The sequence below is a fragment of the Prunus persica genome, chromosome G8 (assembly GCF_000346465.2).
Source record: "Prunus persica cultivar Lovell chromosome G8, Prunus_persica_NCBIv2, whole genome shotgun sequence".
In the NCBI taxonomy this organism is placed as follows: domain Eukaryota; kingdom Viridiplantae; phylum Streptophyta; class Magnoliopsida; order Rosales; family Rosaceae; genus Prunus; species Prunus persica.
The window spans coordinates 15721266-15847919 of record NC_034016.1 but is presented as its reverse complement, the minus strand read 5'-3'; the positions used below and the strand labels follow the sequence as shown (position 1 = coordinate 15847919).

The 126654-nt window shown below is 37.2% G+C and overlaps 20 protein-coding genes, 1 long non-coding RNA gene and 2 pseudogenes across 23 annotated transcripts; 13 read left to right on the top strand and 10 right to left on the bottom strand.

Moving 5' to 3' along the window:
• On the top strand, positions 1841 to 3850 carry LOC18766261. The gene has a single exon (XM_020553554.1). The coding sequence runs from the start codon at positions 1841 to 1843 to the stop codon at positions 3848 to 3850; it is 2010 nt and encodes a 669-aa protein (XP_020409143.1).
• LOC18767102 lies at positions 5005 to 6225 on the top strand. The gene has a single exon (XM_020553553.1). It carries the CDS (start codon positions 5005 to 5007, stop codon positions 6223 to 6225), a length of 1221 nt encoding a protein of 406 aa, XP_020409142.1.
• LOC18768681 (probable protein phosphatase 2C 63) lies at positions 10550 to 13381 on the top strand. The gene is made up of 4 exons (XM_007199880.2): positions 10550 to 11025; positions 11213 to 11586; positions 12218 to 12454; positions 12758 to 13381. Exons 1-4 carry the CDS (start codon positions 10758 to 10760, stop codon positions 13022 to 13024), a joined length of 1146 nt encoding a protein of 381 aa, XP_007199942.1. The 5' UTR covers positions 10550 to 10757; the 3' UTR covers positions 13025 to 13381.
• On the top strand, positions 14019 to 17146 carry LOC18767427 (putative receptor-like protein kinase At3g47110). Its single transcript, XM_020553552.1, has 2 exons — positions 14019 to 16467; positions 16571 to 17146. Exons 1-2 carry the CDS (start codon positions 14019 to 14021, stop codon positions 16924 to 16926), a joined length of 2805 nt encoding a protein of 934 aa, XP_020409141.1. The 3' UTR covers positions 16927 to 17146.
• LOC18767563 (zinc finger SWIM domain-containing protein 7) lies at positions 17595 to 19514 on the top strand. Of its 2 annotated transcripts, XR_002272782.1 has the most exons (6): positions 17595 to 17829; positions 18007 to 18028; positions 18122 to 18227; positions 18594 to 18701; positions 18792 to 18994; positions 19256 to 19514. XR_002272782.1 is itself a non-coding variant. In XM_020569645.1 (5 exons), exons 1-5 carry the CDS (start codon positions 17769 to 17771, stop codon positions 18891 to 18893), a joined length of 399 nt encoding a protein of 132 aa, XP_020425234.1. In that variant the 5' UTR covers positions 17595 to 17768; the 3' UTR covers positions 18894 to 19487. The 2 variants fall into 2 exon arrangements, 1 of the variants encoding a protein (XP_020425234.1); XM_020569645.1 differs by having other exon boundaries at positions 18792 to 19487.
• On the bottom strand, positions 20484 to 22091 carry LOC18768093 (3-oxo-Delta(4,5)-steroid 5-beta-reductase). The gene is made up of 2 exons (XM_007201015.2): positions 21961 to 22091; positions 20484 to 21850 (listed from the first exon to the last, which is right to left on the bottom strand). Exons 1-2 carry the CDS (start codon positions 21997 to 21999, stop codon positions 20711 to 20713), a joined length of 1179 nt encoding a protein of 392 aa, XP_007201077.1. The 5' UTR covers positions 22000 to 22091; the 3' UTR covers positions 20484 to 20710.
• LOC18768764 lies at positions 22142 to 24798 on the bottom strand (annotated as a pseudogene).
• LOC18768585 (pentatricopeptide repeat-containing protein At5g02860) lies at positions 24887 to 28018 on the bottom strand. Its single transcript, XM_007199605.2, has one exon. It carries the CDS (start codon positions 27823 to 27825, stop codon positions 25345 to 25347), a length of 2481 nt encoding a protein of 826 aa, XP_007199667.1. The 5' UTR covers positions 27826 to 28018; the 3' UTR covers positions 24887 to 25344.
• On the bottom strand, positions 29561 to 32336 carry LOC18767457. Its single transcript, XM_007200515.2, has 2 exons — positions 31825 to 32336; positions 29561 to 30027 (listed from the first exon to the last, which is right to left on the bottom strand). The coding sequence occupies exons 1-2, from the start codon at positions 32137 to 32139 to the stop codon at positions 29911 to 29913; spliced, it is 432 nt and encodes a 143-aa protein (XP_007200577.1). The 5' UTR covers positions 32140 to 32336; the 3' UTR covers positions 29561 to 29910.
• Positions 36662 to 38313, top strand: LOC109946320 (classical arabinogalactan protein 9). Its single transcript, XM_020553879.1, has 2 exons — positions 36662 to 37283; positions 37887 to 38313. Exons 1-2 carry the CDS (start codon positions 36741 to 36743, stop codon positions 37968 to 37970), a joined length of 627 nt encoding a protein of 208 aa, XP_020409468.1. The 5' UTR covers positions 36662 to 36740; the 3' UTR covers positions 37971 to 38313.
• Positions 44210 to 47701, bottom strand: LOC18768454. The gene is made up of 3 exons (XM_020570560.1): positions 46793 to 47701; positions 45605 to 45952; positions 44210 to 45510 (listed from the first exon to the last, which is right to left on the bottom strand). The coding sequence occupies exons 1-3, from the start codon at positions 47255 to 47257 to the stop codon at positions 44884 to 44886; spliced, it is 1440 nt and encodes a 479-aa protein (XP_020426149.1). The 5' UTR covers positions 47258 to 47701; the 3' UTR covers positions 44210 to 44883.
• LOC18768365 lies at positions 56294 to 58785 on the bottom strand (annotated as a pseudogene).
• Positions 60067 to 68431, top strand: LOC18767922. The gene is made up of 10 exons (XM_020570783.1): positions 60067 to 60571; positions 60800 to 60866; positions 61910 to 62163; positions 62830 to 63436; positions 64147 to 64803; positions 65419 to 65859; positions 66429 to 66623; positions 67087 to 67146; positions 67665 to 67727; positions 67809 to 68431. Exons 1-10 carry the CDS (start codon positions 60540 to 60542, stop codon positions 67890 to 67892), a joined length of 2460 nt encoding a protein of 819 aa, XP_020426372.1. The 5' UTR covers positions 60067 to 60539; the 3' UTR covers positions 67893 to 68431.
• Positions 69497 to 70415, top strand: LOC18768522 (peamaclein-like). Its single transcript, XM_007200736.2, has 2 exons — positions 69497 to 69695; positions 69832 to 70415. Exons 1-2 carry the CDS (start codon positions 69605 to 69607, stop codon positions 70014 to 70016), a joined length of 276 nt encoding a protein of 91 aa, XP_007200798.1. The 5' UTR covers positions 69497 to 69604; the 3' UTR covers positions 70017 to 70415.
• LOC109950776 (peamaclein-like) lies at positions 72900 to 73915 on the top strand. Its single transcript, XM_020570893.1, has 2 exons — positions 72900 to 72994; positions 73481 to 73915. Exons 1-2 carry the CDS (start codon positions 72901 to 72903, stop codon positions 73654 to 73656), a joined length of 270 nt encoding a protein of 89 aa, XP_020426482.1. The 5' UTR covers position 72900; the 3' UTR covers positions 73657 to 73915.
• On the top strand, positions 74998 to 77132 carry LOC18768742 (thioredoxin domain-containing protein 9 homolog). The gene is made up of 4 exons (XM_007200449.2): positions 74998 to 75288; positions 75378 to 75653; positions 76432 to 76590; positions 76676 to 77132. The coding sequence occupies exons 1-4, from the start codon at positions 75052 to 75054 to the stop codon at positions 76844 to 76846; spliced, it is 843 nt and encodes a 280-aa protein (XP_007200511.2). The 5' UTR covers positions 74998 to 75051; the 3' UTR covers positions 76847 to 77132.
• Positions 78211 to 81731, bottom strand: LOC18768200 (pumilio homolog 12). The gene is made up of 5 exons (XM_020553551.1): positions 80515 to 81731; positions 80156 to 80318; positions 79789 to 79952; positions 78940 to 79198; positions 78211 to 78327 (listed from the first exon to the last, which is right to left on the bottom strand). Exons 1-5 carry the CDS (start codon positions 81729 to 81731, stop codon positions 78211 to 78213), a joined length of 1920 nt encoding a protein of 639 aa, XP_020409140.1.
• Positions 84661 to 87015, bottom strand: LOC18767527 (pentatricopeptide repeat-containing protein At1g08070, chloroplastic). The gene has a single exon (XM_020569636.1). The coding sequence runs from the start codon at positions 86676 to 86678 to the stop codon at positions 84792 to 84794; it is 1887 nt and encodes a 628-aa protein (XP_020425225.1). The 5' UTR covers positions 86679 to 87015; the 3' UTR covers positions 84661 to 84791.
• Positions 96209 to 97348, top strand: LOC109950735. Its single transcript, XR_002273034.1, has 2 exons — positions 96209 to 96963; positions 97062 to 97348. It is a non-coding gene; the product is annotated as an uncharacterized LOC109950735 (long non-coding RNA).
• LOC18768134 lies at positions 99848 to 104021 on the bottom strand. Its single transcript, XM_020570395.1, has 6 exons — positions 103708 to 104021; positions 103108 to 103313; positions 102477 to 102768; positions 101720 to 101827; positions 100480 to 100724; positions 99848 to 100264 (listed from the first exon to the last, which is right to left on the bottom strand). The coding sequence occupies exons 1-6, from the start codon at positions 103921 to 103923 to the stop codon at positions 100147 to 100149; spliced, it is 1185 nt and encodes a 394-aa protein (XP_020425984.1). The 5' UTR covers positions 103924 to 104021; the 3' UTR covers positions 99848 to 100146.
• On the bottom strand, positions 107089 to 109557 carry LOC18768891 (probable indole-3-acetic acid-amido synthetase GH3.1). Its single transcript, XM_007199701.2, has 3 exons — positions 109061 to 109557; positions 108862 to 108963; positions 107089 to 108738 (listed from the first exon to the last, which is right to left on the bottom strand). Exons 1-3 carry the CDS (start codon positions 109375 to 109377, stop codon positions 107355 to 107357), a joined length of 1803 nt encoding a protein of 600 aa, XP_007199763.1. The 5' UTR covers positions 109378 to 109557; the 3' UTR covers positions 107089 to 107354.
• Positions 114346 to 121978, top strand: LOC18768996 (homeobox protein HAT3.1). Its single transcript, XM_020570021.1, has 9 exons — positions 114346 to 114622; positions 115905 to 117568; positions 117792 to 117957; positions 118174 to 118297; positions 118374 to 118486; positions 118567 to 119142; positions 120203 to 120544; positions 121116 to 121205; positions 121306 to 121978. The coding sequence occupies exons 2-9, from the start codon at positions 116226 to 116228 to the stop codon at positions 121699 to 121701; spliced, it is 3150 nt and encodes a 1049-aa protein (XP_020425610.1). The 5' UTR covers positions 114346 to 114622; positions 115905 to 116225; the 3' UTR covers positions 121702 to 121978.
• LOC18768540 (cyclin-A3-4) lies at positions 122187 to 125696 on the top strand. 2 transcript variants are annotated; one of them, XM_020570022.1, is made up of 8 exons: positions 122187 to 122996; positions 123585 to 123778; positions 123914 to 123989; positions 124090 to 124166; positions 124306 to 124339; positions 124426 to 124575; positions 124852 to 124986; positions 125303 to 125696. In XM_020570022.1, exons 1-8 carry the CDS (start codon positions 122685 to 122687, stop codon positions 125390 to 125392), a joined length of 1068 nt encoding a protein of 355 aa, XP_020425611.1. In that variant the 5' UTR covers positions 122187 to 122684; the 3' UTR covers positions 125393 to 125696. The 2 variants fall into 2 exon arrangements, with proteins under 2 accessions (XP_020425611.1, XP_007200054.1); XM_007199992.2 differs by having other exon boundaries at positions 122188 to 122996; positions 123585 to 123817.

Below are 126654 nucleotides of genomic sequence, written 5' to 3'. Positions count from 1 at the left end.
TTCTAATATTGTGTAACCCTCCCCAATCATCTAGCACCCGATAATCCCCCTAGAAAGGTGAGATTACTCCGGGAAACTCACGGTCAACCAAGGGTCAAACTATTCTAACCCTGGTCAACCGGACCTGCGGAACCCACGACCTCCAATTTCCGATCCGAAAGTCCCTATGGGTTCTACCAGGTATAGGACACTTGTCCTGCAAGTTTGGTTCAGATCGGACGGTCGGGTCGCTCACGATCGCACGATCTGACGGTTAATATAATTTATAAACTTTAAATTATTTATTCAGAACGTCCGGGGCTCCGATTCACAATCCGTGAAATCCTACACGATCCTAAAAATACCTAGATCAACATATATTAAATTTGGGACCATCCAACGGTCCCAACCTATCGAACCCGGATAACGCGCAATATGCGAATATCCGTTCGATAGTCAAACGACGTCCGAATTGAGATCCGTGAAATCCTACGCACTCATGACAACCTAAGGATCTCATCGGAACACAGTGCTACTTTTCTACAGTGCCCACGCGCCGGCAGCGCATGGGTGCCCAAAGCGATAATGCTTCGCCGGAAAATCTCAAAACCACGGCTCCAAACTCCTACCCTAGGTATAACACCCTATTTGGAGCCACTTTTGTTCTGGACCTACCCCAAAAAGTGGCCGAAAATGACCGATCACGGCGGCCGAAGTTCGGCCAATTTTCAATTTGAAAATCGAGTTGTCTACGCTAAGAATCGATCTAATCCTACCCATCCATCAGCTAGAGCATGCAGAAGGGATGAATTTTCATACCTTGATCGCCAGAAATGGCGGCCGGAGGAGGGAGATCGGCGGCCGTGAAGATCCGGCGATATCCGGGCGAAAATCGCCATTTTCCGGCGGCTGGAGCGGCGGCCGATGTCGGGGATGGGCTGGGTCGTGACGCCGAGGTCGAGCCGGTTCTTTTGGCACCGGCCCCGTCTGCAGCCGCGGCCGGTGGCCGGATTTACGAGGAGAGAGAGAGGAGAGGCCGACGGGAGAGAGAGAGAGATCGCGGGAGAGAGAGAGAGAGAGAGAGAGAGAAACCAGATTTTTATAAAAAAAATCTCATTTCGAAATATTTACGATTGTGCCACTGGGCTTCTTTTGACTATATCTCTCTCGTTACAACTCCGATTCGAGCCCACTACGTGTCTATGAACTTGTTTCAGTACGACCTATCCAAAAATACAAGTCACGGCCCCAAACTCTCTCCGGTTAAAAATATGACTAAAATACCCTTAAATAATTAAATAATTAAATAATGGTTAAATTTGGGGAAATTTGGGGTCGGGGTGTTACACCCTACTTCTGGCACTTAAATAATTTGAATCTCCTTCAATATAGATTTGATTAATTTGAATCTCCTTGCACCTAAATAATTGCAGACAGTTGGTCAAGGTAGTGAGCCCTACTTCTCCCACTTAAATAATTTGAATCTCCTTCTATATAGATTCGTTTAATTCTGTTTATATAAAGGGATCTAAATTTATATGGTTTTTTGAATAAAAAATTTAAATTGTTTGTTTAAACCATCCAAATGAAGCCTTAATAAGCAATTTAGACTGTCGATTTTATTAATAATATAACAAACCCTTGTTTCACCACAGAACGTAATGGCTTTGAAGTGACTTGAGTAACAAATTAAGATAAATTGAAAATAATAACATGTCGTGATGGCCAAGCTGGGTTATGTTATCATAATCTACAACAATACTTGATAACCAAGCAATGATCCTATAAATAAGCCAGCCGACATAAGTCATCCAATCGATCCAATCCAACAGTACTCGCTATACCACCCTAAACCCTAATCATGGCTCCTTCAGTATGTCTTCGTGGCCCACCGGAGCTCCAACTTTACCACCCCACGACCACCATCCAAATCTGTCAAGGCCAGTCTTCTTCTTCAAACCCCTGCCTTGAATTCTTCAAGGCCACCACATACTCTGATAAACCCCAACAAAACCCGCCCGTGTATCAACAGCAGAAGGATCTGACAGAATATGAAGCAGAGGCATGGAAGCATGACCCTCTCACAACTCTCAAGCTCATATTTTGCCTGAGAATGGTGGGGAGGCCCAACAAAGAAGCCTTTTACAAATCCCTCTTGTGGATCCACAAAAACCACCCTCTAACCTTGGCTTTGAATCTCAAGGTTTTTGCGCAATTGGGTTGGTTCAAAGATGTATTGGAAATTCTCTATAGGGTTTTGCAGAAATCCATAGATGAAGCCAAGGAAAAGGAAGAGGAAGAGAGCCAGAAAGAGTATTGGAAGAAACGTACGAATTATTGTCAGAAACCTAGTAAAAGGAATTATTGGTCTGACTCCGAGGAAGGCGAAAGCGATGAGGAGGAAGACGACGAAAGCAATGAGGAGGAGGACAGCGATGAGGAGGAAGAGGAAGGAGAGAAGGAAGAGAGCAAAACAGTTACAGATGTCACAGATGTTCACATTGCCAGGGCTAAAAGTGCGGTTGATAGGTATCAAAACGATTTAGAATATCGATACTTGCATGATCGTGTATCCGAGGTGTTTGTGGAAATGCTGACATCGGATTTATTGTCTTTGAAGTGCTGTGAGATTGAAAAGATCAGCTCTATTTCCAGATTCTGTCCTTCTATTGATTCGTCTTACGACAGAAAAACTTTGATATGTGAAAACATAGCAAGGAGAATGTTTCCACGCCATAATTTTGGAGAGTACAAAGATGTTGAAGAAGCTCATTATGCTTATAGGGTTCGTGATCGATTGAGGAAACAAGTACTTAGCCCCCTGCGCAAGGCATTGGAGTGCTTACCGGCTGTGAAACAGAACAACCAGTCATCATCATTGTCCACGAAATGCAAGGCGCTGATTGCTTTGGAAATCTACAGCAAGATCATTGGTTGTGGTGATGGTGGAGGCCGCGATGAAAGCAAATTGAAATTCAAGTGTTACATGAAGCTCGTGAACATGCTATTACCAAAGAAATATATTTTCAACATGTGCTTTGGTGATGGACTAAAGCTTCCTCACCATGTGGTGGCCTCATTGGAGAAGGATCAGTACGGTGCTAATGAGATTGCCGTGGTTCAATGGCGGAGACTAGTGCAACAGTTGTGGAACAAAGGGAAGCTCAGGAATTGTATTGCAGTGTGTGATGTCCCGGAGAGCAGGAGAGGGTCATTGAAGGAGATGGTTTGCATTTCAATGGGGTTGTTGGCTTCGGACCTCAGTGAAAAACCATGGCAAGGTTCCGTTTTCCCATTCAGCGATTTCCCAAGGCTGCACAAAATCAAAGGAGACAATCTCAAGTCCAGATGTGAGTTCATGAGGAACATAGTGTGTGCGGAGAAGGTGGATTTTTCAAAGATTTACAATGGAGTTCTGCATATCGCCACAACGGAGAAGCTGAGCAATGCCAAGATGCCTAAAAGCATTTTTGTGTTCACATACAGGGAATTTGACAAGGCCTCTAAGAATGATTGGGTCCTGGATTATAGGGAGGCTGTGAAGAATTACAGTAAGAGAGGGTATGCATATGTGCCACAGTTGGTGTTTTGGAATTTGAGGGGCTCAATTGCTGAGCCTGAGGTCATTGGTAGCCATGTTGTAAAGAATCACAATGCAGGGATGATCATCACTGGGTTTTCCAACACTCTGCTCAGTCTTTTCTGCAACGGAGAATCGAATCCAGGAACACATGCAGCTCGGGTTGCTCAAGGACATGCTGTTTATGGGATTGATCTTGTGTCACTCCAGAGGTTTGCTCCAAAGGTTGAAGATGTAATGGAATGGGCACTTTCAAATGAAGAGTTGACGAGCCTCTTTATATTCGACTGATGTAAATATGATCAACATATTGTAATAAGTTTTGTTCAATAATAATATGAATCTTTTCTTTGGGTTTTGTTTTCAATTTTTACCAAGGATGACATGTACAGATAGAGACTTGGTTGATTTTCTGTACCATTAGCTAGCTAACATCTTTCAATACATTTTAATGGTCATTATATTCTGAAATGTGGATTTATATCAGGCATATAATTGTTAATGGAAAACAAATTTCACAATTATATCAACTTTTCATCTAAATCTAATTACTTAGGTTCTGTTTGATAACCATTTCAATTTTAGTTTTTATTTTTCATTATATCAACTATCGCTCGTTCTCACTCTCATTTTCCTTTATACTCTAGCACAAAAAATAAAAACTAAAAACTAAAAATAAAATAGTTATCAAACGGGCCCTTAAGTTTCGGGTTCGATTTAGTATGTATCTCTCTCTTCATGACTGATAAGTTGAATTTGGCTCTTCAAAACATTTAATTTTACTTTGGAAAAACAAAACTCACTTTGAAAATGTTGAAAAAATGCATTTTTCCTTTCCATATAATAAATACATAGACAATTTTCACATATTTTCATATTTTTCATGATATTGCATTAATTGAATTGAAAAGTCAGTTGGAGCAAAACTTATTCAAGTAGCAAATAAACCTTTTCAAATTGCCACATAGATCAACAAACTTTAATTTGCTACTACTATTAGAGACGCTCTTAGTTGGAATTTAATTAACATATATATACTCATGACCTGTCATGTCCAATGTTATGATTATCATTAAATGGCTGAATTAGAAATTATTTAATTGCTTATGTTATTTAAATGGCTTTATTGTTTCAAAATGGGCACTAGAATGGAAAACAAAAAAAAAAAATAAGAAAGAAATCTTTGACTTGCAACAATTTTAGCGTATTAATTGCAATAAAAAAGTTAACAAATTAATTTCAGTAAAATAAATTACAAATTAGCTTGGATAAATTGAAAAAAACAACAGATGATGATGGCCAAGCTTGGTTATGTTATCATAACATACAGTATACTTGATGACCAAGTAATTTCATCCAATAAATAAGCCACAAATCTTTCTAAAACCAGAACCCATCGATCCGATCCGACTGTGTAGTCGTTCTACCCACCCTAGACCCTAATCATGGTTCCTCCAGCTTGTCTTCTGGGCCCACCGGAGCTCCACCTTGACCACCCCATTTCCACCATCATCAAACCCCATGAAGAAAACCCCCCACTGGTTAAAGGCCGGTCTTTTTCTTCAAACGCACCCTTAAACCCCTGCCTTGAATTCTTCTTCCAGGCCACTATATACTCTGATAAATCCCGAGAAAACCCTGATGAAGCAATGGCATGGGACCATGATCCTCTCACAACTCTCAAGCTCATATTTTGCCTGAGAATGGCGGGGAGGCCCAACAAAGAAGCCTTTTACAAATCCCTCGTGTGGCTCCACAAAAACCACCCTCTAACCTTGGCCTTGAATCTCAAGGTTTTTGTGGAATTGGTTTGGTTAAAAGATCTATTGGAGATTCTTTATAGGGTTTTGCAGATACCCATAGATGAAGCAAAGAAAAAGGAGGAGGAAGAGAGACAAAAACTTAGGAAGAGCTATTGCTATTGGCCCCGCTATTGGTCCTGCGATTGGTGCATAGATGAAGCAAAGGAAAAGGAGGAGAAAGAGAAGGAAGAGATCACACCAGTCACAGATGTCAGAGAAGTTCGCATTGCAAGAGCGAAGAGCGCCGTTGATAGGTACCAAAACGACCCAGAATATCGGTTGTTGCACGATATTGTATCCGAGGTGTTTGTGGAAATACTGACATCAGATTTATTGTCTTTGGAGTCGGGTGAGATTGAAAAAATCAGCTCTGTTTCCAAATTATGTCCTTCGATTGATTCGTCTTACGACAGAGAAACTTTGATATGCGAAAACATAGCAAAGAAAATGTTTCCACGCCATAATTTTGAAGAGTACAAAGATGTTGAAGAAGCTCATTATTCTTATAGGGTTCGTGATCGATTGAGGAAACAAGTACTTAGCCCCCTGCGCAAGGCATTGGAGTGCTCAACGGCTGCAAAACAGAACAAGAAGTCATCATCATCATTCAAGAACCGCAAGGCGCTGATTGCTTTGGAAATCTACAGGAAGATCATTGGTTGTGGTGTTGGTGGAGGCTATGATGAAAGCAAATTGTCATTCAACATTTGCATGAAGCTTGTGGACATGCTTTTACGAAAGAAAACTATTTTCAACATGTGCTTTGGTGACCAGCTAAATCTTCCTCACCAGGTGGTGGCCTCATTGGAGAAGGAACATGGCGGCTGTGATGATGAGATTGCAGACTTCAATGGCAGAGATTAGTCCACGAGTTGCAGAACACAGGGAAGCTCAGGAATTGTATTGCAGTGTGTGATCTCCCGGAGAGCAAGAGAGGGACATTGAAGGAGATGGTTTGCATTTCAATGGGGTTGTTGGTTTCGGAGCTCAGCGAAAAACCATGGCAAGGTTCTGTTTTCTCGTTCAGCGATTTCCCAAGGCTGCACAAAATTGAAGGAGACAATCTTAAGTCCAAATGTGAGTTCATGAGACAGATAGAGTGTGCTGAGATGGTGGATTTTTCAAATATTTACATTCAATTTCTGCAGATTGCCATCGCTGAGGGTAATGCCAAGGTTCCTAAAAGGATTTTTGTGTTCACATACAGGGATTTTGAGAAGGCCTCTAGGAACAATTGGGTGCGGGATTTTAAGGAGGCCTTGGATAATTACAGAAAGAGAGGGTATTTTAATGTGCCACATTTGATGTTCTGGAATCTTAATAACCCAATTGCTAAGCCTGAGGAGATTGGTAGGCCTGTGAAGAATCACAATGTAGGGACTAAACTCACTGGGTTTTTCAACAATCTGCTCAGTCTTTTCTTCGAAGGCGAGATTGATTCGAGAACATATGCAGGTCAGGTACATGGTGCTTCTGGTGGGATTGATGTACTGTCAGGGCTGAGGCTTGTTCCAAAGGGTGAGGATGTGATGAAATGGGCAGTTTCAACTGAAGAGTTGACGAGCCTCTTTGTATTCGATTGATGTAAATATGATCCACATAATAAGTTTTGTTCAATCATAGTATGAATCTGTTCTTCTGAGATTTCGTTTTCAATTCTAACCAAGCATGACATGTACAGATATAGACTTCAGTTAATTTTCTGTATATGGTTTGCCATTAGTCCCACGAGAAATATCACAGAAAATATTCAAACACCAAGAAGAAATTAGTTGCGGGATTCATATGGGTTTTAATCTGGGAACCTGCAGAATATATACATATATATAATATGATATATGCCTTGAAGTTTTTCTTTTTTCATTTATGTATGGAATTTCAATTTTCTCTAAAAATGCTTTAGCGTCTCCTGCATTTGGTTGATTTTCTGTACATTTGCATTCAATTCCATTGCTGTAAGTTTTGGTTTATTTATTATTACTATAAGACTCGCTGTGAGTGTTGCATTGGATTAATGGTTGTATTTTTTTGGTTTGGTCGAAGATCAATAGTTGTATTTAGTGTGCAACAACTTGTGGATGATTGTCAACTATTGATTTGGGGTGATTGTCAACTTAAGTCCAAATGTGAGTTCATGAGGAAGATAGAGTGTGCTGAGCAGGTGTATTTTTCAAAGATTTACAATCGAGTTCTGCAGATTGCCATCTCGGAGAAGCTGAGCAATGCCAATATGCCTAAGAGTATTTATGTGTTCATTCACATACAGGGATTTTAAGAAGGCCTTTAAGAACAATTGGGTGCTGGATTATAAGGAGGCTTGGAAGAATTACAGAAAGAGAGGTTATGCAACTGTGCCACCGTTGGTGTTTTGGAATCTTAAGAACCCAATTGCTGAGCCTGAGGTCATTGGCAGCCCTGTGAAGAATCACAATGCAGGGATAATTATCACTGGGTTTTCGAACAATCTGATCAGTCTTTTCTTCAAAGGTGAGACAGATTCGAGAACATATGCAACTCGGAGAGCTCGGGTTCGTGCTGTTTTTGGGATTGATCTGCAGTCGGAGCTGAGGTTTTACTCCAAAGGCTGAGGATGTGTTGAAATGGACAGTTTCAACTGTAGAGTTGACCAGCCTGTGTGTACTGGATTGATTTAAATATGATCAACATAATGTTATCAATTTGCCGTTCAGTTTCTGTTTGAACAATAGCCTGAAAACAGAAGTGCAATGCTTGATTCCATTCGTTCTGTGTTAATTAGAACAAATCTTTAACAGAAGCGGGTATACCTGTGTGTCATTTGCTCCAACAAACAAAGAAGAAAAAAATCCGCCGTTTGGGCGAGTCCTTTTTCTGTTTAGTTTAATATTTGTAATTAATTAATATATTATCCTTAATTAAAGTAATTATTTAATAAATAATTAGTATTTCATTATTTTTATTATTTTAGCTCTTAGGTCATATCCAAGAACCTAAAACATTAATTTAAAAACAACAACAATAATTTAAAAACAACAACTTGCCCACTCAAGTAATAATAAAATAAGATATAACCCACTCAAGAAGTAGACCACATTTGGCCCTTTTGGCCCGCCGATTGGGTTTGGCACAGAGACATGTCACATTTAGTCTACTTGCTAGAGACGGGTTTTGGATGTGAAATGGTTAAATTTGAGGATTTAGTCTACTGTTGAAGATGACCTTAAGTTTTCGGGTCTGACTCGGTACTTACTTGACATAGTTAGTATGCGATTAACTACTATTATCTTAAGTTTCGTCTCAACTCAATCTCCATCGTATCTCTTTAAGCATTTGGAACTCGCTGATCATCAAGTTCATCAAATTTCGACCTCAAATTTTACAGCAAGAAGGTTATTGATTCTACTAATCCCATGAATAAAGACTTCATATATTCCAGCATAGACGACTCTGTGCATACAACTCATCACCCTACAGTTAAGGAGCTTAATTAGCTCTCAATTTAGTTCAGCCCAACACGCACATTCATCAGACTTAGTCAAGGAATTCGATTCAACTTGATTACAATTTTGGACAAAGCTTCTTCTCTTAGTTAATTTTCCAAGCAACCTTGTTAATTAATTTCACCATTGAGAATTAATCTTGAGAGGTACAAATCCACTGCCATTTTCTTTTTCCAAGATTTGGCAAGTGATTGTGCCTATAGAACAAATCCCACTGATATTTACACTGTCACTGTCACACTAACGCGTCGTGTTATCTACTCATTATACTTAGATGACGAAATATCAACACCATGTGAGATAATGTGAACAAGCGTCACCGTCACACTTCACATCGCACCCAAGAAATTTTTTTCTTCTTCTTATATTTCTTGTGCATCTAAACCTTTTTTTTCCAACAAGTTTGGCTTTTACAAAAGTTGAGGGCCAAGTGACTGTTGTGCATGCTATAGTACAAGGTGCCACTGATTGTGGTTAGCTTACCATTTGAATGTTAAGTCTGGTCTAATTCACCTTTTTTTTTTTTTTTTTCTAGTAACAATCTCAAAAGTTTGGTACCAAAACAATAAGATTATTGTTAGAAGAAAGATATATATGCCAGTTAAAAGATAATAAAGATTTAGTAAAAGTTACAGCTGGACGCTTCACCTGAATTTTGTTTTCAAATTAATTACAACTGGACGTTTGGTTTCAATTCAAGGATTTATGTTTATCTGTTTGCAGTTAAAAAGAATTTTATATTTTATCTGAATATAATATTACCAGAAAAATTACTTTTGTGTTGAGCTCTCAAATTATTTAACAGAATCTAAATTTTTATTTTTATTTTAAAAACTAACTTAGTCGCATCTATTTAATCGAAATAAGTCGTAGTTCGACTCAAATAGATACGATGTCGATATATATATATATTTGTGATGAGTTTAATATATTATTACGTAACTTTAATTGTAGACGTGTGTTGGAAAAAATATTCTATCATTTGTCCAAAAAAATTTAAGTCAATTCCATTCTTCTCCATTTTAAAGCATATTGAGTTGCTTCAACGTGTAGGTTGATATACTTTAAGTTCATTAAAATTATAATAAGCAGCCTCAAGAACAAGGAATCTAACACACAAAAAAGTATTTTTTAAATAAATTATATTGAGGCGGTAATCGTAATTTACCTCCTTCTTAATTATATATTCTGATTGAGGTAAAAATAAATTGTTAAAGGTAAAAAGTTAGGGAATAAAGGTAAGTGGCCCCAAAAAGTTACCCTTTTTATTTTTTTTTGGTCAAAAAGTTGCCCTTTTTATTTAAGTGACTTAAAATGTCACAATCCTAATTTTCTACTCATCACTGTAAATGAATCCCAAAAAATCTGTGCAAAAGAAACAAAATCAAATACCAAAAAAAAAAATTAAAGAACATACGCGAGTAATCGCGAGATTCATTCACTAGGAAAAGAACGAGTATGAAGCGAGCTGTAAAGTCAAAACGTGTTAATTTGTTATTGTACAGTATAAAAATATTTGAATTTAACTAATACGTGTGACTCGCGTGTAATTGTAAATGTTAGTTTTTTACCACGCAATGGGTAGTAAATGACAGAGTAAAATATGAGATTTTATTTTGACCGAAAAATAAGGAAAAAGAAAAAGCACTTTCATTTTTTTGACGCGGTAGAGTGGAGTGTATAAAAGGAAGGATTCGTTGAAGCATGCGCTGTTTCATATTCACTAGTCTCTGCTTTCCCTCTTCACGCGTCTTCGCCACGACTTTGCCTCTGCCTATGCGATCATCTTTCTCTCTCAATCTCAATCTCTCTCTCTCTGTATTTTCTGTCGCCGAACCACCAAATTCTACACGAAAAAACGACCACAGACAAAACCCAAAACGCAGAACCCACAATCGGAAACGGGAGTGAAACACAATGCTGCGCTCGTGCTGCAGGCCGCTTGAGCGCTGCTTCGGATTGCGATGTGGTGCTGGAGGAGGTGGCGATGGGCTTTGGCATATGGACTTGAAGCCCCACGCCTCCGGTGACTACTCGATCGCTGTGGTTCAGGCCAATTCGAATTTGGAAGATCAGGGTCAGGTCTTCACCTCTCCCTCTGCGACCTATGTTGGTATTTATGACGGCCATGGCGGCCCTGAAGCTTCTAGATTCGTCAACAACCACCTCTTTCCTTATTTACACAGTATGTCTCACTCTTCTTTCTTATTCGATTTAATTTTGTATTGGGGTTTAAGCAAAAATACTTGAATTTGAATATTTTGAATTGGGTTTAAGGGCATATAAGAAAATTGGGTTTAGGAGTAGTGAAAGGACTTGAATTTGATTGCTTTTGTGGTTAAAGATTCTGAGATTTTATGTGGGTTTTGTAGAATTTGCCACGGAGCAAGGTGGGTTATCGCCGGATGTGATTAAGAAGGCGTTCAGCGCCACTGAGGATGAGTTTTTGCGTCTGGTGAAGCGATCTTTGCCGGTGATGCCGCAAATTGCTTCGGTAGGGTCGTGTTGCCTTGTGGGTGCGATATCGGATGATGTTTTGTATGTGGCCAATCTCGGGGACTCCAGAGCAGTCCTTGGCCGGAGAGTTTCGGAGAGTAAGAGGAGTGCGGTGGTGGCAGAACGCTTGTCCACTGACCACAATGTAGGAGATGAGCAGGTCAGGAAGGAGGTCGAAGCACTCCATCCAGATGATGCGCATGTGGTGGTGTATACTCGTGGGGTTTGGAGAATAAAGGGCATAATTCAGGTACATCCGGATTCTTTTCATGAAACAATTCGTTCGTTGTTTGTTGCTGCCTAAAGTATGAGTTCTTATGAGGTGACTTGCATGTTGGCAACCCTAGGAGTAAGCATTATGGTTTTAGATTATCCGTTTTTTATGTATGTGCTGTATAATTTTGTCAGGCTTAGAATCAAAACTGTTGTTTTAAGTAATTGGTTGTTTCATTGATCAACATTTTTGTGCAAGATATATGAATTCGAGGCATTATCTGTTTCCCATGTCTTTATTCAGAAAAACTTATTGAACTTGGTAATTGTATTCTTAGTTGTCTAAAGAGAGTTGTATGTTCCAGGACTCTTATGCCCCGCCTCCTGATCCAGCATCTCATGCAGGTTAGTTAGAAGTGTTTGTTTTCCATGCATGAGATGTACACGAGACCCCCAGAAACATAGGAATGAAGCTTATGTAACTATCATTCACTTATTTTTTATTTATCTCCATGCAACTTTGTTGAGCATGTGAATATTTGGTTTCATATTTCAAGTGTAAAGTGTTGCAGTTAAGTGTCTCAGTTTTGCTGTTTGTACCTCTAGAGATAGTATTAGATGAATTATATGTAATGGAGTATGTGGTCTAAAAGGGTTTTTTTTTTCAGGTGTCAAGATCTATTGGGGATGTTTATCTAAAGAAGCCTGAGTTCAACAGAGACCCAATATACCAGCAATTTCTGAATCCCGTTCCTATGAAGCGGCCAGTGATGACAGCAGAGCCGTCAATCATTACTAGGAACCTTAAGCCACAGGATTCATTTTTGATATTTGCATCAGATGGCCTCTGGGAACAGTTGAGTGATGAAGCAGCAGTAGAAATTGTTTTCAAAAACCCTAGAGCTGTAAGTTCCCATCCCTCACCTATTTTTTACAGTAATATACCAAGAGGACCTTAGGTTCTCACCTTGTTATTGTCATTATCTTCGTCAATTTTTTCGGTACTTGAGCATATGCTTGTTTCCCTTCCATTTATTCACTCTTTATTCTTTCCCCTTCTAATAGATTCAAATGTTTTGAAGTAATAATAGCAGTAGGATTTCGTCCAAAAAATATATAGCAGTAGGATTAAATTATTCAAATTTGTATTTGAGTGTGTTCTGGACATCTCTGTGACAGAATTCCATTCGTTGGTTTAATATTTGCAGGGTATTGCAAAGAGATTAGTAAGGGCTGCTCTTCATGAGGCTGCAAAGAAGAGGGAGATGAGATATGATGACATAAAGAAAATTGAAAAGGGCGTAAGGCGTCACTTCCATGATGACATCACTGTCATTGTAGTCTATCTTGATCACCACAAAAGCTCCTCGAAGCATAAAATTAAGCACAGTACTCTTGGCTCCACCAGAGCACCTGTTGATATTTTCTCGGTTAGTGCAGATGATGCAGAACAGGGTCTGCATCACATCGTTTAGTGAACGAAAGAAAACCCTTGAATGGTTGATACCCTAGCATAGTGTAGTTCAGTAGTTGAAATAATCAAAAAACATGTGAATAAGGTTAGGTTTTTTTTCTGGATTGGTTGGGGTATATGAGATGAATTTTATAGCATAGGTATACAAGCACTTTTGGATGCAGACTGGGAGTAAATTTCTGCAACTGAAGGTCTTTTTTTTTTTCTTTTTCACTTCATGTACTTTGGCTGGCTCAGACTGCCTGCAAACTCCAGAGAAGTTGTAGCACCAATTTTGTAATCTTCTTCCCCTTCCTCCCCTTTCCACCACCCACCCCCCAAATATTCTAATGACAGGTTCTGTTCTGTTGATTTCTCATTGTGGTTTCTTCATGTTCATGGTTTCCATCATAAGCAACAAATTGGGTTTGATCAAACCGGCTGTTCTTTTCTTTTTCATTTTATTTTATTTTTTTTTTTTTTTGTGTTGAACATTTGGGAAAAGAAGTATTACTATACTAAGAGCTACCACAGTATATATTTGTAGTTGGATTTTAAGTTAGTTAATGTGAATGGACAAAATATAATTCAGGGGGTTAAGTTCGATTAGAGGGATAGTACTGCTTAAAATTCTTTAAGACAATGACCGATATAATTATTTAATTAAGAAAACGAACTAATTAAACCTCGGTCCACATTCTCATCTTCAGTCTAAGCATCATACCATGCAGAACACGTTGGGTTCTTGTTCAACCAAGTCATTTTCTTTTTCACATTTTCGTGGAAGTTATGAAACACGATATATTATGTTGACCAGTATAGTCAAAGCATGTAGCTTACTTCTTGGAGCAAGACTAGCAGACAGACCATTGACGTGGTCCTTGGAAAATAAGGCAATTTGAAACTTGTTGGAAAATGTTATGCAGGTTCTTACTTCCTGTCTGATATGAAATAAAACTGGCCAATTTTATTTCACATCTCAACCCATCTACCTCTCTCTAGTTACCCAATTCAAAATGGGGGTTTTGGTTTTGAGACTCATCTTAATATACTCATTCTTTAGCACATTAGTCTACTGTGGGAGCTCATTGCCAGGAAATGAGACGGATAGGTTGGCATTGCAAGCCATGAAAGCTCAAATACTGCAAGACCCCCATAGGGTCTTGAGCTCATGGAAAGACTCCATTCACTTTTGCCTATGGCAAGGTGTCAACTGCAGTCTACAGCATCATCAGAGGGTCATTCGGCTAGATCTCCATTCTCAAAATTTAGTGGGAACCATATCCCCACACATAGGCAATCTAAGCTTCTTAAGGGAACTACATCTCCAAAACAACAGCTTCAGTCATGAAATCCCTCCGGAAATCTGGCATTTACACAGATTGCAGGTACTTCGTCTAGACAATAACTCACTTAGTGGCTCTCTTCCTGTCAATGTTTCTAATTGCCTCAGCCTCATCAATCTCAACGTTGGCTACAACAACTTGGTGGGTAAAATATCGCCAGAAATCAGCACCTTGTCGAAGCTTCAAAGCCTTGTTCTGCAAGCTAATCACTTAACAGGAGAAATCCCTCCTTCCCTTGGTAATCTTTCATCTCTGATGATACTTGGTGCAAATGATAACAACTTGAAAGGAAGCATTCCTAGTTCTTTAGGTCAATTGAGAAATTTAACTAATATCTCATTGGCCTCAAATACATTGTCTGGTAGTGTCCCTCCTTCCATCTACAACCTCTCTGCTCTCATTGCTTTTTCCTTGTCACAAAACCAAATTCAAGGGAGCATTCTCTCAGACTTAGGAAACACTCTTCCTAATCTCCAATACTTTCACATTTATGGGAACCAATTTACTGGGTCCATTCCTATGTCAATATCCAATGCCACAAGTCTAGTGGAATTGGATATTTCAGAGAACAAACTAACTGGGCAAGTGCCAAATTTGCAGAACCTGGTTAACTTAGAATTATTGAGCATGGGGAATAACAACTTCAAAGGTCATATCCCCAACGACATTGCGAAACTTTCAAGCCTTAGGAGATTGAGTCTTCAAAACAATGTATTATCAGGGAGCATACCTTCCTCTCTAGGAAATTTAACAATGTTAACCAGACTCTTATTGCAAGGAAATAATCTTGAGGGTAGTATCCCTTCAAGCCTAGGGGAATGCCAGAGGCTGCTTCTTTTGAATCTCTCTCGAAATAACCTTGGTGGCCCAATACCTCAACATGTTATTGGCCTCCCCTCCTTATCAATTTCTTTGGACTTGTCTAGAAACCACTTTGTTGGTCCCTTTCCATTGAAGGTTGGACAGTTGATGAGTTTAGGGGCATTGGACATTTCTGATAACATGTTAGCAGGAGAACTTCCCACTAGCCTTGGTAGCTGTTTGAGCTTAGAAGTCCTACACTTGCAAGGCAACTTGTTCAAGGGGCCTATTCCTTCTTCTATGATTTCACTGAAACGGATTCGAGATTTGGATCTTTCTCGCAACAATCTGTGGGGTGAAATTCCACAATTTTTACAGGGGTTTTCGTCCTTGACAAATCTGAACCTATCTTACAATGAATTTCGGGGAGCTGTACCAGTTGAAGGTGTTTTTAACACTCTTAGTATGACTTCAATTGTTGGAAACAACTGGCTCTGCGGCGGCATTGCTGAGCTTCAGCTACCCAAATGCAAACATTCTAAGGAGTCCAAGGGTGGAGGATTGTCTCATAGATTCATTTTAGTAATCTCTATATCCGGGTTTCTAGGAATAGCTATGCTGCTGTCTCTTATATTTCGTCGTCGACTAAGAAAGAAGAAAAGCATGGAAACTGAAATGACAAGTTTGGAAAACTCTATATTGCAACTGTCATACTCTGCTCTCCTAAAAGCAACTGATGGGTTCTCTTCCATTAATTTGATTGGTGTTGGAAGTTTTGGGTCTGTGTACAAAGGCCTACTTCTTGATGATGATAGAGCTCAGCTTGTTGCAGTGAAAGTGCTCAACCTGTTACGCCGGGGAGCTTCTAAGAGTTTCATAGCTGAATGTGAGGCCTTGAGAAATATCAGGCATCGAAATCTTGTCAAGATTTTAACTATATGTTCGAGTGTTGATTTTCGTGGCAACGATTTCAAGGCCCTGGTTTACGAGTTCATGGACAATGGGAGCTTAGAGGAGTGGTTGCATCCAACTACTCCAACAGAGGAGGTAAGAGATGCACCTAAGAACTTAAATCTTGCTCAGAGGCTAGACATTGCCATTGATGTTGCTTGTGCTCTAGATTATCTTCATAACCATTGTGGAACACCAATAGTTCATTGCGATCTAAAGCCAAGCAATGTTCTTTTGGACGACGGATTGACCGGACATGTATCTGACTTCGGACTAGCAAGATTTCTCCCTAAAGAAACTAGTAACGTTTCTGCAAATCAAATAAGTTCCACTGGCATAAGAGGATCAGTTGGTTATGTAGCTCCAGGTAATGTTCACAGTTTCCTTTATCCTTTCTTATACAAATATAATGAGAAGAGAGTAATTTAATTCACATTTGTAGTGATAATTTGTGATGTTTTGAACTGTAGAGTATGGTATGGGAAGTAAGGTGACAACATATGGGGATGTCTACAGCTTTGGCATTCTCTTGCTAGAGATGTTTACAGGCAAGAGACCCACTGACCTCATGTTTAGTGAAGGCTTGAACCTTCATAATTTTGTCAAGGTGCCTTTTCCTGAGGGAGTTACAGAAATTGCAGATCCACTACTTCTTCAAGGAGATCACACCAGAAGGAGAACCAATGACACTCAAAAAAAGCTGAAGTGCTTGTGTTTGATCTTTCAAATTGGAATTGCTTGTTCTGTTGAATCCCCAAGAGACCGAAAGGATATTAGTCATGTTGCCTCTGAATTGCAATCCTTTAGGGACATTCTTCTTAGGTAGGCCTGTAAACTTTCTCTGCTCTCTTGTGAAGGCTTTAGAGGTTCTCTAAATCTTATACATCAAGAAAAGAATCTGTGGTGCCAAATAGGACTTTGACTTACAGAAGTGGTCTCATGTTCGAATCCATGTGCCACATCGCTTGTATTTAAAAAATAATAATCAGTGGCAAAATTTTGTGAGGAGTAAAAATTATTCACCACTGAGATACTTTGTGTGGAGTTCTGCCACATGTTGTATTATAGTTCTATTGAAAATCAATCACTATGGTATGTACTTTTATTCACTCAAAATGGAATTTGGGTAAGTCGTTTACAAAAATTTAAGAGCTCTCTTCTCTTGTTGTAATGTAATTCCTAAATTTTAGTTTTTTTAATATAATATTTTCAAAATATCACTTTGTCATTTTTAATATTTGCTATTTAGTGTAAATTCATATTAGTAATCTCAAGTTAGAATGTTTTTGACATTTTTAATTTAGACTATCGCTTGTTTTTTTTAAAAAAAAAGTGATTTAATAATTTTTCAAAACACAAATAGCATCGCAACGACTCATAATCAAATTAAGCAAACATATTAGCTTTTTGAAATGTTTTTCTTCTTTTATTACAAAAATTCTAAATTAAAATTTTTCTAAATAAAAATAAAAATTACAACTAAACGGTCTCAATTCTCAAAATTAGTGGAAAGGTTCATTCCCGTGAGAAAGATGCTTCATCTCCGCAGAAGCTATTGTCAAACGGCTTGGGAACCCAATCAAATTCTGGAATTGGAGCCCCGTTTATTGAATTTTCCCAAGCTCTATCGTCAAACCCATCTTTTATAGGGCGTGGCAAAGTGAGAACATGAGTGCAAGTAGCTTGGTTGCAGAGGCAGTTTGGAAGGCCATTGAATCAACTGGTTCAGGTCCTTTCTATTTCCCTTCTTTTCTCTTCCTAATTTGTTTGTTTTTTGTTTTATTGTTCTTCTTTTTTGTTTTTGAGTATTTCCCACTTAAAAGACATAACCTTTGCTTTCATTTTTGATAAATATAATGTCGGCATTGATGAGAAGGACCTAATTGAAATGGCTGAAATGGGACAGTGACCGATGATCAGCTCTCCATGTTAGTCGCATCTCATTTCAAATTCTTTGTTAAACCTTTTTGAGAAAAGCTGAAAATTTTGTTCCAATAATGTCTGTTGCGGTCAAAATTCAGCTTGCATTTCTTGTTCGGCAAGAACTTGGAGAGGGCAACAAGGATAGTGGATCAAAGAGGTGTCAAGAGGGTTTTGGGTGAGCCCAGTGGACGTTCCATCTTTCAGGTTTGACTTTTATTCATATCACTTTCTGGGTTTCAAATGAATTTAGTATTTCAGGTATGCACATCGAAGCAGTTTGGGCAGAATCTTGAATGTAAATTACTTGAAAATTGAGCAACAAGTTTATCTTTATGGCTGGAACTGCCAAGAAATCTCTTGGAATTTGTTTAGTTGTTTAATGTTCATCTTCAGCCAAAAAGATAAGAAATTTGGTAACTCTTTTAAAAAATAAGAAATTTGGTAACTTATGCAGATCAATTCAGGAGAAAGAATCATGTTTGTTTGGGCCAAATAATTATAAATTTATGTTAACTTCTTAAGTAGAAAGAAAACTTAAATCCCAGTTCTCATTTTATGTTGTCCGGTTAGGTCGTAGGAGAATCCCGGAGGAAGGAGGAGTACTTCTGTTTTGCTGAGCACTATTGTGCCTGTTATTCATTCTTCTATGACATTGTAAACAGAGGAGAGCAGCTTTGTGTGAGATTCCTCAATTGCTTATCATTATTTAGTTCCCTGAAACTAAAGAACAAGTTTGTTCGTATTTTTACTTTGTTTCTTCTTGTCCAGTGTAAGCATCAACTAGCTGCAAGGCTTGCTTCATCATTGGGAGCATGCGTTGAAGTTAAGGTGTCTGATGAACAGTTGGCTCTACTGCTTTCTAAACTCTGACATACGTGGATGGCCAAAATTTAGACTTAGGAGTTGAAGAGTACCGCAAGAGCAGGTCACATGATCTGAATTTTAACATAATCAGTGGAAGAAATATAGAGGTAGTGCCTCCAATATAGGTTATGGAAATGTTGATGGACTAGTTTCTAAACATTGCATGTATTCTGTGCTTGGAACTGCTACCAGCATGATCTGGAATCACCTCATTCTGCTTCTTATTGAAGCATTTACTTTATAAAACCTTCTTGGTTCGTTTGCATTTTGTGAATTCTCCAACTTTCCCTACTAGCCATCTAGAAAACAGTTGTCATGTTTCAGAAATGGCTCTTCCCTTTAATTATTTGTTTATGTCATGTCTCCAGGAACTGCTCATGAGATGCAGGTGGTGATGATATTGTAGACAAGTTTGTAATTCAGACCCTCCATGTGGTTCTTTGGGGAAATCATATAGCATTTGCTAATCATCTTTCACATCACATTTTCCATTTTGTTGTAGAAAATGGTTGATTGTATATGTGAATCAGTAAAATCCCTATTTGCTGCTTTTGTGAATTGATCTTCCAGGTTGATAATTGACAATACATTTGGCCATAACAAAATCTTTGGATGGTAGATTTGTAATTTACGGTAGTCGATTTATATGGTTGGGTTAAACAGTTTTCTAGTCCAATAATTTATATCATGATGCTTCAGTTGTGCTCAAGGTGACCAATTCAAATTTGTACTAATTTGGCCTTGATTTGTTGGATAACTGATGTAGGATATGGGTGAATTGAGTATTAGTTTAGCGGAAGCCAAAATAATGGAAAACAGAAAATAGAACGAATAAGGATAGGTTTGGAATCACTCTAGGGATTTGGCTTCACACCAAGGAATCTCTGGAAAATAAACTTTTCTTAATATCTCAACAACTTAACTCCCTAATGAATTACATGAGAGGGGTAGCAAACTAAAACCTGGAATATTTAGTCATATACCCATTCTTAGCACTAAAACTATAAATAAATCCTACACCATTTAATTTCTATAATCAAACCCAAAAAAAACCCAAAAAATGATAGATGGCCCTATTGAATTTAATTTTGATTATTAAATTACTTTGATGCCTTATTGAGTGTTTTGGGTTTTTTTTTAATGAGGTTTTGGGGTTGGGTTTGTTTTAAAAAATCAATGGTAATTTTGTAATTTAAAAGAAGTTAAAAGTCTTTTTGTTATATTGTAAATGGGCTTTGGATGTGTTTTTTAAGTCCATTTCATATAGGGTTTTTTTAAAAAAAATTTGGGCTCCTATATTGGGTATAATAGTGAATATCCCTAAAAAAAATCTCTTGCTAAAACAGAAATTCTAACCTAAATAAAATAGAAAACTTAGAAATCCTACTGAAACCTGAAAAACTTAGAGAACAAGTTAGAAACTAATCGCATGAATCAAAAATTGCCAGATTTAAAGACCAAATTAAATAACTTCCTCTTCCATCTCTTTCTTTTGTAAACCCTAATGGGTTTGACAAAGATGTACTCATCAATAACCCCACAAATACATTTGGGTTGTTTGTACTGATTTGGCCTTAAGTGATGCATCTAGCTGAATTACCCAAAAAAAGGGACTTGAAATCATTGCAATGTAAGACCAAAATTCATGGACTTAATTCATAATTCACACAAAATTACAAAGCCAATAAACCCTAACCACCAAGATTTTGTATTACAACCTTAACTAAACAATTCTAACAGCAGCATAAGAAAACCAAACCAACAAGACAAAGGAACAAAAACAAGAAAAACAAAAAAAGAACTTGGGCACCACCACCACCACATCAAGGAACAAGTCTGTAAGATTTCATCTTATCAATCCAAGTTACAAATGATGTCCTTGAGTTCCTGAACCCCACAAAGCCATGCTCTTTGCTCTTATTCATACTGTCCACACTTGACTCTACCCCAAACATGACATCCACAAACCACCAATTCCCAATCTCTTCCAATTTTGTAGGCACCAGATCATTCTCTCTCACAATCTCATCCCACACTGGCCCCTTATCTTTCATCATCTCCTCCATGCTCGGCCTCAATTCGCCCTCGTCATCATCATCAAAGTCCTCAAACTCCATGTCAAACTGTTCTGCCAAAACCCTCCACAAATGCTTCCACTTATACACATCCCCATTGCTGCAATTGAAAGCCTCATTCTTTGCATAAGGATCAACTGCTGCCCATATCTGATGCTCAGCAATCAGGTCAGCATCTGAGGCATCCCAGTACCCGTTCCACACTCCTCTGCTCCCCGAAAACCTCAGTTTCTTCCCTACGTGCTTACATATCGCAGCGTAAACACACAAACTCCCCACTATGTTCATCAAGCAATACGGCGAAAACCCGAAAATCACAGTAGGCCTGTGCACTGACCATGTCAACCCCTCCTTCTTCACCTCCTCAAACAAAATGTCCTCCAATGTGTAGTAAAAGTTGGGCACGTTGAGCCTCGGGAGGTCCTCATGAAATGGAGGCTCATGAGGCTCAACTTTTCCCAACATCTCAAATGAACCAACGTAATGCTTGCGACCTGTTTGCAAGCATATGTGCTGCAAATTTGGTGCATTTGGGATCACAGCATCCAACAAGTTTCGAAACATGTTGCCATTGGCCTCGCAGTTCTCTGCTTCCGTGGGCTTGCTGGCCCAAGTGACGTAAAAGATGTGTGTGACATCGGTCAGTTGGGAGAGTTCAGAATGTGTTTGATGAGGGTCTGAGAGATCACATTGGATGTACTCGATGGGATGATCAGCGTTCCAATCCGGGCGGGCCCTGCGGGCTACCCCGTAGACCTTCCAGGGCCCACCGGGGGTGTCGGGGAGCGGCAGGATATCAGCAAGGCTGTTGCCCACGATCCCCGTGACCCCAGCCACCAGTGCCACGCTCTGGTACTTGGGTGGTGCATCGTTGGGATCAAACTTTTTCTGGTTGTTGATGGTTTTTGCGGGAGAATTGTTAGCAGATGATCACGGACATTGGAACTCAAACAATTGAAGAAAAAAAAAATTGATGGGTTTGTGGAGAAAGTGCTTACCTTTGCAGCTCCTATGGCTCCTGCCCACCACCAGCTCATTGTTGTGCTGTTTTGGTTGCACCAAAATTGACCAAGTGTCTCAAAGTCTCAATGCTTCCGGTGTCTTCAACACTACTACTTTCTGAGTTTATTATGTTGTCGGTTCATGGTCGGATTGTGCGTTGGTCTCTCTTATATTTGGGAGATGGGAAAATCTTATCCTTAAATGTTGGCTGGTGATTATCCTTTTTCTTCTAAAGTTTGGCCGATGATTATCCTTTTTTCCCTGCAAGTGCATTTAATGTGATTAGTCGGCTAGATGTCTGAGTCACAGTTGTAATAATGTGATAAACGCGTTAAAGAAACATTTTGGTTTGAGTTTTTATATTTAAGCCCCACACTTTTTATGTTTATCTCAATATTTAAATCATCAAACTTTAAGTTTTATTATTATGTAAAAAGACAAAAAAGGTCCTCCAATTTAATACTTCATCCTAATACATTTATACACACACCCATACACCCCACCACTCTTCATATTAAGTTTTATAAAAACACGAACTCATCTAGATCCTATTGTCATATTACTCTTCTCTTTCATCTAAGAAACATATTATACTCTCATCTTCTCTTTACAAATACTAAATACGACAAATTGTAATTAATCAAACAAATCAGAAATAATAATAATAATAATCAAAATTAAAGAAACAAAACTAGAGGGTGTAAAAAAAAAGACCTTGACTGCAAAGGAAAAAAACAATGCCTGCCTAAGCTTTTGATTGATATGAAATCTGGAAATTGCCATATGGGTTTGCTTTGTTGAACAAGAAAATTTAAAAATAAAATAAAATTTAATTTAAAATAAAATAATGATGCTACACATTTGACAAAAGTGTTTTTATCTCTTTTAAGTAATGTGATGTTGAGGTGAACTTCGAGTGTGTGATAGGCAAGATCGCGGGGTGTGGAGTGTGAGGTTGATGAGTTTTTTATTTATTTTTTCTGTTGGGTGTGTATTTAAGGGTAGTTTGGGAAGATAGTAGGATTTTCTTAGAACTTGGGGTGATCACTTAGAATATGGGGTGAACAAAGAAAAGTGTGGGGTTTAAAAAACTCATCTTCTATGACATTGTAAACAGAGGAGAGCAGCTTTCTATGAGATTCCTCTCTTATTTTTACTTTCTTTGTTTTTTTTTCCAGCATAAACATCAACTAGCTGCAAGACTTGCTGCATCATTGGGAGCGTGCATTGAAGTTAAGGTGTCCCGATGAAGAGTTGGCTCTACTGCTTTCCGAACTTTGACAAACATGGACAGTCGAAACGTAGCATTAGGAGTTGAAGATGCCGCAACAGCAGGTGATAATTGAACTGGTTTTACATGAACTGCAAGCATGATCTGAATTTTAACATTCTCAGTGGAAGAAATATAGAGGTGGTGCCTCGAATATAGGTTATGGAAGTGTTGATGGACTAGTTTCTAAACGTTACATGTATTGTGTGCTTGGAACTGCTACCAGCATGATCTGAAATCGCCTCATTCTTCTTCTTATTGAAGCATTTACTTTATAAAACCTTCTCTGTTCGTTCGCATTTTGTGAATTCTCCAAGTTGCCTACTAGACTGGCTACTAGCCATCTAGAATACAGTTATGTTTCAGAAATTGTTCTTCCCTTTAATTGTTTATTTATGTCAGACAACAGCAACAAATGAAACCATGAAATAGCATTTCCACAAGTAGATTAGATCTTTCCTCGGGTTTAAAAATGGTTCTCGGGCATCTCTAATCGGAAATGTACTTTAACTACTTTGCCATAAGCATGGCAGCTAGTTCAAGTGCGGATTGACGAAGGAACAAGTCTGTAAGATTTCATCTTACCAATCCAAGTTACAAATGATGTCCTTGAGTTCCTGAACCCCACAAAGCCATGCTCCTTGCTCTTGTTCATACTGTCCACACTTGACTCTACCCCAAACATGACATCCACAAACCACCAATTCCCAATCTCTTCCAATTTTGTAGGCACCAGACCATTCTCTCTCACAATCTCATCCCACACTGGCCCTTATCTTTCATCATCTCCTCCACGCTCGGCCTCGATCAGCCGTCGTCATCCTCATCAAAGTCCTCAAACTCCATGTCAAACTGCTCTGCCAAAACCCTCCACAAATGCTTCCACTTATACACATCCCCATTGCTGCAATTGAAAGCCTCATTCTTGGCATAAGGATCAACTGCTGCCCATATCTCATGCTCAGCAATCAGATCAGCATCAGAGGCATCCCAGTACCCGTTCCAAAATCCTCTGCTCCCAGGAAACGTCAGCATCTTCTTCCCCTCGTGCTTACAAATCGCAGCATAAACGCAAAAAGTCCCCACTATGTTCATCAAGCTATACGGCGAATGTGCACTGACCATGTCAACCCCTCCTTCTTCTTCACTTCCAAAAACAAAATGTCCTCCAACGTGTAGTAAAAGCAGGGCACGTTGAGCCTTGGGAGGTCCTCATGAAACGGAGGCTCATGAGGCTCAAATTTTCCCCACATTTGAAATGGACCAATATAATGCTTGCGACCTGTTTGCAAGCATATGTGCTGCAAATTTGGTGCATTTGGGATCACAGCATCCAACAAGTTTCGAAACACGTTGCCATTGGCCTCGCAGCTTTCTACTTCCGTGGGCTTGCTGGCCCAAATGACGTAAAAGATGTGTGTGACATCGGTCAGTTGGGAGAGTTCAGAATGTGTTTGATGAGGATCTGCGAGATCACATTGGATGTATTCGATGGGATGATCAACGTTCCAATCCGGGCGGGGCCTGCGGGCCACCCCGTAAACCATCCAGGAATGGATTTATTATCAATTAATAGACAGATAAGAAGGCACAAGGAAGAATCAGAAATGGATTTATAATACCATTTATCTCTAACCTTCGATGAAACTCCAGAATCAGAAATGGAAATGTTCAACTATTTATCATACAATGGTCATGCCATGATATGTTACAAGCTTACAGCGACGAGATTTTCACAATTTTTACCATCATAATACAGACATTGGCAATCTGTGGTTGTTGAAGAGTTATGTACCTTGAAATTACTCAGCATGCCACTACTTTTCATCTCAGCTGATCTATACAATATCTGCCGCAGACCATATATATTGAGTTGAACAAACATATAATCCCCCAGATACAAAATATTCACAATATCCTGCAGCTAGCCTTCCATAGAAACAACAAAATCATGTACAACAACAACATTACATCCTTCTCGTATCAATGCCCGAACAAAATATATGTAACATGAGCATAGAAAGAGTAATGAAGGACTTGATGCATTAAAGTGTTCGAGGCTAATAATAAGCCAATCGAGCTGCAACCCCATTCATAGAGGAAAAACTAGCTATGACCATTTATTTTTAATACGGTCTAATAATCTGGATTCCTCCCCATCGGAAATATGCGGATCAAGATTGCGAAGGTTATTGACAAACTTAACTCCATCATCCCGTCGATTATGTTTACAGTACCAATCTACAATGGAGTTGTATGTGTTCTTGTTTGGCTTACAGCCATTCTTAATCATGTAGCGGACCACATCAATAGCTTCGACAAACAAAGAATCAGCTGCATAACTTGCCACAAAGGTGTTATAAGTGATTACATCTGGAGCAATCCCAGCATCCCTCATTTCTGAGAACATCCGTGAAGCGTCTCTCATACGACCATTTCTACAATAGCCAAAAATGACAGTGTTGTATGAAATTATATCAGGCTTTATTCCCTTCTCCATAATCTCCCTTAGAAACTTTTCTGATTTCTCAAAATCCTCTGAGCGACTGTACATATACATCAAACTATTGTAAGTTGTCAAGCTAGGAGTATACCCCATCTCATTCATAAATTTCAAAATCTCACTTGTCTTCATAAACATCTGCCTCCGGCCATATATTGATAGCATCGCATTCAGGGTAGTTATGTCAGGTGAAAACCCTTTTCTTCTCAGCTCCAAGAAGGCATGTTCTGTTTCCATCAAAAGGTCACTTTTACTAAAAACTAGAACAAGTGTCTTTAAGAGCACAACATGGGGTTCAATCACACCAGAGTATATTTCTTCAGCAAGAACATGCATGAGCTCCATTTCTTTGCCATTGGCATAAGCATGGAGCAGAGAACTATATGTAAGCTCATTGGGTTTGCACTGACTATTCTGCATTTCAGCAAGTATTTTCTCAGACTGTTGCCAAAGCCCACCTCGAGCCAGTGCTGCCAAAACAGCATTATAGGTAGAAAGGTCTGGAGTAACACCAGCTTCTAGCATTCTCTTATACACAGCCATGGCTTGATCAAATGAACCGCACCGGCTGTATGAACTGATTAGAGTGTTGAAAGTATCCCTCTCAGGTACAAATCCTGCCCTCTTCATCTCCCTGAACACTCCCGACACTTCTGAGTCCATCCCATTTTGGCCAAACACTGCCAAAAGTGTGTTCCACGTGACAATATCGGGGGTGCACTTACATATCTTGATCTCTTCAAAAACTTTCATCATTTCTGCAAAATTTCCCCTGTTGCCATGCATCTTAATCAGGGCATTGAAGGTACAGATGTTTGGTTTGCAACCAGAACTTTTCATCTCCTCAAAAACCCTCATTGCAGGCTCATCCTTCCCAGCCTTCTCAAATCCTGAAAAAAGGGTGGTGTAGGTAAAAACATCGGGTTTAATCCCTTTCTCCACCATCTGGGTTTTCAATGCTGTTGCCTCCTCCAATAAACCATCTCTTGCATAAGCTGATATCAGTGAATTGTAAGACACAATGCTTGGAGAAAACCCATTAAACTCCATGTCTTTCAATACCTCCATTGCTTCCTTAGTCCGCCTAGACTTTCCATACACATCCAACAACGCATTATACGTAACCTTATCAGGTACATACCCTGCTGATTTCATCTCCTGAAAAACCTCAGCTGCCTCCACATGCAAAGAGCCGCGGCGACAACAAGTTATAAGTGTATTATAAGTATAAGAATCCGGGGCAATCCCAGCACTCTTCATACACTCAACAAGCGCTCTAATCTTATTCCAAGGCATACCCATTTTCCCATACACATTCAAAATCACATTGTAAGTTATCAATGTGGGCATACAACCCTCTTCCTCCATTTTCTTAAAAACAGTAACAGCCTCCCTATACCTCCCGTTACTGGCACAAGCAGTAATCAGAGAAGTGTAAGCATAAACATCAAGCGCAAACCCATCCTTATGCAAACTCTGAAACAAAGAAGTTGCAGAAGAAACCCTGCCCACTTTTCCCAGAATACTAATAATAACAGCAACAACAGAACCACTCAAAATTGAATCACAATCTTCTCGTTTCTTAAACCACTCAAACACATCTATTGCCAAGTCGAATTTCTTGTGAAAGCCTAAACCTTTAACAATACCCAGGACGTCCAGAGACAGAGAGTCCAAGCTAGAACCAAATTCATCTCTATGCAAATCAACTAAACCCAGAAGCTGCTCATCTAGTTTAGAAGAATCAAATTGTGGGTCGAGAAAGGAGTGGAGGATATGCTGACCTTGAGAGGAGAGGCGGTGGTGGGACCAGGGCTTACCGCGGTTGGAGTCACGTGACTTGCCGATGCGAGTGCGTGCTCTGGGGAGGGTGGGAGGGGAGGTGGGGTTTTGGGTTTGTGGGGTTGAGGGGTTTGGGTGGAGGAGGAGCTCTTGGAGAAGAGGGGTTACTGGCATCGGTGGAGGTGGAGGCAGTGGCGGTGGTGTTGGTGTGGCTGGGTTTTGATTTTGGTGGTGGTTTTGGAAGAAGGGTCTTGAAGAGGGTGGTGGGTTGTGAAGGAGCAGAGGGAGAGCTATTTGCTCTGCCATTAGAGATAGAGTGAGAAAATTGGAGTTCAGTGGCTGGGGGTGAGGCTTTGGTACTACAAGCAACTTCTCTTAGAAGACGAATATCTTCGAGGGAAATTGTGACTTTGAAGAGCAATCTGATATTTTCTTTTATTTTCCTTTTTTTTTAGATGGGAGTTTTTTTAATTTTATTTTGAGGACCTTGATATTTTATTTTATTTTATCTATTATTTTCCCGGTATTTTAATTTTTAAACTAAACGTCATTTTAAACCTTTTAAAACATATTAATATTTAAAGAGTATAGCCGCTCGGCTATATTCTTTATATATATATATTAACAGTAAAGCCGCCCGGCTATACCCTTAAAATATATTAATATTTTAAGCGTATAGCTGAACGGCTATACCCTTTGAATATATACGAATATTTTAATAGTATAGCCGCTCGGCTATATTCTTTATATATATATTAAAAGTAAAGCCGCCCGGCTATACCGTCAAAATATATTAATATTTTAAGCGTACAGCTGAGCGGCTATACCCTTTGAATATATACGAATATTTTAATATTATAGCCGCTCGGCTATACTCATAAAATATATTCAAATATTTTAAAGCCGATGTACTGCACAAAATGATTTTCTTTTTTTTAATTACTTTAATTAGTAATTATGTTTTAATTATTATTTATTTAGTGAATAATTAGTATTTAAATATTTTACTAATTTCATAAATTACTTAATAAATAGTTCTAAAGTATTTTAAATTATTTTATGGACTTTTTTTTAAATTTTTTTATACAAAATTAGATTGTTTAGTTTAATAGTTACAATTAAGTAATATCTTATCTTAGTCTTATTTAATTATATTAATTATTTATTTATGTTTTAATTATTCTTCATTTAATGAATAATTAGTATTTAAGTATTTTAATTAATTTCATAAATTACTTAATAAATACTAATTTATTTTATTTATTTATTTTAAATAATTTTGTGGACTTTAAATTTTTTTTTAATTTCTAAATATATTTTAAAAATAGTTTCAATTATTATAAAATTGTTTTAGTATTCAAGAAATGTATTTGAGCCTCCAAACCCTAAATCCAAGTCTCAAACCTTTCTGAAGCCTCGAACCCTAACCACTAGACTACTATGGGGCACTTATGACTAAATTAGGTTTGGATCCTCACATAACTCAACCTAGACCTAACCCTAGTTAGTTGATTGCACCTTGAGGTAGATTTTAACAAGTGATTTGTTGTCCCGAAAAAATTCATTGAGACATGTCTAGTTTAGGTCCAGTTACATCATACTAACACAAGACTCAATCTATAATTATTAAATATTAATTATTATGTATACATAATCGAAGCCCAATCAAAAGGTAAGGCCCAAGTTCCACTCCACTAATCCCACCTACCATATAGCATGTGTGGGAAAACTCCCACTTATACAGAGTAGGGACGTTCTTGTCTTTTTCAATGTGAGACTCAAGTTCATGTATTTCATTCAAACTCCAACAAATAGTTGATATATTGTCGAATCACGCTATGACTTGAATTTTAGGCTTTGGAAGCTAAAATCCATTTTTGGAATACTAAGGACTCGATTAGACTCGGGCATATAAATAATAAAAGTCAAGCATATCCTAACAAAGCAAAGGATCCTAACCCATAAAAAATTTCACAACATTAAAGTTAGTTTGAAATGTCAGGTTCAAAAATAACCAAATTTCGACCCAAATACCATGAAGTTTCTGAGAAATATAACACCATTATTACTTGACAGATGAAATATAACACCATTTAAAAACTCTTGGATCCAAAGTTCCACAAAGCTTAAAACCTTTGAGCAATGCAGATCCCGCAGTAACCAGTAATATTGCATATAGAAAGCCTACCACCACATAACAAGGAATCCAAAAGCAAAATCTCTAACTAAAGCTAGTTGTTCCTTAAGTACAAAAACTAAACACTTAGAGAAGCATAATGCAGCAGCATGGCTTTTTCACCAGTACCAAAACACAACCCCCACATTCAAAAACATTTGCTTCTTAAATGATCCGCAGTTCCAAATTTGTTCTCCTACATAGGTTGGGCTCCATCAAAGGAAATGAGGAGTGATCAACCCAGCAACCTCCAGAAATCCAACTTGGTCCTTCCCTGCAAAAATCTTCTTCAGCTTCTCATCACAAACTATAATCCTCTTGTTTTGAGGGTCCTGGAAGAATGAAGCCCAAGGACCAAGTCAGAAAGATTAGAGATAGTTAACATAAACATAGAAATGTTAATAAGAATTGAGGGAGATAATAAGATACATTATCATTAATTAAATAGACTACAACCCCCAATCATAATGGGAAACTAAACCACAATCAAGTATCCTATCTTTATCAAACCCTAAACAAACTGGGGAAAACCCAATATTCCTTGAATCCTAATTACAATATTATATTTATTATCCAATAGAATCTTTAGATAGTCACAAGAAAGGAATTATGATATAATAAGATTCGAAGATAAGCATGCAGAACCCAAAAGCTCAAGTACATGATACACCAGATTCAGAGAAAAGGGAAACGTGAGAAAAATAAAAAATTAGAGTACAAAAGTATTTATCAACCACATGGTTTTTGCTGAGTTCACATCAGCAAAGAAGAAGTGAATCAATTTAAATTGCTTTATACGTGTGAAAAAACTGCAATCCCATTGGCAGATGAGAGAAGCATTCGAAAATGCTACATGCCAGTAACTTTACACTAGCAACAAGCTGGAATGCTAAATCTTGGTAGTCCTGAATTTAAAAGTTGCGTGCACATGTACTGTGCAGATATATTTACTATTGTTTGAGATAACAGTTGACCTGCCACCATATCCAAAATCGCATAAGAAATAAGTTTAACAAAATCCAGAAACTACCAAATAAGAATATGCATGAACCAAAAAATCATTTGACCTCCTTTTACATGTAGGTACCAAACTGGAGCAACAATGCCATCTTACTACTACAAAGGAAGACAAACCTCAAATATGAGAATATAGTATGGAAAGAAAAATTAAAGGTAGTACATAACTCCACAACTCAAAACAGCTTCTACAATTCCCTTATACTGCAAATTAGGTTGCTTTCAAGCCACACATCTTAATTACGAAACCACAAGCCCTAAGTATGCAACTATCAGTCCATAACAGCCAGAATTGCATAGCCAGATCCAGAATCCCCCAAGATGATCATAAAGCACATAAGATAATCCCATAAGAACCTTTTAGGAGATAGCAAGTTGGTAATAAAAAAGCCATTATTCAACCATAAGACAATCCTTTGAAATGGTATGAGTAAAACATTTTAAATAATTCTACATATACTAGAAACATCCAACTTTGACAGATGAAAAAACATCCAGAAAACAACATACAGACAATTTATGGATCAACTTCACTCATATAAAGACAGCGTTTGTATGTCCAATCTAACCAGGATAACAAACTAGAAAATCCCAAAGTAAGCTCTAACAGAGTATATACCACTACTCATTTTTCAATCCAAGCATAGCCTGAACCAATATATAACCACATAATAGCAGCAGATAAAACTATCTAAATACACGACATAAATGAACTCTCAACTATAGAAATAACGAAACCCAACTCTTATATACATCAAAATTGTCGATTTCAACAAACAAAAAACATATCAACCAGTTAAAAACACATTAAGAACCAAACTCAAGTGCAGTAACAACAAAAACCCCACCTTTCATCCATGCCCCAAAAACCTTATCCAAGCAACAAGACACTCACATTCATAATATCAACCAATTTCAGCACAGTAGCAACAAAACCTAACACTTCCATATACACCAATATAACCTTATCCACATTTTTTTTTTCATAAAATAAAAAAAGAAAATACCATTTGAACCCCAAAAAGGCAAAGGGTTTTCGAAAAATTAAGTACCACCATGAAAAAGTGATAAAAATGAAAACTTTAAAATAAACATAAAAGAACAGAGCAAACCTGAAGATTATTTTGCTTAATGTGAGCCCAAATCAGTTTCAGAGCTTGGGTGCGAGAAATTTCAGGGGTACCCACAAGGGCTTGCATCTCGGGCGAGACTTTGCGAGGCTTCATGATGCCGCGGGGCTGGCGGGGGGTGGTGGCTGGCTTCGAGGCAGTGGCGAGGGTTGGGATACGCACCATGCGCAGGTTAGCGGGGAAGTTAGGGTGGGGAAACCTTAGAGAGGAGGATGAGGAGGAGAAAGATGTGTTGGGAAACGACGATGTCTCGCCGGAGAGGAAGGTGGAGGAGATGAGGCCTGTTGTTGCTGCCATGTCGTTTAGTCTGCTAAAGGGATAGCGTTGAGTAGAGAGTAGGAGAATTGACGAATTGAGGGTGTGAGTGAGAGTGAGAGAGTAGCTGAGCCCGTCTTACTCCTTTATGTTGGGTTGTTTTTATGTTTACCTTCAATTTGAAACCTTTTTTTTTTTATTATTATGAGACAAGGGGGACAAATTCCAAAAAGAAAGAACAACTAACTAATATAGATTAAGCGAGGCTTAATAATTCTTAAAAAATCATCTTTCAAAAAAGAGCTAACTCAAATAGAGGCCTCATCCAAATAACTAACTCCCAAATCCAAGTTAAAGCTCTAGTTTGACCACTCAAAAAACATCAATAATTCTTTACAAATGTCCCCATGGGCATGGCTCATTATCCAAATCAAATATGATCCATTTATATTATGATAGTAAATTTAGGTTTTACCCATAAAAAAATTTTCACTTTTGAAAAAAGCCAAAGCTTTTTCAAAAAAGACAGAAAAACCTCTCAACTTTCAAACCAAAGACATGCAAATGTAAAGGATTCTTTAGGAAATCAAAAAATAAATAAGGGCAATTTTGTCTATTTTGGCTTCTTTTAAAAAGTTTCTCTCTCCTTTGGGCTTTTCCAAAGTCTCCCTTATATGATCCATTTATTTATTAACCCAACCCAACAATGACATGGGTCAGCAGAACTGATCATCTCAAATTCACACAAAAGGTCCAGCTCTCAAGCTGTCAAGTGTGGGGCTTTAATTTGGACTAGGTTTTGGTGTGATTTATTTAAACTGTTCACCTCAAGTTATTAGGCTCTTGGGCGTAAGGCGCTCCAAAGATACCAAACTTTGCTGCATCTCGGATTCTCGAGGAAGCTTCTACAATGAAGAATTTAGGCAAAATTCTGTAGTGAGGGTGTTATATATGAACCCCTCATGGGGACCTTCATATTAGTCATAGGATCATTTCATTAAACTTTAGTGAAGTTGCTATTCAGATAAATCATATGGCTAATATGAAAGTCCATATCTACGGTCCATATATGACACCCTCACTTAGAGGCGGAGCTATTCACAGGCCTGAGATGGCCTAGGCCCCCCTACCATTAATTTCCTCATATTTATTAATGGTGGGATTGAACCTCTCAAATAAACTCCTCACTCTAAACTCCTCCTTATAACTTTTCCGCCTCTCAGGCTACCTTATTATCCAAGTTACAAGCTAGAATTTCCAAGATGGAAGAATCAGGGGTTAGAAGTTGATACTTGATAGGGGCCCAACCGATAATATAAAGTGGTTGTCAGTTGATTTGTGAAGTTTTCTAATAAACGGAGCCGTATGAAAGTAATAAAATATAATAATTGTAGTTGATATATTGGGTCACGTTTGATATGGAGCATTAAATTGGATTAGTTTGGACTGGATTAGTAAAATGACTGAATTTTATGTGCAATCAAGGAAGAATATGAGTATTATTTTCTAATTTGAAGGATTAGAGAGAATAATATAAGACTAGTTCAATCTAATCCTCCATATCAAACATGGTATGGGAAGTTTGGAAAGATGTCAAATTGACACAAAGGTCATCAAATTGACACCTCTCTTGGAGATGATGTTAGAAAATTAATAAAACATTCTAATTACTTCTGGAATGCATGGGAGTTGGGCAAAAGCAATGAAGCTGTTCTCTACTGATTGGTCATATATATATTTGGCATTAATTGAAAGCAATCAACCCCTTGAAAGGGAAGTGAGAAAAAGAGAGCTCTGGTATTCCTTGCTCCACAATTTAGTCTAAAGACTCTGAACCCTAATTTTGTTTGGAAATATATCAGCACCACAGCTATATACAGCCTTCATGCAGCTAGCAAGCAATAGCAACTTCGATCATGCCAGTGATTGCTACAGTCAATCAAGAAGCAATAAAGAAAGATAAACAAACAAATTAAAGAAAAAAGAAAACCATTACAGTGTTGTATATTAAAAAAACTAAGTCAAGGACTATATTGAACTTGAAAATAATGGGGCAAAACCTAATTAACCCCAAAAATAAAAAGTTATATAAAGTGATAAAACGATCCACAGATTCAAACGTTCTATACTTACCATTGAAGCAGCTTGTGGAGCATTGTAGCATCAACGTGTCACTTCTGAGTTGGTTGAGAAAAACCCTAAAAAGTCAGCTGAATCACTAGGAATGAAGGAGACGACAGAAGCTAAGCTTCATGAGTTGTGGAAGGGAAAGAAATGGACCAACAAGAGGAGGCTGGAAAGTTAACATCAAACCAAAAAAAAAACACAAACACAAACTATTACAATTAAGAAAACCCAGCTAGGTCCCTAGCTATCACATTACCATGACAACTAAGCAATCATATGGCTAGGTCCCATCACGTACGTTCTACTCCACAGCATTAGATGTCTATGTGCATGGCTAAATAATGAGCAATTAATTTCTCCTATTAAAATACATCTTCCTCTTTTATCAAAGATAGGAAGGGAAGAAGGGTTTTTTCACACACAACTTAGTAGTTCGAACTTAAGAGCACTGCCCTTTTTCTACTCGGTTAAACCCCGTTGACACTTATTAAAATAGTTCGAATGCGTTTTATTCATAATCAGCGTTTAGTATTCATTAATACATGGTTTAAATGACTTGTTGTTTAAACAATATGCTTCTTAGCAAAAACAAAAACAAAAACATGAAAAGAAAGTTCTCTCTCCACAGTTCTTAATACCTATCATATCAGAGTTTTGTTCTTTTGGGTTTCCGGAGCTAAAAGTTTTGTTCGATCTTGGATGGTTTATAAGCAAAGTCTTTGCCCTTTTCTCCTCCTCCTAACGTTCTTTTCTACTTCTTTTTTTTCCTTTTATTAATGTTTCGGAGTGGACCCAATTAATCATATTTTCTTTGTATTATCAAAAATTCCCTTTCAAAATTATGAGTCTCTTAATAATGTGTGGCTAGCTGTAAGAAGTAAGATTTTGGTTGAAGGCACCGATCACGGCGTGACAGAGCAGAGCCCCCCCCAGGGCCCACCCTTTGGTGGTGATTCGGAGTCTGGAGGACTTGGGCTCGTACGTACACATATACTTACTTAGCTTAAAAATCACACCACAACTGCCATGTAGTGGCGCGTGGGTCCCACCACACATAGATGGATAGAGATTAATCCCCGGGCCCACTGATCATAATCCTGATTCCTGAATGATGCTTCTTAACCGTAAGTGATGAAGGATAATCATGCTTCCACCTTAACTACCTGTCCTCCTCCTCTCTTCTCTCTATGTGTGTTATGTGTGTGCACAAAACAATGATTCAAGCACATGGTGGTCACTTCTTCCACTATTCATCAACAGACATGCATGTTATGGTAGGGAAAAATGTTTACTAATACAATGTATTGTTAGAATTTAATAAGATTGTATCCAATGTGCAATGAAAAACTCACACTCTAACAAGTCTTTGTCAAAGCATCGCAAGCACTTGGTGCTCATCATATATATTTGTGATAGCATTATGAGGGCAAGTCGAGATGCGGTAGTGACGGATTCATAAATTTTTCTTTTGAGGGAAAGATGAAGTTTGTATTTTACTTTTTTAAGTTGTCTTTGGATCTCTAAACTGACACGATATCTATTTTTAAAATATTTTATTGAACAGTTTGCCCTCATGATAGGCATACTCTTAAACAACGTCAAATAAACACCGAGTGATTTAGTGATTTCATATGTAACAATAATAGGGGTTATGCTGTAGATGTGGATCCGCCGGTGGTTAAAAAATTAATATGAGCTCAACTTGATACGGTAGTATCAATGATTCTATGTATGCATATGAGAAAGAGGAGTTTTAAAGTTAATCACACATAATCGTGGATCATGAATGTATGTGAATTTCATAATAGAGTTCACATACGTTTAAGTTATGAATTTGCACACGCACTCATACACGACCAACTCTAGTACAATTGGTATGAGGAAATATTCCAAACAAGCATAGTTAGGTTGTCATATCACACCTTGTGGGTGCACATGATACATCACAACCACCATATCTTGTTTCTTGTATATTCCCAACACAGACAGAAAATGAGAAAGGAAGTTGCGACATTATATCAATGTATTAATACAACCTTTTGTTGTATATACATTTATATACAAGTTCCCACATGTGTCATGTGGTATTTGCACATATAATATTAATAATACACAAATGAACGAAGAAATAAAAAGAGCTCGAGCAAGAATTAGCATTTAAGCAAACATGTCTGGTCCCACACCACGAGCCATGAGTGAGTGGGTCTGTTTTTTACCTCTACCAAACTGGGGAGGGAGTGAAAATATGGGAAGGTAAAAACGCACCGTGTCGAACCCAAAATTAATCCCACCCAACCTAGACACGCGTCAATCGCATAATGTAATCACGTTGGCGATCGTTGGGACCCACACACAGATTCAGACGGTGCAAATGCTTGCTCCTGGGCTTAATAGTAATAACAAGAGAAGGCGGGGGCCTATTTAACCAGTGCCATTTGCTCTCTGTCTCCCTCACTCACTCTCTCAGCTTCTCTCTGTTAATTACTCAGACGGAGAGAGAGAAACTGAGATCAGACATGGATCGCAAAGTTTTGTTATTCGCGGGCTTTATCTGCATTGTCTTCGCCGGCGTCGGAGGCCAATCTCCTGCCACGTCACCCACCACCAGCACCCCTGCTCCACCGGCAACCCCCACAACTCCACCACCCAACAACAACCCACCACCTTCTCCACCAACCACCCCTCCTCCCACCTCTGCACCACCCCCCGTCACCGCGGCACCACCCCCAGTTTCCACTCCTCCTCCCGTATCATCTCCCCCGCCCGCCACCCCACCTCCTGCAACTCCCCCACCAGCCTCCCCACCACCGGCATCTCCTCCTCCAGCATCTCCTCCTCCGGCTTCTCCACCACCGGCCACACCACCACCCGCAACTCCACCTCCTGCCGTTCCACCACCGGCGCCGCTTGCAGCTCCGGTTCCAGCTCCTGCTCCCGCCGTGAAGTCTCCGTCTTTGGCTCCGTCTCCGCTCGCACTGGCTCCGGGCCCACCCTCGCCGCCAGTAGGAGCCCCTGCGCCGAGCCTCGAGTCCGGCGCTCCTGGACCGTCTCAGGATCAGGTACGTACTCTCGCGCTTCTCATTAGTTACTTTCTATCTTTAACTTACGCCGCCTGTATATTGCCACTCTAGCCTTAACGGTTTTTTATCAATGGGTTAAAACCAGTACGGCGTATTGTAGTTAAAACCAGCGGATTTCTCTAACGTGAGCCGGGAGTTGCCGGTTCATCTTATAGGAAAGATATGTTTTTGGCTTTGACTTTTTTTTTAAAAACTTGACTATGGGTTGCTGCCAAGTGGCAACACAAGTCAGCGATTGGATCAGTGACATGTCCTTAATGCTCTGGGCAGGCATAGGGTACCGCTCAGTACTGGTGTACCCAACATTGGGGTTGAGGATCTAATATTTTTCAAAGCATTAACATTGACTTTGGTCGCAAGTTTTAGATATTTAACAAGCCAATTTTTTTATTTTATCAAACTTGATTTCGGCATAAACGGGTGATTGTCAGTTGTTGATGTATGTTGACGTATGTGAAAATCGGGTGTTAGATCTCACAAACGTCACCGACGGACAATGATTCGCTACATCTACCATGTTAGAATTTGTTTTGTATCACAAAATGTTGAGCCAATTTTGTTTGGTTAATCTTTGATGTACAGAGTGGAGCAGAGAAGATGTGGTCTATGCAGAAGATGGTTGGAAGCTTGCTCTTTGGATGGGCTCTTCTCAGCTTGATGCTTTAGATCAGGAGGAGATCTCTTCATGATCTCTGTGTCAGTGCCAGGCCTCCATGTTAAATTCTTTATCTTTTTTGTATTCATCTCTCTGTTGTTATTTCTTTGATATATTAAATATTGGTTGCCATTTTAATTAGCCCATTTCTGAATGGGGGAGACTTGATCATCATCACCACCATCACCATTTGTATTTGAACTATTACACATTCTGTTGAATTCTTTGGGAGATTTTTGAAGGGAGCTTTGTATTTTCACTGTTGAGAGAGGGGGAGCTGTTTTATATTTGGATTATCTGTAGTTTAATTTCCTTTATATATATATTTCTCTCAGACCTTCAATTCTTTCCTTACATTCTTCTCTGCTGGCTAATTCACTTTCAGTTCTTTTTAGTTTTGTCATCAGTTTCAGTTGGCTCACAGAGCTCATTGTCATACAAAATGAAAAGGATGGCAATCAACTATATAAACTGTGGTGACACTTTTTCATCCCAAGTGCTATAAATTTTTGTCTCTTGTATCATAATACGTGAATTAATAATATCACTTGACGATATTAAGTCAATTAAGGGCTCGTTTGAAACTGCTTATGTAGGAAGCACTTTTATTATAAAAATGTTGAAATTTTCATAAGAAATCGAAGTGCTTCTCCAGAAAGTGCTTCAACGGCCCAGAAGCAATTCTAAACTTTTCTACCAAACGATGTTAGAAGCGCTTTTAGTTGTCATAAAACACTTTTAGCCATTTCAGAAGCACTTACAAATGGACCCTAAATAAGAACAATAGTTTTTAAGATTCAAACTTAAGATGTGTAAACCACCAATAAGCCCAAGATCGGTACTTTTTAATGGATTCAAACCAGAAAAAAGTTATTGGGCTGAAAATAAAAAGAAAGGAGAAAAGGCTAGAAAAAGTTATAATCCACTGCCCAAATATAATTTGGACCTCTAAATAGAAATGAAAGACTTGACCCCAAAAAAAAAGAAAAAAAGAAAAAGAAAAAGAAAAAAGAGAGCTATGAGTTCATTAGCCCATGTTCAAGTATCTCTATTAGCTGTAACAGGCTAAAATGCCCACTGAAATGCAACATTGCAGAGTACTGCAACTTTCCGATTCCAATTCATTCTCTTTCGTATTCGTACAAAGTTGTAATGCTCAATTCTATGATTTGTTATAAACAATAGAGTTTATGATTTGTGTCATTCTCTAAGTTCTAGATACATGACATCCGAACAATAAAATTTACGAAAAATGAAATTTTAAACGATGGAGTTCTAAATTAAAGTTTTCAGAATTACTATAGAAATGGACAAACATAAGGTAAAACTAGGACCAACTTCGTGACTTTGTCATACAATTATAAAACTTGGGCTCCTTACCAAAGTAATGGGTATTTCTCAGAGCTGCATTTACGGCAAGCAATGAGGGGCCATCAACTGGGCTCATATTCTTTAGTTGGGGCGGTAAGTCTTTTATGGATTGATGAATAATATGGGGCTTCCTTTTCAGAGTTAGGGTCCAAAAGCGCTATTGATAAAAACTCTCTGTGAACTGAAGTAGTGCTTTTTCTAGTGGCAAAAACATTTTCTATAACGTAGTTTTTGTGTAATCCTAGATCTTATGCTGATGTTTCTGTGATGATATCGTGTTTAGGCCAAAAACTATGTTGTTTAGTGGGGATGAGAAATGGGTAACTAACGGGGCATATCGGGCATTTGGAACCATTAGGTGTAAGAATTTGGTGGTGGTATTAATACTGGTGGTGTTAGGTACACATTGGGGTATCCGTTACTCATACATTCATTTATACATACATTTAATATAAACTAAAACGAAAATCAAAAACTCAAAACGACGTCATTTTAGACCCTAAAAACCAACTAAGCATAGAAAATATCGATAGAAGATCCTATTTTGAGTTTCTAATGAAACTATAATCTGCTTCTAACAAAATATATATATATATGCTCAAATATTTTCTTCTTTCTTTCTTTTCTAATCTTGAATGGGAATAAAAATTTGGAATTTATCCTTCACCAAACTTATTCGGTTATTTTATTGTCATCCCAAATCAATGCCCATTGCTGCAGGCAACCTTTAGGCATGCACACGACTGCCCAATAAATGGAGGGCAATGGCATTGGTACACACACACCACAATAAATTCCAGTCCATGTATATTGATATATACATATTTATTTTCTCCAACAAGAAGGGGAAGCTTCCTTTGCCGACACAGGCTTTGAATTTTTTTTCTTTTCTCAGTTGAATCTCATCACATACCTCCCATTTAATTCACACAAGTTATTAAAGTTCTCTACGTGTCAACCAAATTGAAGACACCTCCCTAAATTCTGCTACACTGCAGGGTCACATCCCATATTAAATCAAAGTCAATCATGAGTGAAAGAAACACAAGTGTAAATAGGTCATTCCATTTACCTAGATTATTATTCCACTTTAAAAAATAATAAGGTCAAGATTCTAACCCTTTTATATTTAATCTCTGGCTTTTGCCCCTAGATTTACTGAGTTTTTGCTTAATTATAGTGTTAATGGACATATATGAGATAGTTAATTACTTGAAGATTAACTTATAATCATAACTGGAAAATAGGAAGGAACATCTCATCTAAATTATCGGCGTACCAACCATACTGTATTTTTTGTTAGTGCCACTAAAATTGGGGCATATCTTTAAAACTTGCAAGCTGACAATTGTATTGGACAATAACTTCATCTTATAAAGTTGTTGAGAAACGAGTTGGAATAAATGAATACATGATTCCCCATAAATAAGTTTTGGAAAATACAAAGGAAAGCGGATCAATCCAGCATTGTGTCGGGATATTTTACCTCCTTTTATTTTTTTATTTTTTTATTTTAAGGATGGGATATAAATAATATTAATATGGACGTCAGTAAATATCGTACATGTTTTTAGGTTTTTAAGTAGTCATTTAAAAGTAAAATCAAATAAAAATTGAACACATTATTGTATTCTAAGTAGTTATATATCCGTAGTACCATTATGATAGTTCAATTTTTGTCATCTTTCTTGATAGACGCGATTTTCTTTGACTCTTGTGGATATCTTAAACTTAGAAGAAAGTATATGTGAGTTAAGTCAATTATCTAAGGTATGTAGTGTGTCTGCCTCTTTACATTTGAGTTCGATCCTTTTTATATACATTAAATTAGTTTAAAATATCGCTTAGTAAAATAAATAATTAAAACTTGGAAGAGAACTCAGACTCTACATAAGCTGATCCAAGCCTAGTGGGTTTTTTTTTTTTTTTTGGACAAAAGCCTAGTGGGTTTGAAAGTCAAAAGTTCAAACAATCTATATAATCGAAACTTGGGCTTTGCACTAGTTTCATTGCTTGCTCTAGCCTTCCTCAGCACATGGTTGTTGGAATTTGAATCGAAATTCCATTTCCTCCATATAATATTCTGCGTCTGCGAGTGAATGTGAATGTGCTTCTTGAGAATGATAGGTGAGCAAATGTGAGTTTGAAACTAATGACATTTTAAAGTCAAATTTAGTAAGTGACATCCTAGGAAAGGAGATGGGAACATAAGCTTGATTTTAAAAAAATGATTAGATTCCATTCCCTATAAAATAAATTTGGAGGCATAAGTTTCACCAAACTCCATAGAACCCTACTTCCCAGTTCCCAGAAAGCTTGGACTATCTTGACTCATGGTATTAACACCTCCATCAATATAATAATTCAACACCAAACCAGGCAATAAACTCTGACCTAGTAAAGGGGCGAATTAAATTCGGTCCGGTGGTATTTAGTCTTCACTTTATTAGCGAAAAGTTTGGTGATGTTCGGAATGTCATGAACAATAGTCGTTGAATTAAAAATAAAAACCATAACGTCTTTAGTTTGGTTATATCTTAATTTGGATAACCATCTTTTGAGGAAGTTTGTTGCATTAGATCTTTCAAGCTAATCAAAGATAGAGGAAGTGACTAATAAGAGTTAGCCACAACGAACTTAGTTGGATGGTCCTAATCAGTTAGTTAAATAAGAACGTAACTTAATTATCACCCACAATAATAGAGCAAATTTTTCAATGTAAATCTGCAGGTACAAATAATAATAGGAGACAATTAAGAGGATGGCTATATGTTTGGTCCAGCTACCTATTGGAGATTATTGATGGGCCAGCTCCAACATCCCCAAGCTATAGAAATCAAAACAAATGTGAGAAAAAGAACCCCCCCAAAAAAAAAAAACAGTTAGATTTTTTTGTTGTATTCAAAGTTAGGAAGGAGGGGAAAAACTCAAACACGGGTACCACGAGGACTTAAATCCATGACCATTTGAAAGCACACCAAAAGTATGTACCAATTCAACTAACACCCCATTAACTTCGTAATAAAACAGAATCCGAAACCCTAATATTGTTCAGTGCATATGGAACTATCAGAAATTATCAATATAAAAAGCTTCAAAAAATTACCTGGTTTACAAGAAAGTTCTTAGCAACAAAAAGTTAGGGTAGAATTTGGTGTCAACAAACTTTTTTTTAGGTGAAGATTTGGCATGCAACTTCCTTGTGGATGCGGATATGACCAGTCTTTGACTTCACAACCCAAAGTTGCATAATGCCCAAATAGATGAGATAAATCATATGCTGCTAAAATAGAGCAAGTTCCATTTGCCAAAGGAAAGGAAAAAGTGTGAATTCAAGGCTCTAGGTACTTGTCCCATAGGTTGGTTTTTCTTCTTGTCTGTAACACACACCTGTAGCTGATAACGGTATTATAGATCCACACGTACGTGTCATTCTAAAATGATATCATCTTTCTTATTAGACTTCTAAAATGATATTAAAATTATCGTATAATACTCACGTACATACGGGATCTTGTAACTACAATACTTAAAAGCATCCACAATAACCTTGCATTCAAAGTCTATATTTTCATTTCCATTTCCATCATCTCTCAATATCGTTCGTATATAGAAAGATAAACACTTTTTTAAATTGAAATAGGTTGTAATTTCTCATATATTTTTGAACTCTACATATAAAAAACTCCTTTTTATTAGGATTGATAACTATAATGTTTCAACTTAATAGGCTTTAACCCATTCTAGACTCATAGTCGACCATTATGCAAATAGGTAAATAGTCTATATTAACATTGGTTCTTAAATATATAAACTTAGCTGTAACGAGAATATCATTGTTTTACTATCTTCGACCAATAATGTTATATCATGTCATATAAAAATGTTATAATAAATATCATAGCATTATTATTCAAAAATAAAAAAATAATATTATTTCCGTTTCATGAAATTCTTTCTCCATATTCACATTGGTGCATGTATGTATATTAATAATGTATGTGCCCTATCCTAAAAATGGCCAGTGATACTAAATGCAGGTCCTCCACTATCACAACCCACCAAACAAATTTAACAACCACCAAAAACAAAAGACAAAAAATAGTTCTATCTCATCAATTGGGACTTTGACCATTCAGGAGCATCATGATGAGGTGGAACCTTCGCCAAAGAAAAACCCTAATAAATGATTTTTGAAGAACCCTCCAGTGGGGCAACTGGGCAAGCCCGTCAGGCAAAGCAAGTTAAAGACAATGTCTGCAAAAAGAAATTTAAGGGGAGAGAGAGAGAGAGAGAGAGAGAGAGAGAAAGGCAGCTGTGTAAGGAAAGAGAAGGGAAAATAAAAAGAAGAAGAAGGAAGGTTTAGGTTATCACATGGGGTTAGGAGGACTTTTTACCCCGTGCCTTGCTGTAATGATATTCTACACACGCAGCAGCAGCAAGCATTGTACCAAACGATGCAAACACAACTGGGTATAAAAAAATAACACAGCCAGTGTTAGTTTAATTTGTTGTGTTTGGACCAACGGTCAAAGAAGGGTTTAAAAAAATAATATTCTTCAATAAAGTTGCGGAGACCCCACAAGAGAAGCCTTCTTCATCACCCGGGGCTTTGGGGCCCTAAAGAAGAAAGTGCCAAGCACCAAGTGACCAACCAACCCTAGATGCTGTCAAGCACCAAAGAGAGAAAAGATGAAGAATAGAAGATATTCATGGAGATGGGGAAGATTGTACCAGTCACAAATAAATCAGAGAAATAAATACTGGTAAAATTACTCATTGGCCACTTGCCAAAAATGCTCATTGCAAAAAAAAAAAATCAATGAAGAAAAATATATAAAACTTCGAAGAAAGTTAAATTGCAGAATAGATGTAGAGATTCAAGAATTCTGATTACTATATTCATGAACATTCAAGACTTTATGGAGACTGACAAAATGCCAGAATACAAGAAGAGACCCCCCATATTCAAAGATATGTTGGTTACACCAGTTTAAGAATAAAAATTCAGTACAACCCTTTTTTTCCCCATGCCTCTAATATCTGTCTGCCATACAAACCCAGAAACAACTTTTGCATCAATCAAACAACAACAAAGATTAGCACACACCCAAAAACAGTAAGAACTACCAAACTAAGGCATTAGGCTCAAACTCACGCCAGAATGCAGCGATTTCCTTAATACCGCCACTCCTGAATTTGTGAAAGATAATTAGTGGAATTATCAAAAGGTTAATGGTTCTGCTGTACTGAAGCTTCGCCACCTTCCCTCATGCACCGAAGGTAAACTAAAACTGAACCTCCATTTGCTCTATCCCCAGCTGGAAAAATCGAGCTCCAACACCTTTGTTGGATTCTGCACTGAGAGTATAAAGATTCATTCAGGCCCAGGTGAAACCTGTGAATGATTATGCTCTCTATTTACAGATTATGAGGCATAAACCAACGTCCAAAAACGCGACGCAACTCCTACTTTGTAAACTTCTAAGGTGTTAGCTGATTTAAACTTGCTACCAGTATAAACAATTGCCCTAATTCAGTGCAGGCCCCATGTTAGATTTCCATCTTCCAGGTCAGGCTTTCAACACTAGCATTATGCTCTTTCTCAAGTGCAGCAACTTTGGCCCGATGCGCTGCTATTGCAATCCCACCACCCTTTCCTCTTTCATCATGAGGAAGCTCGCATGTTTCACTGATTGTCCCCGATCTTAAGTCAGCCGGGGGGATGAAGCAGTCCACTGACAAGCCTGGAACATTAAATGCAACCTCCTCAATTGTCCAAGCTTCTTCCATTCTTGTTTTGGTATGGCTCATTGCCATGTCACCAAACCTGAAAAGGGTCACCACGGAACGCCCTGAGTGTGCAATCATTATTCCTTCAACAGGCCTGTAATCATCAAGGAATGAATTGATTGTGGTTTCCCAGTAAATTGCATCACCACCATTGGATTGGATGCGGGTCAAATGGGAATCCTCCATATGAACAAGAAGCCCTGTCCTCTGGCTGAAGTATCCAAACAACACATGTCTTATGATCTCTGCAGGGCCTTCACTCCTGGCTTTCAGAGTCTGAGGATCAGCACAAAGCTTGAGGATGAAGCAATCCTCACCATTGATCTTTCTCTCTCCTATACATCTTGCATCCGTAAACATACTAGCTGTAGATCTTGGATCTAGACCCTGAAAAAGAAAAGAAAAAGAAATTTGTGAATAAGCTGGATGACTAACCGTATGGCCAACAGAAAAAAGCACAAAGTAGCACACAAAACTTCACCTGAAGTGCACGTCGCAATGGTCTCACTGGTCCTTTTGCAGTATGGGCACCAAGCCACGGTGTGTGCCTCCAGACAAGTTTTCCATTGCAGCCAGCATGAACCTTGCTGCCCCCTACCGCAAGCTCCACATACCACATGTCCGGATTCATCTGCCAGAGCACAAACCCACCTGACTCTGCACATTTAGAGGCATTTCTGGTCTTCGTCACCTTTGTGGCAGTTTCAAACTCAGAAGCTACCATCCGAACTTTTCCCATTGCATAAGCATTTTTTATTGAGTTCTGCAGCTTCTGCCCACCAGACGCCGCTGTGTACTGCTGCAATATGTACTGGGCAGAGGAAGTTTCCTGCAAAGATTAACATCCATTAACACCAACTCTACAGTTGTTACATCCAATTTGGAGTAATTTTTAACAAATGATTCCCAATCCAAAGTTCAATGCAATCTAAAGAAAAATCTTCTGCAATAAAAAACTAGCTGTCATGATCTGTTATTTTGGCGAGAAAATGCAAGAAAACAAGTAAGCTTTAAATATCATGGGTTTGTCAGTATCTGGAAGCTTAGAAATTAAATTCAACCAGCCAGTTAAGCTCATTGGTCTGCTGTGCTGAACTTTCCACAACATGTAACGTCTGATTTAGATTCCCTTACATATCTGCCTTTGCTCTGATTTCTCGGTTACTTTCTCGCATGCCAAACAAGGGAGAGACCAAACCACCAAAATGACAATAATCAGAAAAGTCTAAATCCCAAGTGAAGACGTTGCAGAAAAAAAATTTAAAATAAAACATTAAAAAACCAATGACCCCAGATTAAATCATCGAATGATCTTCAAATTTACGCAAAACATGGAAAAAAAATTTATCAGTGCAAATCTAATCAACTATATACCGTAAGAAGCAATTCATACCCCATCTCCACGAACCCAATTGGTTCTAGAAGAAAAAGGTAAAAGAATCCAACCATTTTTGTAAATAACTCCAAAGTCCAAAACCAATTCTTGTAATCTTGTTCAAGTTCAAAATTTTACCACCACAGCAGCATAACAACAAACCAAAACAAAGCCATATTGCATGAAAGCAATTGTTCTTCAGAAAACAAAAACCAAACCCACAAGTTTTTTGTTGTTATTGCCATAAGCCCCAAATAAGGTAGCACAGCGAGAGAGAGAGAGAGAGAGACTGACGATGGGAGTATCTTTGATGCTCAGATGAGGCAGAGGGTCGGAGGAGCTGACGTGTAGCGGGCCGAGAGGAGCCCCCATGACTCCAAGCAACAGTCTCAGATCAGACCTCCTGCTGTTGCTTTGCGCCACAGAGCTCACCGAGGGGGTCCGCGAGAGCTGCCCACGCATCCACTGACCCAAACCCGACCCGACCCGCTTCGATTCCCCGAGTTCCCCTCCGTCCGGATCCGGACCCTCCATCACCGGCCTCAGGCTCCCGGATCTTCCAATCAACGGTTCCGGCTGCGCCACCAGCTGGCCACCGTACCCGTGGCTGTGATGATGGTGGTTCTGCTTCTTCCTCCGGAGCAGACCCGACATGGGCGACCCGGACCGGGCCGGGCTGCTGGCCCGAGACCGAGACGGGCTGAGACCCCGAACCACCTCGTCTTTGAGAGCAGAGAAGAAGCCTTGTTTCTTCTCCATTTCTTGGTTCGGTTTCAGAGTATTCTTCCTGACCTGGTTTTTTCTCGACCGGAGAAAGTCGTGTGTAGGGTGGTTTCTGAAATCAAGCTGTGACGGGTTGCGAGGAGTGAGCAGGGAGAAGAGGTTGCAGAGGGCTAGAGAGAGCAGAGAGCGGTGTTCTTGTTGGTGGTGGTTATAAAAGGAGAAGAGTGTGAAGAGTGAGACTTGTTCTTCATTTCATAAAGAGAGAGAGAGATGGAAAAGGAATAGTGGGAAACTGAAGATTTTGGGAGCAGAAACGCTTTAAAGAGTGTGACCTTTGGTGGGACTGTGAGAGAGAGAGAGAGAGAGAGAGAGGGAGAGAGAGAGAGAGAGGGGGCCTTCCTTAGTGCGTGACCTTTGAGGCTCAAGAGAGAGAGAGAAAGAGGAGATCCACAGTGTTTTTACTATTTTAATTGGGGAAATTAAAAAAGCAAAAGTGAATATTCTATTTTTCCATTTCATTTTCAGTATTAATTTGTGACATTTTCTCACATTTTTAAAATGCCATAATTTTTTGGTCCCCCATTCAGCCAGAAAATAAAAACTACAATAATTTTCATGCATCAAATCAATTTATTAATGTCTGTTGAACAATAAATTATTATACTATACTTTCACGTCATTAGAATGTATATGTATACGTATATGTCACAAATACATCATCATTAGATAATACAATCATTTTTTTTATATACATTATGGTATAATTTTATTTAGGATGTCTTTGTCTACTGATCATTATTTGGTTCAGTCACAAACAATTAATCTGATTTTAATAAAGGACGTGGATTCATAACTCATATATATATATAATTCTAATTAAGTGGTAGGGAAGGATAGAACTTTAGTTCATCTCTTATTGTCAGCAATAATAAGAAGAAGAAAAATGTGTATGTTATATTGTATTTTTAGTGATGAAGAGTAATGAAAATACCGATTTATGTGGAAATATCGGTACTCAAATTTATGAAAATATTAATATTGACTAAAACTTTGAAAAAATATAAAACTATATAAACTATATAAACTATGTATCAAATCAAACTTTAGGAAATATTAAATTATATAATGTAGCATATTCATGACGAATTTATGTTATTGTAACACGTTCTGAAACTCAAAGGTGCAAAAATTTCTTATTTTCAAGAAGCATATTTGAGTATAAAATACATTGTGTCTCACTCATGCGAGTAATCAAATTCATCAATATCTCGACGATGTATTGTTATAATATCGATAATATCTGTCATCCTCTATATTTTTAGATTAAAAAAACAGATATTTCTATGAAAATATAAGTATATTGATGAATATTTTCATCATAGTCTCTATGTTAAGTTTTCCCTATCCTAATATAGTTTAAGGAAAAAAAATATACAATTACATCATTTCAATTAGTAGGACGAAAAAAAAACCTTATATAGTTTTCAATCAATATAGTTTCTATAATGGTTTTGTTTAGAAGAAGAAAACCTTTTAAAATATATATTGTACTTAGTAAATAGATTTATGAGTAATGAACTGTTATTTGCACATCAAAATTTAGCTTATTTGCAAGTTTCATGTTAAGTAAGTTATTTTCGAGTGCGTACATTAGTTTTGTTAGAGTGCAATAAATTCTCGAATTAGTGTCATTTTTTTTCAGATAATGAAAGATGTCTCGAATTCGAATGCTCTATCCAAATTAACTGAAAAATTATCTAAATTTGCTAATGACACGTACGTTTAGAGTTTTGGAGGTACATATGTATTATCCCAATTTTTAAGGTATAAGGATAAGATAGTCGACATATTGACTTAAAAAAAAGAGGATAAGATAGTCGAGCCTCGAGATGCAGGGGGGCGTGATAGTCAAAAAAGCAACATCACTTAGTCAACAATATCTAACAATGACAGTCAAAAAATTGAAATCATGCTACAAAATTTAAGGAAACTTGCCTAGAATGGTTAATCTCTCATTTAATCACATTTTCCTTTAACTATGTAAACAAGAGGTTTGGTCCCCAGAATAATTTAGAAACTAATAGGAACAAAAATAATTGTCAAACAAAAAAGGGAAAAAATAATTTTAGAAATCAACAATAGAGTGAGTTGCCTTCTGATTGTATTAGTTTGCTTAATTAAATAAATTTTTTCTCGTACCGTCGAATATATATATACAGGGTTGAATCAATGATTCAACATAGGGCATTATGGTCTGTAAATTGGTTAAAGAGTTTGAATAATTTAATTTTAGATTCAACTGTCAAAATAGTTTATCACTTACTAAACGAAGTCATTTTTATTGTTATGGCTTGGTTTTTTCAAGTTTTATCTCTTTTTAATTATTCCAAGTTTGCAATTTTAGTTGGGATGCCTATACCATAGTTTCTTTAATCCTATGTGATTGTCTTAATTTTAATGTTAGACTGCTCCGTTATTATAATGAGCTTTCTGTAGTTAGTAGCTTTTCTTCAGTTTCGAATTCATTCATGTTTTTGGCTTCAATGTATATCCTCTAACCACTCAACACATATTTATCACAAATATTAAACAATTTAAAAAATAAAAATAAAATTGGGTGCAGTTTTCTTCGAACCTTCCCAAGCAATTTCAAAAGATTAACCATAAACAATAACGATGGAATTTTCTTTTGATGACTTTTCTGAGTTAGGAAACTGCTATCTCACTAGATGCCAAGTATTGAACTTACTTTTCTAACATGTGGAATTGTGAACCGTTTACTTTTGTTCCTGCTTTTCAACTTTAAATTTTCAGAAGACTTAGCCAAAGTGAAAAGTAATTACACAAAGGAAAATGTGGCCATGCGATCGCTTTCCACCACCTTTTGGGTTTTTGGCTGCACTGAAGATCGCTCCTCATACAAGGTTTCAATTTCATGCACACAGGCAAATGCCCATGGACACCTTCTGGACCCCACATTTAAGAAAATAATACCTACCTAAGTCATGCTTGGCTCATGAGGAAATAGAGAGGTCGGTTGTAGGCATTCTTTTATGTCAAGTTCCATCCAAAGTTACACAAGAAAAAACGAGCGGTATTAAATAACATATGTATGGAGTAATTTCCAACTTTTTAAGTCAAAAGGAAGATTCTTTACATATATTAAATAGCTGAATTTACATGATACACGTTGTTTATAAATGATGACTCGTGCACGGAGCAAAGTATATTTTAAGAGTTTGCACCGAACCAATAATCGTGGGATATATTATCTGTTACTTACTATAAAAGAGAAAGAAAAAAATATAGATCAACAAGATTTTTCATGTCACCAAAATGCATTTTTGTTGTTGACCATTATATGAAATTGAGGGTTTGGTAGATATGGATGAGCTGCTGGACATAGAATTTAAGCATAAATTAAAATTAATATAATAGTATATGAAACAGAAGAGGCAACCTTTGACTGTGGTTGACCAAAGTGAGAGAGATGCATGCTCAACTTGTGTCGATGGATGAGGATGACCCCTTACTATAAATGCATATGTTCTTTCCCCCCCTTTTTAATTTAAAGTTTAGTGTTGTGGGAGGCTCATCTCAAATTTCAAATCTCTAAATAATTAAATCTTATTAAAATGTATCAATTGATTCGATTAATCATGTGTATCACAAAAGCAAATAATTAATGGATAATTATCTTTAGATAGGAAAAGGACTCTGTCTCTCTCTCTCTCTCTAGTGGATGCCAATTAGTCATGTGAGAAAAGGCTTAAAGTTTCCTGCTTTTATGGACCCAAGAAAAAAACGCGTTTTAAACTTTATCATTTTCTCTGTATAGTGCATATATATGGATACAGCTAATCCGAGGACATGATAAATATTTTCCTCTACGGTATCATCATTAAGAACCAAAACAATAATACTTTACGTCCCTAAAAAGAAAAAAAAACTTTGAAATGCATTTTAATTTAATCCATGTCTTAACAGCTTATCGTTAATTCATTACTTAAAAACTAAGTTTTGATGTCTGCCAGTAATATTGTAGTCAAGGGCTGAGTTAGAATTGTAAAATTGTGGGAAAGTAAAAAATACGAGTGCATAAAACACCTATGTATTCAATAGTTACATGTTTAGAGCTAAATATTTTTAATTTATTTTAGAAGAAATTTTAACTTAAATTATAAGTTATTTATATATAATATATGAGAGGTCGAAATTTAAGACGGGTGAGGGCCACTCCAGGCCTAAGAGTGGCTCTGCCACTGATTGTATTGTATTTCCGTCTCTCATATTGTATCTTAATCAGGTTGGTGATCATGCAAGTGTAGCCATGTCCATATATCTGTTTGGTTGGTCAAGACCAAACTTTGCAATCCATGCTCTTCTGTTGGGTTGGGGTGGGTCATCCGACATTCTACATCTTCCACGAGTGCAATTATTGGTGATTATTATTTATTTATTAAATTTGGCCCTTGATCAAATTAAAAAATAATTGTTTTTTTTTTTTGGTAAGTATTAAATTTGGCCTTTATAATATGTTCTTACGAAATAACTAACTATATTTTTTTTCTTTTCTTTTTTTACCAGACTGCTTTTGGTGTACCTTAAAGAGGAACGAGTTGATGCGATGCGATTGGTGACCTTACAAAAAAAAAAAAAAAAAAAAAAAAGGCAAAATCCTAACAGAAGAGGAAAAAAAATCAAATTCAAAACATGCTTTAGTCATATTGAGACTGGAGAATCTTAGACTCCCAGTCAACATATGCTTAATTTCGTTATGGTAGGTGGATCAGACTCCGCTTCCAATTGGTTCAGTGAATTAAAGGGAATTATTTGTTCACAACTTCACATCATCAATTCAAGGAGTACTTTTTTTATTTTATATATTTTTATTTTTAACGGAAAAAAAAAAAGGGAAGATGAGGAAGGGTTATAATTCTTATTATGGATGTGGGCTTTATCGTTGAAGCAAATTCTTAATAAAGTTTAGAAGGTAGACACTAATTCGAAGCAAGTTTAAAATACTTTTCAAATAACTGTATTGTACGTTAATAACAGTACGGTGAAGTCTAATATATAATAATGGAGTCGTCCACTTTTCTATTCAAACGCTTACATTGTGCTCGTGTATTCAATAATTATTACAATAATTTTGCCAGATTCGGATGGAGATGAAAGCTAAGAGAGATATTAAAATGGTAAGAACTAATTGCTAATCTTTGACATGACAATCTTCACGAGAATGACAACACAAACTATCTTGTTTGGTATATGTTTTGGTTCAACACCGCCATTGATGTATAAGGTACCTCACGAAATCTGCATTATCAGGATTGTGTTTGGTATGCGGTGACATCTCATGTGTTACATTGATTTATACCTCAAATATACTTTTGGACTCTAATTGCCCATCGTCCACCAAAAATATCTGAAACTTTTTTTCTCTTGGCCAAAAACCCTTTGTCACAAGATCAGGCCAAAAACCCTCTTGATCGAGGGGTTTACCTCAGTGGTGAGGTCCCTCTCCTTCACCCTCTTGGTCGCCCGTTTGAATCTCAGGATAAGTGTCCCCCTTCCCAATGCAATGTATCTATCACTAATTCTATATAAAAAAAATCAGTTTAAAAAAAAATAAAATTTCAGTCCAATTAAAAGTAGTAGGCCAGTAGAATGAAAACTGAACGATCATGGGAATATTGGGCCTTATTTATTTATTTATGGTAAAATGTGGGTCATGTTTGTTATTCTGTAAAAGTCAGGTGCAGCTAGCTGCATGCAGTGGACAAAATTGTTGTTGCTTATAGACAAAGGCTTCCATATCTTCATTGTACCTGAATATGATAATGTAATAAAAAGGCTATTCTCATCATTCTCTACTTTATTATCAATTTTAGTAATATTTTCAGTTTATTTTCTAAAAGCCACAACACTCGATTAGACATATGAATATGATCTTCCTTCCATATATGTAGTTTTTTTTTTTAAATTTTTAATTTAAACAATATTCTGGAACATAATAAATTATGCTCCTTTTTTTGTAGAAGAGGTAATTATGAAGATTTGTAAAGTTTTCACTGGCTAGTTCATAATGTTCATTCATGAGAATAATTGTTATTTTTATTGTGATAATTCGCCAGATTTACAATTTATAAAGCTTTTACTTGTTTATCTTTATTGGATCAGAGAAGGAAACAATCATGTTCTAATGCATGTGTTAGTTATTAATCTATATAGCCTATCATGATTGTTAGTGGAAGAGCTCTAAATTTTCTTAATTTTGATGTTAGATCGTTCCGTTATTGTAATGACCCTTTGTGATTAATAACTTTTTTGATTGAATTATGAATGCAATTACAGAATTTCTTCTAAGAAAAAATGTCTATTGCAAACGCGAGAGCGAGTATAAAGAGGCTAGTTCAATAAAATAAAAATATATATAGTCTTCGTGTCCCAAACAAATCACATTCCACATTTCACACACTTATAACACACGACACGTTAATGAGTGTGAAGAAGCTAATTCAATCAGAACATGAAAGTAAGAAGAGAAAAAGGCATGCTGGCCTTCTCGAGTCTCTGGGTCCCAAAGAAACCACAATTCTTTTTCTCTCATGTCCACAAACAGCCTTCCTCTTTACGTTCCAACGCACGTGCACTGCAAATTCGAGCAAAAAAGAAGGAGGACTTAGGCAGGTTAGCTTGAGGCAAAAGCTTGCATTGCATGGTCGTTGTTGTTGTCGATAGTGAGCTATCTCCTATAACTTTATGCCTCTTTTTTTTCTTAGAAGAAGATCGAGCAGCCAACATGCACTTCAAAATGAGTGGGAAGATATGCAAGATGGGGCATCTTTTGTTTGAGTTGGATCTGTCAAATCTGGGATGACAAGAACTAAACAAGAGTGTGAACCAGACCATATAAATAATTAGGTTCAAAAGTCGCCAAGAATTAGATTGGAATAATATGCTTTTGATCATTCTTTTTCTTATTTCAAAGATATCTAGCCAAATTAGGAGCAATGTGTACGAGGGTTTAGGCCGTTTTCTTTGACACTTTCTTTCTTTTGCATATGGGATATTGCATGCCATCTATACATTATCCAACATATATCCACTACTCAAAGTCAGTCTTTTTTATTTAAAAATATATATTTTTTGAATATGATGATTCAAACTCGGAAAAACTTTCAATCGCATTGTACTTAGAATGTTACTGTAAAAAGTTGATTAGTCATAAGGTACCTACTGATATATTCTCTAGTGTGACTGTCATACCGCAACATAATGTTATAAACCATTCATATTAACATTATATCCTAAAATATAAACTTATGGCCTACTGATATTATAGCACGCACGGTCACACTCGAAACTTTTTCGTACTGTCGGACCATTTAAAAATTCATTTTCATACCACATCAATAATTTATGTATGACCCATTTATGGTATTGTAGCATTACAAAACAACAAGGATCAAACGTGTGGCAAGATATATATGTAAGCATTAATCTAATAGCTTCAAATGTGTGCAAATGACTGAAACCGTCATTAACCAAACAAGCAAACTCAACTTAAGAGTTTAAATCTTCCTTCTTTAATAAACGTAGCTTAATCAACACGGAGCTTGCCAAGACTAAGCATTTTTTATAAACTTTGCTGCTGCAAAAGTGCAGGCATTCAAAAAAAATGATTACAGAAAAAGCAAAGCTGTTTCTGCCTGAACAATGAACTTTATATTATTCATGATGATCTTTACGGGGAGAGGGTCCTCAAATAAAATGACGTATTTATTTGTGGGGAGAGTTGTCATACAAATTATTGATATCTTTATGTATGAAAAATAATAATTTATAACATTTTTAAAGTTGAAATGTTATTTAGTGCTTTTTATTTCATTAAAACTTCAGCCATGACATCCTTGTTTTAACAACTACCAGATTGGTGATCACTGAGTTTTTTCTTTTTGGTCAGAAGGTGATTACTGTTAGTTGGCCGACATTTTGTCAGCCATGGTTTGCTTGGTTTCTGCAATGCGAACTATAAAAAGAAGAGAATTGCAGGCGATATTCAGAAATTGTAATTGAGTGGGCCTAACTGGGCTTCAAGGTCAAGGCTATTGGGCCTCAAAGTTGGCAGTTAGATAATAGCAATACGCAATTTGGGCTCTGCGCACGACCGTGGCAAGCCCAATAAAATTACCCCAAGAACTTGTCATGCTCGTCTACGGAAATGCTATAATGAGGGGGTTGTGTGTGAGGGAAGAAACTCTCATGTAATTGGAATATCACTTTTTGTTATTTCCGACTAATAACGCAATGACACGTAGAATAGCAAAACAGTGTTATCTCCGTTACATGTAAGTTTTTTTTTAGTGTAAGGGGGTTATAGGAGGGGTTCAATCCCACTTTCCAATAAAAAAAACTTATTAATAATTGGATGGTTGGATTGTACCCCTCATTCAACCTCCTCACCCAAATCCCCCTCATTGTAGCATCTCCTGCTCGTCTAAGAATGGGCGATTGGGATCACCGGCTCGGCAACCACTTGCCTATCTCCGGTCCATATTAAAAGTTGCTATACACATCCCCAACCCATACTTGCGACGTATTGTAACGGGTACTATCCATACCGGCCTGTTGAGTAATGAGTTACTTGAACGTGACAAATGAACGTGACAAACTCCTATCCTCTAGATATGACTTGTAAGACATATTATAATGGCTACTATACTCTTGATTGTTTTTCCAACATAGAATACTTTGCAAGTTTCAGCCAGCCAGCCTCTGCGGAGCACCCTTGCAAAGAAGAAAATCGTTGACTCTTACATGAAGCGTTTTAACAGCCAGGAAGACTGAAAATCAACCCAAGGCATTGAATGAAGGCTGTACAAAACGGTGACCTACTGGCATGGAAGTTTGCCAGTTTGAAATGTTAAGAGCACAATATAGAAGCCAAACTAGTTGGGTTAGTGGAACCAAGGCTCAGTAGCCCACTGATCTAAGTCTTGTAAAACCCCACAATCTGGTATATACAGCAAGAACAAGAGGAATTATATGAAAAGTTATGGCTCAGAGTTGAAAAGGGGAAATTTTATTTTATAAATAAACCATACAAAAAGGTGGACAAGTAATCCACCAATAACAGGAAGAAACAGTAAAATGAGTACAAAGATCTCCTAATTAGGAGAAGAAAACAATCCTAATTAATTTAAGATAGGAAATGTGAAAACATCAGCCCAACAAGGGGAGCATGATTTGGAAATGTTATCTAGTAACTCCTGCCCCAGTAACTCCACTTCTTTGCTGGCTTTCCGGAGGCAAAGCAAAGTGTCCCTGCACACAAGTTGCATTATTAATTTCCAATTGATAATAACACTAACGAAAAATAGAAAGGTTATCGGTGAAAGAAAGAATTAAAAGTTACCGTTGGAGTGCTATATGCCCAAGAGTTTTGCCAAACCATGGCCTTTCCACCCTTTTCATTTTCAAACTCTATCCCAAACATTTTAGCAAAATTTTGACCCAAACAATGCGAGGTAGCACCTTGTACACCGCGGCCAGTATTTGGAATAAAAGCCTGCAAGCATGAATTAATATATTCAAGCTCACCAAAGAAGAGGCATAACAAGTATGCTCAAATAATTATGTACAAAGAAAATATCAATTACCTCCACACTTGTAGTGTAAAGGCCACCAGCAAATTTCTCAAGCTCACTCTTCTTTCCCTTCACAACTGGAATTGCCAAGTATTCCTCATATATCCTTCTGTATAATTCCAATATCTCAAGAACCTACAATCAGGACAACTTCAAAGAAAGGTCAGAATCAGACTTCAGCACAGTAGAAATGCTACTAACTCTTTATCCTAAAGAAAGTGGGATTGGAGATTGAAAGGGGAAACAGAAATCTGAGTGACTCCTTACCTCTTCATCTGCCTCTGCCTGTGTTGCAAAAGCTGTATGGCCTTCTTGCCAAAGAAACTCCCTACTCCTGAAATCATATGAATACATACAAATTTGAGGCAAAACCAAATTTAACATACTTGTCAAAAAGAGAGTTCCTGTGACATGGAGGACAATGAGCAACTTTGACTAAAGATGCAACAAACAAAACACTAAGTAAGAACTAAACAACAACTTGAAATCTATGAGAACAAATCAGAAGGTATAAAAGGGGTTAACTCATCTTGTCATTGTCAATGCTGCAAAACTAGTATATACAACACCAAAAGCAGGAAGACAATGGAACTACCTGATAAATGGAGTAGGATTGCTGAACTCCCATCGAACAACATTGCACCATTGATTTAGCTTCAATGGTAAGTCACGGTGTCCTCTGATCCACTTAGAGAAATAAGGGTAAATAATAGTCTCACTTGTTGGACGTATTGCTATTGGCACTTCCAATTCAGATTTTCCACACTTGGTGACCCAAGCAACCTACTTATGAAATAAAAGAATGAAAAAGAGGTTGCATAAAACAAATAACATATACACATTCTAACATAGGGGTGACTGGTGTATAACACGAGTAACACAGTAAATAAAGTCACTTAAACCATCATAGCAACAAAGTATTATTTCTCACCTCTGGAGCAAAACCCTCTATATGATCCTTCTCTTTTTCCAGAACACTTGGGGAGACAAACAAAGGGAAATAGGTATTTTTACCTTCCTTCTCTTTATTTCGGCATCGAAGAATGTCTACAAATTAAGGAGTTGGAAGTGAGCAATTTTGCTGGAATTCAGATCAATTTGCTAAAAGAATAGAGAAATCTGCAAGCATAAACTATGAAACTGCACATTAAAAACTGTAGGTAGAGTTCATAGCTTTGATATTGAGGATGGATATATCACAAGGTTGGCATCCTCAATCATATAAGTGCAAGATGAGATTATCCAAACTCAAGACAAGAGGGGGTATATTGAAAGTACTACCAGGTTTAAAATTGTTAAAAAGAAGTCAGGAAAAATAGTTTTCAACTGACAGGGCAAGATGGCATCAATTGATACCATGCTAAAATGTCAAATTTAAATGGAAACCTTAAGAACTATACAGGGAACTACTGAAACCAGATGGTTGTTTCTAACAGCAAATAAGACACATTGACAACATGAAATTGCATAACTAAATAAGAAAAGGAAAGCTTACTTGCATTGTCTCCCATATTGACATCGTCCATGGCCTTAAAATATAACAACCAGAGATATCGTAGTATTCAATCATCTCGCTATGAACAACAACCTACATGGAACAAACAAGAGCCCATATATTACTTATACTCAGTGAAAGAAATTGATGAGCATAAAACAGAAAAGGTAAAGATAGATACCTCAGAATACCACTCTCCAAAATTCTCATCCTTCTTCTTGGAAAGACCTAGGCCAGTTTCTTTCTTCACGTCCTTCTTTTTCCCTCCTAAAAATTAGAAAGAAATTCAAAAGTAAGCTAACAGAAAAAAAAAATAATAAAAAATAAATAAATAAAGAAAAACAGAAAATTGAGAGACTGAGGAGCTCGCCACTCTTGGTATTGGAGTTAGACTTCTTAGCACCGGCATCCGCCATGTTTGCATGTTTTTAACCTGTATTATTAAACCATAAATCTACAAACATTGACAATTTTATCTATCACAATTAGGCTCATACTCAGTTCTTTGTGCTAAAGAAACCCACAAAATCTAACATTTAAAGTAGACCAGAAGAAAACAAAAGCCAGGGAAGGTTAAGCCTCTTACCAAATTGAATCTGGTTGGTCGGAGACTAAAACCAATCACTTGTAATCAACAAGGGTTTAAATACCATATAAAGTCAACATCCCTTAGCGAAGGTTTGATTAAGATTCAAACTTTTTGGTCCTTAGGACTAGAGACAAACATTTTTCCATGTTAAAAAACAAAATAATGATAAAACTAAACTTTTTTCCAGCAAAAAAACCTAAACTGGGTCAATTGAGTTGCTTGGGAGGCAAGCTTATCCGCAAAAAGAGAAAACTGGTCAATTGAGTTCCTTGGGGGCCAAGCTTATTGCTTGTTTGGGCTTAATTGAAGCCCAAAAGGGTCTTAGACTCAATGGAAAGGCTATAATGAGGGGTTGTGAGAGGGGTTCAATCCCACATTCCAACAAGAAAGAGAAAATCTTTAACTTAAACATTTTTAATGAATAAATAGTTGGATTGAACCCCTCATTCAACCCCCTCACCAAAATCCCCCTCATTATAGAAGCTCCCCAGCCTCAAATAATTTCTCATTTATATGCAGTTTATTTAGGATCTTTCTCTGGTATGTTCGTGTACTAACATGTAACTCAATTCTTGCAAGTATTGTTCATTAATAAAATATGGTATGTCAATGAGATCTAGCCCAGTAAAAAAAGGGCTTTGGCTTGCAGACCAGAGATCTTATATTCGAATCCCCTTCCTTCTTTTTTGGTAGTCACCCCTCTAGGTTATCCTTTCATTATTTTATTTTACTTTCTTAAAAAAGGTTGATAACTCTCAAGTTAACTAACCCACGTTTAAATAAATAAATAGAAACCCACGATTAATTTGTTACAGTTAGAAAGGGTAAGTTATAAGCTACAAAATGTGAATTTTTAATGTAAATGATTATGCTGAGGTGGAATGATTAAACTTTATTAGCTTAATAAAATGGATAGAATTCTTTTAAATGGATATAAATGCATTAATACTAAATGCAGAGGTTTGGAATCTCCCATATAGAGGGGTGAAAGTTATAAGGACTAACTTGGAATCAACTCCAATCCAATCCAAGTTAGGCCGCCACCAAACAAGGCCTGTGAGTCCCACCTTATGAACGAGACTTGTAAGACACAATATGTTGGACTGTTATTTAATTTTTTTGGACGATTATTTAATAAGTGAATCATTCTAAATTGAGGTCCTAGGTTCGATTCCTCCCTCCCACAATATTGTTTGTGTCAATTTTTTTTTTTTTGTTGTTGCTGAGAAACATGAATCATTCTAAATGGGTTAATTGGGTTTTTTTTGGCGTTGGGTTGAGCTTGAAGTTTGAGCCCTACATATGGGTTCGAGATTACGAGCCATGGCCATTGGCATGTTCAAAAAGCAGATGGGCCTTGTCTATCAAAAGCTGAACAAAGCCCTTGTTTTTTTTTTGGTCAGGAAGAAGCTGAACAAAGCCTGGAGGTTCTACTATGGCCACTTGCCGCTCCAATTCTTCAACACCCATATCACTCTCTGAAACGCACCTGTACATTTATTACATACTATATCAGAACCAATATTTGTATGAAGGATCAGAAATCCTTTTGTGGTCGGTAACTGTGAAGGCTCAGTCTCCATGGCAATCGACATCCGAACATTGGAAGAGAGGTCAGCATCTTTAATTCGGAATTTTTCTTATTTTTTCATTTCTTTGTCAACCATAGTATGAAGTTTTGGATGTTATTGTAGTTTAGTAGTTTTAAGTTTTATCTGTCGTTTGTTCTATGGTGGAGATGTGAGCTCCTGAATTACAATTGCTGGACTTGTTAATGTTGTAATTTTCCTTGTTAATGTCAATGTTTTTCTCAGTAAATGTTTGAATTTTTTGTGTTCTAGGTACATTAGTTCTTGCAGGAGGCACCATGTCCTACCCAATCCTGCAATTCTGGCTGTTCTCTTCAAGGTCAGTGATGATTATTGTCCCGGTTTTTCTTTTTAGTGATGAATTTATTCATTGTGTTTAAAGTTTAATTCTTTTAATCCATTTGTTAAGGAAATTCTGATTGAAAGTAGTTGCTTTATTGGACTAGGAATTTTTGTCTTCATTAAAATGAATATTGTATTATTAGATGGGTAAAAAAACACGAGCATGTATGTTTAAATTGAGCATAGCACAACACGGCGGGGATGATGCTTGTCGAATTAGTTGACCCATAAAGCATGCCATGGGTATAAAAGGGGATGATAGGCACGAGTTTGTTCCAGGCTTGACTTATTTAGCATTTTTCTTTTTGGAAGAAACATCTGCAGTGGTCAACTTCACTGTTGTTTAAGCCAACAACTTTCGGGGGTTGGGGTAATTGGATTGTTTTTTTGGCTTCCTTTTAATTTCAGATGTTAATAATAGATCAAATGATCATTTGTTGAGGATGTTGTTACACAGTTCTTAATAAAACAACTCAATTATGCGCTCCTTGCTAGCTGCTGGTATGTGGTCGACTAAAATAAGCTTTATAATAAAATCAACTAAGGAAAAAAATTGCCCTCATGGACGTGTGTTGAAGCATCAAGCTCTACCATCAGGACATCGGTATAAACATGCTCTTGCTATGTCTAAGCTTGGAACAATTGCGCATGACAGACATGAGACAACTATTTATAGCTCTGTAAAATTTAGGGATGGGGATTTGTTAGAGTACAAAGTAATACTTGGCCCCACATCCTTATTATGTTATTGAGAAAAATGGTAAACTAAATCCTGGTGTGAAGTCATAGATACTGAGTTCAAGTCATGCAACTTGCTCTCTTGTAGTTTAATCTGTTAAATTTAATTCAGTTGAATGGTAATAATCAAAATTACTTGCATTTTTTAGCAAATGCAAATTCATAATGTGTCATGGTCAAATTCATAATGTGTCATTTACTCCAAATTCGTTAGTAGTGGAGGTCTATAATAGTTATAGTACTATTCTTAGTCTGATTCCTAACTTTCTTTTTATCACTCAGGCCAAGATTAAAAAAACTTGCCATGAGCTATGTAGCTTGGAGATTTCATTGGACCACCTTAAGGAGACTGATTTCCCGCCACTTCTTGATTTATGTATAGACCTTGATGCATCTGAGATCGAAGCAGTTGACATACACAATGAATCATTGTATGCTTTGGATGGAAATTATGCTTTGTTGTTGATGCACGCTATCAATCAAAAGCTTCGAGTTGTCGATCTCCATGATTTGTCATTTGGAAAGGATTTCTTGAGGTATATAGTGGAATTTTGTTGTAATTTGCTTTGTGTTGATTGTTTCATTCTATTACATAATATATCCCGTATAACACTCACTTCCATAGCAATAGTTGAATAAGAGGACTAACATGCACGAGGCAATGCCAAGGGATTATTTATTTTACATGTGTTTTTTGTTGTTGCTTTTTTCCCATCCTATTACAATACTGGGAAGACCACATTCACCACATATTAGGCAGTTAGTAGGTGACATATAAGCTATCTATAATTTGTACCATCTTGCAGTCATTGTGTTTGATCAGTTCCATTGGTGTTGTCTTGTCAATCAAAATTTGAGCGGCTAGGAAGTTCACAGGAATTTGTAAATTGGCATTCATTGTAAAACTGAAATCATATTATCAAAGATCTGCAATGAAGAATCTGCTTAAATTTGGAAATGTCAATATGTAGTTGTTTTGGACCTGGTTTCTCTTCTTCCTTACTTTGCTCAGTATTCCTTTATAACGAATTTTCTGTTATTGTAATTAGTAATTACCTTTTGTATTGCCTTCTTTCTGTGTACTGAATTGTGCCAACTCATGTCTTTTATAATTTGTTTTGTGTAGATGGATGTATATGTTTAAACCAAGATGAAATCCTATATAAATGACTTGCTGTCACTAATTCAAGTTTTATCCGTAGGGATCTTTCTCAGAGAGGTTTAACATGCCAAGTTTTAACCTTAAGGTCTTCGCATTTTCGGAAGCTCAACATGATGGGGGAGTTCATGCGGATACACACCCTTAACCTTGATTTTAGTTCTTCACTCACTAGTTTTCAGGAGGATTGTTTTACTTGCATGCCCAATCTTATGTGCCTCTCTCTCTGCGATACAAGAATTTCAAATCTCTGGACAACCTTTGCTGCACTTTCCAAACTCCCTTCTTTGGTTGAACTTCGATTTCAGAATTGGTCGTGTTGCAATGATGTTGGGTCTTATTCTGCATCATCTAGTGGGAAATCGGATGACAAAACTGATTCCAATCAGCCAAATAGTGTTGATTATGGTGGACGATTATCCGTTAATGTCGGGGATGTAACAAATCAGAACTCAAGCACCGAACAGGGGCTCAGGAATTTGTTTTTAATTAATAATGTGGTTATAAATGATGATGTACAAGGCATGGCTGAGGATTCATCAGATGATAGTGACTTAGATTTTTCTAATCCCCTGCAAGAACATGGTTCTGTGGAGCTATTATCAAATGTTTTCGCCGGGGGGAATAGACAGGTCAATCCACCAAATGAGGTAATGGCATTGACCTTTGCATTTTATTATGCTTGAGTGACTAAGTAGGAAATGTTTAAGTAGATTTGCGACTATGACAGTGAAGGGATTTTCATGCAGAAATTATAGCAAATGATTAATTTTTTTGCATGATTAAGTTAATGAAATAGGATTTGGTAAATTATAATATTTTTTAAGTGATAAGGTATAATGTTTGTTTTTCTTCTATAAACAGTTATCATCAACAACACTATTAGCAGCCAACTACCTCCATTCCAAATCCTATTGAAATTTGGTTGACGACCTAGTACATAATTATAATACATTTATAGTTCTGTGCAACAATAAGCTTGAAATACACTGTATGCCCATTCTCTAACAGCAAGCTTTTGGGGTCAATGGTTGCCTGACATGGTATCAGCGTATCAGACCTCTATGGCTTTGAGACCTCCACCTCCCACTCCCCTTTTCTTTATAATTTGCAAGGTGCATTGTGGGACTGCACCTTTATATTTCTCTTTGTCTGCCTGTCCACGTGCAAGATGGGGTTGCACTTGAGGGGTAGTATTACCTTGATATGCATTGTTGGTCCATTGCTTAATAACTTAAGCTTTTGATGTCCAATATATATATTTTTTCTATCATATAATATTGTAATTTTTGTAATCATCATTATCCTCCAATCCTCCCTCTTATATTCATAACAATCAAATTTCTACTCTGTTTGGCAGGCGTCTTTTGATAACCTACAGAATCAAAACGAAGCAGAGCCCTTTGAAGGTGTCTTTACAAAGCATATTGGAGATGTTACATTGACATATATTTCTTATCATGCTTCGCCAATATGTTTCGAGAAACATTATAGAGAGTACATGATAGCCTCATTACCTCATTTGAGACTTTTAGATAACTTGCCTATTAGAAAGATTGATCAGGAAAGGGCTATGATTAAATTCTCAGAGTATTTTGAAAATCTACCTTATCGGAGAAAGCATAAAGAGAATGTTGTTCATATGTTACAGAAGCGTGAAATTAGAGCAAGCCAAACTCATGCGCAAAGTCATGGGCAAAAAACATCAAATCTCTATGGGAAGTCTCAATACTTCTATACCAGGTCTCTCTGTGCTGCAAAAATGGGATCTTCTGCTTGGCCTTTCTTGCATCCGCTTTCTGTTTCAGGCAGTAACTTGGGAGGTGAAAGTAGGAGCTTTCGTCCTAGGCAGTTTGAGTATCATCCATCTGACTCTAGCCTAATGGTCTTTGGAACATTAGATGGTGAAGTAATTGTAGTCAACCATGAAAATGGAAAAATTGTTAGTTACATCCCATCGCTAGGAGCAATGAATAGTGTGCTGGGACTCTGTTGGCTCAAGAAGTATCCCTCTAAGGTATGCAATTACTGCATGGAATGTAGTTATATTCAAGTCATGGCCTATTATTCTTATGTGTATATAGTTAACAGTTAAATTTTTTTCCTTGGGAAATTGTTGCACCTACCAATCCCAGAATGCTGCACATTCTTTTATTGTTTTGTTTTTCTCTCATCATATGCAGTTCTGTCGAGCATAAAATTGTTCAAAGTACAGATACATGGCGTTCAATAGCTAGTAACAGCATGCATTTGACAACTGAAGGGAGTATGTAACATTTGAGTTGTCATTATGGTACTTGATGGGCAATGCATACCACCACAGGATGGGTCGAAGATGGCTCTTAAGTTCAAGGACGACCTGATTTTATTGTCACCATTCAATATTATGTTGCTAATGTCTTTTATTTTGGAATTAAGTTGCTAATGTATGCTTGGAAGGGCTTCTTAGGTGTGGGAAACCTTTGTGCATTTGATAAATTGAAAAACTTTATCAATAGTCAAATAATTGTTAAATGATTGTTATTGTCATAGACTCATAGTACTGTATCAATTTGTAAAGATTAGACATCTATCTCTCTCTTTATTTCAAAAATTCTAATTCATACTTGTTTTTTTCCCCGTTGAATGTCAGCTAATAGCTGGCTCGGATAATGGTTCATTGAAATTATACGATATCCATCAAATGCAATCAACTATAGCAGGAATATACAGTGGTGCCGGTTCTGTGACCTTTGACGATTTTGACCAATTGACTTCTGTTCATGTTAACTTCACGGATGAACTATTTCTTGCTAGTGGATACTCGAGAGATGTTGCTTTGTATGACATAAGTAGTGGAAGACGCTTGCAGGTGTTTACTGATATGCATCAGGAGCATATTAATGTAGTAAAGTTTGCAAACCATTCCCCATCTCTTTTTGCCACTTCTTCATTTGATCAGGATGTCAAGATGTGGGATCTAAGACAGAAACCAATACGGCCTTGCTATACCTCTTCAAGCTCTAGGGGTAATGTGATGGTTTGCTTTTCTCCAGATGATCACTATCTTCTTGTGTCAGCTGTTGACAATGAGGTAATTTCTGGATTAGTTTATATTATAGTATATAATTGAGCTGTCCATGTGTTCTCATGTGCCCCCAAATTCTTCTTGTGGATTAGTTAGAATAGCAGCATATTTTTATTTTTATTTTTATTTTCCTATAGAGTTAATAGTTTTAGTTGTGCTCTTTATTTAAATAGTATTATTATATTATTATGATGCCTATTCCAAAAGGAGATCAGCTGATTTTGGTGGTAGACTTAATATTAGGATTTCACTCGTGATTTAGTCCACCAAGGCCTCTTATATAATGATGGCTGCCATAGGTTTTGGTGCACTCCATCAGGCAACTTGTATATTGTTGGCTATGTTGGAGGCAGTTACTGTTCGTAACCTTAGGCTTTTGTGTTAGGATAGGAGAAGATATATTTGGATGGAGGAGGTTGATGTAGTCTGTAGATAGGGTTTGTTCTGTAAGATTTATTTATCATCTTGGTATATTTTGTGCAATGATATTTTTGTTATGATACATAATGAAGCTTTACTTGCTGTCCTTCAAGACATTTTAGCATACTCTGAGATTAACTCGTTGATGATGTCAGGTTAGACAACTTCTGGCAGTTGATGGGAGACTTCACTTGAATTTTGAGATAGCCTCTACAGGAAGCTCTCAGAATTACACTCGATCCTATTACATGAATGGAAGGGATTACATCATCAGTGGAAGTTGTGACGAGCATGTAGTTCGCATATGTTGTGCTCAAACAGGGAGGCGCCTGAGGGATATATCTTTGGAGGTACAGCTTTCTGTTTAGATGTTTTATGCCTAAAAAGTACCGCCAAACAGTGGTTTCCTTGTCAGATATATGTTTAACGTGCCACCTAGTGGATAGGATTACTTTCTTTCTATGTGTGATGCCAAACTCTACTCTTGTTGAGGAGCTTCACGTTGTATTTGAGTGAAGTTACAAGTTGTCATCATCATTGTCAGTAATAAGTTTTAGGAGTCCATGTAGTAAGCAATGTGGCACATCTTTAGATTCTAAAAGAAGATACAGACAAAAATAGGAGATGAAAGAAACCAGAAATACAGTGAAAGGTAGTGCTTTAACTTGAGATTCCTGAAAGGGAAAAAGGAATTAAATCTGAAATAAGTATGGGAAAGGATGAAAAAAAGTCTGTTTATCTACATCTACTAATTGTGAATGTGTACTAGTTATTTTGTGGACAATAATGAGACAATTTTCTGTTCATATGCAGGGAGGAGGAGGATCTAGGAGTTCTATGTTTGTTCAATCTTTAAGGGGAGATCCTTTCAGAGTGAGTTTCATTCTACTTATCCACTCTTTTGGTCAATCAAGTACTAGTAGAATTATACACATTCACTACTATGGTTAGAAGAGAGTGGGTTATTTCCTTAAAAAGTAACCCCCACAACACGTCAATTTTGTTGTTGTGTTATTTCACTTTATTTACTTGTACACGTATATAAATGTTTCATGAATTCTATATAACTTTATTTGTATGTTGTAACTAATCTTCCAATAACCAATAAATTATTGAAGAATCCTATATATGCTCAGCTTAGTTTGTACTGTAATCTTGCTTGGCTTTTTAAATTCATGCCACAATGATTAATGGGAAACTTAAGAAGCACACTGTCACATGTCTGCTCACCTTACAAGAGCCCTGTAGCAGTGTGCATGACACAAACTTGATTTGTCCAAGTATTCAAGTGGTGCCAAGGATTAATGGTACCTCCTTTATTAATTTAAACATATTATGGTACCTCCTTTATTAATTTAAACATATTTTCTCACAATTTTCCTTGCACCCAGGAATTCAACATGAGTATCTTGGCAGCCTATATGCGTCCACGCTCGAGGTCTGAAATTTTCAAGGTAGGACGCATGCTTCTGGAGTTTTGTTGTTAAAAATGTCATCATGTGAGACACTAAAGTTTTCTGGCTGTAACATTGCAGGTCAATATGCTAGCATCTAGTGACTATGCCAAGGAACACCTTGATGGTCAGCAAGCTTTCCCAACCAATAGTATGGGAGGTTGACGTTTGTACCTTATTTGTAACCTGGGCGAGTGTCTGCAAAGATACAAAAAGGCGAACATCTCCACCAGCAGTTGGGTCCAACAGCCGAGATCAGTAAGTAGGTCTAACGCCAATCCATTTTACCCCATCTGCTCTTCGTATGCTCTCCCTTGCAGGGTTTCAGACCCACTTACTGACCCGATTTGGATTAACTGAACCTGCGCATATCTCAACTGTGTTGGATGAGATCCTGTAGTTGGTACAGATGATTCTTTGTGAATGCCTACCTACTTGGGTTCAGCTAAAGAAACAGTCCATTTGCTTTGATCTAGTATAGGTACATGTAATATGCCATGAAATGTGCTAGCCTTAGCTGGTTAATGGATTGGAGGGTAGTTAGTAGTTGAAGATGGTAGGGAGGGTTTGTTAGTTGTCAGCTGTAAAGTGGCATGGGTGGTTCTCTTTGTAAAAATAAACCAATTATCAGTTGTAACAGAGGCATTTCAATCTATTAAAAATTCTACAGAAGGCATCAGGCTTCCGTGGGTAAGACCATTTAACCTGTCTGACTTGGGCTTCCACAGCTTGACTTAACCCGCAAGATCCTTGCAAAGGAGGACTTTTTGTTATTTTTGTAAATAATCTGCTATGTCTTAGACCTCTGGCATTGTCTTCTTGTAATGTACTCTCTAGGGGTGATGAAGTTGGAGTTATTCTTGTTTTTCTGGGGATGGATGCAGGCATCCAGCTCATTAATACATGGCTTGTCGTTCTGCTTGGTCAATTCATTGTGTGTATGGATGTCTGCACACATGAGCGGATATACATAAGCCTAAATGTATTGACGGTTGAGAAATACCTACTCGCAAATGGATAGTAACTATTGATGTATTGTGAACCCTAAATGCATTAACGATTGAGAACCGTCCACTCGTGTGCTGGCCGCTATGCCTATCCAAACCCTAATTATAATCTCAGCCAGATAACCATTTGATTACGTAGGTTTTTTTTAATGTGTTTTGCGTTTGTAGGGACTCCTCACTTTGGCACATACGGCCAACACGAGGAATCTACTAGCAACTTTCACAAATGCAGAAACCGTGTTACACACTTACCTAAACCATGGCTCACGGTCTCACCGACTCACTAAATTATGTGCCAAAAGATCCAACAATCCAGCTGTGAGTACCTTTGCCACATTTATTTTTATTTAATGACCACAACTGCCGACGTACTAAAGATATTTTGAAGTTTTTTTAAAAATTTATTTTTATATAAACGATATTAAGAAGAGGGTAATTAAATTTGTGATGATCTCAAATATAAAAAGATAAATATTCTTATTCACTTAAACTATAAGTCCTTTACATATATTTTAAAGTTGAAAAAAAAAAGAAAATACATATATAAGTTGAAAAATAAAAAGAAAATATTAGGTAAACTAAAGAAGAAAAAAAGGTGGGATATAAATGTGTTATATATAAGAAAATTAGATTATTTACACTATATTCTAGACTTTTCATTTTGATAAATAAAAGATGACTTGGCCTCTGTCCTTGACAATGACAATGAGGGCATCCAAAGTTCCCAAGTCCACTTCTCTCACTATTAATACCGTATCATACCAAGGCTTGAGCTCTCACACTCCCCCAAGTACACTGCTCAACTGTGACATTTCCTTAGTTCATAACACTGGGCAAAACCAAAACCAAAACCAAAAACAGAAGCAGAAAATGAAGTTCTACTTTCCACTTCTTCTTCTTCTCTGTTTTCTTCTTCTTGGCTCCTCTTTGATGGATCCAGCAATGGCTCAAGCTAAATCAAGTAAGCAAAGCAACATCTTTTGATCTACTACATTGTTCTTTTTTTTCTTTCTTTTTGTTTGATAATTAACCATGCTAATTATTTTGCCTGACAATTTTGATGAACTTGGTATAAAATGAAAAATGTTAATTTGCAGAATATTGCAGTGACAAGTGCTCAACGAGGTGTGCAGTAGCAGGAGTTCAAGATCGATGCATCAAGTATTGTGGGATATGCTGCGAAGAGTGCAAGTGTGTTCCTTCTGGGACTTATGGCAACAAGCATGAGTGCCCTTGCTACAGAGACAAGAAGAACAAGAAGGGCAAGCCCAAGTGCCCTTGAACTCAACATCATCAACTATTTCAGAGAGAGAGAGAGAGAGAGAGAGAGAGAGAGAGAGAGAGATTTGGTTTGAGTGTGAGTGTTAATCTGGTGGTGTTAGTGTTGTAGAAAGTCAGTTTAAAAAATCTATGGTGAGTGTTCTAGTGAGAGAGAGTTGTGGGCTCTGCTTAGCAAGAGTTGGTTGTTGATCATCCTTTGTGTCTTGATGGGTCTGGTAATAGTTTATGTGTGATCGTGATGATTAATGTCCAATGGCCGTTGGATTTGCATAAAATGAATTATATTAGTAGTTATGCCTACTTTTAGTATATGCCTTGAATAAGTTTGATTATTCATATAAATCTTGAATAAGTGTGTAATTATATTGTAATTAATACATGATCAAACTTGCATGTTTTGTCATCCCAGATTCAACCTTGGACAAGTTGTCAATTGCCGATATATCAATGAAAGTTGGATACATGTGATATTGGGAGATGGGGATCTTTTACACACACTTCAAGATGTTGATGGGTAAGTTAAAGATCCTTTTCATTGAGCTAGACCCGTTAACATTCTCCCAAAGGTTAAACAAATTCATATTTTGATCCCAAAATTTAAAATCAAAGACTTTTTCTTGACAATAAAATCGAAGACAAGCAAAACAAGCCCAAAACATAAGACTCTGGCTAAACATGTGCTTAGCAATTAGTATATACGCTCATAGCGGCAGGGCGGTTGGTAGAAGAATCTTTTGGGATCTGAGCAAGTAACACAATTTAGAAAAAACCTTTGATGAGGCTCTATATTATTGGATGTGTGGTCATGTATATGTCACATCAGTATTTTAACAGAAAATTTAATGGAAATTGGCGATAGGGATCATTTTAATGTGCGGAGGATGATAACTTTAAGGACCATTAATGTCACAAAAAAAATTAAGGATGAAAGGCGAAAATTTCGTCAACCTCAAAGACCATTCGTGATAAAAATCCAAGAAAAATAAATCAATGTCGTCAAACTGCAAGGTGTCCTTCTGCCTATGCATGGCTGAAACAGTAATAGATGCCACACAAGAAGAACAAAAGCATCTGGATTTTAAAAATTGGACTGTGCATACACTATGAGCTATGCTGCTCTGCTACCCAATAACCTTTGATTAATGGCTTTGGCCCAGCCCAACCTCCCCAACCCAAGAAACAGCACAGCATGCATTGACAAATGAAAGGGAGTGTGTAGCATTTGAATGTTAATAGCTGGCTCGGATAATGGTTCATTGAAATTATACGAAATCCATCAAAAGCGATCATGTATAGAAGGAATACACAGTGGTGCCGCAAAGTACTATTAGTGTAGTAATTTAGAGTAAATGCTTCCTCCGAGAAGCTCATAAGTTCGAGTTCTAACATTCGTGTAGTGATGTTGGTTCTGTGACCTTTGACTAGTTTGACCAATTGACATCTGGTCATGTTAACTACACGGATGAACTATTTCTTGCTAGTGGATACTCGAGAGATGTTGCTTTGTATGACAAAAGTAGTGGAAGACGCTTGCTTGCAGGTGTTTACTGATATGTGCCCCAAAACTCTTCTTGTGGATTAGTTAGAATAGCATTATCTTTTTTTTTCCCCCTATAGAGTTAATAGTTTTAGTTCTCTTTATTATTATTATTATGTAATATAAACATATATTTTCTCACAATTTTCCTTGCACCCAGGAATTCAACATGAGTATCTCGGCAGCCTATATGCGTCCTCGCTCGAGGTCTGAAAGTTTCAAGGTAGGAGTCATGCTTCTGGAGTTATGTTATTAAAAAAAAAATGTCATAATGTGAGACGCTAAAGTTTTCTGGGTGCAACATTGCAGGTCAATATGATAGCATCTATTGACTATGCCAAGGAACACCTTGATGGTCAGCAATCTAAAGAATTTTACAGAAACACTACAACCCTGGCATTCCATTTAACCTGTCTGATTTTGGCTTCTTCAGCTTGAGTATTAACCTGCAAGATCCTTGCAAAGGAGGACCTTTTTGCCTTGTTTTTATAAATAATCTGCTTTGCTTTGTACTTATGGCATTTTGTCTTGTTTTACTGTACTTTTTTATGGATGATGAAGTTGGAGTTACTCTTCCTTATTTGTCTGGGGATGGATGAAGCAGACATCCAACTCCTCTTATTAAAACATGGCTTATCGTCCGGTTGTGTATTAATTGGTCAGGCAGGGAGCGGACGTTTATTAGCTGGCCATTGATGCATTGTGAGTTCTAAAGAAAAACCCCTAATTACAATCTCACTTAGATAACTATTTGATTATGTAGGTTTTTGAGTGTGTTTTGCGTTTGTAGTTGCACCTGAAAATACTCTACACACTTATAACACAAAGCTACTTGGCACATACGCCCAAAACGAGGTGCAGAAACCGTGTGTGGATGGACACACTTACCTGAACCATGGCTCAGTTTCACCGGCTCACTAAATTTGCCAATAGTTTCACTCCAGTTGTAAGTACCTTTGCCAACATTTATTCAATGACCACAACTGCCCACGTACTATATTGTCTAACAAATATACTAGATTTTTTAGGCATAGAAATTTTGAAGTTTTTATTACTTATATTATTATTTTTAAATATAATCGATATTAGAAAGAGCAAATTGAACATATGACCTTATATATATTTATGATCAATTCCATCAGTCTTCCTTTAAGGTTTAGTTGATCTTAAAATCTAATAGTCCAGTAAGGTAAATTTAACCCACCTTATTTTGAAATCTTGAGTATGTCCTTCACACTATTAATATCATACCATACCAAAGCTTGAGCTCTCACACTTTCTCAAGTAACCTGCTCAATTGTGACGTTTCCTTAGTTATTAACACTTTAGGCAAAAGCAAAAGCAGAAGATGAAGCTCCACTTTCCACTTCTTCTTCTTCTTCTCTGTTTTATTCTTCTTAGCTCCTCTTTGATGGATCCAGCCATGGCTCAAGCTAAATCAGGTAAGCAAATCCATACGTTTTGACCTTTACTTACTTTGCTGTACATTGTTTTTTTATTTTTCCTTTTTGCTGGATAATTAACCATGCTAATTAAACATGGAATAAAATAACAAATGTAAATGTGCACGAGATTGCTGTGACAATTGCTCAAAGACGTGTAAAGCAGAAGCAGTTCAAGATCCATGCATCAAGTATGAAGAGTGCAAGTGTGTGCCTTCTGGCACTTATGGCAACAAGCAGTGCCCTTGTTACTGTGAGAATGTGAAGGTAAAGAGTCCCATATTGGAAAGTTGAGAAACCTAGCAAGGACTTATAAGGAGTTGGGTTACTCCCCCCATTGCCAATTGGTTTTGGGGTGGAACCTCAACTTCCTTCAGTTACAAGAACAAGAAGGGCAAGCCCAAGTGTCATAGAACTGAACAATTATTCTGCCTGACAATTTGGATTAACATGGTAGAAAATGAAAATGTTAATTTTGTATTGCAGGATATTGCAGTGACGAGTGTTCAACGAGGTGTGCAGTAGCAGGAGTCCAAGATCGATGCATTGAGTATTGTGGGATATGCTCTGAAGAGTGCAAGTGTGTGCCTTCTGGGAATTATGGCAACAAGCATGAATGCCCTTGCAACAAGAACAAGAAGGGCAAGCACAAGTGCCCTTGAACTGAACAATTATTTTGCCTGACAATTTTGATTAACATGGTAGAAAATGAAATGCAGGATATTGTACAAGTGCTCAACGAGGTGTGCAGTAGAAGAAGTTCAAGATCGATGCATCAAGTACTGTGGGATATGCTCTGTCTGAAGAGTGCCTTCTCAACAAGCATGAATGCCCTTGCAACAAGAACATGAAGAATAAGATGGATTAATAATGCCCATTGCCAATATCTATACATTATTAATTATGTTATTATCTTCCTAGACTCACGATCATCTGGATTAATAATGTCTAGTGTTACCAATATCTTATTTTTATTTCAATGTAATTTTTATATGGAGATCAATTTTTAACATAAAGTTGACCTAAATAATCATATTCTAATAAAAATTCTAGAATAATTAAAATGGTTTTCTGGTTATGCTGTAAATGTAGTTCTCCATATTCTACTATATTAATACTAAGACTAAAGGTAGAATTTTATTTGATAAATGAGTATTTTATTTGTTCAATTCCTATATACGGAATTCTATATTTCTTGGTCATCAATTAGGAAGATTTGAAATAAACATAGTGGATGACACTCCAAAATTCTCCATTCATGCTAATGAATAACACTGTTAATACGCCACTAGTTGTTAATACTCAGAGCTAGCAATACCAGCAACAATTAAATTTTCTAATATTCATGACATAATTGAGAATACATCTTATGATTGTAAGGTTTGTATTAAGATCTACATTGGAATGAAAATAAGATATTGACACACTTAGGTCAAATATGTCGCACTTCACCACAAAGATGTCTAAGGCATTAACAATATAAATACTTTCATTATCACTTAAGTTATTATCAAGACTATAAATTGAATATAATATTTATTTTAAAACTACATCCAGGAGACTAGATGAATTGTATTTTTTATACTTCTATTTTTAATTGTTCAACAAATTTTAAATAGAAGTATAAAAATAACTAGACACCATGTCTAGAAAATGGAACTGCAAAAAGGCCAACTTAAGGGACTATGTGAGCATAACTCAGAAATTCCCTGACAGACATTCAATTATTGTTATGACAAATATCAAACATGGGCGAGTGCTCAAACAAAATATGATCATTAGTTTAGCAAGATAATAACATAATTATAATAGTTTTTCCCTGTTTTAGACAAGGTAACTTATTAGACAAGTAAGAATTAGAACAACAAATAAAACAAATTCTGAGTCTAAAACATTAACACTATAAATACTTTCATTATCAGTTAAGTTATCATCCAGATTATAAGTTATCATCAAGATTATAAGGTGCTAAACTAAGCTCTGATACCAAATTCGAAGGAGTCCTCATTCTAAAAGAATAAAAGAAGAAAATTACCAAAAAAAAACAAATATGAAATATGAAAAAAAAGGGTAGGGAATACAAATTGACTCAAAGGCCCAAGTTCAATTTCAGACCCAAAGCACCAAAACGCGACGTTTTGATATTAGCATCCTCCAATACGGTCCAGAACAAAAGGAAAAATAGGCCCGCCCTCTTTTCCCCCTCTCTCCCTCTGAAATCCCATTTTTCATCTGAACGAAAGCTTCTGCAAAATCTATTCAATTCAACAATGGAGAACCGAGCGGTCCAAGAGGTAGCTCTCTTTCTCTCTCTAGCTCTTTTGTGGCGTATGTACATTTATGTTTATTAAAAAGAATTGAACTTTGCAATGGTTGATTGTAGATATTGGAGAAGCAATTGCTGACAGTAGCGAAGGCGGTGGAGGACAAGCTTGATGAGGAAATCTCAGCCCTAGATCGAGTGGATGATGACGATCTGGAGGCGCTCAGAGAGCGGAGGCTTCAGCAGATGAAGAAGATGGCGGAAAAGCGCAGCCGTTGGATCTCCCTCGGCCATGGCGAGTACACCGAGATCCCCGCCGAGAAGGACTTCTTCTCCGCCGTCAAGGCCAGTGACCGCGTCGTCTGCCACTTTTACCGCGAAAATTGGCCCTGCAAGGTATATTTTACATTTTTTGTTTATTTCCACTATTTACATTTTTTGTTTAAGATATGGTTTTGGGAGGCGTGTTTGGGTGTAATTGTTTAACTTGTGGGGTTTACTGAGTTAAACTGTAAAACTTAGCATATGGACATTCCAACCTATTTGGATTTTTCATTAGGGGAGAGGGGAAGTAATTTAGGTGTTGTGCTTCATAATTGGTAAAGTTGGTGTTGGTTTAGAGAGGGAAGGATTCAATTTTAGTGACTCTTTTAAGGTACACAGTAGATAATAATCAAATCATTGATCATTGATAATGGATTTGCAGATTAATTGAGTTTCGAACTGTTTTTACATCTCTTCTTTCTTTTTTATTTCAAAACCTGGCATTTATTGTTCCCTGACTTGTTTTTGGAATCCCTTTTCTATTTGGGGTTTGTTGATTGGAAGCTAAAAGCTATAGAAATTGTTCACAAATTTGTGAATGTTTTTGATATCAAGAAGTGTTAATTATATCTTAGATGCATGCTGTTGAGGAGAGGTAGAGGTCATTGATGTCAAGGTATTACTGCTAAAATGTTTATGGGGCTTGCATGGGGACTTTGAGTAGGTACCTGTTATGAGTTGCTTATTCACGAACTGTTTGACCCCCCCACCTAGAAGCATTGGGGGATTTTAAACAATCGGTTCTGGCTGTTGGAACTATTCAGTAAATTTCCCAGGTTCAATTTAATAACTACATTCAAGCTAACTCAACAGTTAGGACAAGTAATCCATATTTACAGTTCATTTGTAGGTGGTGGACAAGCACTTGAGTATATTGGCGAAGCAACACATGGAGACACGTTTTGTGAAGATCAATGCTGAGAAAAGTCCATTCTTAGCAGAGAAGCTGAAGATCGTTGTTCTTCCAACCATTGCCCTTATTAAGAATGCCAAAGTGGATGATTATGTGGTATGTTATAAGAAGGACATGCACACACACCATAGGCAAAATTGATAATTTTCTTTTTAACACCCAATGTCCTCTTGTGCAACAGGTCGGATTCGATGAGCTTGGGGGGAAAGACGACTTCAGCACAGAAGAACTGGAGGAGAGGTTGGCTAAAGCCCAAGTCATCTTCTTTGAGGGTGAATCATCTCTAAAGTCTAGTGCAAAAACCAGGAGTGTCCGGCAAAGCAGCAATGCGGACTCATCGGATTCAGAGTGAAACTTTAGCCATCTATTTTTTTTTTCTTGTTATTGGAAAGTGGAGCTGTTCATCCTTCGCCATTTATGAACTCACAACTTCACCGGCTTCCGTGGAATGGCCTAGTTTATGCTTCATTTGAAGTTCAGATGTATTACTTACTGCCTCTGTTTGTATGATATTCTTGAGATCATATTCTAGATGGTTTTGCATTAGTGTTGATGCTTGTATTAGAAAGAGCAAACAAAGGTTCTGTGAGCTACGGCAAAATATTAATTCCCCATTAGTTGGTAAAATTTTGAAATCATCTTATGGCTTCCCTAGTAATGTTTTGTTTGGTTCTGCTATTTGGGGTTCTGAATTTTGTTTCTCACAGAATTTAAAAAAAAAAAATGGTTTCAAGAAAAATTTGAGAACCCTTTTCCTAATTGTTTGCAAAAAGGATAAGAATGGAAGCAGAACGAGGATAAATCTGGATAATTATTACCCATCAACAATTCTGGATAATCTACTCTTCTTTATATTTATCTTTTAAGATTAGTCTTTTTATTAGAAATTCAAAGGATTATCATCTTAAACCTAGTCTTAATCCCACCCAGCGAAGGGAAGTTTCTTGTCATCAATAACAAAGGTCATGTGTTCAAATTCATCTCCCATAATGTTACTTGTAAAAAAGAGTAAAAAAGAATAATTTGATTTAGTTGATAGTCAAGTACAAAGGGATTTAGTTTTTTAAATTGTGCAAAAATTCCCAATGATTTTTTTTTACGGAGTTACAATGCACGAATTTTATTGGAAGCTAAGCTCAAAGTAATTCTCTAGCTAGAAAACGTAAAAGTACGAATTTTATTGGAAGCTCAAAGTAATTCTCTAACTAGAAAACGTAAAAGTAAATGTTAATGACAATCGCTCACGTGACATCAATAATTGACGGATATTCAGATATGTATCATTCTAATAAAAAACTTTAAAACTGACTGAAAAGATTTTTAAAAAATCAAAATCTTCAAAAACAACATAGATTATATTATAAATAAATCCGAACCCTATGACACAATAACTAGCAACATTGGGAAGCCCCATAATCTACAAACATCCACTCAATGGCTTGTGCAGTGCATCAAACACTTCAAACATGCCATCACAGAGCAGATTAACTCTTTTCCTGCGCTAAACTTCCCTACCACAAGGGGCCTAAAAAGCCAACATACAAGCAATGTACCTAGAAACAACAACAAAAGTCACTCCTAAATTTAAACTGTAGCTTAATTAGCAAACCACAACAAGATTGCTACTACTGTGTTTTGCCTAGCAACAACATCTAAAGACAGAGAGAGGATAGATAATAATGCAACATAGATCAGGAATAGTTTTACATGTTTTTTTTAGCAACGATTCCTGTGTCCTCTGGTTTTGTCAAGCACCCTCTTTCCATAGAGATGGCTGTGAAGATAAGGGTAATGGCTCCGAACGAGTTGCACAAGAGCATTATGAGCAGCTCCCTGCTTTGGCACAAGGAACAAAAAATTAGGTTTTGACATATGCAATAGAGCTAAGGGCAGATGGGTTTAGATCTTGGAAATTTGAACAAATTTTAGAATCTCCAGGATTCAGTTTGGTCACAGAATAAAGTTCGAAATTTGTACCAAAGTAGTATGTTATGTGTGTCCAAATATCAACAAAGGAGGTTCAAGAAACCAAAGAATTTTGCTACATTACATATGTCATAAGACTACCAATCTGAAATCACATGTTCAAATCACGACTCTCAGCCGTTGATGCATGTGGGTCTACATTGCATTATTAGTTACGAGTCACTCACATGCCCACATGTGGCAACAGCTTAAAGTCACCAATCAATACGCATGCGTGGGCAATTATTACTATATATCATAGATTGAATCGATAGTCAAACAATAATATATGTATCAAATTGTCTGACAAAAGAACATTTCTCGACATATATATCATATTGCTACTATAGTTGATTGTCTTGATTATATGATTACGTGGGAACTTATTTCTTAATAGGTTTGATGAGTATTGCCCTAATCAATACTAACAAGAAGTGAACAGTTTCAATGCAGCACAAGCATTTTGCGGGATGATCTTACCTTGGATACTCCCAGAGCAGACTGAGCAACATAATTCCCATAAGGATCTTGAAGAAGAGTCAGTAAATTGGGACTATTAATCATCTCGTTAATAATCCTATTGACATGTTCTTCTCCAGCCTCTTTCAAGCTTTTCTCAATCACGTTGCTGCCATACTTATTCATGGAGAGATTAACAAAACTCCCTCTCAGCTGTGCTAGTATATCTGCTGTTACACGAGGTATCTTCAATCCAATTATGTACTGGACAACATAGTTCCTGGTGGTTAATCAAAATAATAAAAAAAATATTAGAGACACGTTTCATCATCATAACACCCGTTAAAACAAGAATCCAAGTCAAATGAAATAGTATGCTTCCCATCTCTTCTCAATTTCATATGATTAATCCTTAATATAATACAGTTTAACAATGAAAAATCGCTCTCAATTTCATATGATGAATTGACAGTCTGACAATATAATACATCATACTATTTGGAAAATCCTTAATATATATAAGCAAGGATTTCCTCTAGAAGTTGGTTCCTCTACAAAAATAAGGAAGTGATTTTACAACTCATACAATTTATCTGTCCGTCTTGGACATTTCTCCAACAAAACATTTACCAGAAGATGATTGCATCTTACCTTAAAGACTCCAATTGAAGAGAGAATCTAACGTGTCACCGACGTATATTTCTTTGTATCTACAACAATCATCACCTCATCGCATAATGAGCGTTGTAGATACAAACAAAGAAATCTATATTTCCGGTTGTAGGTAAGATTCTTTCCCAATTGAGGGGTGTGTGTCTGTGGTACAAGTAATTTTACAATCTGGAAAACAGGTAGAGGTAAAGGACAAACCCGTAGGGATCTTCAGATAGGACTCGAGCATGTTCAGTTATGTCAGCCACAAGACGCTCCTTTGCCTCTGTATAAGCATAATGAACGCTGCTTTGCACTAAGCAGCACCCAAATTTGTCCTTTGCTAGGGCAAGGCAGTTCTCTAACACCAGTTCCAGGATGCCCTGTGGGAGGTAGATTTGGTTTAAAAGATAAAATTAAGATCACCAAAAATTAACAAAATTCATTTTTCCAAAGCCAATGTGTGTGCACTAAACACATGCACGCATGCACGCCTTCATCTTCCACACATAAACCAAAACCATTGAGAAGTAAAAGCAATCACACACAGTAAGCTACATGACAAAAATAGTGAAAAGATGACTACCTTGGTGGATTCAGGAGAGAAATGTTTCAAGCAAACTTGAATCACATAATAACCAGGCTGAGTCTTGCTGAGGGGAATTGTGATGCGCTTCAGAAGTCGCATGAACGAGGACTGCTGCTCTCGGGTCTCAACTCTCTCTAGCAATTTCTGCATTGCTCGACTTCTGCAACATCAAACACTTCTAAACAATCAAAAATTTGTCCAATTTTCGTTTCCCAAAAAGTAAATATATTGTAGGAGTTTATAGCTTCAGTGGTAAAGTACTTTACAACAAAATTTAAGATTTTGACTTTTGTCCTCACCCTCTTTTGAATAAAATAAATGAAACAAAAAAAAGTAGAAAATCATATCATCTGTACCCGTGCTGATCAGCGCAAATGTCCTTGAGTTTTTTCTCATCACTCATCACACAGTCAAGCATTTTGGACTGTCCTTCTTTGTTGGTTGCTTCAACAAGTTTCTGGATGAACTCGTTGCCGAATTGATCAACCATCAAGTCACGCAAATCTGCGTCCATAACCTCCTTAAAAATCATCTCAACTTCCTCTGGTTTGCCCTCCTCGACCTTCTTCTGCAAAAAACGACACCCCACATGATCCTTGGCCACCAAAGCAATTTTGCCCCTTAATTCTTCCAGGGATAGATTGAAAGCAGTTGGATGCTGCTGCCGTAGGGAGCCATTAGAAAACCTTGATCCATCTTTAGCCACTGAATTACTAGTCATCACTTGGCCCCTTTGTTCCAATGAAGATGATGAGTAACTAGGACTCAAACGCTGTCGCCCAGATCCATTAGCATACCTTGATCCCCTGCTACTAATTACACCATTACGAACAGGATTATTAGGCCTCATTGGATTATATCCATAACCAAATTGATCAGAAGTAATACTCCCGACCCGACTCGCTCCTGTATAGGTAGATCCCACATCTGTTAGAGGAAAATTTGCCCTATGGGGGAGAGCATGATTACTAGTAGTAACATGATTGGCAACTGGTGATCCATGAAGCCTCATGTACTGATCCATTTCGGCCATTAACAAAATATACTGATTTTTCAACCTCTCCAAATATTCCTCCTCCTCTCGGATATAATGAGAAGATTGGTATTGAGCAGTAAATCCATTACCTCCTGAGGAGCTGTTTACTCTTGGATTCAATGTGGCACCACCGGACTGATGATGATTCGATATGCTTAGCCGATTCAAGGCTGCTGTCAGCTGATGGTGTTGGGCCTGATCGGCAAAATCAGTACCGTTGATGTTGAGATTATTGGTACATGATAAGTTTGGGAGACTATTGGCAGGGAAAAAAAGATGATCATTCGGATTGGTATTCTGTGAGGGAGTAAGGTTTTGGTAGGGATTGTTTGGCAACATGGCGTTTTGAAAAACAATTGGGTTCCCCGAAGTAGGATCCCAATAGATATGATGGTTTTCGGAAGCCGATTCGCGACGGAGGTGGTTTTCGGGTAAGGTATAGGAAGAAGGAACAATAGGGTTGCTATTGTTTGATGCTGCTGTAGTATTAAACCACTGATATTGAAGCCCAACCTCTTCCCCTCCCTGCCTCTCCATTTATGTTATTGTTATAATTGAAACCGATCAAAACTAGAAAACAGAAGAAATAGAGAGAGAACGGGATGAAGGGTTTTGCAAAAGGGATTAGCTGGGTTTAGAAATCTCTTTGAATTAAGTAACACCAACTCTAACCTGTATAGTTTGCACAATGGGGAACATATATATATATATGACTAGGGTTTTTGTGCTAAAAGTTTTGGGTTTTTTTTTTTACCCATATAGAGAAATCCAAATTAATATAAGACATTAAAAGATTTAAGGATAATAAAAGGGAAGTGTTTGAGTAATATGAGGAATGTTTCTTCGGGTTAACAGCTTTTAGGGTTTTTCGAAAGAGAAAAAAAAAACCGTCTAAATCTCATCAATCTATTCTTGCATGAAATATGACCCTCTCACAGCCAATAGAATCGAAGGGAAAAAAAAAAAAAAAACACTTCGTTCATTTTGGCTCACGCTCCTCTCAAGCGCGTCCTATCCAGGTTGAATTTTAAAAACCCTTTTCTTTTAGTACATAAATATATATACGGCAAGTTTAAACTAAAACAAATTTGTATGCGATAAATAATGAATCCGAGAAATTTGCTCAACTAACCACCACAAAAAAAATAAAAGGAAAATATTTTGTCTCCCATGCATAGTACATAAAACGATGTAAGAAGTTAGGATAATCAAGGATTTTATCTGGATTTAATCTTCATTTTCCCATTTCTTTTTCTTTTTTGGAGAGGATCATCTTGTTGAGGGCTTTTAGCCCCCTTTGTTACAAAATAAATAAATAAAAAATTGAGCATCTTTTCTTTTACGATAACAGTTTGAACTCTGTATTTGGCATAATACACTTATGTTCCTATTAAAAACTGGAGTGTTATGACATGTTTTCATGTTAGGTATGACAATTCATCAGGAGCAGTGCATATAGATTACTAACGCCTTTTTTTTTTAATAGGAAACTGACTTGTATATTTTTTTAAAAAGGAATTCGCGACGTGTATTAGTATTGTTGTGACAACTCAATCTTCATTTTGTTTAAGTTGTTTAAAAAATTTGAGTAATGCAATGCATCCAAACTTAACTACCGAAGTTTTAGATGTCGATTGACATAAAAATGTTATGTTATAATTAATTGCACTCACTTTTTTATATGAATTTGTCTATTGATATTGTATCAGTCCTTAAGTCAAATACATATGATCTATAAAGGTAGTTTGTTTCTAATACACGTATCTGGCTCCTTTACTTGTCTTAATATAAATCAACAAGGAGAGAACCCCTCCTATACGAAATACGGAGAATATACTTGTATTAATTGAGTTAGTAAATACACATATTATACACAAACATATACATTCTTAAACACTCATGTTCAAATATAAAATATATGGGTATTTTAAGATAATGTATTATACTTGTATATATAAAATTTTCAATTTTTTATTTATTTTTTCAATAATATTACTTGTTGTCTTGCTTTTTATATCTATTTTTTTCATTATTGTCAACACAAGCATTTAATTAATCATGTCCCAATCCTGCTCCTAATTAATTGTTTTTCTTAACAGAAAGTTAATTCTTGATATTAAAAAAATAAATATAAATAAATAATAAAAAAGCTAATTTGTATACCATTCCGATAGGCGTCTTATTTTTTTGGGGTTTTGTTAAGAACGGAACGAGGAATCACAGAGAAAACAGAAGCCAGTTTTTGAGTCAAGCTTAAATACTTCTTATGGTTCAATCAATAATTTTGCTTTGCTCAGCTGACCTCAGGAGAGAGAAATTGAAGAAAAAATGACAAAATTCTTTAGGGTCGAACAGAAAAGGAAAGATCTGTTTCGAAACTAGCAAATATATGATTGATTTCTCATTTATTAATACAAAACAAACTGTACCATTTTGTATGGTATCTTCCTTGCTTCACAAGTAAAGAACATGCAGGTCTTTTTTCTTTTTTTTTTCTTTTTTTTAAATTTTAAATACAGAAGAACATATGCAAGTAATTTGTCCAAGTACCTATAAATTTTTAAAGAACATGCAGAAACTATTATAAGCAATTTCATCACCAAAAAAAAAAAAAGGACTTTTCATCTCCAACGTTGTCACTATATTTGTGCTAATTAAGCAGGAGGTTCGTTGAAATTGGTGTCGTCCGCAACCTTCTAGCATTGTTATTTTCTTTTTCTTTTTCTATCTTTTTTTCTGACTTTTATCTTTCAATTAATATTTAGGGTACAAAATAATGATTTTTTTTAAACAAAGCGATATTCTATATTATTCTAATGTACAAGGAAGTGAATTGAACTTGAGTGCAAAGAAATGGACAAACTATCTTAACTCGTTGGTCTAACCCATGTCTGCAAATTTTTGCATACTTGGTACATGCTCATTATTATGTTAAAAAAGAGACCGAGAGTTAATTACAAGGCCATTTGATGCGCATAATTAAGTTTGGGGAGATTATGGGTCAAATTGAAAGTTAGAGTTAGAGACCAAAGTGACACATAGGAGGTAGGGGAATTAACCTAATTTTAGGATATGACACATAGGAGATAGGGAAATTACATCACATGATCTGTTTTAACGAGGTTTAACTATTTTGATTTTCAGACTTCTTCTTTAATACAAATATTTGGGGAGGGGAAGTCGGATCTCAAGTGAAAGGGTAAAATATTCTTAACCAAATAGTTTGACCATTTATTTTTTTATTTTTAGTTATATTGGAGGAAAGAAACTCCACTGACTTTGATCCTGGGTGCCAGGGGAGGGGGAATCCACCACCACTGTGGTGGAACCCATTGGCAGTTCGACCATTTATTCGATACAAGGTATGTGGGTCTTTTTAAATCCCCAAGCCTTACAATAGTTCTTTTTTGGTCAAAATAGTTGAGTTTTGCGAACTCAGGTGGAAATAGTTCTTGGCTCATGTAAATTGGTCAATATTTGTCGGATTAACCCAAGGAAAAAAACATTCGTCCAAAAACCAAAGTGATGGCAATGCCATGGAAAAAACAGAAGACAAAATCAGCGTTCCCCTTGACTGCTTGGGTGCTTGTGAACTCCCTAAACACTTCCTATCTTCATTTCCTTCACCAATCCAACTAGCGTATTATATATGCTCTCAATTTGAGGGTGTGACGGGCACCCCACAAGAAATTCATGCACCACGCCGTCGATGCTGATCCAGCTGCAGCCAGGCTGCTTGTTGACCCCCTTCTCCCTCATAACCCACCTCAGCGCAGAGACATCACCCCATCGACGATCAGATGCAAATGCATTAGCCAGCATTATGTAGCCTCCTGAATTGTCAGGGTCCGATCGAACCAGTTTGTTGGAAACATATTGAGCCAAGTCTACTCTTGAGTGGAGCAGGCAGCCCCCAAGCAGAGCACCCCACACAAAACTATTAGGCTCAAAGGGCATGGATGTTACAACCTCCAGAGCTTCTTCAACTAGGCCTACTCTTGCAAGCAGATCAACGTAGCAAGCATAATGTTCTAATTTCGAAGAAACAGAAAAGCTTGAGGTCATGTCGTTAAATATTTGACGTCCTTCCTCGGATAAACCAGAGTGGCTGCATGCACATAAAGCGCCAAGGAACGTACCCGCATTGGGTTGTAAACCAAACTCTTGGATTCTAGAGAATAGCCTCAAGGCCTCCTCTCCTTCACTGTTAACTGCAAGACCCATGATCATGGCATTGAATGAAACAATATCTTTGGAGACCATCTGATCGAAAACCTCTTTTGCTCTCTCCAAACTCCCACATTTTGAATACATGTCGATCAATGCAGTGGCTAGAATTCTGTTTGATCCTATCACACCTTTGCTTCCTTTAGATTTCAAGTACTCATGAACCCACCTGCCGAGGTCTAAATCACCAATTTGAGCACAAGCTGAAAGCACGCTGACCATTGTAACATGGTTAGGCCTATACTTGGGATCTTCCACCATTACGCGGAAAAGACTCAGAGACTCCATAGGAAAACCATTCTGAACAAATGCACCTATCATTGCATTCCAAGGAAGCACACTTTGCTTTCCATTATCAGAAATTTGATCAAATCGATCCCGACTCTTCTCAACCTTTCCCCACTTCCCATACAAATAAACAAGTGCAGTGTTGACAGAGTCACAACCAAACTTCTTAGCGTCAACGTTACTGACGACTTTGGATAGAATTGTAACCCATTTCTCAATATCAACTATGTCAAGATTTGAACACGCAGACAAAACACTAACCATTGTATCATCTTCTGGCCGCAAATTCTCATCAACCATCATTAAGAAAAGCCGCAAAACTTGCTCACTCTGACCTGACAGAGCATAACCAGCAATTAACGATGTCCAACAGCAAACGATACTCTTCTCAGGCATTTCATCAAACACCAAGCGTGCAGAACCCAAATCCTTAAGTCCCTTAGCATACACTGCAAGTAGGCTGGCACAGACAAATGAGTTGCAAAGAAACCCCATTTTCATAACATGGGTATGAATTTGTTTGACATAACGAGAATTTTGAGAGCGAAAGCAGGCCTTGAGAAGGAAAGAGAAGGTGAAGTCATTAGGGGAAAGGGACGTCTGCTTTAAGCTTTTGAAGAGGGAAAACGCATCGGAGAAGAGACCCTCCTCTGCAAAGACCCTGATAATGGCATTGAAAGGAAAAATGTTGGGTTTTTGGAGCTGATGAAAGACTCGGAGAGCGAGATGAGATGGGTAATGGCCAATGAGACGAGTGGCGATCAGGTTGTCCTGCTGAGCACCAACTTGAAAGACTTGAGCATGGATTTGAAGGAGACGAGGGTATGAAATACGACCCTGTAGGGAAGCAGCTAAGTCGGTGGAGATATTGAGATTGGCTGGGAGTGTATGAAGGTGAAGAGCAGACTGAGATGAGCAGCAGAAGCAACTTTGAAGCTTTTGACGAAATGAAAATTGTTTTCCTAACATGTTATCTTTACATCCCACATCGGCTAGACAAGAGGTTTTGGGATTGTTTATAGATCAGCATGGAGACTCCCGAGTACGGCACCACTGGGCGAAGCGAATGGGCCACGGTTCTATAAAAGGAACCAGGCTCAGGAAAGTCCCCGGGCCCCCACTAACTGCAGAGATGCAGGCCTGGAAACAGGTAACCTCCGAGAACTTGGAGCCTTAATCGCCTTGTGCGATGGGCTGAGACACGTGTGGAGCCTCGGGCTTCAAGTCTGGAGCATATTTGGCCGTATGTACAGTTATTCGCTTGGTCCTTCAGACTAACTGAACGGGGCTTACGATCCAGTGGTGTCATTTTTTATTTCGGCGAAAACCAATTTGAATAGTATGCGATTTGAGGCTGCGAATGGTCATTGAGGTTTTTTTGTGACACTAATAGTCCTTAATGTTTGGGCTTTTTATCACAAATGGTCTCTGCCGTTATAAATTCAGTTAAATGTGACTAAGTGGAGCCCACCTGCCCAATTACATTATGACACGTGGATAAAAAATAATTTTTTAATGAAAATTCCATATTTATTTTTTTTCTGCAACTTTTCATCCCCCTCCTTACTCCGTCTCTCTCGCTCTCCACCCTTTGCTCTCCATCTCCCTGTCTCCTTCTCCTTATGAACCATAAGAAAGTGGAATGCCTGTTGTCTTTAGGTCTGGAGCATATTTGGCCGTATGTACAGTTATTCGCTTGGTCCTTCAGACTAACTGAACGGGGCTTACGATCCAGTGGTGTCATTTTTTATTTCGGCGAAAACCAATTTGAATAGTATGCGATTTGAGGCCGCGAATGGTCATTGAGGTTTTTTTGTGACACTAATAGTCCTTAATGTTTGGGCTTTTTATCACAAATGGTCTCTGCCGTTATAAATTCAGTTAAATGTGACTAAGTGGAGCCCACCTGCCCAATTACATTATGACACGTGGATAAAAAATAATTTTTTAATGAAAATTCCATATTTATTTTTTTTCTGCAACTTTTCATCCCCCTCCTTACTCCGTCTCTCTCGCTCTCCACCCTTTGCTCTCCATCTCCCTGTCTCCTTCTCCTTATGAACCATAAGAAAGTGGAATGCCTGTTGTCTTTAGCCAATGACTTGCTCCATGTAAGAACAAACCAACTGTAAACTGCCTCGCAATCTCTTCACTGCAATTCTTTTTATAGCCTCCCCATTTGACCTAGTGCCTTGTATCTGATCCAGGTCCAAAATTCAAGTACTCTATGTACTCCACGGTTTCCACAGTGATTTGATTTGGGTCTGTTCCTCTAAGTCAAGCAAATCGACTTAAGTTCTTAATATACTAGTTTTTTGGTTGATTATTGGGTGGACAGCTGATTCCATGGAGGACTAGGATATTTTTTGAGGTAGAAGATACACACTTCTAGAAATTCAACTACTTGTATGCCTATCATAATATTTGGTATTTTTTAAAATGATTAGCTTAGTAGAAGTTTGGCGACTGGAGTTGACAGGGAGAAGAGATGGAGAGCAAAGGGTGGAGAGCGAGGGCAGAGGGGGAGAGAGACGGAGTAAGGAAGGGAGATGAAAAGTTGCAGAAAAAAATTTGGAATTTTCATTAAAAAAATTATTTAATTATTTTTTATCCACATGTCACAATGTAATTGGACAAGTGGGCTCCACTTATCTTCCACGTCACACTTAACAGAATTTATAACTGCAGGGATCATTTGTGATAAAAAAACCCAAACGTTAAGGACTATTAGTGTCACAAAAAAACCTCAAGGACCATTCGTGATAATTTCGTAAACGTGAAGGACCATTTGTGATAAAAAAACCTTTTTTCTATAAATGGTAGATTCTAGATGACCAAATAAATAATGCATGCCAAATGGCAGACTTTTGTTGGTTTTATAATTCTGAGCCGCCAGGGTTTAACAAAAAGCAAAGCATGTGTCTATTTGCCATGATCATAATTGTTGCCGCTAGTGGCGGCGAAGTTAGGATTGTATGTGTGGAGGGGTCGAACCGTAATACAAGTATAGAAAGAAAAAAAATTCAATCTTACATCAATAGTATATATATAAATAAGAAAAAATGGACATTTTTTAGAACTTTGTACTTAATTTCATGTATCAAAATGGAAAAGTCTACTGATAAAATCTCATTTCCCTTTAAACTATTTATTTTCTATTCCCCTTTTTTTTTTTTGTCAAACTATTTTCTATTCCCTTGGCTCATCGGTTTGATTATTAGAGGATTACTACTTCCTTTTTTTATGTGAGTTATTGTTCACCCGTTTTCGCGGTTAACTCCTTATGTGGAAGGGTGAAGTTCCCCACTGGCTTGGAGACCACTTGTTGGTCGACAAGTCAGCTTTCTTTGGTGTGCGAGCGTGCCACTGCTAGCAATGCAAATTCTAGCAGACTTATTTTTAGAGTGGATAACTTGCGCCTCAAGTTACTGACTTCTAAAACAAACGATTGTGAATTTGGGTGAGGAATATCTCCCAAGTAAGTTCTTTTCTTGCCTCAGACTGGTGAGGACTTTCACAATTTATCTCAGTATCAAAATGGTTGTTCTGGCCAGAATAGATAATAATAAAGCACTGTTTCAGGCAGAACTGCCTTTTACAAAATTAAACAGGGAGAAATCAACTCTAGAAGGGCAAACAGGATGGCTGAAATCCCATTTCTGCCTGGGTAGAAACTTTTGATCCAGGCTGGACTGGGCACGTCTATGCTGGACTGTACTGTCCACAACTTTAGCTTCTTGGCTTCAGCTATAAATCGATACCAAAGTTTGATTTTGGCAGAGCTTCAATCTACTTCAAGCCTTGGGAGACTTTATGAGCGGGCAGAACTGCGACTTCTTCAGTTTGAAGGGACAGAAGTGGCTATTCTCGAGAATTTAGCAGGCTGGAACTATGCTGTAAAATTTGTTGAGGTTTTCATATTTTGTGAAAACTCAAACTGTGTTTGTCTTGGCTTTTGCTGAACCAAATTTGTAACGAGGGGGATCTCGTTTTCAGAAGACTTATTTTCTAAGTCTGAACTTTGGAATTCTGATCTAAAGCTGTCTTCTCATTTGTTTGATGAGTTTGAGTGTATGTTTTTGATGTTGTTGTATTGATGTCCCTGCTTCCTTGCCTGCCTTCGTCTTTTATAAGAGACCTGTTTTTTTGGGGAGGTGGTTTTAAAATAATGGGCGGCATAAAAGATCTCTTACAACGCAAAGTAAACAAGATCTTTATCAGTCATGGCAGACAAACTCTAAGCAGTCACCTCCTAAAGCAGTCTCTTCCCTGGTTTTCTGGGTGGCACTTCTCTAATTCAACCGATGCCATTTGTCTGTGTGGGCTTTTTATGACGGTTTGGTTTTTCTCTCTTGTATTTCTTTGAACAGTTCCCTATTTTCTGCTTTTTAGCTCAGGAAGCGTGGTCTGTGAATTCCTTGGAAGATGGTATACTGATTTGAATCAAAATCTCGAACACAGATGGGTTTTTGATCTTCTGTCGGCAGTGTTTCAGAAATGTTCCTTTCATATTTTAAACTTAGTTGGAATTGCCGATTCTTCAATATTGAGACAATCACGTGGGCATGTCTTTGATCCCCTTGGGTCTGAACCTAATCAATAATTCCTGGGCTGATCTTTTGAAGCCCATCTTGTCAGTTTCCTCTTTGGGCCTTTCTTTGGGCTGAAGCTTCGTTTTCAACATTCTTGGCGTGAAGCCCAATCTGTCTGGATCCTATTTTTATTTTTCTCAAGTCTTTGGGCTGGGCAGGCAATTTTATCATGGGCTTGTCTCTTGGTTTTGGGTGTGCCGAATTTGGGTCCAAACAGTTATGTAATGGGCCTACAAACAATTTACATATAATTATAAATGAAGTTATTTATGGATTGCAATTTGGGGGGCCATTAGAATATGATTTGCATTGTTAAATATATGAACTAAAACCCAAGCTTTATTGCGTTGAGAACAAATTGTGGAGGGGCCAGGGCCACCTCAGGCCCTAGAGTACCTCCGCCCCTGGTTGCCGCAAGTCTCCAACACAGTTTTCATGCTCAATTTGTATGTGCTAGGTGAATTACTTTATTTGTGACTACACATGTTATAGCAATGCCCACAATGCCGAAATGGAAGCAGTGAGCACCGCAGAGATGAGCAAATTAGAGTTGAATCCAGATTTTAAACTGTATGTAACCACAAAGATTAAGCTAAGGTGTTGGAGAGAACCAAATTGGTCATATTTCATTATTACAGTCACATAAGTCACATATGGGCCATAATATAATTTCTTTGCCTATTCGTTGGGAAATGTGGGTGAGATGAAGTTAGCATATCCTTCACAATAAATCAAGATTGATTTGATTCTAAGGCTTGGTTCTTCACTTCTTTAATGTGGCTGTCTATGTTGTTGGGTGCTTGTCGCTTCCATTTCCTTCACCCAAAAGCATGTGGGTTGGAGCTAGACTGATTTTGGTGTGTAAATATCTCCATTCATTGTGACTTTTAGTTGCATCTAACAATGCCATTCTTATGATTATTTTGATTTTTCCTAATCTTTTGCAGGGTGCTTCAGGGATCATATTACCCATAATCAACTTTGAAGGAGTAAGACAAATGTTCTTCCTTGTGACAGAGCTATCATATTAGGGTTTAGTGTTTAGGATTTAAGAAGTAAGACAAAGATGGTCATTAGGATTTGTATTTTGAGAGGGAGTAAGGTTTTGGTATGGATTGTTTGGCAACATGGCACTTTGAAAAACAATTAATAGGTTCCCCAAAGTAGGATCCCACTAGATATGATGGTTTTCATAAGGCGATTCACAGCGGAGGTGGTTTTTGGGTAAGGTGTAGGAGGAAGGAACAACGGGGTTGCTTTTGTTTGATGCTGTTATAGTATTAAACCACTGATATTGAAGCCCAATCTCTTCCCGTCCCTGCCTCTTTTTTTTTTTTTTTTTTTTACTCATATAGAGAATCCGAATTAATATAAGACATCAACAAAAAGATTTGTAGTTTGAAAAAAAGAAAAGATTTAAGGATAATAAAAGGGGGGGAAAAAAAGGGTATAAATCTTATCAATCTATTCTTGCATGAAATATGACCCTAACCAGCCAAAGTAGAATCAAATGTTTAAGATATGCATAGTTTTTGCGAATTTAAATTGGATTTAATTTTCTATAATCTATGGATAAAACGTTCTGTTGGTAATGTCAAAAAATTGAGCATCTTGTTGTGGGCTTTTAGCCCCCCCTTGTTACAAAAAAATAAAATAAAAAACTGAGCATCCTTTATTTTACAATAAAGATTTGAACTCTTCATTGGCATAATACACTTACGTTCCTATTTAAAAAATGGAGTGTTATTATATATTTTCATGTTAAGTATGACATTTCCGTAGCGGCGCATATAGATACCAACGCTTCTTTTTAATAAGAAACTAACTTGCATATATTAATTTTTTTTAAGGAATTCACGACGTGTATTAGTATTGTTGTGACAACTCAATCTTCATGTTGTTTAAGTTGTTTATCTTTAAAAAATTGAGTAATTCAATGCATACAAACTTAACTAACGAAGTTTTAGATGTGAATTCTCAATTGGCATAAAAATGTTGTGTTTATTCATAATTAATTGCACTTACTCTTTTATATGAATTTGTCTATTGATATTGTATCTGTCCTTAAGTCAAATGCATATGATATATCAAGGTAGTTTGTTTCTAATACATGTATCTGGCTCCTTTACTTGTCGTAATATAAATCAACAAGGAGAGAACCCCTTCTATACGAAATACAGAGAATACTACACATATTATACACGAACATATATGTTCTTAAACATTCATGTTCACAGTGGTGGACCTATTACTTTCAATTATTTTATATTATTCAATTTACTTAAGTTTACAATGTAAATAAGGAAGTACTCCCATTTGGATTCAAATAAAATACTAGAAAATCAAATTCTCACCAAATCAAAATATTCTTCGTACTAAAATTCCATAAAATCAAGTTTTCTTATTTGATGTGTAAGGAATAAAAGACACCAAAAATTATCTTGAGAAAATGATTATTCAGAAAAATCACTTTTTATACTTAGTCAATATTTTTACATAAAACAATTTTTCATGTATGATATGAATGCATAAAGGGACCTAAGGTCAATCTAGATAAAAAGCCTTAGATATTCAATCCACAAAGAGTTTTTAGTCTTTTAAAATCGCACATCCACTAAAAAATTCCTAAGTCCGCCAGTGGGTACAGCTGCACCTCCTCTCGCTGGAAAAACCATTATAGGTGCTACACATTGCACTTCTGCTCAATTTGGCCAAAATTGCACCTCCACTAAAAAATTGATGGTTCACCAGTGATGTTCAAATATAAAAGGCTTATTTATGTACATGCTCATTTTGCTTTTAAACTTGTCTCAGATTACCACATGTGTTTGCAAATGTCTCAAAGTGCCCTATAACCTTTTAAAAACCGTCTCACGTTGCCCGTTCCGTTAGTTTTTTAAACATTCCGTTACGAACGTTGGCCTCACTTCGTTTTAACCTCTAACCTCTTCGAATAAGGGTTTCTCAATTCTAAGAAACCTGGGTTTTCCATATCAATTTATGGTCTGAAATTTTCAGCACCTAAACTAAGTTCGCATTGGAAAATGAGAAAAACAAAATCCGAATCCCCAAAATCTCATATAACACAGATCAAGGAAGCATTTTCTCTAGCTGCAGCTGCTCAAGTTTGATCTGGGTACACGGTATGAGAAACTCCATAAACTTACATCCTTTTCGTCGATTGCTTAGAGGGGTTTTGGAGACTTTATCCTGATAGGGGCTCAACTCAAGCTTTGCCTTGACGGATGTTAGACAGTGCTGACGTCCACACGGCTTCTATGAAGCTGGAAGGCAGGAGTGATCCAACTCCCGCAACTGCATTGGCTACCTGACCAATTGAAGTAACCCAATCAAGCTTCACAATGTGCACATGACAACTTGCCCTCCAGTGCTCCTTCTTCAACTATGTAATGAGAAAAAACATATGAAAAATTAAATTATATTATGTTTTTATGACAAATCACATTGAACAAAAGATGCCTCTAAATGAAAAATCACAGAAGATTTCAGACCTGAAATTGATATGGCAAACCTCCTTTCTTAGAACTGAGAAATCCTTATTCGAAGAGGTTAAAAGTTAAAACGAGGTGGGGCCCAACGTTCGTAACTGTTTGGGCCCAAATTCGGCACGCCCAAGTCCGAAAGACAGGCCCATGATAAAATTGTCTGCCCAGCCCAAAGACTTGAGAAAAACAAAAATAGGATCCAGACAGATTGGGCTTCACACCAGAAATGTTGAAAACGAAGCCTCTGCCCAAAGAAAGCCCAAATGTGGAAACTTTCGAAATGGGCTTCAAAGATCAGCCCGTAATTTTTGTTAGGTTCAAACCCAAGGGATCAAAGACACACCCACGTGATTGCCTCAACTTTGAAAAAGTCAGCAATTCCAACTAAAGTTTAAAATGTGAGAGGGACGTCTCTGAAACACTGCCAATTGAAGATCAAAAAACCCATCTGTGTTCGAGATTTTGCTCCAAATCAATACACCATCTCCCAAGGAATTCACGGATCACGCTTTCTAAATTAGAGCGGGAAACAGGGAACCATTCAGAAAATACAAAAGAAAAAGAGCCAAACCCCCATTAAAAAAAAAAAAAAAAAAAAAAAAAAAGCCCACACAGACGGTAGCGTTGGTTGAATTAGAAAGCTGCTACCCAGGAAACCAGGGAGGGGACTGCTTTAGGAGGTGACTGCTCAGAACCTATCTGCCTTGATTGATAAGAAACCCTTCTTACTTTACATTATAAGAGATCTTTTTGCCGCCCATTATTTAGGATTAAAAATTACCTCCTTAGGAGGATCTCTTATAAAAAACGAAAGTAGGCAAAGAAAAAAAGGACACTCAATTCATCAATCAATCAAAAAAAACAAACAAGAAAACAATCAAAAGCTCACTTGGATCCCAAGAGAAAAACAGCTTTAGATCAGAATTCCAAAGTTCATACTTAGAAAATAAGTCTTCTGAAAACGAGATCCCTCTCGTTACAAATTTGGTTCACCAAAAGCCAAGACAAACATAGTTCGAGTTTTCGCAAATATGAAAATCTCAACAAATTTTGCAGTACAGTCCCAGCTTGCTAAATTCTCGAGAACAGCCACTTCTGTCCCTTCAAACTGAAGAAGCTGCAGATCTGCCCGCTCAAAAGCCTCCCAAGGCTTGAAGTAGATTAAAGCTCTGCCAAAATTGAACTTTGGTATCGATTTACAGCTGAAGGCCAAGCAGTTGAAGTTGTTGACAGCACAGTCCAGCACGGACATACTCAGTCCAGCCCGGATCAGAAGTTTCCATCCAGGCAGAAATGGGATTCCAACCATCTCTTTATCTTTCTAGAGTTGATTTCTCCCTTCTTAATTTCGTAAAAGGCAGTTCCGCCTAAAACAATCTACTTTATTATTATCTATTCTAGCCAGAACGACTATTTGATACTGAGATAAATTATGAAAGTCCTCACCAGTCTGAGGCAAGAAAAGAACTTACTTGGGAGATATTCCTCACCCAAATTCACAATCAGTTGTTTTAGAAGTCAGTAACTTGAGGCGCAAGTTATCCACTTTAAAAATAAGTCTGCTAGAATTTACATTGCTAGCAGTGGCACGCTCACACACCAAAGAAAGCTGACTTGTCGACCAACTAGTGGTCTCCAAGCCAGTGGGGAACTTCGCCCTTCCACCTCAGGAGCAAACACAAAAACGGGTGAACAGTAACGGAACGTCTAAAAAACTGAAGGAACGGGTAACCTGAGATGGTTTTTAAAAGGTTGGGGGGTACTTTGAGACGTTTGCAAACACATGTGGTAATCTGAGACAAGTTTGAAAGCACATGGGGTATGTACATAAATAAGCCAATATAAAATATATCGGTATTTTAAGATAATGTATTATACTTGTACTGTATATATAAAAATTTCAAAATTTTGTTTTTATTTTCAATAATATTACTTGTTGTCTTGCTTTCCATTGTAACTAATCTGAGACAAGTTTGAAAGCGTATGTACATAAATAAACCAATATAAAATATATCAGTATTTTAAGATAATGTATTATACTTGTACTCTATATATAAAAATTTCAAAATTTTGTTTTTATTTTCAATAATATTACTTGTTGTCTTGCTTTCCATTGTAACTTTTTTTTTAAGCCCCTTTCAAGGGATAGCATATTAAACTCACACACACAACACGGATGCTATAACTCGAACCCAGGACCTTGCCTGAGAGATTAAATACTCCAAACCACTACACTAGTGGGTTCTTTGCTTGTAACTTTTAAAATTTGTTATGTATGTACACTTTGAAAATTGTAACATAAAATTGATTGTTGTATGTAGTTGTATTTTTATATCTATTTTTTTCATTATTTTCAACACAAGCATTTAATTAATCATTTCCTCCTAATTAATAATTTTTCTTAATAGAAAGCTAATTCTCGATATATACAAAAACTAGAAAGCTAATTTGTATACCATTCTGATATGGGATTTTTTATTTTTATTTTATTTTTTTTCAGGGTTTTGTTAAGATGGAAATGAGAAGTCACAGATAAAACGTCCGAGAGACTTGCGCAATGGGCTGAGACACGTGTGGAGCCTTGAGGCTTCAAGCCCAAAGCATCTTTGGCTGAACGGGGCTTATGATCCAGTGGTGTCATGTTTTTTTATTTATTTTTGGCTTTTTATCACAAATGGTCCTTTAGGTTTACAAAATTATCGCATTTCGTCCTTAACGTTTTTTTGTGACACTAATGGTCCTTAAGGTTATCCTTCACACATCAAAATGGTCCCTGTCGTTAGCTTCCGTCAAATTTTCTGTTAAGTAGTTGATGTGGCGCGTGTGTGGAGCCCACACATCCAATAGTATACATCCATGTGGCTTTAAATAAAATATATTATATTTTCAATATTTTAAAACTTAAAATAAATTAAATTATAAAATAAAAAAAAAACTTGTACGTTCTCCCCCTCTGCCAGCGCCTCTAACCCTGGCAGACCCACTCTTTGCCTCTCTCTCCCTCCTCTTCCTCCCTCCTCTCTCCCTCTCTCCCTCATCTTCCTTGGTTGTGGGTTTCATTGATTTGTGGGTTTTGGTCAAACAAAAAAGGACCCAAGTGTACTGCAACTATGCCAAGCCCGATCTTGGTTCCAATGCTCCAGAGACAGATTCTAGGTAAAAACGAGTGCAGAAATTCAACAAAAATAATTAGCTTCTATTTTAAAAACTGAAGCGAATGATCTTCCTTGGTTGTGGGTTTCATTGATTTGCAGGTTTTGGTCAAACAAAAAAAGAGCAAAGCGTTTATTTCATCAAGCTATGGTAGACGCAGAAACTTCCTGATGCAGAAACTACATCAAGCTATAGTAGATTAGCCTGTAAAAATTAAGGAAAATGAGGGAGAGAGAGAAAGAGAAGGGAGGAAAAGGAGGGAGAGAGAGGCAGAGTAGGTCTACGAGGGTGGGTAGGAGTCGCCGGCAGAGGAAGATACAGGTTTTTTTTGTTTTTTGGATTTTAAGTTTTAAAATATTTAAAATATAATATATTTTATTTAAAGCCACATGGATGTATATTATTGGATGTGTGGGCTCTACACACGTGCCACGTCAGCTACATAACATAAAATTTGATGGAAGCTAACGGCAAGGACCATTTTGATGTGTGGAGAGTAACCTTAGGGACCATTGGTGTCACAAAAAAACGTTAAGGACGAAATATAATAATTTTGCAAACCTAAGGGACCATTTGTGATAAAAAGCCTTTATTTTTTATTTCACTTCTTTTTCTTATAGCAATACTTTTAGCAGTAAAAAGTTTTCTCAACTATTGAGAGTATGTACTTTCATTTGATATATGAAGAATATGTAGTAATATATAATATTTTCTTAATTGCTTAAGAAGAAAAATGATCAATCCACGAGTCCGTAAATAGATTGATTTGGATCAATTATACTAAACGAAACCAATTTGAAGCGTAGGCGGTTTGAAGCCGCATTCGAATCAAATCAGAACTTGCCTATCTATCTGTAATACTCTTCCCTCTCCTCCTTTGCTACTGAATATATGCCATACTAGACAGTTTAGCCATCAAGTTCTAATAATTTTCGGGATCATTTTGTTTGTGTGTGTGTTTTTTTGCTATAAATGGCAGATTCCACATGGCAGACTTTTGTTGGTTTTATAATTCTGAGTCGCCAAGGTTTAACAAAAAGCAAAGCATGTGTCTATTTGCCATTATCATAATTGTTGCTGCGAGTCTGCAGCACAGATTTCATGCTCATTTCGTATGTGCTAGGTTAATTACTTTATTTATGACTACAAATGTTATAGCAATGCGTACCATGCCAAAGTGGGAGCAGTGAGCACTGTAGAGATGAACAATTTAGAGTTGAATCTAGATTTTAAACTACATGTAAACACAAAGATTAAGTAAGATGTTGGAGAGAACCAAATTGGACATATTGATTGTTGTATTTTTATATCTATTTTTTTCATTATTGTCAACATAAGCATTTAATTAATCATGTCCCAATCCTGCTCCTAATTAATAATTTTTCTTAATAGAAAGCTAATTTTCGATATATATATATATATATATATATATAAAAGAAAGCTAATTTGTATACCATTCTGATGGGAATTTTTTTTTTCTCGGAGTTTTGTTAAAGAAGGGAATGAGAAGTCACAGATAAAACGTCCGAGAGCTTGGAGACCTTAATCGCCTAGCACGATGAGCTGACACACGTGTGGAGCCTTAGGCTTCAAGCCCGGAGCATCTTTGACTGAACGGGGCTTATGATCCATTGGTGTCAATTTTTATTTATTTATTTCACTTCTTTTTCTTATGTCAGCACTTTTAACAGTAAAAAGTTTTCTCAACTTTTGTTCAATTCAGAGTATGTACTTAATTTGATACATGAAGAATATGTAGTAATATAAAATATTTTCTTAATTGCTTATGAAGAAAAATGATCAATCCACGAGTCCGTAAATAGATTGATTTGGATCAATTATACTATCAGTTTGAAAAACGAAACCAATTTGAATCGTATCCGGTTTGAAGCCACATTCAAATCAAATCGGAACTCGCCTATCTATCTGTAATACTTCCCTCTCCTCCTTTGCTACTGAATATATGTCATACTAGACAGTTTAGCCATCAAGTTCTAACAATTTTCGGAATCATTTTGTTTGTGTGTGTGTTTTTTGCTATAAATGGCAGATTCCACATGACCAAATGTATAATGCATGCCACATGGTAGACTTTTGTTGTTTTTATAATTCTGAGCCGCCAAGGTTTAACAAAAAGCAAAGCATGTGTCTATTTGCCATGATCATAATTGTTGCCGCGAGTCTGCAGCACAGTTTTCATGCTCAATTTGTATGTGCTAGGTGAATTACTTTATCTGTGACTACAGATGTTATAGCAATGCGTACCATGCCAAAGTGGGAGCAGTGAGCACTGTAGAGATGAACAAATCAGAGTTGAATCTAGATTTTTAAACTACATGTAAACACAATGATTAAGTAAGGTGTTGGAGAGAACCAAATTGGCCATATTTCAGTAGTTGGGAGCGATGAAGTTAGTACGTGAAAGACAAGAAATCAAGATTGATAGGATTCTAAGGCTATAATAGTCTTCGCAATAATTCATGTTGTCCAGTCATTATTGATTTTGCTAATATAGCAAATTGATGGATTTCCATGTATTAATCCATTGGTTATAATGCTAGCAAACATAAATTGTGTTTATGATTAGATTGAAGGTTATTTTCAAGTGTGAAGGGAGGCATATGATACTCCTATTATGACGACATCATACATTGGGAAAGATTTGGTCAGCAATGATGCAGTTGGTGCAGTTATTCTTCACTTATTCTTCCTCCGATTACAAAGAGACCAACCAGAAGACTGTCAACAAAGAGGATCAAGTCTTTTGCAGAAGGTACAAGACCATTGGTTATGAAGTCGTTAAATTTGTTAAGGTGGTTGGTAAGAAAGCAACTATATTAATTCATTAGTTATTCATCCTTGTAAGAAACAGAAACTGTTCTTGAATTAATTGAATAACATAGGCTTTCATTGACTAAGTTAAGATATTTTGAGTTTGGTAGAATGATAGGTTCTATCATTGGTATCAGACCAAGACTGACCCATACTTCCCTTCTCTTGTATGAATTGAACTAAGAACTATATAATACAATTTTGAATACAAATGAAAATTCCATACACAAGTGTATTTTGCTACACATACAATTATGCCTCACTTTGAGGCTCTGGTGTCATATTGAACAGAACATATTTTGTATGCACTAATCAACACATCTATATACAAATGGATAGAAGGGAGACAAGCATTTATGCAATGTGGTTGCCATCAAGGGTATCGCTTTCAGCATCGTTAGTCAGGGACAAAAGTTCCGTCAGCTCCATCCGATACTCAAGACCTTTGAGGTAGTGTCCTAGAAGCATGCACCTTCAGAAAAAGAAAAAACTGGATGAATGAAAATGGATGACAGGAGCATTTGTAGGACTATATCTTCAAAGTAATAGAACAAAGAATGGATTGAATAATGGCTTGTCGGGTCAAATTCCAAATTACCACACAATAAAGTGCCCAACAGAAAAGGAATAGAATGGACGGAAAAAAAACCTTAGCATAATAAGAACAGAAAAAGGAGCTGGCCTAACCAGAAGAGGAGACGTGCTAGGTAGTCCCGCGTTAATGAAATAAGTGGCTGAAACTGAAGTGAAGTGTTCTCAACAAGTTCAGCACAATCTTCACTCCCAACATTTAATACTCCAGTTGAGGCATTATCAGATAAAGGAGGTGCCTTAGAATGCATCTTCGGAGAAAGGGTTGCAAGTAGACCGTGGATAACAGAGTGGATTATTTCTTTCAGTTCAGGTGATGTTGGTTCTGATAACTCAGCTACCTGTTCACAGAGTTTATTTTGTCAATCACAAGATATAAATCGGAAACAGCCCAGCCGGGGTTACTAGAAGAAGCTAAACTTGAAATTTTTTTACCCATAAATACCCCAAGGTTAGAGCACAACCATACTGCAGAGAAACATGGAGGAGGAAATCTGGTAGTGATTATCAACTATTGTACAATCTAATATACAGGAAGAAAAATTAGAAAGATCAATGTAGAATTATGTTACTGTAACCTGATAATGTCCAACGAGTCCGACAGTTAACCAAAAGCCACATCATCCCTATACATCCATGGACATGAATTAGACTACCACGTCAGCATATATTATTAGTTTAAAAGATGGGGGAAAGTGAAGGATTGCATTGATGGCCTAATCTGGCTACTCAAGGAGTTTAGAGCATGATGAAGATTTAATAGTTTTTGAAATCAATCAACCGGTGGAAAACGAGACACTATTTTCCGATGGTAGGATGGTAGCAATGCAACTGGTACTCTGAAATAACATCAGTAGTAAACCTAGACCTTTTTTCCAAGTTAAACAAAAAATGTTAGGAATTGCTATGATGTGATCCTTGAAAAAGGAAGAAACAAATAGCATTAACACCATTTTGAATGTATAGAGAATAGGGAAAGGAAAGAAGGATGTCTGACCAACTGTTATTAATTTCACTTCTTTTTCTTATGTCATTTTATCAATAAAGGGGATTACGAGGAACTTCATTGATCAAGGTTGTAGGGTAAATCCCCTAGAGCAAAAAGTTTCATTAGGCTCCAAAGACATACTATTCACTGCAGGATGGTACTGGTGTACAAGAGCTAGCATTAAAAGGCTAATAATCACCAAATCTAATGTAAAGCCTGCAGTACCTACCCCCAGATCACTAGCATATGACTATGCACAAAGATCCACCATCAGCAATGCTGAATTCAACTACTATTTGGAAGACCAAATTAAGAAAATAACTTTTGAGTGTTGTATTAAATGGAAACCTTTTCTGGCTGTAGCGATCTCAAATAGTCCAGCAAATCATTCTTTTCTTCTCCAACAAACTGTTGCATTTGAAGAGCAGCACTTTGTCTCTTGACATCATGGAGTTCCTTCAAGAAAACAAAAAAGGTAAACATGAGAATTCCTTTGAAAAATGGAGAAAATCTCAATCATGCCAATGAAAACTCACTTGGAAATAGAAAAGAAATTCAAAACATACATGGTTTATTTTGTTTCTGATAACTGCAATTAAAAGACTGATTTTTTATCAGAAGAAAATTCAATCAGTATAAGCAAATGATAAAACTTTCTGGTTCTGTGGTACAAACTTGGGACTTGCATAAAAGACAGCATTATGGCCTTCGATATTGCGCAAACCCATCATTTCACTCTGCTGTACATGGGATGACCATTGGCATCCCATCAACTTTAGCACTAAACAATGACTCGTTCATACAGCCAACAAAACTTCCAAACCCAGCAATTGAATTAGTAAACACGTGATCTCTAAATACAATTTTGCTGAGGCTAACACTTCCATTCCACCCTTGTTCTTCAATGCTTTTAACAAGTGCCTATCACTTTACCATTTCTGGAGTTAAGCATGGGGCAAAACAGAACATTACTTTAGATGCTTCCACATAAGAGCGTGATAAGCTGAGCTGATCACTGAATGAATCGTGAAACCCAACAAATTCATGTCATTAACTTGAACTTCTTTTCCTACATTGGAAGATTCCATAAAATGCTACTGAATACCTTTTTGACAGAAGATAAATGAGCCTGCAAATGAAGAACATATTGTAGAGCCTCAGGAGACACTTCACCAAGACCTTGAATATCAATATTCTCCAATGAGTCTTCAGTAACTTCTCCATCTTTGGATGAAAACTCATCTTTTGAAGGAAATTTGATTATGTTTGCACTTTCAAGCAACATCCCTTGCAAATCAACCTCAGAATTTTCTGGTGTTTGTTTTTCAAGTTTTGTGTCACACATATCAAAATTCCGTTCTAGGCAAAGCCTATATTCAGCATTCCTTAAGGTATACCTGCAATTAAAGAAGAAATTCTATAGGATGTCAAGTACACCTCCAGAATTTTGATTCACATTTGTTGTTAATGAATACAAACATACTTTAAGTAACAACATCTAATAGTATGTCAATTTTAACTAGCTAATTATTTGAGTATCAGTTCCATTGCATCAAATAACCACTAACATCAAACCTGTAATTGGCTAAGGAGTGAAAAAAACTAAATACAGACCTTAATGGAAGAGAAGCAAACAATTTGACCAAACAATATTAGAGTTCTCTCTCAGAACAGCCGAAAAGGAGAATTACAAAACATAACTAAACTGTTGCATTGGATATAGAAGATTAACATACCCAGTCATCATTGAAGAAACCAACAACTTAGATAGAGGTTCCCATAAGGCCTCAATAAGAACTTGAAATTGATCAGATGGAAGTAATCCCAACATGCCCGAAATCGTCCTTTTCATGGCATCCACGGTAGTAGGTGGAACATCTTTCTGAATAAGGCTCACGTTCAATGGTTCTATCTCTTGTATCAAATTCGAGAGAACTGATTTCTAAAAGAATGGGCAAATCAAACAAATGACAAGATTGTTGTTAAGAAATATATGTGCGATGGAGCTAAATGTCATTGAAGCATTGGGGGTTTGTCGAAACACACAAATGCAAATATGATAGGCAAGTTCATCGAAAAACTCGAAACTAGTTTAATTAAACAAATTCACAGCAGTATGGTATCATTCTATCAATTTCTAAAACTTGATACTTCTCTCTCTACAGATGTGATATAATCAATAGAATTTACCCCCAATCTACAGAGTTTTATGAGCACCAACGCTTTGAACTCACTGCCAATTCAGTCTAAATTCCATCTCTTTAACCGCAATTCTAGATTAACAGTATGAACCAAGTTAACTTAAGCTAAAATTCGAGAGAAAAATAATAGCTGACCTTGGATTTGGAGGATTGGATTGGGCGCGAGCTGCTTCTGGAGCTGAGATCGTCAAAAGGAGAAGCGGAGGAAGAAGCGAGAACTAGGCCTGAGAATCTTCTAGGTTTGAGGTTAGAGGTCGTGGTGGAGGAGATAAGAGGATGAAGAGGAGGAGGGCGCAGAGGAAGTAGAGGAAGAGAAGAAGAGAAGGAGACGAAGGAGGGAAGGGTCGCCATGGAAAGAACATTCACCACGGCACCACTGACCTTTCTCTCTCTCTCTCCTCTCCTCTCTCGCTCTTTCTTTCTTCCTCTGCCAAGTGCCAAGCCCCCGTGCTTTAACCAACAGCAACCACGAAAACCATGAACCCAAGAAACCAAACGTTCGGGTCGACCCGTCTAATAGCCAACCCGCCTATTTCTTTTTCTCTTTTTTTATTTTATTTATTTTATAATAATGGGCTGGCTTCGAACCTTCTCCATTACCAATATTGGGTTGGGTTCTCAAGCAATGAATAATTTGGACGACGAATTGCTCTGCATAAAATCAACATATCATTAGTTTGTTAGTTTGTTAGTTGAAAATGAAATGTTCACTTGCCTCGTCGAAACAACAAAATCCATAAAAATTTGGGATCCGAGTTCGGAATTGTGCCCATAAACATGTTGTTTTGAGTCTTTTTAATGTAAATTACAAAAGTCATAAACTGTCAAGAAATCGATTAACAATAGTATGAATCAAATTAATAACATTTTTCTACATTTAAAAATATAAACGGATACATAAATTACAGCTTTAGAATCATATTTCAAACTTCTCGAAACTAGAATTCTAATATCATGTTAAACAACTTAAATGCTTAAAGATTAAAAAATAAGTGAGAATCATGTAGCTTTTTATCTAAGTTGTTTCGATTATGGAATCCGTTGTTTGCAGACGTGACAGCCAAAAAATTGAGCTTTGCATTCAATGACTCAGCACAACTTATCTATAATGTATCTACTTCGTAATGCCATTGATGCCAACAAAAAAGGAGGAAGGATATATTTGACTAAATAATATGCAAGAGCCATTTAAACCTTTCTGAGGTGTACACGCGTCCCTTTGTGATAGGTCCATAGTGCGTGCCCTTATAACTTTCCATGCATCAAATCAAATCAACATCACACACTATAACCAGGTATGAGGAAACAGTCTAGATCAGTTTGCCACTTCGGCTTTTCTGGAGCAATCAAATTGTCTCTCATTAACACGCGGCATATTCACCTAAGGAGGAGTGGATACTATTTCCCCAAAATCTCTATTGAAATTATGTTCGAGTATATTGCAATGGGGTAAGGCGTTTGACAAAAATACTTTAAGAGGATAGGGAGGGGGAAAAGCTTGTATGTAAAATATCTTCTATATTTTATTTGAGGATAGGCTAGTTTGGTGTTCATGAATGAATCATGGTGTGATTAATTGTTTGATTATTATAATTTTGGGTTTTACTGATCTTCATTTTTGGTTTGTCGTTGTATCTTTGTTTTCAATATAGAAATTATAACATACACATGATTGGTGGTACTGTTGCAGCATGATTTGGTAAATGTTTTGAACTTCTATATTTTGCCAGTTGCATAAAAAATTCATAAATCTGTCGCTGTCTACATTTACATGTATTTTGTTAAATCTAAACTGTTTTAATAATTTAACCACTTAATTTATAGCATATCATCAAGGTTGATTGAGTGACACAAAATCTAAGTGTGATAGATGTTTAAGTATTGGCTAAAGCTGACCATGTAATGTGAGCAAATAAGGCAAAGAGAAAAACGACACGACCATGTGAAAAGCAAGTGAAAGGCAACAAGAACTTAGTTAAGTTGGCTAATCGTAGTTTCATTTCAATGAGCACTTTAAATTAAGTGATATGGTTGGATACACCAAACACACTTATCATTAGATTTAGGTACTGAAGTAAGTTGATAAGGTTCTTGTTGTGGCCAATTGGTCTTAGAATTTAAGCAGAAGAGGTCAACTTGTTGTATCATTATATTGATAACCCCATTTGACTGCATGGGTAAGAGACTCACATCTGCTTGCCCTTGTGGTTTGAACTTGATAAAATCCAAGCTAATGCTTGTGATTGAGCCAAAGCCACATGAGCCCTGTGGTCCATCTTCAAATACATGGGCACACAACCATTTGTGTCCCCAATTGTGGGTCTTGATTTTATTTATTTTCTGATAGAATATAAATTTATCTATAATTGTGTTTGAGCCTTGTAGTTTAAATAATTAAGAATATTTATTTTTGAATCTAAGATTTTGTGCTCGGTTTTCTCTTTCTCAATATCAATTTGATATCCGAAATCTATATATCATTGTTTTATCAAATTATTTATCATTACCTTACAAAGAAATTAAAACCGCAGATCTGCCTGCATATATATACACTTCAATTCAATAGCAATCGATTTTGAACAAGGTGAACTTCGATAGTGACCCACAACAAAGGCATAGAATATTAACCTTGTTATTATCTTTCTTCCATGAACAAGACCCACGTGATAAGAGCGTGCATTTCAAAAACAGCATAAAATGACACTCACTTTATTTCATTGCCAGGTGATAGCAAATCCATATTAAAAAAATACAAATGCTTGAGTAAAACTGTAAAAATATTATATAATTTCATGATTGACATAAGGCGTGTGCCTTTCTTAAGCCTAATTTAATTACCAACCAATATCGAGCAAGGAGCCACGCAGCTCTATACTTTTTGTTGGGGCATACTTTTTCTAAGTTCTATCTTTCCTTTTCGATCACCATTGGTAATTAAATAATATCTTCTCTGTGCAAAGAATGTAAAAAGAGGTGAACATGGTCTAATTCAGTAAAAGATAATTTTAATTTACAAATTATAGATCTTATATTTGAATCTTCATAGTATTTTTGTCGTGTATAACTAATGTGAGCATCTTAAGTGGACTAATGTGATGCCAAAACCATGTGGTACCAACAATATATATTGTTAATTGCCCAACCTAAATGTTAAGAATATCCACTGACATATCCAGTTAAGAATTTCTTTTTCATACTAGTGAAGTATAATTGAGTTATTCCGTCTTTACCTATATGGGCAGAAGTTCAAAACTCTCAGACACTCAATGAATATTTGTGTAAATTCCCCATTCTCAATTGCTTGTACTAAAAAAAGAAAAAAATAAATCATTTTTTTACAACATTTGTCTTAAACTTTGTTTTTAAATCTCTCTTGTCTTAAACTTTGGGAACCAACCCATTATATATATGCCAAATACCCTTTACTTTTCCTTATCAATTTGTTAGGCAAAGATGTGGAGGCCTTTGTCATAATGTGTAATGCATTGAATTGAATGGATGATGACACATAAGTCCAAAACCAAAAGCTAGTGACTATGAAGGCAACCATTCATGAACAAACACCTTGAAAAGAAAAGTTACATTTTCATTCTTTCCACGAGTGAATTGAACCAAACTACAAAACCTGACCCTTGAAACGTCCTAATCCAACTTACACTTTTCATATATAACTAAATCTTTCCACAGAAAAAAGAACCTACCCATAAAAATATCCCAAATAAAAAAAATTAATTATTATATTTATATTAGAAGGACACCTCGTTGACTTCCCTTTTTTTTTTTTACCGTCTCCTTTCTGGGGTCCAATGCGGTAAAGATGGGCTAAAATGCTTAGAAACCACCCTAGAGTCCAGTAACTCCATAATCGGGGTAAAATTCACACACCTCGGCACCTTATACTGGTTGATAGACGCCCCTCTCGAGATCGCGTAATCCATCAACTCCTCAAACGTGCCGCTCTTCACCACACGTATCTCTAGCGGCCCGATCGAGTTGTCCGCGACTCGGCCTTGTCGGTAAACCGAGTTCAGCGATTCCTCCATCGCCAAGCAGCACTGACTCATCACCGAGTCGACCGACTCGGTCTCCAAGTTTGCCGAGTCCTTCACCAGCAGCTCCCAGTAGATCACGTAGTGCCCCGGGATCGTCGTCGTGTCGGCGTAGCTCGTGTACTCGACGACGCTGGCGTTGAAGGATCGGAGAAGCTTCGAGGCGTTCTCGACGGCGAGTTGCAACTCGGCCTCGTCGGTCTTGTCCGAGTCGATGCTGAGCAGCACGTTCTTCCTCCGTACGAAATGGAACTGCGGCGCCGAGTTGTGGAACCCAGTGACTCGGAGGATGTCGCCGACTCTGTACCGGTACAGCCCGGCGTAGGTGGTGATGACGAGCTCGTACTCTCTCCCGACCTCGACGTTGACCAGGTCAACGAGTCGAGTCGTCATCGAATCGCCGCGACTCGCCGAGTTGGGATCGTAAGGCAGGAACTCGAAATAGGCCATGTTTGGCATTATGGTGTAGGAAACTTCGGACGGTTTGCACATCGGGTTGAGATTGAGTCCGAAATAGCATTCGGAGGAAGCATACATAGTGCAAGCCATCGGCAAGCCGCCGCTGTAGTACTCCAAGGTCGGAATATATTGAGCCATTGCTCCGGTTACGATCACGTCCAGGTATTTGGTGTTTGGCCATATTCGGGTTAAAATCCCATCCCAGTTTTCATCTCCGCATTGTTTGGACACGAAGTCCGCCAGCTCCGGGTCGGGTTTTAAAATCCCGTCCATACAGGACTTCAAATTAGGTTCGGTTATTTTCGGGTTGAGAGTTCCGGTTCGGATGTCGTTCACCAGCTGCTGCCAGTTGAGCTGGAGGAAGCGGATGGCCCGGAGAAGACCCGAGGCGAAAACGGCGCCGAGTCGGAGGACTTGGTTGCGCTCAAGGAGACCGCAGAGCATTTGGGCGTACATGCTCTGGAACGAGTCGGGGCAGAGAATGGCCTCGTTGGGGCTCGTGTAGACATTGTACGGGTCGTACGGGCGGGTCTTGAAGTGCTCGCTCTTGTAGTAACTGGTGAGAACGGGTCGGGCCAAGAGCCCGCCCGGCGTCTTGGTTTCAGACTTGACGAACAGAAAGTACAGGCCCTTGCCTTTGTCCAGTCCAGGCACACAACTGTTCCATTCACCATTTAAAAAATAAATTCAGTCTTCGAAAAAAATTTAAAATTATTATTATTATTATAACGCGTATTTTAATTATTTAATTATGTAAAAAATTATAATTAAAAAAACTTACAGGTTCATGACGGGCATGAGAAGGCTGTATAATAATTGACGGCGATCTAACTCCTCCTGAATTGTTGGCATGAGCTTCCTCTCTCCGGCTGAAGTCCCAGAACTGTAATTTTCCATGCAAAATAACTAAATAATTAATTTTCAAACTAAGAAAAATTAATTACATGAGTTGATTAATTTTGAAATAATTAATTAATTACCTTGTGAGGAATTCAGAGATTGGATGAGCTGACAAGATAGGAGAGCGATCTCCATTGGCGATGCGTTGGATTTCGGGCTGGAGATCCTCGTAGGAAATGATCGGCAGTTTCGATTTGAACGTTTCGCGGTCGGTGGCGCCGCCGAGTTTGTATCTTTTGAGGTACTCAGTCTCGGCGTTTCGGGCCAGTATCTCGGCCAGCACCCGCTCTTGCACGGGGTCGGCGTTTCGGGTTGTTTCTTCAATGAATTTCAGCGCCTTGGCGTCTTTCTCGCAGGCCGGTGGCCCGAGTGGAGAAAGTGAAGAGTCGACGGCCATTTGAAGATAAGATTTTGAAGTGCGAGATTGTCAATTAAAATGAAGGAAGAAGGAAGAGTTTTATTACGTGTTGTGTTTTGTTGATTCGAACGGAGAAGATAAGGTGAAGAAAGAAGGAGAGGAAGAGAAGTGTGGAGTTTGTTTGTGTGTTAGGTAGGTGTAGTGAGATTGTGGAGTGGGATTGGGGGATTTATATAGGGAGGGAGGAGGAAGGCGGGAGTTTTGAGAGGTGGGCCCACGGAGGGTCGGGAGGGGGGCGAAGCCGACGATGGGAAATACGGAGAGAGCCGTGGAAAAGTAAAAACCAAATGGTGGTCTGGGAGAAGAGGGACAAAGTGGGGCCCACAACACGTAGACATGGCTTGAAATGAGGCAGGCATGTGGGGTTAGGTCACCGCCATGTCAGCGTAGCCAAAGGGGTCGAGAGAGACCTTGAGCTGGGTATTTCGTAATTTCGGAGGCTCAGTAAGGGAGTGTGCATATATTTTGGAAGGTCCTACGCGTCAGCCAACCACGCGGACTGTTCCGGGGTAAAATGTTGGGCATGGACAGCGATGGATGGCCGGCACACCAGGCAGTTTCTCCTGTTGCAGGCCCCAAAAAAAAAAAATTTAATAACAAAAAAGAATTGCCACGTGAGTCATTATGCAAATCACAAAACAAAAAGGGTACGAAAAAGCAAATTTGGTGATTATCCATCTTCATCTTCTTTTTGTTTGTTGTATTAATTTTGTCATTAATTATATCTCCAACAGTCTCATTGTCTCAAGTACTTTAAACAAAAAAACAAATATGCTAAATTAATAAAGTTAGGCATAAGATTAAGCTGCATCTTCATGTGCATGCATTCTTCTTTTTCTCAACTCAAATTCAATTCATATTCATGCAGTTCCACTGTCAGTGTGATGTGCAACAGTTATCTATATTATGTTTGATGCTCCAAGTTCTTGTCTCTTAATTGAAAGAGACACAGACACTAAAGCAAAGGTCCAAATTCTTTTCACGTGTATATATTACATATATGCAAGCGCGCAACAAAATTTCATAATTTACAAATCGAGTAGAATTGGTTTACCATATTCTTATTCGGGTTATCGTGTGTTATCAATAAAATTACTATCGTTCATAATAAAAAAAGAAAAAGAAATTAATCATGTTAATCAACGGGGGCACATGAACTACTATAACTTAAGGGAGACTGCTGCTAATAACCGTCACAATCATAAAATAAAAATGAGAATCTTTTCATTTTCGTGTCAAATAATAATAAGAATCTCTGATATTTTTTAATGCGTCTCTGCCGACATTTCATCATCCTCTTCCTGTTGGTCTTCCACATGTATTTTATACACCCCACAAACTCAGCATCTTTTTTAGAATTTAGTTTACTTTTTTTCTTCCTCCTCTTCTGTAATGACGTTGTTGTATTATTGTAATATTTTATAATTTCTCTCATAATTTTATTAATTAAATCGAATATAATATTGTGCATGCATTTTGCAAATTTGGGTCGGTCGGGATGACCAATCGCAGCAGACACCATATGAATGAAGAATGCTCACGAAATTGTGGAAAAAAAAATTTAAAAAAAATCAAAGTTGTTGAGAAAACTCCAAATTATGCCATCCAAGTAACTAATTTTCATAGACTTTTATATCTCTTTGCATGCAACACACTATGTGAGGAAATAAAAAACCAATAATTATATTGCGGTGCCGTGAACCAACAGCCACACGCCACAATTTCTTGCCGGATTTGAAGAGCTTGTTTTGGCCGGTGTCAAAATTTGGGGGCATACAAAATCTAAAATGCTCTATCCAATTCCTCATCTAGGAGGTTTTTTTTTTTAATAGTCAAATGGTGTGGCAAGGAGTTTGGACTGGAAGGGGAAATAGGGTTTGCTTTATTTGTGTGTTAGGTTTTCATGGAAAAAGAATGGCTGTAGAGACCTTGACTTCTCAACAACTTTATGCCCTGGCAAGGCTGCAAAAGATAGAGACACGTAAAGGAGCTTTTCTTTTCAATTTGTTTGTTCAGCCATATTTGAAATAAAAAAGGGACCACGAAACAGTAATTAGTATACATCATTAGGCTAAATTCAGCTTACATCATTATTTTATTATCATAATACATTTCTATGTTTGCTCTGAATTGATTAAACATAAGACTGACCAGCTCTCTCTTTCTGTCTCACTCATTTCAGATAATAGCGATAAGTTCGTACTAAAGATGTTTGGCTTTACAAAGCTAAATTTAAAACACAATGCATGCATATATCATGGGCCGGGGGAGGGGCATACATCAAATTAATTAATTAAAATACGGACATCCGTAAGTTATTATCCGCACATTATTATTGTGCATTGTAAAGATTCATAGTTTAATAATATACATAACATGTCAGACTGTCGGATAAGAAAATATTAGGATTTAAATACCTATTATTTATTGAACAACATATAAATCATGCGTTTGGGAGACCGGAAGCAGATTGGTTGGACAATAATACCTACTTGCATGAATAAACAATTCAGGTAGTCTTAAGTACAACAGATAAAAAAATTGTTGCAAGGAAAATTCTAGGTTTGTACTGTTCTGCAAAAAAAAATTATTTATTAGAACACAAGTTGGACGACAGGACCTAATTAAGTTGTATAACAAAGATTAACAAGTATTTTACAGTTCTTTAATCCAAGCTTTCGAGGTGCTTCTGACTAGGAAGCTTGCATATGCTTGTGATCCTTCTTTTGTTAGCAACTAATTAATCTTGCAGACAAAGTCACAAACTCCAATTTGGTGGACATTAATTCCTGTTTTCTGTTCAAGAATGGAAACCAAGAACATGTTCTGATTCAAAATAAAATACTGAAACTAGGGTTAAAATACTGATACAGAAGAAAATTAAGGAGAGCAAAGTTTGGTCTGCAGAAGCGATCTGAGGTGAAAATTAAAATAAATTAAATTAAATTTCGTGATTAATAAGTGAATGACGGACGAATGTTTCAAACGTCTAAATTAGTCATCTTGGTCGGTTATTAGATTAAGACCACAAAACTTGATTAGACTCAGAGATGATCAATTTCAATCATGAAAACCGACTTTCTGGCCGTACAAACTAATTATTAATTGAAATACGGAACACTTCATATATATCTTGTTAGCTGGCCATTAATTATTTTGGGTATTAATAGTATTACCCCAGTTCCAACTTGGTCTTAAAACTAAAAATTATAGCTACTTGTTTGTACAAATATATTTTATTTATCAAAAGAAGTTTATTGAAGGAACCCCATTTACTAATCACAATATTTAGGGCACACCTTAGGTGTAATTTTTCATAAAATACTTTAGGTGCATTGACATGAGCGTATATACTCATACTCATTATAGAAGTAGCACCAACACAAGATGTCCGTTGATCACATCATGTCTCGACACGTATAGTAAGTAAGTTTTAGAAAAATCTTAAATATAAGATTATACATAAAGACTTTTCATCACGAATATAACGACGAAACTCACCTATACAAGAAACAAGAGACATGACCATATCATACACGTGAAAATATATGATCAACATTCAACCCATAAAGATGGTACATTTAGCATTATTGGATTTAGTCTTGAAAGTGTGAGATGGACCCCAAAAAAGGGAATAATAGTCTTTTGAGAAATTGAAGAGAAAGGAAGAGTTTGATTTGATTAGTCGCAGAGTGGAGCAAACGTGGTACTAATAAGGAAGGTGGGTTGGAAGGTGAAAACCAGCGGCAGGCAGGCAGCAATTTCAATTTTTGACTCGAAAGTCAAAAGTCGTCCGTGCAATAAAATAGCTCCGCACTGCACGTGGAAATTTTGTAAATGCGCAATGCGCATCCTCGGCGTTAATGATGTTTCCTCGTTGCCGATTCACGGGGCAAATAACGGTGGTGATCTAACATGCGCACGCAGCGCAGCACACAGCACAGACCACTGGTTTCCTAACGACTTCCCAAGTCTCCGTGGATTTTCATTTCCAGTCTCCAGTCAAAGTCAGTAATTTCCTCCTCCAGTCCAAAGGTAACAGTGCACGCTGCATTGCATTTGCATGCATAAATAATGATTCTTGCCGTGTTAATTAATTTAATCATATAAACTTACACTCAAATTAACCAATACACAACACATGCATAAGGACAAAACGGGAAATTTAGAAAACAGACAATTTTTTTCCAGCACATTAATGACTTTTAGCCTCCTTTTAAGATATAGGCATATATTCTATCAAGCATAAGTTAAATGTGCGGCTCTTTCTTAAGTTTTGTTGTCCTTAGAGGAGGCATATTGTCCTTACCCTGGACTAGGGATTGAACCTATCCTAGAGGCTAGATAGAGCAATTAGTGTGTAGTCATGATTTGCCTACGCTTTGTACGGAGAAAATAGCAACAAGTAAGTTTGTGACCAAGGCACATCCTATGGATTTCGGGGCATAATTTATTTGACTTTTTACTATTATTGAGAAAAATTTAAAATTAGTCACTTATTATTTTCTAATTAGTTCTTATAAAATTCTAACTCATTTAAAATGGGCTTATTTATTCAAAACCTATAATTTATTTTAGTTTATTTTCAAGTGTTAGAAAAGGTTCCAAATTCGAATAATAATATAGTAACTTGCACATGTCTAGTCGTACTCGCACGATGAGCCTTAAATTCGGGCCTTATAGGCATGGACTTTTATGGACATAAAACACTTATAGAGTTTTTACATGATACATATCATTAGTAGACGATCACAAATTTCCAAATGTTTACCGTCATGATATTTTTCTCTTCTTTGACAAATGAGTGAGAGGGATATCTCTAGATTGCCGCCTTGTTGACCCAGTTAGAGGATCTTGTTCAAAATAATTACAGTAATTGGGCCTAATCAAATAGATGGTCCCATCATCTCCAAACCAAAAAACAAAGCATACACGAAAACAACAATAGGTCATATGATCAAAGGCCCATCCCACCCATTAAAACCAAGAAAAACACACCCCATGCGCAAAATAGCATAGAGGAGGGTGGAAAAAGCAAGCGCAGCGGTGGCCCAGATTTATAGAGGACAGTGTTTTAGTGAGAACCGCTTCTTTTCCCTGGGCGGTGTGAACAAGTATCGGGAACACACACAACCACACAAACTCAAAATACACACACAGATCCAACTCCATTCCAATTCTCTCTCTCTCTCTCTGTAGCGGTGGAAACTACTAGATTCACCAGGTAACTTTTTAAGCATAAATTACTTATTTTTTTTTTTTTTGGGTATTAGGTTTCTGAGAAAAAGCTTCTCATGCTTTAGGTCTTGTTCTTCTTCTCCAATTTGATTATTGTTGGAGAAGTTGCCTGAACTGAGTTTCTGATACCCTTTTGAGATTTTCCGTAGCTGCGTGATTTCTGCTGAGATAACTGAGGTATAGGAAATGTTATTAGTTTTGTTGTTGTTTTGTGGCAATGAAGTGAGCTGAGCTGCAGGTTAAGTGGACATAGTGTTTTTCTTTTTCGTTTCTTTTCGTGGCGTTTTTCGGCAACCAAGCAGAGGTTATGAGGTAGAAAGTTTTTTATTATGTTTGTTTTTTATATCTTAGAAATGGAGTTTTCAAAGTATGGTAGCTGGAAATAAGCATTTGCATATTGAAGTACGTGAATGATACTTAATGTTAAGCTTTGATTAGGCAGGGGACTCACCCAGCTAGATTATAAACGTTTTAGCATTACTGCTGAGTTTTGTGTTATTAATTCACCATTGAGGCTTTTTTTTTTCCTGAATTGTTTTGAACGGAAACATTTATTTGCCTTATTAAACTGTGCATGTCTGAACACTCCTCTATATGAATAGTTGTTCACTAATAATCCTGTCTTTAAATAAGAACCCATTTCTTAACTGTTTAGTTCTTAGATAGGAACAACTGAACATGCATTGTAGGAGAGATACATCTCAAGACCATTCATATCTTTTGCGATGGTTGCAAAATAGGTCCTCATTTAAGAACCTTATTACAAAATAATTCTTTTGTGTATGCATGTATGTAAACGTTATGTGGGTGAATAGTTTTTGAGACGCATTTCAAATGTACTCTTAGTTAGATGCATGTTGCCGAATAAGCTGACACTAGAAAATTTAGGACAAGTGATCAAAGGCTACGATTCTGGGCTGCATAATCTTTATTCCAAATGCAAGCTTTTTGGAGTTTTTGTGGCATCCTTGTTCTCATGATCTGTGTGGCCAGTGCTGCTTAGTGTAGCTAGATTAGCACTTGCAAGCATTTTCCTACTTTCTCATCACTTCTTATGTCACTGTTATTTTCTACCTTATACTCCCATATATACCTAGTTAAGAGCAATGGTATCTTCATGGGTCATCATGTGTTGTCTAATTCAATGTTTTATTAAGAAGATGAGAAACGCCTTTTTCTTGTTTTCTATTCGTTCTCTACTAATGGGGGAGGGTTGTTATTCTTGGTTTCCAAATGGAAATTTTATAATCTTTTCACCCCTGCTGCAGGTGTCTGGTGTTATTCAATGCAACAGCATCAGAAGTAGTTATATGGTTGGAACTCCTCTTTGCATTGTCATTTTGGGGTGAGACTTATTAATGCGAAGTTGGATACATATTGAATGTTAAAGATTTTATGTTTGTTAAGTAAGACTGGATAGCAAAGTGGAAAGAGGTATTGATCAGTTATTCTCTACATAGTTATTTGGGTAAGGTTACTACCCTTTCTCTTGGGCTTGAGTCCTGAAAAAAATAAAACCAACTTCTTCACGGAGAACCAAACAGATAGAGCTACTCATATTTATCCCTGTATATGCTTATCACTTTAATATGGCTGATGCTGCACAACTGGATATTCCTCCAGAATGTGTGAGCAGTCAAACTGCAAAATGCCAAGAGGAAAGTACGTCAGGACAGATACATGAAATTGGTTCTGAAAGTCAATGTAGTGAAAAAACCAAAGAAAACATTGGCTGCAAAGTTGTTCAAAATGAGCTACTGGAAATCTGCAAAGCATCTAACAATCCTGACGAGCAGTCACAGTCATTCTCTGAAAATCTGACTGAGAATTCTCATGTTGAAAATTTGGGACTGCCTGCTGAAGATGTGGACAAGAGTAGTCAAAACGGTGCTCAAAATGTAACCAAGAATTCTCTTACCGAACAATTGGAAATGCCTCGTGAAGATCCGGATGTGAATAATCAGAGTGATAAAACTTCATGCTCTGGACAAATGTCATTGGAACAGACAAATGATTCTGGTTTTGGAACTTCATCTAGTGAACCGGCTGAAGAAAGGCATCCTTCCGGCTCATTTTGTGTACAAAATGAACTGTTACAAACCATTATGCCACTACCCATCTGCGGTGGCAGTGAACAAGTGCAGCCGATTAGTGAAAATGTGAACATGGCTTCTCTCAATGACCAAGCAGGACTGCCTCCTGAAGATGTGAGCAAGACTTGTCAGACCCAAAAAATTTCATGCCCTCACCAAATTACATCACATCAGATAAATGAATTTGGTTCTGGAAGTGTACCTAGCGAACCAGCAAAACAGAAAGATCAGCTTGACTCTGTACCTGCCCAAAATGATGAAGCTAAAACTAGCAAAGCAGTATCCAGCTCTACTGTTTTTGAACAACCGGGGCCCTCTATTGAAGCTATGACCGAGGATTCTCCTATTGGACATTCAGAACCACCCCTTGAAGATCTTAGCAAGAGTCTTAGTGATAAAGAAATGGAACCACTTCCAGAAGATGTGACCCAAAATTCTAGTCTTCAACAGTTGGAAACAGCATCGAAGAATGCATTGAAGATTTCTAGCTGCTTAGGACCTAAGGATAAGAAAAATCCAAAATCAAGAAAGAGGAAGTATATGTCTAGATCTTTTGTTCGCAGTGACCGAGTTCTGCGCTCAAAGACAGGGGAGAAAGAGAAACCTAAAGATCTTAAATTAAGTAATAATGTTGCAACTCTTGAATCCAGTAATAGTATTGCCAATGTAAGTAACGGAGAAGAGAAAAAAAGGAAGAAGAGAAAGAACAGACGAGACAATAGAGCCATAGCTGATGAATTTTCAAGAATCAGGACGCATCTGAGATATTTGCTGAACCGGATAGGCTATGAGAAATCTCTGATTGATGCTTATTCTGGTGAAGGTTGGAAAGGATCCAGGTGCATAAGTTGTTCTATACCATTTTCTTTTATGTCTAGTTGGTTGCTTTAGTTATCAGATGCTAGAGGATTTAGATGGTTTAGTTTCAGAAAGATCTTGTTTTGTTGAATAGTTAAGGCCTTCTGGGAATGTTTTCACTCTTCAATTGGTTTATGTTTAATTTTCTACTTTTTAAAGTAAATCTTGGACTTTGGCTTCTGACTTCTTTTGTAACTTTTGCAGTCTGGAAAAACTAAAGCCAGAAAAGGAGCTTCAACGAGCTACTTCTGAAATACTTAGACGCAAGTTGAAGATAAGAGATCTATTTCAACGTCTTGAGTCACTATGTGCCGAAGGAATGTTTCCAGAATCTTTATTTGATTCCGAAGGACAGATTGACAGTGAGGATGTAGGAGCATTCTTCAATTTTAAGTTGTTCCACTCGTTAAGAAAATTCTAATTCTCTCATTTGACATAATTTGGTCATCTGATTTTTTTTCCTCTGGCATGAGAATAGTGTTGTATTTTTTTTATTTATTCTTCTGTGTACAGGTTCTGATTTCGTATTCTTTTCTATTTCTTACGTGAAGAATAACTTTATTTCGGAACTTTAAATATTGGGCAGATATTCTGTGGAAAATGTGGGTCCAAGGATGTGTCTCTTGATAATGATATTATCCTCTGTGATGGTGCTTGTGACCGTGGGTTCCACCAGTTCTGTCTAGAGCCACCACTTTTGAGTGAAGACAGTAATGACCAGAGCACTCCCCTTGTTTTTTGTTATTTATGACTCATCGGTTGCTTACGTATTTGTTTGGCTTGCAGTCCCCCCTGATGATGAGGGTTGGCTATGCCCTGGATGTGACTGCAAAGTTGATTGCATTGATTTACTTAATGACTCTCAAGGAACAGATCTTTCTGTCACTGACAGCTGGGAGGTTAATGTCAAAGGCTGCATTGGTTTTGTCTTTTTAATTAAACACTTCGATCTCTGATCTTGCTCCTATTTCATGTGCAGAAGGTATTTCCTGAAGCAGCTGCAGCAGCATCAGCAGGAGAAAATCAGGACAACCATGGACTTCCATCAGATGATTCTGATGATAATGATTATGACCCTGATGGTCCAGAAACGGATAATAAAGTCCAGGGAGAAGAATCAAGTTCTGATGAATCTGAATATGCATCTGCATCTGATGGACTTGAGACTCCAAAAAGTAATGACGAGCAGTACTTGGGGCTTCCTTCTGAGGATTCAGAGGATGATGACTATAATCCTTATGCTCCAGATGTCAATGAGGATGTTAAGCAGGAAAGTTCAAGTTCTGATTTTACATCGGACTCTGAGGATCTTGGAGCTGCTCTTGATGATAATATTATGTCTTCCGAAGATGTTGAAGGTCCCAAATCAACGTCATTGGATGATAGTAAGCCTCATAGAGGCTCTGGCGAACAAAGTTCCATAAGCGGGCAAAAGAAACATTCTTTAAAAGATGAGTTGATATCTTTATTAGAGTCAGGTCCTGGCCAAGGTGAATCTGCACCTCTTTCTGGGAAAAGGCACATAGAAAGGTTGGACTACAAAAGGCTGCATGATGTGAGTGTCTTTTTAAAGTATAATCTTATTGCCTTGTTGCCTCCATGTATTTTTTAACTATGATTTTATGAACCTTCCAACTGCACTAGTTGCCTTGTCTAATATCATGGTAGGGTATTTGTACTCCACAAGTTTCCTAGTGTACTTTGCTGTTTGAATTGGGGAAATATGATTCTCATCTCCCTAAACATAAGAATAATTGTTACTCTAGGCCTCACAATTTTGATTGTTATACTGTGTCTTTTCTGTCATTTGTGATTGTCCTTGATTTCAGTTCTTAATGCTATATGCAAGAGTTGATTGAACACATTGAAATCAACTCCTTCTGCTGTAGCAGTAGTACATAAATGCATTATTACATATATGTCTGTCTTATTAATTCTAACTTGATTTAGGATTCTAATTTTTTTTCTTTACTTGAATGAAATTGGCGATCATCGGGATAGGACTTTTCTTTCTTGGGGACTTGAAAAAACACTTGTTTGTTGCTTTTCTCTCTGAATATTGGGAATTCATCATGTTGTATTTTATGGAAGCAACGCAGTTCTCCTCTGGTCCTTGTTTATCTCCATTAACACAGTATTTTGTTTTAACTTTTAACCAGCAGTAATTTGGACTAAATATAAAATTCCTACTACACAGAAATGCAATTCAAACTGGTTATTTTTTACCCTGACCACCCTCACATGGGTTCTTTTCTTCCTGGCTAACTTCAAGATTTGGTTGTGGTGTTTCAAAGCTACACGTGCATAGTGGGCAGTGCTTCAAAATCCAGGGCTCCTTCCCTCAAACAAATAAATGATAAATAAATAACTGAAATCTGCTATGCAGTATTAAATAGGTTATAATTTATAAATCTTTGTTGTATGTTTCATTCCGGTGTTGTTTATGCTTTGTTATCTTGTAGAGTACAGTACTGTGCTTGAAAGAACAAATGCATTGTTCTACAGCTAGGTTATCAGTGCTGTGTATCACAGTACTACTATGTTATTTTTCTTGTCGTGTTCTATTCCACTCTCTAGTTTGCTTATGCTTGTTCTATTTACCCTGATGTGTAAAGGAGGCATATGGAAATGTTCCTACTGATTCAAGTGATGATGAAGATTGGAATGATATTGCCACACAAAGGAAAAGGAAGAAAGGTACTGGACAAGTTGCTAATAGGTCACCAAATGGAAAAACGTCAAACATTAAGAATGGAGTAATCACCAAAGATATAAAACCTGATGTAGACGAGAATGAGAATACTCCTAGGAGAATGCCTCATCGAAAGTCAAATGTTGAAGATACAAGCAATTTGTCGAATAAATCACCTAAAGGCTCTACTAAGTCTGGTTCTACTAGTGGGAGAGCTGGATCATCAAGATCAACATATAGCAGACTCGGGGAAGCTGCAACTCAGGTATTATGGTGTGAATTTTTTCTACGCTTTTTAGCATATAAAGTCGAAAAAAATTACTTCTATTTTTCCCGTACATAAACTATAGCATTTTATGCTTTGTTCTTTCTGTCTCAGTTTTTTTTTTTTTTTCCCTCTACTACTTCTGTTCAACAGAGAGTGACTGAACTGTCGTGAATATTTGTGTGACTCTATGTGTCTGTAGAGTCTTTCTATGATACGGTTAACCACCAAAATCTAAGCGAGAAATATGTGTCAGTAGACCGAAAATGGAAAAAAAATTAAGTCCATCGGCCTAGGGAGCTAGGCGACTGCATAGAGAATATGTTTGCAACTTTGTAGTCAGAGGAATTGTATATATGTACATAATACATATACAAGTTTTCTCTTGTCAAACAGTTTGGCATGAAATGCTGCCAGATTGTCAATCTGGGCCATTGATTAGGTTTTTGTCTTGTCAAAATCTGTAGTCTATATATGTTTGTCATTAAATGATTTTCAAGCTCTCTTTCTATCTCTTTGAAGAAAAATATACATAGAGGTTTATCTTAAATGATGTCAACTGTTATTTCAGAGACTCTGCAAATCCTTCAAGGAGAACCATTATCCAGACCGATCTATGAAGGAAAGTCTGGCCCGGGAACTAGGACTAATGGCTAAGCAGGTCATACCTTCTTTCATCTTGGCATCAGTATTACATCTCCTGTTCTAATAATATTTTTAGTACAATATCATGTTTTCTTTATCTGAATTCATTGTTGCAGGTAAGCAAATGGTTTGAAAATGCTCGCCACTGTTTAAAAGTGGGTGTGGATAAAAGTGCTTCAGAAAACTGTGCCCCGCCCCCTCAAACAAATAGAAGACAACTTGAACAAGGAGATGCAATTGTTGGAGATTCTGATCACAATGGAGCTCAAAACAAGGAATTACACGGGACAGATGATCCCATGATAGGTTGCTGCAGTAGGGATGTCATGGATAGTGAATTGGCGACTCTGGGAAGCAGCAGATCGAAGCTTAGTACTCCAAACAATAGAAAGAGAAAACGTAGATCAGATGATCCTGATCCAAAAACTGAGACACCAACACCTCCTGCTGAACCAGAAACTAATAGAAAACCTAGCAGAGTTATGACTAGACGAAGGAAATCTGTTTCTTGATTCAAATTTTGATCCTCTAGGAGAGTATAATTTTAACCATTTACCCTTGCAAGAGAGATCTTGTGGGGCAAGAAATCTGGCAATACCCTGAAGGATTAATCCGAGAATTACAGCCATCGCTTCGTGTAACTTAGCGATGAGCCCCGGGTTGTGTCTTGTTTCAGGTGAGTCAGAGTTAATTGCCCCGTCATAAATGCTATATAAAGTTGTTCTGTATAATGAGCTCGTCATCAATTCGCATTTCTAGATATTGTTCTTGCTATCAGACGAAAAAAAATTTCTTTGACACAAGTGATTGAGGGAGGGGGATTCGAGCACAGGCCCCTGCTGCTATCAAACAATTTTGGCTAATCCTCTTTCCTCCCGTTCCATTTTTCTAATCCCAGTGTCTGATCCTTGCTAGAAATTCACTCTTCATAGTATGAAGTTATGAACCCTAATTTCCTAAAGCACCTACTAAATGTGGCACTTTGAATTTTTTTTTCTCTTCAAATAACCTGAAGCCACAAAACAGAGAACAAAACTCGAGGGAGGAGGGAAAATAAATTTGTGAGAGAATATACGACCAAATGGTGAGAGGGATGAGAAAAAATAGGTGTACTCGATTAAATTTTTCTTTTTAGCCCCCAAAAATATATTCCCAATTCTATTCCCTCTCGAAATTTGGAGTACCAAAGCCAAATCAAATGAAAGAATGACCGGGAAAAAATTATGCAGAAATAAAAGCTTTTTAATGTCCTATTTAATTAAAACTACCTAATTAATATGAATGGACGATATGGTTTATTTTCCCCGAATAATATTAGTATCGATAAATATCTACTTATATTTTAACACAGAACTAGCTTAGGAGCCAAAGCAATAAACCTAACGAACTGCCAAGAGCGGGAACAAGGATTTTCGAAATGGTAAAATGCCGCCATTCCTTCTCTGCCCATAAGCTTCATAAACAAACAAACAGGCCCTCTCTGTAAATCTCAATCATGGACGAGCAAGAAAACAGCGTGAGCACCACGCTTTCGTCCAATAAGCGACCTTCAATGTCTCCGTCCCTGCAAATTCCAGCTCCCAAGAAGCGAGTCGTGTTGGGTGAGATCTCCAACTCGACAAACGACGTCGTTTCCACTCAGAACTGGGCTCCGAAGAAACCCAAGAGTAGCTTGAAGAAGAAGAAGAAGAAGAAGACGACGAAAGAGGAAGGGGAGGCCCTCAAGACTGAAATCGTTGTGAGATCCGTTGATCCACGCAAGTCTGATTACTCGTCTTCTATATATAGCCATCTTCTTTCATTGGAGGTATGAATTCTCCTGTAGAGATTTGAAATTCGATGTTTGGATTGGTGAATCTTGATTTGCATTTGTGTTTAGCTTTTGGGGATTTCTTAGTTGGTTCTGGAGTTATGGAATGGGGTCTAGGCCAATGACATTGATTGCGTTATTGAATACATGATCAGGTTTACATTTCTTTTGGTTTTGGATGTGTGTTTAAGATTTTCCCTTTAGTTTTTGGTTCATGAGTTCGATTTCTAAAGTTGGCTTGCTAATTGTCCTTTTCCTGAGTTCTTCACCTTGTTTGGTTACCATCATAATCTTAAGATTTTTTATATTTTGTTGACAAATTTGGGAAATGATACTTGATAATTCAATTTCAGATTTAGAAGTTCCAAGTGGCAGTTTTTTCGTTTATGATTAACAATAGTTTGGTTGTGCTTATGGTCCATTTAAATTTTTGAGAAGCTTAATTCAAATAAGCCAAATAGTTAAATTAGTATGATTTTTTGTTATTTTCTGTGTCGTCCTACATTTTTGCATCACCAAACACACTTGTATGCTATAGATTGATACGGTAATGGTATCTATGTCTGATGGTAGTGTATGATTCAGATGGATATGAACAAGAGGTCTTCACCCAGTTACATGGGTAGGGTTCAAAATGATATATCACCAAACATGCGAGAAATCCTGGTGGATTGGTTGGTGGAGGTTGCTGAGGAATACCAGCTTGTTACAGACACCCTCTTTCTAACTGTATCATATATTGACAGATACCTGTCTTCATATGCTATCAGCAGGAACAAGTTACAGCTTCTTGGTGTTGCTTGCATGCTCGTTGCATCGTACATAATTGAATACCCTATTTTAGCTTTGTTCTATCTTTAAAACTGGTGTAGGCATTCTTGAAATGGTGACTTGAGTATGGTTTTGTGATGCAGAAAGTATGAGGAGATTTGTCCTCCACGTGTTGAAGACTTCTGCTATATAACAGATAATACCTACATCATGGAAGAGGTGACCAACTTGAGTGTCTTTGTTTTACTTGCTTTGCGCTGCTAGTTGATTTCTATTTGTGAGCTTTTTAATTAATGATGAATTTAGAATTAATTATTAGGTGTTGGAAATGGAGAGGGATGTACTCAAATTCTTGAACTTCGATACTGGTCCTCCCACAACAAAGAATTTCCTCAGGCAAGATAATGCTTTGAAAAGTATTTGGTCATCTTGTTTTCCATGGTGGTTGTATTTTTTTATGCTTATCTTTTCCTTCCACTTATGCAGTTGGTGTCTGACAAATGATATTAATGTTGATTTCTTATTGTATTTGCAGAATCTTAACGAGAGCTGCCTTGGAGAACTCCAAAGTAGGGAGACCTCTTTATGCTGTTTTGATGCTGATTTATTCTCTCCTTTATTTTCCACTGATTCTGTTATATTTCTGCCTTTACAGTCTTCTAAGACGCAATTGGAATTCTTGAGTTGTTATCTTGTGGAGCTAAGTTTGCTAGACTACAGTTGTGTCCAGTTCCTACCATCAGTAGTTGCTGCATCAGCTATTTTCCTTTCGAGGTTCACGATCCAACCTGAGGTGCATCCTTGGGTAAGAAATAACGCAATGGATAGAGTATTGTGATTAACCTGAGGTTTGGCATTCCCAGTCAGTAGAGATAGTTTAGTCAGTGGAGAGATTATTAGGTGTAAATTGTACAAAATTCATGAGTACATTAAGGGGAGAGAAATACATGCAGGAGGCAGGCTTACTACTTTTCTAGATTTCAGTGAATATTTCGAATCTTTTAGCTTGAGGACGAATAATGATTGAGTCTGTTCGAAATATTTTGACTGATTCTAGTTAATTCATTTATAAATTTTGCAGAGCCTGGCATTGCAATCATATTCAGGTTATAGACCATCCGACTTAAAGATTTGTGTCCGTGCCATTCATGACTTGCAGTTGAATATAAAAGGAAGCTCTTTGCGAGCAGTAAGGGATAAATACAGGAAGCCAAAGGTAATGTGGTTTTATGGTGTGACGATTTTGCATCTTGTAGGGGGTATCATGTAAATAAAGGTGATATTATAGATTTAACTTCCAAAAGAGCTTTAATTTCTGTGAATACAACTAGGGGCATTGCCGGAAACGGCGTTGGCTGGAATTTACCACAACGGGTTGGCTGAAATTTACCATAAGGGGGAGCATTGTCTTTAACTTTTCTGGAAATCCACTACCCGATCCTTCAATAAACCAATTTGAGAGTTTTAGGACATGTGATTGCTGCTTTTTAGAAATGTTTATCTGATCATGGTGATTGAACTTTTTTGGACAGTATGCGTGCGTGGGAACATTGACTTCGTTACCTGAAATTCCTGCAATTTATTTTGAGGCCATCGACATACAAGTATTTTCAGGATTCTGAAAGAAGCTGATTTTGAAGTTTGACCTAGCTGTCAAGAATTACTTTCAACAAATTACATTTCTAGTAAGAGTTAGGGACTGATCAACTTGAAGCTGGTAGATGAATGGTGCCTAAAGTCAATGCTTGCTTAGAATTTAGATGCAGAGACACCTATGACCTCAGGTTTGGAGTTGACTTTTGGATACTGAATAGGATTTTGAGAATCATTATGTTTCACTGGGTTCATTCTCTGGACCCAAATATTTGTAAATTGCTATGTGAAATAAAGGATTATATATTTTTTAGGCATATCAATTTTTTCTAATCAAGCTTTTCCTTTTCATGGTATGCCCATGTTCCGTGCGCAAATTGAGTATAATTCGAGAACCTGTTCCATAATATCCACGGCCCTCAACGCAAATTTCATGTCCAATTTTGAAAGAGTTTTCTAAGCATATGTATCTTCAGTGCTAAATCTCTGATAAACTCTAGTGACAATGGTGATGGCTTGTACACTACATACCGCATGGTGATCATTTTCAGGGTTTATGAATTTGAATATAGTTTGTTGGGATACTAGTGGCAAAGGTTAGTATTAGGTACATTTAGAGCACTCCCAGCGGCCAGCCTTGGCCAGGGCAGGAGGGGCCCAAGCCCCATTTCCACGTTCCAGCGGGCTTCAGCAGCCCGGGCGACTGGTGGGCTTCACAAGTCTGAGCAGGCCTGAATGCAAGAATAGCTTGGGCTGTTGCCTGGGTTTGCTAACGTCAGCAACTGAAAAAAAAATCGAAAAAAATACTAAAAATTTCAGATTTTTAAAAAAATAAATAATTAGTCATATTTTTCACTTCCCATACCAAAACTTTATACAAATTCCTCTCCTAACATCTCATGTGAATAATGGTTGCTATTGGGTTGTCATGGCAATGCGTGAAAACACCATAAGCCTTTTGCAAGAGATATCACTATTCACATAAATAGTAATAACTCTTGCCTTTTGCCATGACAAATGGGTGGAAATGCTCTTAGGCATTGTTTTAAGATGAGTTGTCGTGGTGGAGGACTTGAATCAAAAAATGTAAATTGATAATGTTTAAGAGTGTTGGTATTTCCACCCATGTGTTATATTTCATCACCCACCTTATAATCAAAGTTTTAAAGACAAATTTACCCTTTTGTAAAATTACTTTTAAGGACTTGAGAAAAAAAAAATCCCAAACTCTCCTTAAAATTAAATAATAAAATAAAATTTTCTTTAAGAAAAACAAATTCTCTCTCCCTAT

Coding starts and splice junctions, on each gene's coding strand:
- LOC18767102 (XM_020553553.1), top strand. CDS start 5,005: ATGGTTCCTCCAGCTTGTCTTCTGGGCCCACCGGAGCTCCACCTTGAC.
- LOC18768540 (XM_007199992.2), top strand. CDS start 122,685: ATGGACGAGCAAGAAAACAGCGTGAGCACCACGCTTTCGTCCAATAAG. Junction 124,576..124,851: donor AACCTGAGGTGCATCCTTGG/GTAAGAAATAAC, acceptor TAAATTTTGCAG/AGCCTGGCATTGCAATCATA. Junction 124,987..125,302: donor ATAAATACAGGAAGCCAAAG/GTAATGTGGTTT, acceptor TTTTTTGGACAG/TATGCGTGCGTGGGAACATT.
- LOC18768200 (XM_020553551.1), bottom strand. CDS start 81,731: ATGGAGAGGCAGGGAGGGGAAGAGGTTGGGCTTCAATATCAGTGGTTT. Junction 80,319..80,514: donor ATTTGCGCTGATCAGCACGG/GTACAGATGATA, acceptor TTGATGTTGCAG/AAGTCGAGCAATGCAGAAAT. Junction 79,953..80,155: donor TCTCTCCTGAATCCACCAAG/GTAGTCATCTTT, acceptor TACCTCCCACAG/GGCATCCTGGAACTGGTGTT.
- LOC18767457 (XM_007200515.2), bottom strand. CDS start 32,139: ATGGCAGCAACAACAGGCCTCATCTCCTCCACCTTCCTCTCCGGCGAG. Junction 30,028..31,824: donor TTAAGCAAAATAATCTTCAG/GTTTGCTCTGTT, acceptor TCATTCTTCCAG/GACCCTCAAAACAAGAGGAT.
- LOC18766261 (XM_020553554.1), top strand. CDS start 1,841: ATGGCTCCTTCAGTATGTCTTCGTGGCCCACCGGAGCTCCAACTTTAC.
- LOC18767427 (XM_020553552.1), top strand. CDS start 14,019: ATGGGGGTTTTGGTTTTGAGACTCATCTTAATATACTCATTCTTTAGC. Junction 16,468..16,570: donor AGTTGGTTATGTAGCTCCAG/GTAATGTTCACA, acceptor TTTGAACTGTAG/AGTATGGTATGGGAAGTAAG.
- LOC18768134 (XM_020570395.1), bottom strand. CDS start 103,923: ATGGCGACCCTTCCCTCCTTCGTCTCCTTCTCTTCTTCTCTTCCTCTA. Junction 102,769..103,107: donor GTTTCTTCAATGATGACTGG/GTATGTTAATCT, acceptor CTTTAATTGCAG/GTATACCTTAAGGAATGCTG. Junction 101,828..102,476: donor ATTTATCTTCTGTCAAAAAG/GTATTCAGTAGC, acceptor GTTTTCTTGAAG/GAACTCCATGATGTCAAGAG.
- LOC18768585 (XM_007199605.2), bottom strand. CDS start 27,825: ATGGCAGAGCAAATAGCTCTCCCTCTGCTCCTTCACAACCCACCACCC.
- LOC18767527 (XM_020569636.1), bottom strand. CDS start 86,678: ATGTTAGGAAAACAATTTTCATTTCGTCAAAAGCTTCAAAGTTGCTTC.
- LOC18768891 (XM_007199701.2), bottom strand. CDS start 109,377: ATGGCCGTCGACTCTTCACTTTCTCCACTCGGGCCACCGGCCTGCGAG. Junction 108,964..109,060: donor ATCTCTGAATTCCTCACAAG/GTAATTAATTAA, acceptor GGAAAATTACAG/TTCTGGGACTTCAGCCGGAG. Junction 108,739..108,861: donor CTCATGCCCGTCATGAACCT/GTAAGTTTTTTT, acceptor TGAATGGAACAG/TTGTGTGCCTGGACTGGACA.
- LOC109946320 (XM_020553879.1), top strand. CDS start 36,741: ATGGATCGCAAAGTTTTGTTATTCGCGGGCTTTATCTGCATTGTCTTC. Junction 37,284..37,886: donor CTGGACCGTCTCAGGATCAG/GTACGTACTCTC, acceptor TTTGATGTACAG/AGTGGAGCAGAGAAGATGTG.
- LOC18768522 (XM_007200736.2), top strand. CDS start 69,605: ATGAAGTTCTACTTTCCACTTCTTCTTCTTCTCTGTTTTCTTCTTCTT. Junction 69,696..69,831: donor AATGGCTCAAGCTAAATCAA/GTAAGCAAAGCA, acceptor GTTAATTTGCAG/AATATTGCAGTGACAAGTGC.
- LOC18767922 (XM_020570783.1), top strand. CDS start 60,540: ATGGCAATCGACATCCGAACATTGGAAGAGAG. Junction 60,572..60,799: donor ATCCGAACATTGGAAGAGAG/GTCAGCATCTTT, acceptor TTTGTGTTCTAG/GTACATTAGTTCTTGCAGGA. Junction 66,624..67,086: donor TGAGGGATATATCTTTGGAG/GTACAGCTTTCT, acceptor GTTCATATGCAG/GGAGGAGGAGGATCTAGGAG.
- LOC18768093 (XM_007201015.2), bottom strand. CDS start 21,999: ATGAGCTGGTGGTGGGCAGGAGCCATAGGAGCTGCAAAG. Junction 21,851..21,960: donor GAGCCATAGGAGCTGCAAAG/GTAAGCACTTTC, acceptor ATCAACAACCAG/AAAAAGTTTGATCCCAACGA.
- LOC18768454 (XM_020570560.1), bottom strand. CDS start 47,257: ATGGAGAAGAAACAAGGCTTCTTCTCTGCTCTCAAAGACGAGGTGGTT. Junction 45,953..46,792: donor GCATCAAAGATACTCCCATC/GTCAGTCTCTCT, acceptor TAATCTTTGCAG/GAAACTTCCTCTGCCCAGTA. Junction 45,511..45,604: donor CATTGCGACGTGCACTTCAG/GTGAAGTTTTGT, acceptor TTTCTTTTTCAG/GGTCTAGATCCAAGATCTAC.
- LOC18768681 (XM_007199880.2), top strand. CDS start 10,758: ATGCTGCGCTCGTGCTGCAGGCCGCTTGAGCGCTGCTTCGGATTGCGA. Junction 11,026..11,212: donor CCTCTTTCCTTATTTACACA/GTATGTCTCACT, acceptor TGGGTTTTGTAG/AATTTGCCACGGAGCAAGGT. Junction 12,455..12,757: donor TTTTCAAAAACCCTAGAGCT/GTAAGTTCCCAT, acceptor TAATATTTGCAG/GGTATTGCAAAGAGATTAGT.
- LOC18767563 (XM_020569645.1), top strand. CDS start 17,769: ATGAGTGCAAGTAGCTTGGTTGCAGAGGCAGTTTGGAAGGCCATTGAA. Junction 17,830..18,006: donor CATTGAATCAACTGGTTCAG/GTCCTTTCTATT, acceptor GAAATGGGACAG/TGACCGATGATCAGCTCTCC. Junction 18,702..18,791: donor ACAGAGGAGAGCAGCTTTGT/GTGAGATTCCTC, acceptor CTTCTTGTCCAG/TGTAAGCATCAACTAGCTGC.
- LOC109950776 (XM_020570893.1), top strand. CDS start 72,901: ATGAAGCTCCACTTTCCACTTCTTCTTCTTCTTCTCTGTTTTATTCTT. Junction 72,995..73,480: donor CATGGCTCAAGCTAAATCAG/GTAAGCAAATCC, acceptor TTTGTATTGCAG/GATATTGCAGTGACGAGTGT.
- LOC18768742 (XM_007200449.2), top strand. CDS start 75,052: ATGAAAAAAAAGGGTAGGGAATACAAATTGACTCAAAGGCCCAAGTTC. Junction 75,289..75,377: donor AGAACCGAGCGGTCCAAGAG/GTAGCTCTCTTT, acceptor GGTTGATTGTAG/ATATTGGAGAAGCAATTGCT. Junction 76,591..76,675: donor CCAAAGTGGATGATTATGTG/GTATGTTATAAG, acceptor CTTGTGCAACAG/GTCGGATTCGATGAGCTTGG.
- LOC18768996 (XM_020570021.1), top strand. CDS start 116,226: ATGGCTGATGCTGCACAACTGGATATTCCTCCAGAATGTGTGAGCAGT. Junction 117,569..117,791: donor GAAGGTTGGAAAGGATCCAG/GTGCATAAGTTG, acceptor TAACTTTTGCAG/TCTGGAAAAACTAAAGCCAG. Junction 120,545..121,115: donor TCGGGGAAGCTGCAACTCAG/GTATTATGGTGT, acceptor CTGTTATTTCAG/AGACTCTGCAAATCCTTCAA.